Source organism: Antedon mediterranea, chromosome 11, assembly GCF_964355755.1.
Source record: "Antedon mediterranea chromosome 11, ecAntMedi1.1, whole genome shotgun sequence".
In the NCBI taxonomy this organism is placed as follows: domain Eukaryota; kingdom Metazoa; phylum Echinodermata; class Crinoidea; order Comatulida; family Antedonidae; genus Antedon; species Antedon mediterranea.
Window position 1 is genome coordinate 18,979,816 of NC_092680.1, and position 144,179 is coordinate 19,123,994.

At 34.2% G+C, this 144,179-nt stretch overlaps 5 protein-coding genes across 8 annotated transcripts; 3 read left to right on the forward strand and 2 right to left on the reverse strand.

The window, feature by feature from the left end:
- Positions 1–12,325: 12,325 nt before the first annotated feature.
- On the forward strand, positions 12,326–17,102 carry LOC140062106 (BSD domain-containing protein 1-like). Of its 2 annotated transcripts, none has more exons than XM_072108157.1 (8): positions 12,326–12,551; positions 13,099–13,156; positions 13,838–13,954; positions 14,372–14,536; positions 14,852–15,022; positions 15,303–15,462; positions 15,728–16,162; positions 16,540–17,102. In XM_072108157.1, the coding sequence occupies exons 3-8, from the start codon at positions 13,856–13,858 to the stop codon at positions 16,662–16,664; spliced, it is 1,155 nt and encodes a 384-aa protein (XP_071964258.1). In that variant the 5' UTR covers positions 12,326–12,551; positions 13,099–13,156; positions 13,838–13,855; the 3' UTR covers positions 16,665–17,102. The 2 variants fall into 2 exon arrangements, with proteins under 2 accessions (XP_071964258.1, XP_071964257.1); XM_072108156.1 differs by lacking the exon at positions 12,326–12,551 and adding an exon at positions 12,971–13,000.
- Positions 17,103–18,033: 931 nt separating this feature from the next.
- Positions 18,034–33,772, reverse strand: LOC140062105 (DNA primase large subunit-like). The gene is made up of 13 exons (XM_072108155.1): positions 33,527–33,772; positions 33,279–33,388; positions 32,751–32,839; positions 32,529–32,649; positions 31,811–31,906; positions 30,868–30,924; positions 30,447–30,671; positions 29,359–29,541; positions 28,624–28,750; positions 28,243–28,325; positions 27,571–27,639; positions 26,844–26,934; positions 18,034–18,536 (listed from the first exon to the last, which is right to left on the reverse strand). Exons 1-13 carry the CDS (start codon positions 33,687–33,689, stop codon positions 18,394–18,396), a joined length of 1,557 nt encoding a protein of 518 aa, XP_071964256.1. The 5' UTR covers positions 33,690–33,772; the 3' UTR covers positions 18,034–18,393.
- On the forward strand, positions 19,234–24,192 carry LOC140062368 (uncharacterized). The gene is made up of 2 exons (XM_072108560.1): positions 19,234–19,318; positions 21,424–24,192. Exon 2 carries the CDS (start codon positions 21,436–21,438, stop codon positions 23,692–23,694), a length of 2,259 nt encoding a protein of 752 aa, XP_071964661.1. The 5' UTR covers positions 19,234–19,318; positions 21,424–21,435; the 3' UTR covers positions 23,695–24,192.
- Positions 33,773–33,777: 5 nt separating the features above from the next.
- On the forward strand, positions 33,778–52,270 carry LOC140062107 (enoyl-[acyl-carrier-protein] reductase, mitochondrial-like). 2 transcript variants are annotated; one of them, XM_072108159.1, is made up of 10 exons: positions 33,778–33,996; positions 34,709–34,809; positions 34,958–35,089; positions 35,862–36,005; positions 36,365–36,467; positions 36,554–36,656; positions 37,109–37,182; positions 37,324–37,457; positions 38,039–38,248; positions 51,765–52,270. In XM_072108159.1, the coding sequence occupies exons 1-9, from the start codon at positions 33,845–33,847 to the stop codon at positions 38,203–38,205; spliced, it is 1,110 nt and encodes a 369-aa protein (XP_071964260.1). In that variant the 5' UTR covers positions 33,778–33,844; the 3' UTR covers positions 38,206–38,248; positions 51,765–52,270. The 2 variants fall into 2 exon arrangements, with proteins under 2 accessions (XP_071964260.1, XP_071964259.1); XM_072108158.1 differs by lacking the exon at positions 51,765–52,270 and adding an exon at positions 43,690–43,828.
- LOC140062104 (nucleolar protein 4-like) lies at positions 41,293–101,190 on the reverse strand. 2 transcript variants are annotated; one of them, XM_072108153.1, is made up of 10 exons: positions 100,706–101,190; positions 92,658–92,798; positions 92,047–92,274; positions 54,165–54,324; positions 53,057–53,271; positions 52,304–52,489; positions 50,641–50,844; positions 44,271–44,396; positions 43,700–43,904; positions 41,293–42,713 (listed from the first exon to the last, which is right to left on the reverse strand). In XM_072108153.1, the coding sequence occupies exons 1-10, from the start codon at positions 100,979–100,981 to the stop codon at positions 42,559–42,561; spliced, it is 1,896 nt and encodes a 631-aa protein (XP_071964254.1). In that variant the 5' UTR covers positions 100,982–101,190; the 3' UTR covers positions 41,293–42,558. The 2 variants fall into 2 exon arrangements, with proteins under 2 accessions (XP_071964254.1, XP_071964255.1); XM_072108154.1 differs by lacking the exon at positions 100,706–101,190 and adding an exon at positions 98,265–98,437.
- Between the last annotated feature and the right edge of the window lie 42,989 nt (positions 101,191–144,179).

Consider the following 144,179-nt stretch of genomic DNA (forward strand, 5'->3'; position numbering starts at 1 on the left):
CAACATTTACATCCCATAACAAGACAATTGATGTATTCAACATTCAACTCATCCAGTAAAGATGTACACCCCATAACAAGCCAAGTGATGCATTCAACATTCAACTCATCCAGTCAAGATGTACACTCAATAACAAGCCAAGTGATGTATTCAACATTCAACTCATCAAGTCAACATTTACATCCCATAACAAGACAATTGATGTATTCAACATTCAACTCATCCAGTCAAGATGTACACCCCATAACAAGACAATTGATGTATTCACCATTCAACTCATACCGTCAAGATGTACACCCTATGACAAGACAATTGATGCATTCAACATGCAACTCATCCAGTTAAGATGTACATCCCATAACAAGACAATTGATGCATTCAACATTCAACTCATCCAGTCAAGATGTACACCCCATAACAAGACAACTGATGCATTCAACATTCAAATCATCAAGTCAAGATGTACACCCAATAACAAGACAAGTGATGTATTCAACATTCAACTCATTCAGTCACGATGTACACCCCATAACAAGACAATTGATGTATTCAACATTCAACTCATCAAGTCAACATTTATATCCCATAACAAGACAATTGATGTATTCAACATTCAACTCATCCAGTAAAGATGTACACCCCATAACAAGCCAAGTGATGCATTCAACATTCAACTCATCCAGTCAAGATGTACATCCCATAACAAGACAATTGATGCATTCAACTCATACCGTCAAGATGTACACCATATGACAAGACAATTGATGCATTCAATATGCAACTCATCCAGTTAAGATGTACATCCCATAACAAGACAATTGATGCATTCAACATTCAACTCATCCAGTTGAAATGTACATTCCATAACAAGACAACTGTTGTATTCAACATTCAACTAAACCAGTTAAAAGAGGTACATCCCATAACAAGACAATGTATTCAACATTCAACTCGTCCAGTCAAAATGTACATTCCATAACAAGACAACTGATGTATTCAACATTCAACTCATCCAGTCAAGATGTACACCCTATGACCACACAATTGATGCATTCAACATGCAACTCATCCACTCACGATGTACATCCCATAACAAGACAAGTGATGCATTCAACATTCAACTCATCCAGTCAAGATTTACACCCCATAACAAGACAACTGGTGTTTAACATTCAAATCATCCAGTCAAGATATACACCCCATAACAAGACAAGTGATGCATTCAACATTCAACTCATCCAGTCAAGATGTACACCCCATAACAAGACAATTGATGTATTCAACATTCAACTCTACCAGTAACATGTACATCCCATAACAAGACAATTGATGCATTCAATGCAACTAATACTGTCAAGATGTACACCCTATGACAAGACAATTGATGCATTCAACATTCAACTCATCCAGTTAAGATGTACATCCCATAACAAGACAATTGATGCATTCAACATTCAACTCATACTGTCAAGATGTACACCCCATAACAAGACAATTGATGCATTCAACATTCAACTCATCCAGTTAAGATGTACATCCCATAACAAGACAATTGATGCATTCAACATTCAACTCATACTGTCAAGATGTACACCCCATAACAAGACAATTGATGCATTCAACATTCAACTCATCCAGTGAAGATGTACATCCCATAACAAGACAACTGATGTATTCAACATTCAACTCATCCAGTCAAGATGTACACCCCATAACAAGACAACTGATGTATTCAACATTCAACTCATCCAGTCAAGATGTACACCCCATAACAAGACAACTGATGTATTCAACATTCAACTCATCCAGTCAAGATGTACACCCCATAACAAGACAAGTGATGCATTCAACATTCAACTCACCCAGTCAAGATGTACACCCAATAACAAGACAATTGATGCATTCAACATTCAACTCATCCAGTCAAGATGTACACCCAATAACAAGACAATTGATGCATTCAACATTCAACTCATCCAGTCAAGATGTACACCCCATAACAAGACAATTGATGTATTCAACATTCAACTCATCCAGTGAAGATGTACATCTTATAACAAGACAATTGATGTATTCAACATTCAACTCATCCAGTCAAGATGTACACCCAATAACAAGACAATTGATGCATTCAACATTCAACTCATCCAGTCAAGATGTACATCTTATAACAAGACAACTGATGTATTCAACATTCAACTCATCCAGTGAAGATGTACATCCCATAACAAGACAACTGATGCATTCAACATTCAACTCATCCAGTTAAGATGTACATCCCATAACAAGACAATTGATGCATTCAACATTCAACTCATACTGTCAAGATGTACACCCCATAACAAGACAATTGATGCATTCAACATTCAACTCATCCAGTCAAGATGTACATCTTATAACAAGACAACTGATATATTCAACATTCAACTCATCCAGTCAAGATGTACACCCCATCACAAGACAACTGATGTATTCAACATTCAACTCATCCAGTCAAGATGTACACACCATAACAAGACAACTGATGCATTCAACATTCAACTCATCCAGTCAAGATGTACACACCAAGAGGTACATCCCATAACAAGACAATTAATGTATTCAACATTCAACTCGTCCAGTCAAAATGTACATTCCATAACAAGACAACTGATGTATTCAACATTCAACTCATCCAGTCAAGATGTACACCCTATGACCACACAATTGATGCATTCAACATGCAACTCATCCATTCACGATGTACATCCCATAACAAGACAAGTGATGCATTCAACATTCAACTCATCCAGTCAAGATTTACACCCCATAACAAGACAACTGGTGTTTAACATTCAAATCATCCAGTCAAGATATACACCCCATAACAAGACAAGTGATGCATTCAACATTCAACTCATCCAGTCAAGATGTACACCCCATAACAAGACAATTGATGTATTCAACATTCAACTCATCCAGTCAAGATGTACACCCCATAACAAGACAATTGATGTATTCAACATTCAACTCTACCAGTAACATGTACATCCCATAACAAGACAATTGATGCATTCAACATGCAACTCATACTGTCAAGATGTACACCCTATGACAAGACAATTGATGCATTCAACATTCAACTCATCCAGTTAAGATGTACATCCCATAACAAGACAATTGATGCATTCAACATTCAACTCATCCAGTCAAGATGTACACCCCATAACAAGACAATTGATGTATTCAACATTCAACTCTACCAGTAACATGTACATCCCATAACAAGACAATTGATGCATTCAACATGCAACTCATACTGTCAAGATGTACACCCTATGACAAGACAATTGATGTATTCAACATTCAACTCATCCAGTGAAGATGTACATCCCATAACAAGACAACTGATGCATTCAACATTCAACTCATCCAGTTAAGATGTACATCCCATAACAAGACAATTGATACATTCAACTCATACTGTCAAGATGTACACCCCATAACAAGACAATTGATGCATTCAACATTCAACTCATCCAGTCAAGATGTACATCTTATAACAAGACAACTGATGTATTCAACATTCAACTCATCCAGTCAAGATGTACACCTCATCACAAGACAACTGATGTATTCAACATTCAACTCATCCAGTCAAGATGTACACACCATAACAAGACAACTGATGCATTCAACATTCAACTCATCCAGTCAAGATGTACACACCATAACAAGACAACTGATGCATTCAACATTCAACTCATCCAGTCAAGATGTAGACCCTATGACCAGACAATTGATGTATTCAACATTCAACTCATCCAGTCAAGATGTAGACCCCATAACAAGACAAGTGATGTATTCAACATGCAACTCATCCAGTCAAGATGTACACCCATTACCATACAACTGATGTATTCAACATTCAACTCAACCAGTAAAGATGTACATCCCATAACAAGACAACTGATGTATTCAACATTCAACTCGTCCAGTCAAAATGTCCATTCCATAACAAGACAACTGATGTCTTCAAAATTCAACTCATCCAGTCAAGATGTACACCCTATGACAAGACAATTGATGCATTCAACATGCAACTCATCCAGTTAAGATGTACATCCCATAACAAGACAATTGATGCATTCAACATTCAACTCATCCAGTCAAGATGTACACCCCATAACAAGACAATTGATGTATTCAACATTCAACTAAACCAGTAAAGAGGTACATCCCATAACAAGACAACTAATGTATTCAACATTCAACTCGTCCAGTCAAAATGTACATTCCATAACAAGACAACTGATGTATTCAACATTCAACTCATCCAGTCAAGATGTACACCCTATGACCAGACAATTGATGCATTCAACATACAACTCATCCATTCACGATGTACATCCCATAACAAGACAAGTGATGCATTCAACATTCAACTCATCCAGTCAAGATTTACACCCCATAACAAGACAACTGGTGTTTAACATTCAAATCATCCAGTCAAGATATACACCCCATAACAAGACAAGTGATGCATTCAACATTCAACTCATCCAGTCAAGATGTACACTCAATAACAAGACAATTGATGTATTCAACATTCAACTAATCCAGTCAAGATGTACACCCCATAACAAGACAATTGATGTATTCAACATTCAACTCTACCAGTCAACATGTACATCCCATAACAAGACAATTGATGCATTCAACATGCAACTCATACTGTCAAGATGTACACCCTATGACAAGACAATTGATGCATTCAACATTCAACTCATCCAGTTAAGATGTACATCCCATAACAAGACAACTGATGCATTCAACATTCAACTCATCCAGTCAACATGTACATCCCATAACAAGACAATTGATGCATTCAACATGCAACTCATACTGTCAAGATGTACACCCTATGACAAGACAACTGATGTATTCAACATTCAACTCATCCAGTCAAGATGTACATCCCATAACAAGAAAACTGATGTATTCAACATTCAACTCGTCCAGTCAAAATGTCCATTCCACAACAAGACAACTGATGTCTTCAAAATTCAACTCATCCAGTCAAGATGTACACCCTATGACCAGACAATTGATGCATTCAACATTCAACTCATCCAGTCAAGATGTACATCCCATAACAAGACAAGTGATGCATTCAACATTCAACTCATCCAGTCAAGATGTACACCCCATAACAAGACAACTGATGCATTTAACATTCAAATCATCCAGTCAAGATATATACCCCATAACAAGACAAGTGATGTATTCAACATTCAACTCATCCAGTCAAGATGTACACCCCATAACAAGACAATTGATGTATTCAACATTCAACTCATCCAGTCAACATGTACATCCCATAACAAGCCAAGTGATGCATTCAACATTCAACTCATCCAGTCAAGATGTACACCCAATAACAAGACAATTGATGTATTCAACATTCAACTCATCCAGTCAACATTTAATAACAAGACAACTGATGTATTCAACATTCAACTCGTCCAGTCAAAATGTCCATTCCATAACAAGACAACTGATGTCTTCAAAATTCAACTCATCCAGTCAAGATGTACACCCTATGACAAGACAATTGATGCATTCAACATGCAACTCATCCAGTTAAGATGTACATCCCATAACAAGACAATTGATGCATTCAACATTCAACTCATCCAGTCAAGATGTACACCCCATAACAAGACAATTGATGTATTCAACATTCAACTAAACCAGTAAAGAGGTACATCCCATAACAAGACAACTAATATATTCAACATTCAACTCGTCCAGTCAAAATGTACATTCCATAACAAGACAACTGATGTATTCAACATTCAACTCATCCAGTCAAGATGTACACCCTATGACCAGACAATTGATGCATTCAACATACAACTCATCCATTCACGATGTACATCCCATAACAAGACAAGTGATGCATTCAACATTCAACTCATCCAGTCAAGATTTACACCCCATAACAAGACAACTGGTGTTTAACATTCAAATCATCCAGTCAAGATATACACCCCATAACAAGACAAGTGATGCATTCAACATTCAACTCATCCAGTCAAGATGTACACTCAATAACAAGACAATTGATGTATTCAACATTCAACTCATCCAGTCAAGATGTACACCCCATAACAACACAATTGATGTATTCAACATTCAACTCTACCAGTCAACATGTACATCCCATAACAAGACAATTGATGCATTCAACATGCAACTCATACTGTCAAGATGTACACCCTATGACAAGACAATTGATGCATTCAACATTCAACTCATCCAGTTAAGATGTACATCCCATAACAAGACAACTGATGCATTCAACATTCAACTCATCCAGTCAACATGTACATCTCATAACAAGACAATTGATGCATTCAACATGCAACTCATACTGTCAAGATGTACACCCTATGACAAGACAATTGATGCATTCAACATTCAACTCATCCAGTCAAGATGTACACCCAATAACAAGACAATTGATGTATTCAACATTCAACTCATCCAGTCAAGATGTACACCCCATAACAAGACAACTGATGTATTCAACATGCAACTCATCCAGTCAAGATGTACACCCATAACAAGACAACTGATGTATTCAACATTCAACTCATCCAGTCAAGATGTACATCCCATAACAAGACAACTGATGTATTCAACATTCAACTCGTCCAGTCAAAATGTCCATTCCACAACAAGACAACTGATGTCTTCAAAATTCAACTCATCCAGTCAAGATGTACACCCTATGACCAGACAATTGATGCATTCAACATTCAACTCATCCAGTCAAGATGTACATCCCATAACAAGACAAGTGATGCATTCAACATTCAACTCATCCAGTCAAGATGTACACCCCATAACAAGACAACTGATGCATTTAACATTCAAATCATCCAGTCAAGATATATACCCCATAACAAGACAAGTGATGTATTCAACATTCAACTCATCCAGTCAAGATGTACACCCCATAACAAGACAATTGATGTATTCAACATTCAACTCATCCAGTCAACATGTACATCCCATAACAAGCCAAGTGATGCATTCAACATTCAACTCATCCAGTCAAGATGTACACCCAATAACAAGACAATTGATGTATTCAACATTCAACTCATCCAGTCAACATTTAATAACAAGACAACTGATGTATTCAACATTCAACTCGTCCAGTCATGATGTACACCCCACAAAAAGACAATGGGTGTATTCAACATTAAACTCATCCAGTCAACATGTACATCCCATAACAAGACAATTGATGCATTCAACATTCAACTCATCCAGTCAAGATGTACAACCTATAACAAAACAACTGATGTATTCAACATTCAACTCATCCAGTCAAGATGTACAACCTATAACAAGACAACTGATGTATTCAACATTCAACTCATCCAGTCAACATGTACATCCCATAACAAGACAATTGATGTATTCAACATTCAACTCATCCAGTCAAGATGTACACCCCATAACAAGACAATTGATGTATTCAACATTCAACTCATCCAGTCACGATGTACACCCCATAACAAGACAATTGATGCATTCAACATTCAACTCATTCAGTCAAGATGTACATCCCATAACAAGACAATTGATGTATTCAACATTCAACTCATTCAGTCAAGATGTACATCCCATAACAAGACAATTGATGCATTCAACATTCAACTCATTCAGTCAAGATGTACATCCCATAAGAAGACAATTGATGCATTGAACATTCAACTCATTCAGTCAAGATGTACATCCCATAAGAAGACAATTGATGCATTGAACATTCAACTCATCCAGTCAAGATGTAGACCCCACAACAAGACAACTGATGTATTCAACATTCAACTCATCCAGTCAAGATGTACACCCCATAACAAGACAATTGATGTATTCAACATGCAACTCATCCAGTCAACATGTACACCCCATAACAAGACAATTGATGCATTGAACATTCAACTCATCCAGTCAAGATGTAGACCCCACAACAAGACAACTGATGTATTCAACATTCAACTCATCCAGTCAAGATGTACACCCCATAACAAGACAATTGATGCATTGAACATTCAACTCATCCAGTCAAGATGTAGACCCCACAACAAGACAACTGATGTATTCAACATTCAACTCATCCAGTCAAGATGTACACCCCAGAAAAAGACAATGGGTGTATTCAACATTAAACTCATCCAGTCAAGATGTATATCCCATAACAAGACAAGTGATGTATTCAACTCATCTAGTAAAGATGTACACCCCACAACAAGACAACTGATGTATTCAACATTCAACTCATCCAGTCAAGATGTACACCCCACAAAAAGACAATGGGTGTATTCAACATTAAACTCTTCCAGTAAAGATGTACATCCCATAACAAGACAAGTGATGTATTCAACTCATCTAGTAAAGATGTACACCCCACAACAAGACAACTGATGTATTCAACATTCAACTCATCCAGTCAAGATGTACACCCCACAAAAAGACAATTGATGCATTCAACATTAAACTCTTCCAGTAAAGATGTTCACCCCATAACAAGACCAGTGATGTATTCAACATTCAAATCATCCAGTAGACATATGGTTTCTTTCTGTTTTTGCTGGATAGTTATGGTTTGTTTTGTAAGTATTTATGTTGGGTAAGTATGTTCCATCATTGGTAATAAAGAATATTATTTATATTTATTTATTATTTATATTTTTATTTTTTTTTATTGAATACCCTAAAAATAATCTCCCATTAAATAATTCAACACAATAAATGTGTTCCAACAATTTTCTAAAAATACTAAACTATAATGAAATCCTTGGCTCCCTATTGACATGTTTTTATGATATATTCTCTCTCAGTGAGTGAGCACATGGTTTCTATTCTTGAGAGATGTCAAAGTTGTCTTAGGTACTCATTCATAGGCTGTCCATATAATAGGATGTCCATGATGTATGCGTTAACATTGCCGTTAAGGTAAGTTTGATTAAGGTAAGCACGATGTAATATTTTTCTTCTCCAGTGTTCTTTTTAGATCTTGATGGTTCCTTGTTGGTCCACTTGGATAAATCAAGAGAATGTGACTCGGCATAGATATCATAGACTTATCTACCACATTTAGAGCAGATTTTAGGATTGTAACAGCTGGCTGTAAGTAAATGGTGAACTGTAAATGGTAAACATGTTGATTTTGTTTAGATATGTATTTGCATTAAAAAGTATAAACTAATGATTCATTTTTTCTATGTATTTTAAAAATAAAATATACTAATAATGTTAATGATTTACATGTTTCTTTCCCTTATTAGCATAATATTGATTGTTTTTTATGTATTTTATTAATTAATATGCTAATGATTTACAGGTTTCTTTCCTCTATTAGCATAATATTGATTGTTTTTCTATGTATTTTATTAATTATTATGCTAATGATTTAAATGTTTCTTTCCCTTATTAGCATAATATTGATTGTTTGTCTATGTATTTTATTAATTAAAATGCTAATGATTTACAGGTATCTTTCTCCTAGCATTAATGTTGATTGTTTTATTAATTATTAATATTTTCTTTCATTAGCATAATATTTGATTGTTTTTCATTATATCTTGGTATTAAATCAGGTTATTTTTTGGTAAATGCATTTCATATAATGTGTAAGGTAACATTATATCTTGGTATTAAATCAGGTTATTTTTTGGCAAATGCATTTCATATAATGTGTAAGGTAACATTATATCTTGGTATTAAATCAGGTTATTTTTTGGTAAATGCATTTTATATAATGTGTAAGGTAACATTATATCTTGGTATTAAATCAGGTTATTTTTTGGTAAATGCATTTTATATAATGTGTAAGGTAACATTATATCTTGGTATTAAATCAGGTTATTTTTTGGTAAATGCATTTTATATAATGTGTAAGGTAACATTATATCTTGGTACTAAATCAGGTTATTTTTGGTAAATGCATTTCATATAATGTGTAAGGTAACATTATATCTTGGTATTAAATCCGGTTATTTTTTGGTAAATACATTTCATATAATGTGTAAGGTAACATTATATCTTGGCATAAAAGGTTATTTTTTGGTAAATGCATTTTATATAATGTGTAAGGTAACATTATATATTGGTATTAAATCCGGTTATTTTTTGATAAATGCATTTTATATAATGTGTAAGGTAACATTATATCTTGGTATTAAATCAGGTTATTTTTTGGTAAATGCATTTCATATAATGTGTAAGGTAACATTATATCTTGGTATTAAATCAGGTTATTTTTTGGTAAATGTATTTAATATAATGTGTAAGGTAACATTATATCTTGGTATTAAATCCGGTTATTTTTTGGTAAATGCATTTTATATAATGTGTAAGGTAACATTATATATTGGTATTAAATCAGGTTATTTTTTGATAAATGAATTTTATATAATGTGTAAGTTAACATTATATCTTGGTATTAAATCAGGTTATTTTTTGGTAAATGCATTTCATATAATGTGTAAGGTAACATTATATCTTGGTATTAAATCAGGTTATTTTTTGGTAAATGCATTTCATATAATGTGTAAGGTAACATTATATCTTGGTACTAAATCAGGTTATTTTTTGGTAAATGCATTTCATATAATGTGTAAGGTAACATTATATCTTGGTACTAAATCAGGTTATTTTTTGAAAAATGCATTTTATATAATGTGTAAGGTAACATTATATATTGGTATTAAATCAGGGTATTTTTTGGTAAATGTATTTCATATAATGTGTAAGGTAACATTATATATATCTTGGTACTAAATCAGGTTATTTTTGGTAAATGCATTTCATATAATGTGTAAGGTAACATTATATCTTGGTATTAAATTAGGTTATTTTTTGATAAATGCATTTCATATAATGTGTAAGGTAACATTATATCTTGGTATTAAATCAGGTTATTTTTGGTAAATGCATTTCATATAATGTGTAAGGTAACATTATATCTTGGTACTAAATCAGGTTATTTTTGGTAAATGCATTTCATATAATGTGTAAGGTAACATTATATATTGGTATTAAATCAGGTTATTTTTTGGTAAATGCATTTGATATACTGTGTAAGCTAACATTATATCTTGGTACTAAATCAGGTTATTTTTTGGTAAATGCATTTCATATAATGTGTAAGGTAACATTATATCTTGGTATTAAATCAGGTTATTTTTTGGTAAATGCATTTCATATAATGTGTAAGGTAACATTATATCTTAATACTAAATCAGGTTATTTTTGGTAAATGCATTTCATATAATGTGTAAGGTAACATTATATATTGGTATTAAATCAGGTTATTTTTTGGTAAATTCATTTAATATAATGTGTAAGGTAACATTATATCTTGGTATTAAATCAGGTTATTTTTGGTAAATGCATTTCATATGTGTAAGGTAACATTATATATTGGTATTAAATTAGGTTATTTTTGGTAAATGCATTTTATATAATGTGTAAGGTAACATTATATTGGTACTAAATCAGGTTATTTTTGGTAAATGCATTTTATATAATGTGTAAGGTAACATTATATCTTGGTACTAAATCAGGTTATTTTTGGTAAATGCATTTTATATAATGTGTAAGGTAACATTATATATTGGTATTAAATCAGGTTATTTTTTTTGGTAAATGCATTTAATATAATGTGTAAGGTAACATTATATCTTGGTATTAAATCAGGTTATTTTTGGTAAATGCATTTTATATAATGTGTAAGGTAACATTATATCTTGGTACTAAATCAGGTTATTTTTGGTAAATGCATTTGATATAATGTGTAAGGTAACATTATATCTTGGTATTAAATCAGGTTATTTTTGGTAAATGCATTTTATATAATGTGTAAGGTAACATTATATCTTGGTATTGAATCAGGTTATTTTTGGTAAATGCATTTCATATAATGTGTAAGGTAACATTATATCTTGGTATTAAATCAGGTTATTTTTGGTAAATGCATTTCATATAATGTGTAAGGTAACATTATATCTTGGTATTAAATCCGGTTATTTTTTGGTAAATACATTTCATATAATGTGTAAGGTAACATTATATCTTGGCATAAAAGGTTATTTTTTGGTAAATGCATTTTATATAATGTGTAAGGTAACATTATTATCTTGGTATCAAAGGTTAATTTTTTGGTAAATGCATTGTAAGGTAAGAATATAGAGGTTCAAGTTTCCATGCATTTTGAATCATGTATCCTAAGCATTTACAGGAGGCTGTCAGCACTTGGACACTGGGTATAGCAGATTATATCTGGACCAGCCTGTCTGGATGAAGACCATCTCAGATACATGTGCAGCACTTGAACATGGGTATAGCAGATTATATCTGGATCAGCCTGCCTGTCTGGATCAGCACTATCCGGATACATGACATATGCAGCACTTGGATACTGGACATTCAGAGTAGAATATTGGGAAAAACAGGATACATTGGAAGATTCAGTTTTTGGAAGGACAATCAAAGTAAGTTTTCTATTAACTTAAAAGCACTAAAATTGTGGTCACTACATCCTAAAAGCATTCATTTAAAAAAATTGATGTTTTTTAATTTTTAATCAATAATTTAGCACCCTTCATTTTCATTACAGTACAGTACTTTCTTTTTGTTATCTTTCCTGATATGAACTAATTGCATTATATTACCTTTTCTATTAAAAATAAAATTCATGTTGGACATACATCAAAATTATTATTTTAGTGCATTCAATATTAAATTATTATTATTATCACATTATTAAAAGTGACTTATATCTCGTGCTACTTAGTAAGATAAGAAATACAGGTACAGCCTACCTAGCCAAGTACCTGCTGCCTAAGTTACTAAAAAACACTATCATAAAAATTCAATTAACATAGCGCCCTCATTTGTCCTTAAGCACAACGTCATAGATCAAAACAATGTCTGACGAAAGGTGAGTAATTTGTTTTTATTGTCATTTTTTTAACAAAATCGTACTTTTAAAAATATTTATTGGAATATTCTGGGTAACAATGTGTGTTTATTTTTCAGTGAAGGTAAAGATGGTGGTAGCTGGTGGGGTGGTTGGCTACAAACTGCTAAAGAACAGGTACGTATTTTGTTGATCCTTTTCTAGGCCTAGGCTAGGCTAGGCCTATATTTTTATAGGCTAGCCTATACTTGGCTAATTAATAGCCTGCTGGCAGGATCTAGGCTAGGCCTAACTAGAAGACCTCTAGGCTAGTAGGGCTAGGCTAGTAGGGCTAGCCTAGTACTTGGCTAGGCCTAGGCCCATACACACACGATGAAAGTAGAGTCAGTTAGGACAATTGACTACATTATTATGCAGTTGTCAATTGTATGGAGAGGAAGTCATTTACAAATAATTACGGTCTGATGCAGGGGTGCGTAAAAAAACCTAGATGGTACATCACATCAATAAACAATGGTGTGTCAATGTCCATCAATTTACCACCCACCATAAACAACATAGTCATAATGCGTCAAAATGGGTGCATCATTGTCACCTATTTAAGGCAAGTCACATTTATAATGTGTGATGCACATCAGACAAATGACGCACCTCTCCCGGGGGTCATGTAGTGTGTCATACAATTGACAAGTGCATTATTAAATAAATTGAATTTAATATATTTTTTTAAAAGGCAATTAAGCTAGGTCTATATAATGTAAAATAAAATAATCCAATAATATTATACAATAAATAATTTATATATATAAATTATAATAGAGACCTAAACTGTTTTTTTTTCTTTATATATTAATTTAGTCATCATCAGCATGGGACATGATGAAAAAAGATCTTGTTGAATTTGGCGTAACTGTTAAACGAGATACTCAAGCAACCGTAGCTAGCGGAGCTGCTAACATCAAAGACCAGATTAAGGTAAAACAATACATGTTTCTTGTTTAAGCGGTTAAGACAGTGGAACCGTAATTACGTAGCCATAACATCGGCAAGGGTTCGAGGCTCACTCGCTCCATGGTTCTGGTGGTAGAACGAGTCTTCTCGGATAAGGACTATAAACCGTAGGTCCAGTGTACACATAGCTCATGCGCACTTTAAAGAACCTAGTACATCTTTCGAGACGAGTAGGGGGTTACCCCGGTGTACTAATCCACACAGACACTGTCACACACAGCCACTGTGCAAATTACTCACTCGCACCATATCCCACCAAAAGTGCTATAGTCTTCAAGTCTGAAGTTTGCACTAAATTGGAAGAAGAAGTTAATAATATGTTTTACCATCCAAGTCATTTGATGATAATCTTAATAATCTCATCTATTTTTCTAAAATTAGACGGATGACGCATCTTCAAGCGGAAGTAGAGTGACAGAGGGATTTTCCCGGTTGTTATCAGGAATATCAGAAACTCTATCCCCAAGGGATTATGGGCTTGAAGAGGATGACAAACAAAGTGTTCTAATAACAAAAGATGGCGCTCACATATTTGATAGAAAAAAGGTAAATTTGATAGGGCAAGTGTTGGTAGGGCACATGTTTATACACCACATTATTATTCTTTTTAGACACATTGCCAAGGACTGTTAATTTGGTTTCACTGTCCTGATATTAGTGACAATCCAATAATACACACAAGATGCTCTACATAAACAAAGTTGGAATGGAGTTGTGTTGTCATGAGAAAAACAACTGGGAGGAGTTGAACGCAGGGTCGCCTAGCATCCTAACCAACAAACTACAGCTCACATCATGGCGAATGTGTGGAAAACATTACCCAGTTATATTTCATTGTAAAATATTTGTTTTGCTTTTCAGGCTAAGTTACATGCAATTCAGACAGAGCCTGGAACTTACTGCAATGAGCCTGATGGTCCACTGGATCATTATGAGAAGTGGTGCCAAGCCTTTAGCCTAGAAGATAACAAAGGAGAAATATCAGAATTACTTGTAGTCAACACCAACGTACGATCCTTATACACCAAAATGGTAAGTTTTAATATGAGCCTATTTTTCAAATTTACAAACATTACTAATTAACTTAGTTTTTGTAAGGTATTACTGTTTCTGGTTTATTATTCTTGTATTATTTGTCTTATTATTGAAACATAATTTAAGATAAATTTAAAATGTGAAAATAGAATTTAATCTTTCACCTCATAAAATTATGTGTACCATCGCACTTATAATAAACATTCATAATTTGTATAATATATTTCATTTCTTCCATAGAAATTTTAGTAAATTTATGAAATATAATATTTTTAAGGTACCTGCAGTTGTGTCTCATGATGATTTCTGGAACCGTTACTTCTATAAAATTTATCAACTCGACCAAGATGAGGCAAGGAAGGCGGCGCTAATGGAAAGGGCTGACATGACATCATCAACGAAAGAAGATGATGATCTTGGATGGGGTGACGAAGAAGGCGAGTTTTGTTGCAAAATTCAGTGGCGTAACGGTTATGAATGCTCACTGTCTAAACCCAGGGACCCTGGAGCTTATGAGGCCCCTGAGCAGTGCCTAAAGGGAAAAAGAGGACTTAAAATATGCCAGAGGCATCCAGCGTTGGAGAGCCACTTAGGGTTCCTAAACCAGAGGCCTGATATCTCTACATTACGCCATTGGGTAAATTTTGGCAATAAAAAATACATAATTCCTTTTTAATTCATTGTGTTTCATATGATTTTTAGATGATTCATGGGATACAGTGCCCGATGCAAAAACTTGCAAGGAACAAACGGACAAACAGAGAGATGATGATAATGCTGAAACATCGGTAACATCTTCAGGAGCAACAAAACCTGAAGAACCAGTTGTGATCGCATTTATGGAAAGATTAACAGTTGAAGATGATGAACAAAAGGGAGATGAAAATGAGCCAGAACAGCCATCTGGACGATTGACACCAGAGGAATATATATTAAGTACTGAATGCGATGGTAAATTGTGTATATCAAATGAAGAGAGTATTGTAGGCAATGAAAAAACATTGGATTGTACCGCAAACAATGAACCACATAGAGAAATAAAACAAACAATAGACAATAAACTGGACAATGAACTGGAAAGTAACGATGTAGAAATTGACAATGGAAAAACCTCACCTGTATCTTCAGATCCAAAAGGTTTGTAATATGGCATTATGGTTATTAAATATTCACGTTATTAAATCTGAAGGCTCCGTGCAAATAATTCAACAATCATGAATCGCCACTCAACTATACAGATATCGAGTACTTTTTTACACAGGCAAACAAAATTAACCAAGGTTTTAAGGCGTTAAAACTAAACCACGTTTAATGAACTGTTGGATGTATCTATACTGTATATCCTTTACACATAGAAACACCTGTTTAAAGGGACAACACTTTATTGGCCCTTAATAGGTGTATCCATGTACTAACATATAATATATCCGTTTTTAAAACATGTACGCTAGAAAGTTTAGAACTATTAAAGTGGAAAGTCATTTTATTTAAAGTCTAATGATCTCTTTCCTCAGATTCAAGTAGCCTGGGTGACGATTGGGATGATTTTGATGACATAGAAGTTACGGAGGAGGATGTAAAAGCTGCCGCAAGCATGACAGCAGATGATGATTTAGATGACTGGGAAAACTGGGAATAAAACTTTAAAAAACATTTCTTATTCATTGTTAAAGCATGTATCTACCCACCTTTTCTTAGACCTCAAATATTCTAGTTCTAGCTAAACTACTGGATTAATAATATACTAATATCAGAGGTTTAATATATAGCGGAAGTAAAGCATTATTTATTATTTTCAATTGTAAAAAGTTAAAAGAATATTTTAGTTGTATCTTTGATGATATATACATAAAAGACTTGTCATTGGTAGTTTTCTTGACCAAGGTTTTGAACCCTATGATGTCCACTTCGAGTTGCTATTTCCCAAAAAAAAAAAAAATCTCTCTTAAATATTTCTTTAAAAATCGGGTCTGTGTACGGAGATTACTTATTACATGTATAATTAAATTAATACATTTTGGATATATTGATTGAGCACTTTAATTATGGCACTAACAATTTCATATTGCATTCAAATAAAGTTTATTTGCTTCTTTTCTCAAAGTTGCATTAAGTCACCAACTGCCACGGCGGTAGTCTGTCTCATCTGTCCATGTTATGGCTGAGCTACCTTACATAGGATACTCCTATTAAGGGGACACTTTACGAATAACAATATATTGTGTAACACTACGGGCAACTTTTATTCAGAGGATACTACTACTTTGTTGAGTCCTAAAGGATCCTGCTGTAATCCTTGTAATGTAAATGGCTTAAAACCAGCAAAAGAGCAAACAAATTTGATTGTGTTGTCATTACTACTTGAATCAATGCACAGTATTATAGGTTTATAGGTAATGGCCACACTACTAGTAAATTATTATACTTATTTATAAATAAAACAAAATATCAACATTATTTTAGTATTATAAAAGCCATAGTATTTTTACAGTTCCAAAAAGTAACAATTTTGTTATATTATAATATTATATACATTTTTATGAGGTTTTTAATGAAAATTCTTCATTGCATGAACCAATTATGTTAATGTGATATTTTTTGTAATGAAAACATTTATATTTCACTATAACATTAGTTTGTCTTGTTTGTATGGGCCATTACACAATTAAAACGTTGCAAAATAGATTATTTAACTCCACAATATTTTTCAATTGTTCTTCCTATGTTTACTTTGATGCATGTATGGTTAAATGTTAAAAATAAATGCATTGTAAATAGTATATCAAATTACAATATAATACAAATATCATTAATAAAGATTGCAAACTGTTTATTTCTTTTTCATTTTACCAACATATCACCACTGTGATATGTTATTTCAGTAAGTATGTCGACTCCAATGACAATTGAGAGCTTTTGATTTGCAACAACCCGACTACTTTGTAATGTAAATGGATTAAAACCAGCAAAAGAGCAAACAAATTTGATTGTGTAGTCATTATGTAATAATGATTGCGTACGTATTTGAGTCATGTTATTAGACATGTGTATTGTGTCCTCAATCAAACAAAGATTTCATGGTCCAGACAACGTCGCAAATCGAAAGCTCCCTCATAACTTATCCTACAGTATTTTTCATCTTTATTTGTCTATTTGTAAACAATTTCAACCTACATTACTGCCAAATAATAATAATCTGAGAGGAAATGACCTACATTGTTTGTTGTTTTTTCCTTTATGAGCGCCACCAATAGGCGTATGGCACTCCAAATTGTATTGCCATGTATTCATAGGCAGTGAAGGGGTGTGCAGAACTATTTTTTTTCTCTTAAATTTTAGTGGAAAAATATATGAATACTGTAGTTTAATTACACAGCTCCTGCTTCCATCTTATCTAAATCGTCCATTGAGATACCAGTCTCATCATTAAAGTCATCACCATCTCCGATAGGCTGGTTGTCTTTTGAGGCTTGAACTGGATTACTGATCTGTGACGATGGTGAACGATATGCTAAAGAAAATAGAATAAATTATGTGTAAATAATGAAGGAACATGGGTTAAAATTAGCAAGCACTAGGATTCATTTCATGAATGGTTAGGTGTGGCAGGTTCAAGATCACACCTTACCACACAATGATTTCTGAGGTCTGAAGATTTTTAATTGTTCAGAAATTAAGAATGGGGAGAAGCCACATTAATTCATCATTAATATTCTTAAGTCTACATTTTGAGTTATTAACTGTATTTCATCAACACTTTTTGTTTGTGTACCATTTTTTTTCTTATAATGTAGTGATGCATATTTTATGTTTTTGTATTCATAAGCCAAGTTCTATGATAAAACAAATAAAAATCCTTAATACGAATTATTGATAAGGATGAATGTCATGGGCCAACTGAAGGACTCTTGACACAAATACAGTACACTCAATAATTTACAAATTAACTAAATAAAATAAATTAATTGAAATCATAATTAAACAAATAATAGTAATAATAAATAAAATAAATAAATATAACACCATAAATGAGTAGTGTAGCTACAATGAAAAGAAACATAATAATGAATATTCATTCATGGCCTCCAAAAACAATTTCAATCTATTCAAAATCACTGAAGCATGGAATGTTCAAAAAGCATACAGATTATATTGTGTTATGAATCACCACCAACCGTTAAATACCAAGTGGCTAGTAAGTGGGCCTACGCACTGTACCAGGCTAAACAACTTGAACTGAAAAGAGCATGTACACAAGGATCTAACACAATATTTGGATTTATAGGTTTTTAGGTAAGTTAAAGTATTAATATTAGGCAGTAACAAAGTACTATGAAATCTAATCATGAGAATTTTACAGTTATTATTATGTCATTCTGAGTGACATGTATGTAGGAAGGGAGTACAGTAACTGAGTAAGTACCACATTTGTTAGCCTGACCAGACCCATACTAAGTATTCTATATGCTGTCAGTCTACGAATGATCTGCAGTATTGGCATAATTTAAGGTAAAATTAAGCACATTATGTATCAACATGTTAAAGTAAAGGACTGTCATGTCATAAATAAAGGAAATCAATTCAACATATTTGTCCATTGTAAAGGAAGTATTTATACAAAACAAGTAACAATATAACTGATGACCAACCGAGTGGGTTCCCCTCCATTTCCATACAAAATATGGCAGAAAGTATAGGGTGGGATAACACCATAGAGTACTACTGTATACTTAAGTCATATAGTATATACAGTGCACATAAAATGATAAGCTTTACTAATGTACAAACAGACCTTGTTGTAGTATGATAAAGAAATGCAGTGGGACACCCCTAATCAGGGGACAACACCCCTATTAAGGGAGTTTCCCATGAAATGAACAAGGGGAAATATAATATGTTTGAACACTACACATTCAACAACCCCTATTTAAATAGATCATCCTTATTAAGGTACACCCCCCGGGTCCTGAAGGTGTTCCCTTAATAGGGGTGGTTCTACTATTAGTATTAGGTAAATAAAAAACTAATTTTTTTATGGTAAACACATCAAAGTACCAGTATGTATTTGAGAACAACAATAGACCCTTTAAGAAAGATGCTTGCTGATTACACCCAACTCTTAAAGCCTAAATTATGGTGATTATTATTCAATCAGTTATTGTATTAATCAATAAATGATTTTGAGTTTAGGAAAGTTTGTAGAAAATAATAATAATAATATTAATGGTTTCCTTATAATACATAATTAATAAGGAAAAATAAATTTTTCATAATAAATTAATTTAAGAAATATCATTCTTGATGTGGTATTGGCAGGTAAAATAAAAATGTCGGTTAATTTTACAATGGTATTTATACCAAATACAGTAATTTAGTAGTTAGTAGAATTAAGAACCTATAGATCATAGGAAATCGAAAGACAATTTATGATGAAATAAAGTCACTGTTCCCCTTGGTTACCTTATCATTGACCTAGGTCACAGAAGGAAGTGCATGACTTCCTGTTTCCTTGAGAGGGGAAAATCTAAAAATCAGTTGTGAATGTGATTTATAAATCAATAACATGATTGTTAGATATTATTTCACAAGACAGTTGTAGAATATAAGAACTATAATGTCACATTCTCAACCTTACTGATTTCCTTCTTAGAAACACATGGTGTATCGCTAACCTTACTACCGGTAATTATTTTAGCCTACTACTTACTTTGTCAGTAGAAACTACAGTAGCAGCCTACCTGTATGAAGTAAATGTCAGAGTTTACAGTATTCATCTGTTTCACTTTCAGCTCTCTATAATTAGCATAAATATAAAGTACATCCTACATACTAATAACATGAAGGCATTACTTTAATAAATTATTTTTAAACATCTTACTGTATTTCCTTTGACAAGACACAATGAAGAATTACATTAAAAAACAAAAATAAAGACTTGGTTTTTACGAAATAAGCTTGTAGAGAGGTATCAACCGTTTGAAAACTCCATGCCTTTTTAAAGCGTTTATGCTTTTTATCGTATTTTAACTTTTTACTTCCAAAAATCTACTGTACTTATTAAATTTAAGTTTTTGTGTAATATTGTGTGTGTATTCTATTTTGTTATGTTTGTTTATATTTTATATACGTATATATCTGTTTTTAATTGTACTAATACTTGCCAATCTTTAAAAAGAATTTCTATTATTATTTAATATGATAATGAACAAATAAAGCTATTCGGTATTCAGGCCGGCTATAGATAAAAGTAAATAAAATAAATTCAAAAACAATATTATTTGGATAATGAATTACCAAGTGTACAATCACTAAACTCATCAACTGCACATGGGAGTCATCCACATACAGTATTATGTGAATTTTACAGTAGATTATAATTTACTTTTTTATATTTTTAGATATCTGGAAAGATGGCAGATGACATACTTCATATCCTGGAATGTCCGATGTGTCTTGAAATATTTGACTCAACCCGACATCGACCAAAACTTCTACCATGCCAACACACATTCTGTGTGCCATGCTTGGACATGATAATGAAGAACAACGCCATTGAATGTCCAAACTGTCGTGTACAGGTCCCTCTTCCTGTAGCTGGAAAAGGTGTTGAGGGGTTTCCTAACAACTTGACTATGTTTGCTCTGATTGATTTGCAAGGAAAGAGTGAACAGAGCAGTAATGTGCAACAAGTGCCCGAATCACCATTAACGGCACAACAGTCTGTGAATCTTCAGACAAGACAGACTATTTCTGCGTTGATCAGTCAGTTGAAAGGAAAAGTAAACACATTAAGCCAAACAAATGTTCAAGAGAACAAACTAGAACAAAGTTATCAGTACGCAAAAGGGCAGATTGATTCTTCACTTGAAAAAGTTGTAAATGAGGTACGAGCGCGGAAGAACATTCTTGTATCACAGTTAGAAGCGCAAAGACAGGATGGTAAGCGCCACCTTCAGGTACAAAGACAACAAGCACAGGAATTACTGAAGAGTTTCCAGAATGAGATTCAAGCGGTCATGTCTGCCAATCAGCAGCCTTCAAAGGAAGACTTGGACAATATTGTTGCAAAATGCAAGAATTATCTACAGCAGTTACACAATCTGGAGATGAGGGGTCAAGGGTCATGGTCATGGAGTTACATCGAGGATTCAAAAGAGCAACTTGATCAGGAAATTGCAAACTTTGGACAAATTTACAGCAACAGGAGTGCAACAGTAACATCAAATCAGTCACAGACTAACACAGATGGCAGATTGTCTGGTCAAACAATGCACATACAAACAGAACAGTTGGCTAATCACCTTCAGACTAGTTTAAACACTGAGCAATCAATATCACCTCTGTCTGCAGGAAATCCTTTTAACAGCCCTACAATTGTTGGAATACCTCGCAGGGATTCTGGCAATTCTTTAAGCAGTATTGGTGCTAGTCAATCCTTTGACTCTGGTATTGATTCTAGAAGGCGATCGGAATCTTTCTCAAGTGAACACTTGCAGAGTTCTCCATCATTTAATCAAAGTAATCTTCAGGTTTCAAGACAGATGCCACAGATAAAACCTAATCCTCAAACACAAGCAACTAATCCATTTTCACGACGCACATCAGCTGGTCCAGTTTTGAATCCACCACCTCCAGTTACAAACAGAAGAAGTTCTAGTCCATTACAAAGGCATCAGTCAACTGGAGCAGTTAGTGTTGTTGCAAAAAGTTTGCCAGCTCAGCAAACTTTTGTCAGAAACAATCCTCAAAATGTACAACTTTCACAGGTTAGCTCTACAACAAATGCATCTGCAATTTCGCCATCAGCTGCTCCTAATTACCGACTGAGAGGCAATCCTTGCAAAGTGTTAGGTGAGGGTCCTTCAAGAGGTATCAAATTTTCAAAACCGGTTGCTTTACTTTCCCTTCCAAACACAAATCTTGCTGTTCTTGACGAGAATTATAATTCCATTGCCATTTTGACTGCAGAAGGACAAATATTAAAATCTTATGGCACAATGGGAAATAAACCTGGCCAGTTTTCGGCACCAAAGTCATTCTTCTTAAATAAACGGAATCAATTTGTAGTTTCAGACTCTGGGAATAATCGGGTGCAAATATGGGATACAGGACGTGATTTTGTTAATGAATTTGGTTGTGCTGGACATCCATCAATACAACTTAGCAGCCCCATTGGTATTGTAAGTGACCGTCTTGAGAATATTTACATTTGCGATGCTAATAATCAATGTGTAAAGGTATATAAATCAGATGGAACTTTCTTACGCCAGATTGGTCAAGGTGGAGACAGTGATGGTCAGTTTAAAAAACCATCTCACATTGCATTCACTCCTGGTAACCAGTTAATGGTAACAGACTCTCTCAAACATTTAGTGCAGGTATTTACGCCGGATGGTAAATTTCTCTATAAATTTGGCGGTTGGGGTACTGAACCTGGAAAGTTGAACAGTCCTACAGGCATTGCGGTGGATCCGCAAGGATATGTGATTGTTGCAGACACCGGTAACCATCGTATACAAATATTCTATGCATCAGGAACAATGGAGACTTGCTTTGGTACTCATGGTAGCGAGGAGGGTCAATTTGATGAACCCACTGGTATCGGGTTTGTACACAATGGAAGATTTGCAGTATGTGATACAGGAAATAAAAGAATTCAGATTATTTAGAATTATATGCATAAAAATCAGAAATAAGTCAACACTTAAAATATTGAAAGTGACTGCTACTGTACAAAAACTGATAACCATTATGCACCAAAAACCCTGAAGGCATTTTATGAACCAACAACTGGTATCGGTAACGGGTCCCAATATTTCCGCATGTACAATGAACTGACAGTTTAAAATCGAGAGGTCCCCATTTACCAACCTTGGCCACTAAATATATCTTTCCCATTGAATGGAATGACAATACCATGTGTTACAAAATCGACCAATGGAATTGCAAAGATATACTTTTAAGTATGTATTTAAAGTGTGTTATAATATTATTTTATGACAAATGTGTTTATAATTTGTTTTGACACATGAGGAGAATATCAATTTCTTGCCATGTTTACTTTCATTTTCTTTGAATTTCATGTTAATGTGTTTATATCAGTTCAGGATGGTTTTAGCAACTAGATGTACCAAAGTCATAATAGTTTAAAAAAAACACTACTATTGAATATACAGTAAACTGTTATTATTATAATATAAAATGTTTGGTATGTCAAACAATTTATTTTTGTTGTAAATGAGTGCTTATTTTTTTAGAAATAAAAAACATCAGTTAATAGCAACTATATAATACAGTAATAAGCAATAACAAGAGGTTGAGCTATTTTTATTCATTTATATATTTCTGTTGTGTTATTACTTGATTTTATTTCTTATAGAATAGTATGGACATATGTGTGAATGAAAGTTACTCTTGCGCAATTTTTATTTGTTTGGACTCAATGTCAACAATTTTAATTTTCATTTGTTTGGACTTCATCTCAACAATTTTCATTATAGTAGTGAGACACAAAACTGTGAACTCATATTATTGTCACAAATAAAAATCCGCTCCAGTTTTATTAGATATGCTTGACCTTTTGGCAAAATCAATTCACGCTATTATACTGTAAATAACAATGGATTGGATGGGCTAGAGAAATGGCTAAGTAGCTACCAGAGTATAATGAACATTATTTGTGGTATATTTTGTGATAGCATGTTTCTATTTCAATTTAAATGTCATTGTGTGGCTGGTAGTAGGGTAGTACTAGTATTAGTACCAGAATGTTTTACAAATTGAATGCAAGAATAATTAATTTTTGGTACATGGACACATCAAACTGGTCACAATGGTCTCATGGCAAATGTAATTTGAATTGTGTGTGTCAACTGGTAACATGTCTATTAAATAGGAAAACATAAAAACAAATAACAAATTCCTAAGTTAAATATGTGCTGTACCTTTCAATCAACAATCAGTATCTATGTAATGTATTATATTTATGATGGAAAAAGATTAGCTGGTATAAAGTTTATTCTGAAGACCATTTCAGCAATTGTAATCGCTCAACAATGGTAGCATTGCCCTCCCCCACTCCCCTCCCCTCCCCAAGAAGCATCTTGTAGCATACTCTGGATTGGGTGTCCTTAAACATCTTAAGCTCTGCCTACACTATCAAACATTATGTGACAAAAAAATGTGATATGGACTTGATGATGTCATATCACTACCATATTTAAGCATATCACTACCATATTTAGGCATTTTTTGTCATCAAACTAGTTTGATAGAGTATACATACCTTAATAATAAGTAAATAACATGTTTTTATCCTAAAAGGGCACCAGCCAGCTTTATTCAATATTGGATGACGGGACATACATTACATTGTAAACACTTTTCATCTATTCTGTTGCTATAGATATAAAGCATAACAAAATTCTACTCATATTAAAATGATAATTATTTATTTATTTATTTAATTTATTTTCGGTATATAAAATATATTACAAATGCCTAAAAATTTGTTCAAATTGCTATAAAAATAGAAACATCTTATTAAAATTAGATATCGTACCATAAAATTAAAAACATAGATGAATAAAAAACCTTAAAACATTCACTTAATACATATCTAAAAAAGAGCTAGTGGTGCCTATTTTAATGAGAACTACACTGCTGATGAATATCGAGTATTACGTAAATATGTCACAAAAATAAAACCATGTCATTGTCTACCAATGTGTAAAGAGTTTAACTACTAACATAACACAATTTAAGGAAGAAGAACTGTTAGTTTTTTTTCATACGCATGCAACAGCAAGCACACGCCAATTACAGGATGGTTAAACTATTTTATAATTTATCGTGCTTATAAACTAAGTCTCATTTGAGCCTGTAGGGAGTGGAGTTGAAGGCAAGCATGTTAACCACCAATTACAGCTCCACTATACTACTATTGATTGAAAAATGAGTACCGTATATGGAATAAAAAGTGAATGAAAATTAGAGTGAGTTTATTAGACACTATAGTGTTAGTACACACTGTAAACTCTATAAACATATACTAAGTTAAAGAGAAAAATAAATAGGTCTTCATTTTCTTTCTATTAAGTATTATATTTAAATCTATTTTTGTAAAATGGGTTGCTATCATATTTCTAAGTTTTGTTTTGCTTTCATTTCAATTGACAATCTATGTTTCGCCTGTTGTCGTTATCACATGCAATATATCAAATAATATTACTTATTTATTAGTGAAGATCTTTTTCACTTTATATTGAATAAAATAGGATATGCTTAGATTTGCCTAGAGTTGTCAGTAATTGTTTGATAGAATACAGTAAACCTTCAGTCCTATACCCCCTTAGTGTATAAAAAAATGTGAAATATTTATAAAGTGGAAGAATTAACAATGTGCTTGCAGTTTGTACACAGAGAAATTAGATATTAATTCTTATATCAGACTGTATGAAACAAGCAAAGAAAACAGGATTTGGTTTTAAACTTTAATTTGTTTTTTTTTTCATTTTGTAAAAACAAATATCAGTAGGAAACACACAGGGTAAAAATCTCTATGTAAAACGAGATCTTAAATTGTTCCTCTCGTAGATCATTTAGCTAAAGGCTGCAGTAATGATTTGTTAGGCCTAGATATGTACTAAAATGAATGGAAAATGCACAGAAACCAACATACTATTATTTATTAGATTAGAAAAGATGAAATCATTTTATGTGTATGTAAAATTCAGGGAACGTAAAATCAGGGTACATCCAATGTAGGTCCTACTTATGGCAAATCCAACTATTATGTCAGATTGTTTTTTTTTCTTACCTCCGTTTGTTGGTTTTACTCCTGTTAAAACTTTTCTACTTTCTTCAAAATAATGATTTGGATGCTGGATAGATGTTGTTCCTTCAGGTAGCTATGTATAAAAACAATACAACAAAGACTACATTATTGCATACATTATATTCCAATATCCTAATGCACTTGTCAATTGTATGACCCACTATACAACCCCCGGGAGAGGTGCGTCATTTGTCCGATGTGCGTCATACATTATTAATACCATGACACACTCGTGCATCAAAAATGTGACTTACCTTTAGGTGAACATGATGCACCCATTTTGACGGACTGTGACCATGTTGTTTATGATATGTTTAGTGGTAAAGTGACAGACATTGACACACAATCGTTCATTGATGTGACGTACCTTCTAGGTTTTTTGACGCACCCCTGCGTCAGTAATTATTTGTAGATGACACACCTCTCCCGGGGGTCATATAATTGACAAGTACCTAACTATATAGTTTTTCTATTTCTAATATACTATTGGTACAAAAGCATTAAGTTATAATCTACTATAAGGGCGAGAGTATGTATGGTTGTTCATTTAGCACATTTTTGCTATTGCAGTGCATCCATACACATGGGGTATCAATCATATATTATGTACCTTTATGAAATTATCAAGTGCTGAGTATAGGAAATTCCTGTATGGGAAATTCCAGTGTTATTATAGACAAGAAACAGATATACAATCAATAACTCTAACCTGATGGGTGACGTCAAAATATCTGGAGCATGCCAGCTGGCAATGGCCACCATTCATATACGTCATGATCTGGAATAAACATAGAAATCAATGCACTTATTCATATATAAGGGAGGAGCGGTCAGTGCGAGTGTAGGAATGAGGTGTTGAAACAGAAATTAAGCATTGAATAAGGAAAAATATTGTTTCATTCCCAATCATTACATTGTATGTATTCTTTAATTCATAATATTTTTGATTTGAAAAGCTACCATGATCATAGCGCCTCTATGTTATGACTATTTAAGAGAAAAAATAGAGTTGCTTCAACACCAATGCCACATTGATTTACAATCATTCAGGAAATCATCTTAAAGCAGCTACTGTATAAGAAATTGATGACTAAAAAAACTAAAATGGTTAAAGGTTTCCTCCATTAAGAAATGGTTCCAGAACTTCAAATGCTTTATTAGTAGGAAACGATGCCAATGTAGGCTAAATAATCTTTTTCTCAAAGATGGCAAATATAAACACTTCTCTGGGTCCAATTGTTGCACTCTACTGTACATCCATAATAAATAATGTTATATTGTGTAATGCTAGGTACAGTAGCCACACTCTGTGGTTAACCTGGTCATGAAATACGTAAATGAACATAAAGAATAAAGAAAGATTGTTATTCTAAATACTTACAGAATCAATACTGGTTTGTGAGACACCATAAGATGACATTTGCTGTTTCAGGATTGTGGCATCAGAATGTCGAAAAGGACAGCCTAAACAAATTTAAATATCTAATGGGTTACGATGGAGTTAGTTTTATAAATTTCAGTTGTTTGTTGGATATACAGTGTTTACCATGGGCTGTGAAAAGCATAATTCATAAATATATAAGTGTAAAGTATCGACCAATCGGTTAAGAAATTTGAATAGCAAAAGATTACAAACATTCACCTATGGTAGATTATATCCACTTTAATTAAAAAAATACATACATTACAGAAAGTATAAGCAATCTGGTATAGTGTACAAAAAAAAACTACTAAGTAATGTGAAGTAAGTTGCCTTTCTTACCATGATGGTCACCAGCTCCAGGAGCATTTGACGTAATAATCTTCATACAACTGTACGGTGTGTAGTCAACACGCTTACCCTCTTTGCCATAGTTGTGCCGAATGTTGTATGCATATTGTTTGTCAAACTAAATAAAAAGAAAAACTTAGTTTATAAGTATCGCTGTGAAACATTTAGAAATGATAAAGAACATGAACAGGAATGTAGAATGCACTTATCTACATCCAACAACATAAGTTAGCAGGCAATTATGGTAAATTTATTGTTTCAGTGTTGTAATGAATGTATTTTTAACAACAATCTCTGATCATTCAGGGATTTTGTGTTTCCACCAAGCATTGTAAGAAGGGTGGTAGGAAAGTAAACTAATGGCTATAATAGTATAATAGTGGTGAATTTTAACTATTGTTATATATTTTTTATTTGTAATGTTTTTATGTCGCTTGTATTGTTTGCCCCTCAAAATCAGCTTCCGCTGGCTGGGTCACCCTCTTGAAATATTGTTGAATAAATAAAAAACAACCTATTACAACCTTGGTGACAGCTAGGGTGGAACTGGTAGGTTCTCCCAAAACAAATTGTCAATTTAGATAATTTTTTATTATTAAAATTACTGATTGCTGGGTCTGTAAATAATTTTTTTTTTACTGCGGACCTGTATCTAATCTAATGGGGTTAAGTATATTCTGATAAGAGCCTCATCAAAGAAAAAGCTGTTTTTTTTAAATCACATACCTTATCTACATCCATCGTCTTACTAAATTCTGATCTCCAAAATATGAGTGCTTGTTCCAGAGTGATTCCAATAGCTTTGAGAAAGAGACCATACTGCATACGTCCCCAGTATTTAAGATGATGGTCATGTTTGAGGGCAGAATGTAGGTGCCTCATGCAAAGAGGGAACGACTTGCGTGACAGCTGGAAATCAGAAAAGAAATTTAAGCAAAATTAGTTTGGGAAATAAGTACTTTATCAATCATGGTATAACAAAGGTTAAGTTAAAAATTCATTTTTAACACGTTCACTGCCACGGCGTATTTATACGTCAAAAATTGCGTGTCGCTACTTGCCAAGACGTAATACTACGTCAAAATCGTAGCACTTTTGTATTGTATGTAGAATCGCTGGCAGTGGTGATTGGAACAGGAATTATCGCATGGCAGTTTATGAATGATGTACGTAAACGATAATCTAAAAATAAATGTCATATGTTTGTTTGTGTTTATTCCCTCATGCATTGAATATGGTTGATACGATGGCGCCCTCACACTCAATATAATCATCTCAAACATGTCATAAATTGCGCTAATAGTAAATAAAAATAATAAAGGATGAAATGATTCAGTGTGGTTTACTGTTTTTATCTCTCGATGATAGGGTGGGTCAGAGGATGGGGGTCAGATATTGACCCCATCATGATAGTCTGTGACCAGATGTTACACTTTCAAACTGTAATTTAATATGTAAACGGGACTTGGCACTGGGACAGAAATTACGGAAAATGCCTTGGCAGTCAATGTGTTAAAACAACAAACTACTAAAAAACGTCTATTGTGAAATTATCTCAGGGATGTAGTAGATAGTCTAGTCTACGGGGCATCAAGAATTGACGGGTGATTTTAAATCCAAACAATAGACTTTTAGACAAATAATTATTGAGTTTTTCATTGATATGCATCGAGATTTTGAAATAGAAAAACATTTTAACAAAATAATACCGTTTCAAACTTGTTTACAATTTGGAACTTTGTTCCTCTCGTAGCCACAAAGCTGGAACGTGGGGAACTTAGAACACCTACATTACATTAGCCTAAACAACTTACACCATCTAGCTCTCCTATTGAAACCTTGCCAGCATTTGTCTGCTTTCCTCCATAATCCTGTCCAAGATACTGCTTGCTCAGGTTGTTAAGCAGAGGAAGGAGTCGGTTGTCTTCCTCAAGCTGCGGTACTGCACGTGCCGTCAGAGCTAGTGCGTGGGACAGGTGAGCACGGTATGCACTAATTACGATTGATACAAGGTCATTACTGGGTACATATGCATATCCCTGTAGAAAAAAAAACAAAACTCGTAAATTGATTGCTAATGTTATCAGACAGCGTATAATTCATTTTGCAACATTTATTCCAGTTGAAGTTTTTCTTAATTGTCATAATAAAAAGTTTTAAAAAACTTTATAAATCAACTAGAATATACTTCATTTCAACCAAGTATGATGCATTTAAATTCTATATAATAATTACCTTGTGAACATATATTTTTCTACTTCTCACCAGATCAAGGGCTTCAGTAAAAGGAACCTTTAAAGACAGAACAAGCAATATAATTAAATAATAATAAAACAAAATGAAACTGAACTAAAAATGATTAACAAAAGCTTTAAAGTTATATATACAATAATGGCAGTGATAAATTTAAAATTATCTATAATTCATTTTATTATTAGTCAACTCTTTTGTATTGGGTGAGCCTATTTCACCCTGGCAACCTTTTGTACGGGACAATCCAAATTGTACTTGTGGCTTTAATGTTGAGAATCCGCTTCATTTCTTATGTTACTGCCCTAATTATAATACACAAAGAGATATTCTACTTGTAAGCGCTAACTCAATTATTGAGGATATCTTAGCCAAGGATTTTTCTTTAACATTTAATTTTACATTTTTAAGTGAAATTTTTATTTTTGGTTCCGATCTTCTTTCGAATTGTGAAAAAAATGCTTTATTATTTTATTATGTACAACAATTTCCTGTTAATTCTGGAAGATTTAATTGATGTTTCTGTTAGTTGTTTTAAAATGTTGTATTTGTTAATCTGAGGCGCCTTGAAGCTAAGGTGGTTCCATCTTGTAAGGCGCCTCTGTGTAATATACTGAATAAAAAAAAAAACAAAAAAAAAAAAAACCTTGTACGATACAGTAATGCAAACTATTGGACAAAAATTAGTAAATCAATTCATTAACAAACATGTATATGAGTGACATATAACTATGATTGATCCATATTCAATAATCTTTGATGACCTTACAATAATATTGTCTGGCCTATGAGTAAACATTCATCATCTCAACATAAAATAAAAGAAACCTAATAATAATAACTCACTAATAACACCTGTTGTTAATTAGGACAATGGCTAGAAACTGACCAATTAATATTTAATGTAATAAAAACAAATTATAAAGACCTTATAGAATTCAATTCCTTCAATGCTCATCTCTGTCAAGTTGTAACTTGAGTCAACCAACTGTTTCTTAAGTGCTTCCTTCTCTTTCGCGTCAATCTTAAAAAAAAATAAAATATTATTCAAGGACAGAATCTTAAGTGTAATAATACTGTTTAATAATAGAATAATGAATAATATAATATTTTGTGGCGAGTGGCTTTTTCAATATTTTTATGGATTGTTTGAATCTGGGAGTTTGTTTTATTTTACACTGATGAAAATGTGAAAATGGCAAACACTCTGAAAAGCTTGGTGTTAAAAACGTTTCACCTGAGCAATGTACTTTAGTCCACTCTACCAATACTGTACACTAGGTCTGGTGTTCCTTAAATCCTATTTTCCAAATGTACTTTAGTGATATAAAATAATTTGGGACCTCAAGGACAGTCTGATATTCGGAGTGGTTCCAGTTTTCAGAGAGTCCAGTTGGGAGAGTCCAATGAACAGTAAATAATAGTAAGTTTACATCCACAATTTTCATGCATTTAAAGAATTATATTAAAAAAAAAGAATAATTTAGTGAACTACTTGTTTGCTAACCAAACAAAATAAACTAGTATAATATAAATTTAGCATTTTCTATTAGAAATATAAGACAACATTTCGGAGGGCACAATAGAATTTATTGAGAAAGAAATTGACTCCTTAGAGGCAAAACTAAAATAGGCTTTCTACTTACAGGTTCATAGTGAAGATCATTGTCAATTAAAAACTGTGTTCTAAAAGATGTCCTTTCATCAAGAAATCGAAAACGAAACAACTCAAGTTCCTGAGTTATGAACCATCGACGCAACTCTTCTCTACAAAAAAAACCCATTTTAAATAAGTTTTGCCATTCTGCATATTTGGAATCTTTATAAACCATAATAAAACAATAGGTTATAGATTCATATAGCCTTACGATTTGCAATATGCTAATCGGAGAATAAAATGAGAAATGTGGTCTGATCTTCTTTTCTGAATCTCAGCAGTTGCAGCTCCTCCCATGGACTAAAAAATAGAAAAAACATCAATAATAATAACAATTTAGAAGATAAAATACATAGATTTTTACTTTCTCCTTTGGCTTTATTCTGGCAAATCAATTAGCAACAAGGACACTATTCGATATATTATTACAGTACAATAAGGTGGATTGCAAATAGCTTGATTTAGCAAGGAACGTCATTGCACAATGCATGATGGAAGGGTTTGAGAGCAAATGTCGCAGCGCATACGTACAAACAACAGATCACGTACGTACACGTTGTGACGTTTTCTCCCAAACCCTTCCCACTATGCGTTGCGCACGCTATTTGCGATAAACCTTATGAATGCATCTGAATCTAAAAACACCAAACTTAACTGATATATCTGTCGACCATCTACTAGTACTAGGCTACTATAGTTTTCTAGAGCTAGGCCTAGTGCGTTAATTTTAAAACTTTACCTCAGATTTTGGCAAAAATTTATCTTTATTAAATTCGGTTTCTAAAGCTTTCTGAAACTGTTTGGAACCTTTCTTTTCTTTAAATGACATCGACTCAATCACCTTTAGAACTGAAACAAGAAATGAACCTAGTATGAGTATTAATTATAGTGCTGTTTGCATATTCATTGGCTAGGTGAGTACTGACAGTAGGCCTAGACCTTAGTTAGGCCCAGGGTAATGAAGTATAGACAGGCAGCTTTACTCACCTTTCAGCCGCTGGATAGCAAGGTCTTCAAATTCCTGGAGAGAGATATTATCTGTCGGAGGTTCTTTATAAAATTGGATGGTATGTGCGTATTTTTTTTCTGAAGGATCACCATCTTCAACCTTTATCTTCTTCTGTCGTTTAGTTCTTTTTGCAAAATTCATATTATAAAGTTAAATGATATGGTATTAGACTCTCTCTCTAGTAGGCTAGGCCTCTCTATTATGTAGGACTTGTTTCGCGCGGAATTTTGTGTGCTTGCTCATGCGCAAAAGGCAATTTTACTGGCGAAAATAACAAAAACAAACACATTTTTAAAATGTCAGCAGCCGTAGCGCACATGATGTTTAGAAAGTTAACACTCGTTCACAAAGCGTTTTGTAATGGAACCATAGCTATTGAAAAGAGATTTGCTTCAGGAATTAATTCCCTTATATATAGTGAATATGGAGACCCGAACAATGTTATTCAGTGCGTACTTAATTCTATCTAGTCCTAGTAGGCTTTTAGGCTAGTTAGGCCTAGAAGTCAGTTCGAACGATCGTCGATGGTAAACCTGCCCACCAACCTGCCTGGCTGGCTGACACAGCGCTGGCTGACACAGCGAGCGAGATACTTTATGTAGGCTAGGTAGGCCTGTGATAGGGGTCTGGTGTAGGAGGAGGACGACGAAAACTTTAGGCGGCCAGCAGGTCCTCGTGCCCTGCCTACCAGCAAGGCTCTCGTACAGACTAGGCATATTTATTAAAGCTAGGTAGGCTATATAGACTAAGTAATTATATGCAACCAGTCATAGTTTAGTTAGCAAAAATAAGATAATTAATATCTAGCTATTTTTATTAACAATAACTGTAATAACATTATTTTTGCAATTTGTTGTTGTGGCCCGTGGGTATATGCACACAAGGCCTATCGAAATGACTACAACAATGTACAACCTTATATTATTTATATTTTACTTTTTAGGCCTATTTACAGTTTATGATCATTGATGAATAGTAGTACAGTAGTTGCCTCTCACTGACACTGTTAGTGTCATTCAATTTATCTAATTCTTTTTGCAAGCATATACAGTAGCTTACTGTATATTAAGTAATTGATAGATGTTTCTTATTTCCTTCAACATTTAACAAGATTAAAAAAGAGATTAAAACTATCATTTTTCATATACATGATGTTTTAGGTTGCAAACAGACAATAAGATCCCAACATTGGATGAAAATTGCCTGCGGATTGAAATGCTTGCTTCTCCAGTCAACCCCGCTGATATCAACACAATTCAAGGTTTGTTCTTGCATCATTATTAACATGGACAGCAATAAAGAAAGCATACATTACAAGGTTTAATATGTTTATTGTGTTTTAATAAAAGGAAGATATTATGTTCATCTGCTTCAAGATTTTTTTCTTTACTTTTTCAATTCAATTACAGGAATTTATCCAGTTAAACCGCCTCTACCTGCTGTGGGTGGTTTTGAAGGTGTTGGAAAGGTCATAGAAATGGGGAAAAGAACATCAAATATAAAGATAGGAGATCTTGTAATACCAGCTATAAATTCATTAGGTAAGGTTTATATGTCTCCTATTTTGCAATCTGCAGTATATGCTGCCAACGTTCATACCAATTGACCAAGATGCATAATAATTGTACTATTATTTAATAATATGGCAATAGGTTGGTTAAAAACTCTTCTCTTAGAAAGTTATTATCTTCTGTCAGAGGTCACAAAATTGAAAAATAAAAGGATAATTGAACTTTTAGCAAGAGACAGACTTGAAATGTCCTTCGATTCAAGAGACTTGGTTTTCTCTGCTTACAGTCTTCGTTCTAGAGCTCCTTGGAACTAATTAATCTATGATTTTAGTGTTTTTCAATATACAAGTTTATTAGTCAGTCACTGCAATAAGGAGTGCAGTGTACGATCATTCCAAAAACAATCTTGCTAGATTATTTTATAAGCAGGTTTTTAAATAGTAAAACAAATGGGTATTTATTGCAGTAACTACAGCAGAATAATTTTAACATTGTCCCTTAAGCTCTGTCTTCACTATGAAATTTATTTGACAATGTGATATGCCCATATATCGACATGATGATGTCATATCACTATTATATTTGGGCATATCACCACCATATTTGGGCATATCACCACCATATTTGGGCATATCACCACCATATTTGGGCATATCACCACCATATTTGGGCATATCACCACCATATTTGGGCATATCACCACCATATTTGGGCATATCACCACCATATTTGGGCATATCACCACCATATTTGGGCACATCATACTAGTTTGATAGTGTATACAAAGCTTTACAATTTCTAGGAACATGGAGAAGCCAGGTTGTCTGCCCAGCTGAACACGTTTCAGTCATTCCAGAAGGAACGCCCTTGTTGTTTGCTGCCACTTTACGTGTTAACACATGCACGTCATACAGGATGTTGGCAGATTTCCAAGATCTTGAAGCAGGTAAATTTTTGTTTCCTAGTCCAGTAAATTCTGGTCTTTTTAGTAATAATCTTTAGCTGAAAAACAATTGTATAAACAATAGGTCTTGTGTGTAACAGTACATGCAAAAACAATAAATACAAAAAAAAAACAAAATTAAGAAATCAAACTTATTAAATAAACAAACTAAAATGATAAATTGAACAAATCGTCAGTCGTGTTTTAATAGCTCAATTTCCTTGCTTTACAGCTTTCTACCCTTTTTATAACTAATTACTGGAAACACTGTTTTTAAAATGGTTTACATGATGGAATATTATGGCTTAAATCCTAGGGCAAAAATATATCAATATCATATCAATGTCTTTTATCTATTGTAGGTGATACTGTGATCCAAAATGCTGCAAATAGTGGTGCTGGTCAGATGGCTATCCAAATTGCAGCAGCTAGGGGGTTAAAAACTATTAATGTTGTACGAGACAGGTAAGACTTTAAATAGCCATTAGTCAAGTCGGTTGGCCAAGCCAGGCAGGGACAGATTTGCTTAATAATTTTGTTTTCTTATGCAGACCTAACATTGATGAATTGAAAGATCATATGTACAGTCTTGGTGCTAATATTGTTGTCACAGATTCTGAATTGAGAATGTCATCACCAGAAAAACTTCTACCGGTAAGAAACAAACCTATATATATGTAAATGTATTTAATGGTCTTCAACTTAAACTGTGTGAACCTCTATGGACAGCACAGTGCAGTACCTACCATAAGAGATGATTCCCTACTCATCATTATTATGCACATGTGCATTTTATGTATTCAAGACCAACTATTTCATGTCCCATCCAAAGGATGAGTGCAATGAGATTAAAGCATCTAGCTTATGGATACAATCAGTATGGCACAGATAGGTCTTGAACCCATGTTTCTCAAATGCTAGGTGGAGTTCTTACCATTATGCCATACCACTCACTCTGTTCCCAGCACTACACTCATTACATGGTCTACATATGACAGCGAGTCTGGATGTCTAGTTCAAGAAAATGACACCTAAAGTGTCTTGCCTAATCAAGACATAGGCCTACTCCTATAAATAGTTATTGATTTTAAATCATTTTGTTTCAGGGGCTACCAAGGCCTAAGCTAGGTTTAAATGCTGTTGGAGGAAAGAGTGCAATAAGTCTCATGAAATATCTCCAGTAAGTACAATGTATGCATTTAAAAATATCATTGAATGTTTAGTCTAAAAGGGCTTTAACTTAGACAATACAAGTAAACACTTATGTGTTCAACATTCAAATTGTATAGTAATTACAAAAAGATAAATTATTTTGCTGTAGACATGGTGGAACCATGGTTACGTATGGTGGAATGTCAAAGCAGCCGGTTACCGTACCAACAGGAATGCTGATATTTAACAACATCAAAGTAGTAGGATACTGGATGACAAGATGGCATGACCGCAACCCAAATAGTAGGGGAATATTTACTTTATATTCTAACATATAAAATATTGTAGTGGATTTCCCCTACTAAAAATAATGGTTTAGGCCACACCCTCATATTGGCTGTGAATGGCTGATTTATTGGGCCTATGTGTGGCTAATAGATTTTGTTGATGAATGAAAAGAAAACAAACAGTTCTGTTTAGGTTGTCAGAGGGAAAGACCGGCATGGTTTGCTAGCCAGTTGATCATAGTAACGCACAGTAACATCTTTTTTGATTTAAAATTAATGGTTGGTTGGTGTCTAGAGTGCTCTCTGTGTATTCTCACAGTTTACCTCATAAGAGTGAATTTTTAACTTAGTTGTTTAGATTCTTGCCTACTGATTCAAAGATCTTGGTTTCAAATGCTTTTTTCTTCTCAGAAATACTGTATTCGAAATAAAATACCACACTGACTCTGCAATTATTTCTGCTTAAATGTTTATAATACAAAACTCTGAATAGAAATATTGAAACATTTTCTTTAGAAAAGTATCATCAGTTACCATCTCGTCTTGCGACGATGGTTGGTTTAAACAAAAAATAATTAAACTAAATTTGTTTTTAAGGTGTAGAAGCTGAACGAATGTTTGATGAATTATGTCAGTGGGCAAAAGAAGGACGACTACAAATTCCTCGACATCGTCTTGTCAACATATTAGATTACAAGACTGCTATTGAGGGCGCTATGGCAGATTTTACAACTGAAAAACAAATCCTTGTTTTTGATCAATGAATAAAAACTATTTATATTTATACAAAATATAGAGTTTATCCAGGTAAGCAGAACTTATAGACTGGTGTAAAAAAAATTGATCATAACTTACAAAGAGGTGTTCTGTCATAAACAAATATTTATAAAAGTGTATTTTAACTTGCTAACCCTTGGGCTCTAACCAAGGTTGCTAGCTTGACCCCGCTTCCAAAAATCCTGGCGACGCCCGTTGTATAATTGAATTCTGGCTGTAGAAACCATCATAAACAGGTGTTAGCCACACAAGTCATCATATCATCATTTCAGTAATTCATTATTAATGTGCTTAATATGAAATACAACCATCGTATGAATGTATTAGTCACTGTCGTGTCTGATGTATATTTATCCACAATAGACATACAAAACCGTGCGCAAATATTATAAACTATCATGTAAAAAGGTGCCTCTTACATTTGGATTATTCCATTCTTTTATTTGAGTATATTGTGTTTATTTTACCTTGGATTGTTATACTGGAGAACAAAAATCAACAGTGAGTCTCCATTCCTCCATTAAAAAAATATTACACCTAATCCAAAAAAACAAACAAACCTGGCACTAAAAAAACGTCTATTTTAATGATTATTCTGAAAAATTTGATGGAAAGCAAATAATGAAGGTTGATATTAATTCATATTTCTGAAGAAAATCATAATCATAATGATTATACTGTTTACATACAATATATAATAAATGGTATTTATAACAATAGTAATAATTATTATTATTATATTGTGTATACATATTGTATATATCCAATCTGCAGAGTACTGTTTCGATCTTATTAGATCTCGTCAGTGCAACTCAGATTTTGAAATAAGTACCGCAGCACAATATATAGGCTGAGCCAGTTATGTAGAACATGGCACACTGATTATGAACATAAAGAGTGCACGAGCGTGCTTTGCAAAATGCTAATAGTATTCACAACAAAAATGTACTGTTTCGAAAAAAGAATTTTGTATAAAACATCATAATATAGTAGAATGTAGAGGAGGGTAATATCCAATCTTTAGACACATAAGAAAATTATTAGTGTGCTTGTCATGGTCAGGTAAAGGCGTTGCGTTTTCAGCTCATCTATTCTTACCTCACAAGATCTATAAATAAACTTTTAAATTTTACATTTAATGCATCTATAAATAATAACTGTAGAACTGTAGAATTTTCCCATAAAAACGAATTATTTAATTTTAAAAGTGTATACTGTATTATAATTAATATAAAAAATAAAATTGTTTAGTGTAAATAACTGTAATTTGATAATACCAAAAGTATGATTGTCCTGACCATAGAACAAGCTATCCATTTATTTTAACGTATGAAAAAGGCAAATTCATTTTTGAAAATAAAATTCGAGTTTATCCTTTTGGGAAATCTGGAATTTATATTCATAGGCAATTCTGTCATAACAGTAAAATCTAAAGGTTACAACATAAAACAAAATGAATTTTCAATACAGTATATATATTTTTGTTTAGAAATAGAAATTTGGACACTATTCAGTGGACACCGTTATTAGGGATACCTTAGGAGTTAGGAGGATGCACCCTCTGGATCCCTCTCTGATGATATTTGGTTATCAAATTTATTGCTCTGACCTTCACAAAAAAAGACATATTTATTCAGACTCATGGTGTTAAGGTAGTGTTATGTGCAAGAGTACATATTTTTGTGTCTGAACTGAAAAACCGATACAAATGCTTGTGTCAACTCTGTTTCAAAGGTCCTCTAAACATTCTGTATGACAAGCGATAGAAAATTCCAGGGTTCAATCCTGATGTAGTGCCAGGGTTTTAACTCAGGATTCTAAGCCTCAAATGAGACTTAGTTTATAAAGCATAATCAATTATAAAATAGTTAAAATCCTGCTGTAATTGGCGAGGTACTCTCTATTTGATATAAAATAATAAAAAAATATCACATTATAAACTCAAAACAAGTAAAATTGCAATTTAACTCATAACTCAGAAATTTAACTCCAATAAAGTAGATCATGTAAAAACATATCTATAAACAATTAAAAAAACACACCATAAAAAAAATCCATTCTTTATATTTTCTGTCTAAAGACAAGACAAATTTATTCCAGTGTGAAAACCATCAAAGGACAGTTTAAATAAATAATCAAACAGTGTCTTAACATGTATTCCACTGAAACAAAATCTGTTAACAATTTTTGTATAATTTTTTAATCAATAATATTACTCTCAAGTATTTATCCACACATTACAATTTGTTTATAGAAATTATCTTAGCATATTACATTATCCAGTTATGATTTTTATAATTAAATATTGATTGAACATTATATTTATAAGTAGATAGGTTCAAACACATGATGAAAATTTAAATAAATATGAAGTTTTATGTATGCTTATCAACATTATGACAGTCACATTAGTTTTCACATGCCTCTGTGAATTAAATATATTTTTTATGATTTATTACCATGAAATTTATTGTGAACATGTGGATAAATTCTTGAGCTAAAACGTATCGCTTTACAATTATATTTACAAAACGTGTTTTATTAAAATAATGCATCAAAAAAATTCCCTAGATTTTTAAAATCTATTTTCAACATTAATATTGCTAAATGTGTGTGATCATTAATATTCTCTAATGAATATGCATTACCCATCAATGTTTATTCATATTTTCATCTTCATTAATGCACTTTATTATTTCATTCATAGCCAAACAATTGATATAAATGAATATTTATGTATTCATCATTTTAATGAATTATCATTTTAATGGTTATTCATCATTTTAATGAATACTCATTAAATATTTTAATTCATACTATTAAGTATTATATTCATAACCATTCATGAATATTCATTATGAGTAATAAATATATCTTTAATTGTGAAAGTGGCAAGTAGCGTTGGAAATTCAACGTCTCATTTATCAATGTTATTTTTAAATGTTTTCTTAAAATTAGACAATATATTCAACAAAATGAAGCATAAATATTTGATTAATTAAAAGATATAAATATTTTTTCATGTGCAAGAGATTGTCCTGAAAAAAGACTACAAAACTAACAATAAATACTACAGTCTTAGACAGCTTATGGCCAACTATTTAAAAACACCAAAATATACTCATTTTACATATATCACAATGAGTAATAAATATTCGGTAAATAAAATGATTTTCTTTTTGGTACGAAACTAAAATTATTTCTAAATAGCACAACGCATACAAATAAATAAGCAGACAATAAGTGACATTAAATACATATTTTTGCACTTAAAATATTGGGTCATAGGTCACTGTATCTATGTACATTTTAATCAGTTACTGTTGGATAAGATTATCACTGAGAAACAAAACAAAAATTATAAATTACTAATAAAAAAATGACTGAGTTGATAAATAAGATATGTATGAAATATAATTCTTGTGAAATCAACATGTATTTATTTAATTTAACTAAAATGCTTAATTTATTGAAATATGAATTGCCAATTAGCAGCACACATAATCGTAACAATGCCCAGCAACAAAACACTGTGTGAAGTGAACGCGGTTAAACAGTACATTTATTGCACAAAGTTAAATCAAAGACCAAGACCTAAAACCTAAAGCCACATAGATCTACACAATCATGTATCTCTGAGTTTAAATCAAAATTTAATCTTTTCAATCACAATTTTGAAAAAAAAAGTACAAAAATACCTCCTTAAAACTGCTTTAAAAACTGCGGTTAAAAAGGTTAAAATAAAATATTCATTGATTTTTAAATTTTCTCATTTAAATTTCATAAAGTATTTGAAAGTAAATTTTATTTCTAATGAGGTTTTTACCAATGCTCTACAATTTTAGTAGAATTACTAAATAAACCTCATCTATATAAAAACTGAAAGAGTGTGACTGTACAGGTAAATGTGTTCAGTGATGATAGCTTTGTGCTAGCTTGTGTACACACTACAATTAGCACATCTAATTAGTTCTGTTTTAATTGCACAAGCTTAGAGAGTTGAAATGAAGTTATTTAATATCCTAAATAAAAATATTTATAAGTTTAAATAATAATGAAAGATTTTTGCACAAGACAAAATATGTACCGATATTGATACACTTGAGTTGTCACTGATGACTTCCAGTCACATGGTCGCAAGTGTCATGATGTAACCAAGGCTGCCATCAATGATGAAATGAACAAAAAAAATATCTGAAAGGTGGTATGAAAAAGTTAATCACAAAGCATTCACAATTTTGAATGGTTCAACCCAAGCAACACCAAAAACACTTAATATGAAATGTTATTTTGTGAAAATTGCTATCCTTAAAAAATCACAATGAAAGGTTGTTGATTGGTTAGTTTTGCTGCAGAAGTAAATTCTCGAGTTCTTCGGCAGATCGGTAAAGGAATGCAGCTGATTCACGGTAGCTTGTAATCAAGTTGCGTATTTTGGTGATTTCTGACGGACTTAATTGTGTCTTCGCTTTCTTAATGCTAAGATCTGTTGGCCCTGAAAGTAAAAAATTAACAATTTTTATTAAACTTTTTGCAATGCTAAATTGTAGTTTGTTTCCTCCCAAAATTAATTAGTTTTACTAGCTGTATATAAAGTAGTCAAATTTAGATGCGGCAGATGAAGTAGTTTTAGTTTTATCTTTTTTTCTATGGTCAAGTGGGTGGTTAAGACAGGAGCACTGTAAATCATATCTATAAAGTTAGCATAGGTTCAAAGTTCTCCTTGACAATTGTTCTGGTGGTAGACTAGTGGTTACCCCAGGTCACTGATTCAGCCCCTATCATTCATGGTAGGCGCTGCACAAATCATGTCCAATTCTTTTCTTCACAGTAGTAATTTTAGAGAGCAGATTTCAGTTGTAAGAAATAACTACTGCATTCGTTTTATTTATTGTTTTATTTTTATTGTTGCTGTATAACAACAGATATTGCTAACAATCTCGTAACTAGAATTTTCTTGCATCAGCGTGCCAATGCCACTTTAATATATCATTTATAATCTCCTTATTAAACTTCAAAGGTAATAATGTTTAAATCCCCTAGTGTGTATATATAAATATACATTGTATTGCAAATAAATGATAATATATTGACACTAGTTCATGAATGAAGGATTGAATACAATTTATTTTGTGCTACAGTATGCATGCCAAATTATCATTTTAATATTTTTTATATCTTAGCTCCCCTTTCAGTGTGTTCACTGCAGTATGCGTGCCAAATTATTTTATTTTAATAATTTTAATTTAGCTCTCCTTCTGTCGCATTTCAATATGTTTTAATGGTGTTTAAGGATTGTATGGAGGTGTTTTTCAACATTACTCAAATTTAATTCAATTCAACATACAAATAATACAGAGCTGCATAAAAATCTATGAAAGGCCAAATGAAAAAAAAATGAACACATACTGTAATATTTTATACAATTTAAATTGCATTTTTGAAACACCATATTCAAATTATTATTAAAGATTGTCTTACCATTGGCAAGAGATGGATGCTGAGTGTGCTGACTGATAATGGGTGATTGACGAGAGACTGGTACCATCGTGGGATAATATGCTTCGTGGGATACGCCATTTGAGTACCTGTAATCCATCGGTGGGGGTCTAGGTGACGGTTTCATTGGCTCCTCGTATATACGCGTTGTCGGTGCAGGTGGCTGAGGTTCAACTTGTACTTCCGGCTGTTATTTAACAAAGTCAAACAATTATGAATTGTCTATGAACTTACAGAACATATAAGAAAAGGAAATAAGCTAAGCCTAGCTAACAGTTGTTTTGGGCCAGATGTAGGGTTTATTTAAATCATGAGGCAGCAAGCAGTCTGGGTTTAAATAAGTTGTATGAAAGCTAGATATACCTAGGATAATGATACATTAATAATTATTTTTTAATAATGGGAAAAGATTACAAATTACATTATACAGTGTCAAAAATATAAGATTCATAAAAGTGGAAATGAATGAATAAAATGACTAAAAAAGTCAGGATAATTTGCAAGACCTGGGAAAGTAAATAAATTTAAATATAATTTGAACTTTGTGACTTACATGTCCTTGTTGTTGCAGTAATTCCATCCTAATTCTTTTGGCGTTATCGCTCTCGCTCTCGCAAGCTGCGGCCAGAATGTGCTCGGCTCTGGCTGATGTAAGATGAGGTGGGGTCGGTCTCAAAGTCTGCAAGAAAATAAATAAATATAAACATTAGGATTATTTTAATATTAACCAATATAGAGATTACTTATTTATTATCATTTTTAAATTGGGAATAACAAACGGATATCAAATAGAATATTTCAATATTTATTTTATTTTAAGTGTGGTCTTCAATAGAATAACAATTTGAGTTTAACCACAATTTCAGGATCTACAGATATTGACCACTCATTATATTTAAAAAAACACTTCATACAACAACAAATCCAGATCTAATTACAAGGAAAATAAAAACGAGCTACAAAGCTAGTTAATGCTATTGACTTGAAATCGCTACCTCTCAGTTGCATACCGATACCAAACAGAAAATTATATAATTTTGTTCAATCTTTTTACTATTATTCAAATAAAAATTACAAAAATAGACTCCCTTTGAACTATATGAGTTTTCGGACTACAAAATAAAGACACCAATCTGGCTTAACAATCCATAAAATACAAGCACACAAACTTAAAGTTCATTAATCAATTTGTTCACGTGGGAAAATGTTACAATAGACAATATGGTTATATTTTAAATTTTAAAAACAACTAAACAACAACAGATATTAATACAACATTTTATAAAGAAATCGCTAACCTTTGAATGTATGAAATGAATACAGAAACATAATGAAATAAAACATTATCCAATACAACCCTAAAATATTTTATTACACAATGAAATCTAGTCAGCTTCTTTTTCAAAGTTTCAAATAACATGATGTTTTATAAATTTAATACAGAATCAAATAGTATTGATATTACTGTACACACCGAATAATATATATACGTTTTTGAATAATCAAAAAAATAAATAAATGACTATAATCAAATTATAAAACCACACAAATTAATTGACAAAAATTGTTTTAAAAATATAAATATAGTAGGCTTATGAAGTAATTCAGATTATGTCTAATATTTAGAAAGTGTTAGGTATGCCTCTGTATACTAAGAATAAGAATACTAATAACAGATAAGAATTGTTTTAGATTAACGCTGGAATTATCAAATTATCCTGAAAAAATTATTTGTTTTAAACTGTAAACATATTCTTTGATGATTATAATACTCACTGTTTATTATTCATGAGTAATCCTAGTAATTGTTCAGTAAACAGGGAGGCAACAAAATCACTTTAAAGCATGCAGTTCTTAAAGAACATAAACCGCTGCAATAATTTCCAATTTTCTCTTGCTTGCTAGCATAATGAACTAACATTGTCAAGAATGAGACTATGCAATAGGGAGGTCAAGCCACGCACTGCTTTGTTACAGCTCAGCCAAATGCAAGACAAAGGACCTCGACATAATCACCCAACAAGCGAAAAAACAATAAAAACAAGCGAGTTATAAATAATAAAATATTTAAAAACTACCTGATTTCTTGTGGCAATTTATCTGATTCTCCGTCCAACACGTGGAACAATAGGATTTTTTGTTAGCTAAGCTTCAACGACCGGCCGTTGAATTGGATTTATGAATATGAAATATAATTTGAGGTGAAAAACATGATGCTAGTAAATAATCATCTGACCTTGAGGAATCAATTAGAAGCCCTCTAGATAGTTGTAGCCATCTAGACAGGAAGTGATCATAAGGCTTATAGTACGGAAAAAAAATCCTGCTGTGATCGTCACAAGATGACTGACAGTTTGACACTTTTTGACTTTTTTATGAATTGGCAATTTTTTAAGGATTTCTTTTAATTTTTATTATGATTGACATTACATTAATGTTGACATTTGTATTTTAAACATAATTCGTATTATAGATTTAACATTAATATTCTTGTTATTTTTTTAATAATTAATATTTTTACTTAGGATTTTATGGTAGTACATTTTGTTTTATTTTAACCTTCTATTAAAAAAAATCATGAATTGAATTTTAGGATCATCTTAAACTGTATATTATTGAAATTTTTCTATAAAAAAAATCATGAATTGAATTTTAGGATCATCTTAAACTGTATACTATTCAAATGTTTCTATAAAAAAAATCATGAATTTAATTTTAGGATCATCTTAAACTGTATACTATTCAAATTTTTCTATAAAAAAAATCATAAATTCAATTTTAGGATCATCTTAAACTGTATACTATTCAAATGTTTCTATAAAAAAAAACATGAATTCAATTTTAGGATCATCTTAAACTGTATATTATTGAAATATTTCTATAAACAAATTTTTATTAAAATTCTTCAATCGCAATATTTTAACCGTATATCAGGATTTAAAATAAACATTTTGTTTAAGATAAAAATATGGATTTTTTGTCACTGAAGAGACTAGATTGATTTAAATTGATTGAATCTATTTATAAAATATAATTTATTCAGCAGAATAGCATGTTCAATCAATTATACATATTGTAGTTGAATTTTACGTTGAAACAAACATGATTTTGTAGTTCATCATAAGGGTAAATGCTGCCCTCGTTGTTCAATTTTTCACGAGATACAATTATCAATCGAGCCTAAGAATTTTAGCCGTTCGTCTTATCTTAATAGCACAGAAGGGTTGAATGTTATTTTTCATAATATTAAATACGTTTTTTTTGTAATGTGGTGAAACAGCAAGCCTTGTCTGGGATATTAAATAACCAAGGGAGTTGACTGCACCCGATCCCTATGGAAAAGCTAACCAGTGACGACATCCACGGCCTAGTAATATAATATGATTAAAAAACATTATTGTCTCTTGTCAAAGTTTTTACTGTACAATCCATACAAATTTAAAATTTTTGATTAAATTGAATTTAATTATGTATACTGTGAACCCTAAAAAAATACTACAGTATACTTAATTCTAATTTGACCACCTTAAATAATATGTATATTCGACCGGGCTGTTACTTAGATAATCAGATTATCTATCTGCTCAAACTCCTCACTGATTTTATGGTAGCAGCAGGAGATCACTGCGAGGTACTGTATTGTGAGTGACCAGTTGAGTATGCCTTATGTGCATAAGCAACTTCAGAATATACAGTACTGTGCTTAGATTTGTAAAGTTAAAGGTATCTTTACGCCACTGAATGACATGCAATACTATTAATGAATTATTTCACATGGTACCATGTATAACATTTTGTAAGGGAATAATTTACAAAATGGTGGGTTGTCTGTTTGGTACCAAAGAACACTTTCAACATAAAAAAAAATATGCCCGTCATTCATCCTCAAATGCGTACTGCACCAGGCCTCATGCAGGGTATGAACCTGGCCAGGTCAGATGACACAGACCCTGTATGCTTAGCCCAGCTTAAGTGTTTTGAGTACCTACCAAGATTTCAAAAAAATATTGGGGAGAAACACACAAATGAGTCAGCAGCGAAGGAAATGATTTAAGAGATGTTAAGCCTGTAGGTCCCAAAGAAAGATAAAAGGCTGTCTAATTTGAGTGATGTAAACTACATGTCAAAAGAAAACATCTCTTATAAATGGCAGTCAATGGTGGGTCTATCATAACCTAAATCATACTTGTTTGTTAATGATAAAAGGGAGGTTTCGCAATCTTACGAATACGATAACGAAAACGGATACGTCACGCACACGTATTCGGTTTTCGTAAGCCAGTAAAAATCTGTTTCGCATGGCAACGAAATATTGAGAGCGCCGTCCAAAATATGACTGCGGTAAATTTAAGCGAAGCGCAGGTACGTGTTGCTTGGTGCTTGGCTGCCTAGGCCTAGCGTAACATCAAAGCGAGTGAGGACTTTAAAAACTGCTATTTATCAAAATTGACCAGGCATTTTAGTAAATTACTTTAGTAAATTACTTTCAATAAATCTATAATTATATTATAATCATGAATAATTCCTGATTCAAATGCAAAATGTGTAAAATAGATTAAAAACTATACTCGTTTTGTAGTTACGAATATGACTGATGATATTCGTAAACACGAAAACGCTTTACAAATATGAAATGGAGATCAGCTCAAAAGTTTCACAAATGTGTGACGTATCCGTTTTCGTAAGGTTGCGAAACCTCCCTAATAAGAGTACAAACACAGCCTATAATTGTCAGAACGGCGCTACGCAATGGAGCGCCCTTTGATATACAGTATGGGAGGCATTGTGACAGCCAGTCTATTATTCACCCTCTCCATTTCAGAAATCATGGATCAGCCCTGAAGTCAGTACCATAAAATATTTTCAGCCTATAATCTTCACACTCTTTTAAAACATTGCTGGAAAATCATCTTTAATGTATCTTAAAACACACTCGACTACTACTACTTCATAGAAAGAAGAACTCTCTGTAGGCCTAAAGTGTAAATTCTGTACTATCAAAATCAAATCAACGTTTTAAATTTTAGAAATTAAAACTGACAATGAATTGTCAAATATGGTTGAAAAGCTTTTCTAGAAAATACTTGGAATCTAAAGGAAGTTATTTAAAAGACAAACTAAAGTATGAACATGTTAAAAAGAGTATCCGTGTTTAAAATAATTACATTTCCGAAGTCCCACCCTATTAAAAAGAGGTGTCTTACAGTTTACCATCAATAAATTGAACACGGCTAATTCGCCTAATGCATTTTTAGCTTGTCCATAATTAAATTTTCTCGTTAAAAGCATAGAATGATGGATGGAGATCAGTATACCGTTACCAGGCAAGTGGCTTCATTTTACTTAGCATAAATTGCTTAAAACGGCGAGTTTAAAATTTTGACCATTTTGAATAATATAAGATTGGAAAGTCTGAGAGTGCTACCAATGTGTCAGTTCACATAAAATTATTCCAAATTTTTCCTGGTTTTAAATAAAAGGTTGGGTAATTCTAGTTTTTAAATTGCTATTGAGAATTATCTTAACTACAACCATTTTGGTAGCAAATTTCAAAATTTTAAATCGAGATTTCCTGTTTTTTTTATAGCTTATTTCACGTTTAACGTATGCATTCAGAGTTAAAATTAACAATTGCCACTATGGAACTGTATCTTTGTGAATTTACAATACACACCAAGATAAATATTGATTTTCCGTCTAGTTTCGTAATCTTGTACCGCTTAAACTAGCAAATCCAGGTGGGGGAATGAAATATATTCTTATTAAGAAATAGTCAATTCCAAAATCGGAAGATATATAAACTGACTTTCAGGTAGACACAATTAAGGAGAGTTGACTGTACAATTTTCAGAAAAAATATAATTATAAATAAATATGGTACACTTGAGTACCACTACCATAATTTATAGTACATTTAAAGTTCAGACACTGTACTGTATTTTTGTTTGCATTGTAAATATGGTATCATATATCTCCAGTTGTGGTATGCATTTTTTTGCATGGTAAATATAGTATCATAACTCCGGTTGTGGTATGCATTTTTTTGCATGGTAAATATGGTATCATAACTCCGGTTGTGTTATGTATTTTTGTTTGCATTGTAAATATGGTATCATAACTCTGGTTGTGGTATTTATTTTTTTTTCATGGTAAATATGGTATCATAACTCTGTTGTGGTATGCATTTTTTTTGCATGGTAAATATGGTATAAATCCGGTTGTGGTATGCATTTTTTTTGCATGGTAAATATGGTATCATAACTCCGGTTGTGGTATTCTTTTTTTTTGCATGGTAAATATGGTATCATAACTCCCGTTGTGGTATGCATTTTTTTTGCATGGTAAATATGGTATGGTATCATAACTCCTGTTGTGGTATGCATTTTTTTAGCATGGTAAATATGGTATCATAACTCCTGTTATGGTATGCATTTTTTTTGCATGGTAAATATGGTATATCTCCGGTTGTGGTATGCATTTTTTTTGCATGGTAAATATGGTATCATAACTCCCGTTGTGGTATTCATTTTTTTTTGCATGGTAAATATGGTATCATAACTCCTGTTGTGGTATGCATTTTTTTTGCATGGTAAATATGGTATGGTATCATAACTCCGGTTGTGGTAAATATGGTATGGTATCATAACTCCGGTTGTGGTATTCTTTTTTTTTTGCATGGTAAATATGGTATCATAACTCCTGTTGTGGTATGCATTTTTTTTGCATGGTAAATATGGTATCATAACTCCTGTTGTGGTATGCATTTTCTTTGGATGGTAAATATGGTATCATAACTCCAGTTGTGGTATTCATTTTTTTTGCATGGTAAATATGGTACTGTATCATAACACCCGTTGTGGTATGCATTTTTGTAATGATAACTATGGAACTCTCATTGTGCAGCCCTCCTATAATTTACTTACTGAATCTAATCCATTAGCGTCTCTCTGTCTTTTCATCCTTCTACAAGACTTGAGGTATGTTCTTATTCTTTTTCTAGCTCTTTCGTGGAACTCTGGAAACTGTCTGTAGCATGCCTCCAGTATTGCCTGTACTTTGTCTTTAGGTTGTTTTGAGATCGGTACCATTCTGTCCAGATTTTCATCAACAAAAAGCCGTACAAACATCTATAAGATATGAAACATAATAATGTTATTAATAATAAGAATAAAAAGAAACAAAAGAAATCATTTGTTATTGTTTTAATCACTAATTCAGGAAGTCAAATAATTTATTTACAAAAGGGAAAGAACCTTTCAAACAGGTAACAGAGTGTATGTCTGAATACTGTGGTTAAGTTTTGTCCTCTCAGGTGTACCTCTTATTATAATAATTCATAAACAAATCCAAAACCACAATTTTTCATTTCCTTCTAAAAAATTATTTACAAAGTTTTTAATATATTACATTTTTAGCCTGAAATATATAACTACAGTAACCCAAAATAACTGGGAAACAAACTCTCCTCTTCTCTAAATATATTCGGTTAAATAAAAACAAATAATGTTGCTGAATTACACACTGCCAATTATTGAGCTTCAACACTGTCTAGCCTCATTAAAAATGATTCACTTAATGCAATAAACATGAACTGTTATTAGTGCATTTAAAATTTGATGGTGTAATAGGTTAAATTTCAGACTTGCTTCAACTTGTGCTGTATTCTTATCAGTGAGATTAATGTATGGAAGGCAATCACTGCCAAAAATACAATTACAAACATACAATGAACACAACACAAAAGCACACAACATAGTCGGGAAAATTAATGTGTACAATATGACCATTGATATTTTTCGTAAATGCATTTGTAATTGTATTTTCGGTGGTGATTGCCTTCCATAGCTATGAATGTAAGGGTATATTAATGTAAATGATAGTATTTTGAACATTTAAATACAGTATTATTATTCTAATAAAGTAGTGATAACTGAGTAATACCTAAATTAAACTCTTTCATAGGTAGAATCTATGGGTGTTTATAAAGGATGGGAGGGAGGAACATAGCTAGTGGATATCAACATCATATTTTATGTATTTGTTGTAGGCTTACTGGTAGAACGGTCAAGCTTATTTACGGACTACGAATGATCCACCATTCTATATTGACTGACTAGCAGGCAGACTGACCAACTGATTGACCAAACCAATTAACATATGGTGGACAAAATTACCATCAACTGAATCAACAACCAACCAATTGACCAACTGATGGAACAACCTTTTGATTGGCTGACCAAGTACAGTAGACAAGCATTTTGTTACTGAAAAGCTGACTGAAAGATGTTGACTTAAAGAAGAGCTTTACTGTTTATCACTACTGATTGGTAGGTAAAAACATTAATATGTCTTTGTTGGACTGAAGTCATCATTAATGAATGGGATGCCCTTTCAAGTTTCAACAATTTGTTTTTGACCTATCACATAGATATATTGTGGTGCTCGTCGTCCAGACAGAATCCAATGAAGCAATGTTGAGTACTCAAGTCATGAAGCACATCCCTACATGCGCAAAATTAATTAACATTGCATAACTAGGTCATAGGTCATCACAAATTGTTCCCTAATGCTGAATGATTAACGTACATTAAAGGCTTTAAGTCTCTCAGGATCTACTCCTGGTGTTGATTCATTCAGCTTGTCGCTATCATCATCCCCGTCATCATCTTCGTCCTCTTCTTTTGTTACGGTCAGATCTTCCGGTGCCTCGTGCGCTCTTTCTTGCTGTGGTTGAGTTAATCCGTAAGGAAAGTGACCATTTGACGGTGCTTGCTGAAAGAATGAATAAAAAACATTGATAAATTCAATATTGATGAAAGTATTATCACTAACCAGGTTACACCATATTTTAACACCCTAATTTACCCTCCTATGAAAATTCTGACCGTACCCTCAGGGTGGATCCAGTTTAGCACTTATAATTTTACATTCTGTCAAAAATAGGTATTAAAGAGTAGTTCATAATTTAATTTTGCCTGTCAAAAGAGGAAGCGGGCTTCCCACCTGGATCCGCCCTCTGACCCTACAAGAATGAAGTTTATCTATTTACAGTAAATGTTCATAAATATAAAGTCTTGAATGTGATGTGTACTAAGTATATAACCTGCGACTTGCAGCCTACTGGACTACAGGTGCGGACGACACATACCACAACTTTCTTCTTCCCTAAGGGTCGAGTGCAGCTACCAAACGGCATCCATTCGTCTGTCCATAACGACAGGGGCTGCATAGATAACCCCCTACTTTTTGGAAAGATATATGTACTGGGTTCTTTAAAGTGTACACTGGACATCCAGTTTTAAGTCCTTATCAGAGTTACCATCAGCTACAAATACTTACCCCAAATCGTATTGATGGTGCATAGCTGTCCACATATCCTTTGTATTCCATGTTCTGAGCTGTGAATCTCTCAACACCTTGTGGTGATGAAGCCCTCTTCATATCTCTACGGGCTTCAATCAAGGCAACTTGGGGATCGGTAGGCATTGGAGAACGGCTTTCTTCAAGTGTGGGTGTAGCTTGACCACTGCTTGGTTTTGATGACTTTAAATCTTCTGTAATGAAAAAAATTTTTTTTATAGCTAGACACACTAAAACACACAGAAATAAATAAAAGTTTTAATTTAAATAATTGGCAGATGTTATTCAATGATAAGTTGGAATTGTTTTATTATTGTTTTTAGTTTATCCATGTTGGATGAATGAAAAAAAAAATGTTATCCATTCATAGTATACACACTATCCATAGTGGAAGTGGGGTATAGTTATTATATGACCCTCAATTTTCTCCCAAATCATTTCTTGTTATGTAGGAGGGGAAAGGTACCCATTGAAACGCTATCCAAATTCTAGTTTGTACTTTTTTTTAAATGCGACCATAAGTTGTCTGTCTCTTTTTTGGCTTTAGCCTACTGAATTTATTATTACTCTAGGCCCTATGGGGCAACAGTGGACCTAAATAGCCACCAACCACCACACGCACCGCCAAGACGTCACAACACCACGTGTATCAGTAAACACGTTAACAAAGTTTTCCCAGAGTACAACACAATAAATTAAGTTTTAGAATGAAATATCGGATAAGCTATATACCCCACTCAGTACTTGGCCTACTTAAGTATTAAGTAGTACTAGTAGTATTTAAGATATCCTTGCAACCGGACCTAGGCCCAAGATGTTCCTAGTGACTGATGGAACTGGTTCTCCTAGTCTTTTTTCTTCCAAAGGGTGGTAGGGGGGAGAGAGAAAGGAGGACCCCACCATACCGGGCGCGGGCGCGCGCCCTCAAAGTAAAAACAAATGCCTAGAAAGTAAAGTTCCATAGAAACATGTCACACCTCATTGCACAACAGGGACGGGTTTCTTTAACTTGAAAACAGGTATTGAAACACTTTTTAGAGACCCACAAGCTAGTAATACAAACATTTCCCGACAAACAACAACATACCTTTTTTGATATGGTGATCCAGTGCGAGGGGCTGATGAGGACTCAGACTTCGTACCTCTGCTGGCGTCAAGCTAGCCTCGCCTGCTGGGGTAAGTGTTGGGTCAGAGGTTAAGCTAGGATCGCTAATTTCTGTATCAACACTTGACAATGAGGTATCGTCCTATAAATGAAGATAAAAATATTTCAAACTTAAAACATTTAGAAAATAATTTGGAAAAACACGAATTATTTAAACACTAAAACCAGCTTCATAAAGTGTCTTTACTGTATAAAGAAAAATGTCAGAAATGTTGAAGTAATGCTCGAATATTCAGAGAAGTATCGCGTTGTGAGTGAAAGGTCGTGACGCGAAACAGCGTACAACACACGACACAAAAATCTGATGAATCTTGAACAAAATAATGCATAATGAGCTACGGTAGCGTGCAGAACCATCCTATTACCTACCAGCATCAACACACATAAGGCTGCTTTGTCACACTACTCAGATGAATAATTGATAGCGTAAGTGAAGTTGCCTAGCAAGCTGACCCTTCACAGCACACGTATGCCTCTGTTTAGTTCGCGTGAGTGTGTCTCTGTTCTCAAAAGATCATTAGCCTATGAATCCCTCGAGAGAGATTTTTAACCGGAGGCTGTAAAACTCACCCAAGTGACGTTTACGTAAAGCACAAGTAATTTATAGAATCAGTACCAATATTTATGCAAAGTCTTCAGCGTTTATTACAAAACCCCATTGGCGCACTTTTTGGCCATTTACAATTCACAGTATTTTGATAGAATCTAATTTCCCACGGCCGCAATACAATTTACGGATGCATCCGATAGTGCTAAAATCTGCTCCTTTGCGCCTGTAGGCGTTGATTTAAAAACTGATGACTTATAGTTCCCTTTCTTCGGGCTGGTCATTGCGCCCATTCTTGCTAAATCATTAATCGTCGACCGTGCCTATAAACAAGATTGTCTAATCCGTTTGTTAGCTTGGCCATCCATCACGCTACCTAATCCCCTTATCTTCACTGAACCCAAGAGAAGTAACATTTCGATTTATATTTACAATGATCAGTGCCAGTATGGTTTTAGATTTAGGCTTTGCACACTTTCTCATATTCCCTTTTAACTACTTACGTTTTATACGTGTTGGTCTTTTATCTAATGTCAACAGATAACACAATTTACAAAAATTAATGAAGCAATGTTGAACTTCAGTACTATACTAAGTCACAAGTGTTTACGTTAGTTTACCGATTTTGTAAGCCGTGTATCACATGCTATATCGAATGTTGTGTTCATCACACCACGTTACATTAGCATAACTAATTTTACAGTCAACATAGATAAATGATGCACTACTGTAGGCCTATTTGTTAGGAACATCAAGTATTGAATGTTAAATTATTTATCACAACAACAGGAGTTCGGATGTCAATGCTGTCATTTCTGACGTGGGAATAACTTAAACGAATCCGCGTTTTTCCAATTAATATTCACAAGATTGATGAACGCAAGAGATAAGTGGACCATGAACCAGACGGGACTGCAGGATACACCTAAATTGACTACAGAGTAGAATAGTAATTTAATAGTGCACGTAGGATTATGTTAAACACGTAAAGCAGTTTAACTTTTTCCGCTACAACGGTACAAAGTACGATAGTAAACAGCATTTCGACAACCGCACAATCGCGCTTTGAAAGTCTAACGCCAACTTTGATTAATAATAGAGGGCGCACGCTTGATTATAACAGAGGGGAGGGCGTGTCAACTTAAATTTACAGTGTATGTCTACCCATTTTTTAAAGGGTTACCTCTTTTTTGAGAGAAGGGTGTTGCCAAGTAAGTGTTATGAATCATATATCCGACGAGTAGTTACTCAAACGTGTCAAGTGAGTGAATTAAGAACAGGAAATTATTGTTTTATTGAATGTAAACTGCTGAAGAACAAAGTACGAACCGCGAACACCAAGACGAGACACTATGTACACAGGGGGCCTATCATGTCCCTCGGTAAATGAATGACATCGTTAAGTAGGCCTGTTAACAATGTGGCCATCCACGAAGCATGTGCGTGCACGCGCTCCTGCATCCCATCATGATATGATAGTAGTTTACTGAAGAAGCAGAGATCCGATGATGAGAAATGATGATGGGTCACATCAACATACGGTACCTCCATTAATATGATGAGAAATGATGATGGGTATGAAGATATCAACATACGGTACCTCCATTAATAAAACCGTATTTGGCAACGCCCATTAAATTGTGATACCGAAGATTAGTGAAGATCATAGTTACAATATGTATGGCTTGCAATCATAGAGAATGATTATACAAATAATTTTGATTAATTAAACACAATTAAACAAAGAAAACCACGAATTGCAGACGCATTCTAGATCAGTAGGCTATATAATACGTACGTTATACACGGATGTCCATTTCTAGGTCAATCAGATTATTCCAACAGTTATAGACCTAAAAAGATTAACACTTAAGGATACCAACTCTGACAATAATTAGAAACAGTTCCTTCTTGGTTAAGGTTCTAATTACTTGCACGTCTTGGATTAGTTTTAGTAGCAAGGCCTACAATTTTAAAATAAAGAAACAGTTTTTCGTAGATCATTTTAAGACGTACCGGTACATATTCATAACAATACCATGACATGTGATTTAGTCATGTGTTGTATCGCGAAATACAGCAGCATACAATGACGTGTATCATCATAGTACATTGCATACCATTTTTTCCGGGTATAGAACCGACTCAAATTATAGTTACTATATTTATTATTCATCACATTAATATGCAACTTCGAATGTTTAATGTAAACTCAGTTACCAGCATATTAACTCTTATGTACCCTCCGAGTCTATTAAATATTATTATCAAGGTAAGAGGCATATTGCAATATTATACATAAGTAGTCCAAAATCACATAACACATTTAAGATTGTTTTATCGTAATTGCGCCCCATCGTACTTATATTCAATATAGGTAAACCAATAATTTAATAAATCGAACACAGTATTTCTATATTATTATTTGTAAAAATAACAAAGCACGACTTACGCATTTCCAGGCTAGAAGGCTATATGGTCCACTAAGATATTATGGTCTATAGGTTTGCCAGTAATAAATCCAGGATATTTCCACGACTGAGCTAAGCAAATTACTGTGGGTTACTATGGTGTTCTCAAGTGCGCTGTATACCGTTAAGTGATGTGGGATACAATCACATTTTAAGCACTCCTTTTGTACGCGAACCGGAAAACACGGCGCTATTTGAGCAATTATGATGTCAGGCCTAATTTAAGCGGGTGTACTCGAACTAAAAGAGGACAGACAATAGTGGTTTTACTTTCTAGTTTTTTTTGTTGTTGCACATAACATCTTACTTCATGCGTTAAATAAGTTGAAATCGTAATAATTTAGCACACTTTATTGCATTGGATTTCACAATGTGTTTCCCCTAGTTTTTCCCCAGTGCTGAATGTTTAGGTTGCTAACAAAGAAATGTTAACTCGCTTTTAAATAGGCCCAATAAAACAGAGGAATATCATTAAATGACAAAACACAATTACCGGTATGCCTACACATGAATTTCTTCCCAATATCACTTTCTTTTTATATGTTTCTTTTTGTTATCTTAATTACTGAATACAATAATGGCATACATTATTACAGTAATCATGAACTGTTTATCATGACCCCTAACCTCTACACTCCTCCCCTGTTTCTTTGTCTTGCACGCCCCTTTCGACAAACGAGCAATCGAAATAGTTTTTACACCAAGTATGATAAAGAAGCGGCAAATGCAATAATAGCGTAAATAATAGCCGGCCTTTCGTACGAACGAATGCATGATAATTAGTTCATGACCACATCCGAATTTAATGTTGTTGATTTGACTATACTACTATTAGAGAAGCCATTTGGCACGGGTCAACAGTGATAATTCCAATCATAGATGCTGGAATTCCATCGGTGTCTAGTACCGTTGGTTTTAGCTTAGACCTCTATCTCATCTTTAAGGCGGTACGAGAACGCAAAGAACGCACCCTGGACATCCCTGGCATTCCAACTCTCCAACCATATATGGTCAGACGGTAGCTGAGTGGGGTATGATCGTGGACTCTCTGTTTACACCAAGGCGCAACCCGTCGCGCGCACGATTTCATTGATAATGTTCAACATGCGTCAGTTGTCTACGATATCCGATTGGTCTTTTGGTTAATTATTTGATTAAATCATAACCCTACAATCCATGATATATCAACTTTTTTTTATATCGTTGTGAAGAATAATGACGTAACAGAACACATGCTGTATACACAGACACATTTACACAGGGCATGACTTACGTACGTTCTATCACGTCAACACAAAACAACTATTTACGAAAGTGAATAATGCGTAATATATTTAAATAACACCACAACTTAATGAGTATTGTTTTATAGGTCGTCAATACAATACAAAGTTCATACAACTAGGTTACAGTGGTATACTTGTAACGAAACGATATTGAACGCTTGTTGTTTTGTCTCATATATTAATAAAAAAAGAAAAATAATGACAAAAATATTGTTGATAAGAAAGTATTATAAATGTACACGATTATTCGTACTGTATCTTAATTTTTCGGAGATACAGTGTCACGTGTTTGTTGCAATATTGACATATAGGAATTATTATTTTAAAGTTAGGTAAAGCAGTCACATGTGATGCAGTATTTAGCAATTTGCATAGATAATGGTACTACATTTAGAAAGAAACCTCATACACTTCAAATCTAAATTTATTCTGCATTCCACAAAAAAGTCGAAATACGAATACTACCGGTATTTCATACATACAATCGAAACATTTATAACACCAATATTCGAGACCTTCACTGCCCTTTTCGATCACGATCTGTGTCAACAAAACTTTTCCTCTGAGATTAAATATGAACGAAATAAATGGCGCAATTGTTATTAAACTTAGTAGCATCATCGTCTGACCATTCTAGTTACGAAAGGTATTAAAAACTGCGGTTGAATGTATTGTGTTATTTCTCCAAAGGCCCGTAACTAAACGTGAGTAGGAACATACGGGAAAGACAACACACCACTCAAGTACCATCGAATATCCAGCAATACTAAGCATTTATTGTATTGTATTTCCCGGGAGATTACAAACGGGTGCTCATCGAATATTGCAGGACAATAAGTTACAGTGTAACAGCCTAATACAACTTATATTTTGATGATGCCTTGTCTTTTGTATTATTGGATCTTGGGGGATTTATTCACTGCGTTCTTCTAGCGAGTATATCGTTTCCTAGGCATAATAGGGAGGCATATGATCCTCGATGTGTTTGATGTGGTGGGCCTAAACCATAGTAGGATTACTACCGAATATGGACAACATGGTACAGTGGAAGGTCGACAGTAGCGATGGGAAACAGATAAAAGGTGTCTTTGCCTAATTAGAAAGACTTGACCCGAATTAATGAGAAATACAGTCATTAAATACTAATAAACATCTATGACCGAGTTAAACAGCACGTGAGAAAAACTAACACTTGGGGTATTAATTTCTAAACGACGAACCGACAAAATAATTAAATTTAAACCCAGCGAGGACTAAGCTATTATATTTGATACCGGTGTTGCTCGGCGAAAGGAGTCAGTCCAGTCCAGTCCAAAATAATATTCCTCGAAACTCGTTCACCCTTCCTGAAATTCTTTAATTTAAACCTACATTATCCTGCTGGGGATATCCTAAAACTAAGAATACAATTCAGGCCGGAATAAAGATGTGTGGATAAAGTATAGCCCTCCGATTCATTGGATACGCCTAAACTTTTCCGTGAAACGAAGACGGGGGGAGTGATTTAGATTATGAAAATGTATGCTTTAGAACACCCTATTAAAGAGACACATTCCTGGGTCCAAGGGTTTTCGTAGTGTTACCACATACATAGTTGCATGCCTTGTTTTAACAAAAAGAAAGAATCATAAACAAAATAAAAAGCAAACAATATTCTTTGAGGATGCACAGGTGTAAAAATATACTTATTAATAGGGTATACACATCTAAAGAAAATAAATATATTCAATATTTACTGCATTTAGGGAACTGGTAAATAAGGGGAAATATGTTAATACCGTTATTTAATAGTATTTTATAAAGTAGGTTTAGATATTTAGACTCATCGTACCCTAGTGATTCATTGTCGAACATTGAACCCCGGATAATATTATAAGCAACATTAAGATAGGCCTATTATATTAATAAAGTAGTCACAACAACTACTTAGGCCTATATGCTCGGTAACTAAAAAGCTTGCTTATTGGCCATACCATGGACAGTAGTACACAAGTAATTGCAAAAATTCGTCTTTAAACTCCACACCCGCTGTCTACAAAATCTCATTATTATTAGAATTATTCAGTTTTGAGAAAACAATAACATGACTGTCAAACACAGTTTGAGTTACCGCGGTAATAATTAATGTTTTACGCTGCGCGTCAACAAGATGATAACAGAATATTTATAACATGTGAAAAACACATCCTTCTATGAAAAAACTACAAAGCAGAGCCTATGATGTCATTTTGTGTGCGTGTCTTCAAGAAAATGTCAATTTGAAAATAAGGATTCATGAGGAGTGATGAACTTAGGCCTACCTTAATTGCGGGAGGATAATTATCAATGGGGGTTGTGACTATTGGTAATGCCGCTTGTAATTGTGGTATTTCCCGAAGGAAGTTGTGAAGTGCAAGTATCAACACCATAAACAGATGAGCCTAAGCTGGCTTGTAATTGACGCACTTTATATGAAGTCATAAGTAAAGGATTAAAAGCACAGCATTTATCCGAACTCCGATAGAGTAGGCTGTATATTAACGTTGCTGCTTAATTATTTCATCTTCTCTGTCAGGCTTATTTACTCGGGAGTTGGTGACCTCCCACCAAAGTTAGCCGGACCTATGCCAACTTACTTACTATAGGCTCGATTTTATCAATGTATATCCATCTTTTTCATTGTTTTTAACGTAATCACAGTGACGTCATGATAACGTCATCTAAACCAAAGTCCACATAACCACCACCTCCCACGGATTGTTTAGATTGACACAAATTTGAAACTAATCAAAGAAAAATCATTTCTATTTCAACTTCTAGGCCTAAAGGAAATTATGCATTATATTTTAGTTATATGAATATATCAGTCAGACCTATTATCTTTAGGCCTATATTATCAGTTAGATATATTTATTATTGATTAAAGTGCACGGTATTAGGCGTAGATGTTCTCGGTTGATTTTGATTTGTGTGGGGTCGAGACGCAGTGATGACGTGTGATACGAGGCGTATGTTTTGTAATGTCGCGTTAGCCCGCGGTGCGACGAAAGGACAATTTGAAAAATTTTGCATCGTCTCCTTGTACCTCCATGATCGGATCACTTCGGTTTCGGATCACTTCGGGTTCGGATCATGGTCCACGAAACATTTATAACGAGTTTCATGCATAAAGTTTAACCAATCAGATAATACTTGCAGTGTACACACACAGTGTCTCCCAATTGGTTTCGATGTCGCTTGATTTATCGCACGAGTAGCGCGTTTAGTGTTCTTAAAATAAGAATCTTTTGTCATAATATGTAAATGAATCGGTATCAGTATCGATGTATGAGGCTGGCTAACATGCAGTGGGAATAACATACATTGCCACACCTGTATTGAAGAATGTGTATGAGTGGAGTACCGTAGCGACGTGCTGACGATGTAAAACTAAATTTAACAAATTTAGATAAGAAATTAAACAAAATGTGTTTCCGTGTTTTGTGTTGCAATATGGTATCGGTACAGAATTGTATGATCCATAAGTACTATATTCGTTTATTTCTTGTTTGGGGGTTCGGGACAAGATTAGTTTACTGTTAACTGACAGATCTTGTCTGAAAGCCCCCCCCCCCGCTCCCCCGCAACCAAAAAAGTAAAAATGGAAACTCCGTGCCATCATGGAGTTTCCATTCCCTAAGTCAATTAGTCCTACTAATAACACATTTAAAATTTCCATCGTGTCTAATTTGATTTTTTTTTCACAAGAAAGTATAATAATTATAAAGAAATTGTGCACATTAGGCCTATATAATTGTTCACGATGCCTAATGGTACAAAATATGTATTGCTCGGTGGCCTTTATTCACAGAAGGCACGAGAATATCTGAGGGTAATGACTAAAACCGAACCGAATCCCATTAAGCAGTCTGACTTCCCAACGATACAAATTATTGCACAAGTTAACAGTTAATATTAATAGTTATTAACTACTTATTATTTTGAAGGTACATTCGAGTGTTTCCAAGATGGCCCAGCCTGCTGCCTCGTGGCAGCGCATTCGAACCATACCATGCATTTAACCACGGGCATAAATCAAATATTACACATGCTGTCCGATGAAGCAGTGTATTCGCCAATATAGCTGCATATTATACAGACGATTTATAATTTTGAAGCTTATTTGGATGATAATTAACCTCCATGAACTCGAAACTAACCTGGCTAGATCCTATGCTAAGTATCTGCCACGCGTGTACTCGTGGAGAGTTGAGCCCACAAAACACCTTATGCGCACACGCCTTGGGTTGATGGCCTCGTTCGACAGAAATATGATGAAAACAATATATCACTAGCTATTTAAAATGATATTATGAATATAGATATTCAAATTTACACCATACATATGTCAATGTAGGATTTCATATAGAATTTCCGATTTCTTCGGTGCATCGTAAACTTAAGCAAATACAGCTATACAAAGTAAAGCCTCTAGTGAATTAAAACCTTTAAAATTATACATGTGTAACAATATTGCATGAAAAAGACGATTACATACTGTAGTATGATTTAAAGATGCTACTTTAACTACATAGATCGTATATGCATAATGCATGTGGTGTAGATAGGCCTACTACATGTCATCATTAAATAATAAAGGTTTAATCAACCTATATTGCTACGAATCTTTGATGACGAGAATCCAATTATACCGGCTCATTCTTTCCTTTTTTCTAAAATGGTTTCTAGTCAGAATTGGCCTTTGTTGTGATAATTGGTTATGCTGCACTGTGTGGTTACTAATTAGGCTTATAAAAAAAACGAAAACCGAACACGTCACCCGTGCGAACAGGAACGATATTCTTATTATAATAATATGGAGGCACTAACTCAAATGTCCGGCTTTTACGGCTTAACTTGGTTTTTAAATCACAAGATAAAATACGATAACCTCTAAATTCCCGTGTTTGAATGAATCATCGTCATCAATACGACGACACCATTACATCCTCTGATGAACCTTACCTTAAATGTAAACAGCTTATCGATTTATTAGGCCTACAAAGTGAAAACAGCCTGGGAAGGAAACTCCTTGTATCAGTCGATGTAGCAGTGCGAGATAAGGGTGTAACAAGCTCCGCACCCAAGGCCTAGCTTTACTTCTTAATGCGACAAATTCACGAATGCGACAAGAATTAAAATTCACACAGTATTCTTTTACTTTCCCGAAGACGCGTGCCTGACAGCGGGTGTCCTTATACTACCAAGTACATTTAAATTAACTATGCTCGCGTGCCTTCAAGATAGAGTGGGTAATTTGTTTCGATTGGTGCTTTATGCGCCAGTAGCAAACAAAGAGGAGACCATTTAGCACCTGTCTTTATCGCATCAGGGGTACGGAGTAGTAACACTGGTCTTTGTTATCGTGAATCCTTTGTTACCAAAAAAGGGGTACGGATTTCCACCCAATCAAAATTGTTTTTACGACATAAACCAAATGAAAATAAGCACTTTCTAAAACAGTTGTATCCCCTTGTAGGCACGGGCAAGCTGTTCTTTCCGATGGACATCTTTTGTTCGATATCGTATAGGTGAACATTCTTATAATACAATGCAAATTTAGAAATCATTGCAGACAAGAAGTAGAAACAAAAACAATGAACAATGGGCAATAGAGGTACGTGTAAACAATTCAACGTGGAACATTTGATTTAATGTATAGCTTTTGCCATAATATCAACGATTGTGTAAATTAGAATACATTTTCTAAAAAAAATATAACTTTGTTATTTTACCTAAATACACAAATGAATTTACTTTTAATATCCTTATAACAATGACAAATAAATATAGATTTGATATAAAAATAATACTAATAAGTATATTAAACTTATTATGGTGACATTTTAACGAAGAGTATCTTTCTAAATGCACCAATGAGTTTTTAATCTAAGCAATAAAAACAGAAATTAAGACAGAATTCGGCAAAAAGTTTATCTTAAATCGATTAACTGTAGTCCAAATGGTGATTTCAATTTAAGAACAGTGATATGTTCATTGTGAGCATAGGTTATAAATCTATTCATATTGTTTGGTGTATTTATTTTAAAATAGTATGGGGTAGCTAGCCTATATGTTATATCAGTGTATACATAAGTGTATGCACCCATTAGGCCTACCCACATAAACACAAGCTGATTTCTACCTATGAATGTAATCGATCTGGTTCGCTCGTAACATGGATATCAAGATGACACTGGATTTTATTTGAATGATTATGCATGCGTTGTTGGGTTGTAAAATTCAAATTCATAAACAGCGGTTTGCAAGGCCATCGGTCCATTAGCGAAAGGAACGATGAGTGTTCGCTATTCTCCTATTTCCCCCAATAGACGAGTTGAGTGACTATAGGTACTGATTACATTAAACTCTGTATTGTGTATGGAAACAATGCAAAGCTAATTGCATACAATGCACATTTACTATTAGTTGGTTTCTATAGACACAGGACAACTGGTTCATCAGATACATTTCCATCGAATACAACAAATGTTATATATTATAAATATATTTTTATTACATTATTAGCTACCATACATATACGAAAACACTATAATTAGGCTGAGTGTCATCCTCATGCTGTATGTTACCGTGTTTTTATGTAAACTCTTATACAGTATTTTACGAAAAAGTGTATATTAATCTTAAAGTTTTGCGTTTGATATATCGTAACCGTTGAAAGGTCATGACATATCACCTTATTGCGTATAATGAAAATTTAAATAACTTTAAAAAGATAGGTTGCCATAAGTCAAACATACTGAATTGAGGTTTTTTTCTATTGATTACAGACAAAGCTAAACATATAGGTATCTCCCAGCGTATTCCATTTGCGATAATTCTGTCATCGTTTTTAGGACCAATTGTGTTTACGAGACAAAGCTGAATCAAAACTGTAATGAAATGATTTACCTTCTATCGCAAACAATAACATTTGTTGGTTTCACATATGAAAAGAAACATATAGGCCTACTCAACGTAAACCGATAAGAACAACAAACGTGATTAAAAATGAATACCGTGTCTTTCCCATATGTTTTTAATATTATTGCCTAAATATCATGTTATAGGAGTATACGGTACCTTTGTTTTGGCCTACAAAGTATAATGAGTGACAAACAAAACGTTTTCTCTCCGCTGCCATTTAATATCACCATGTCAAGGGGAGGAATCAAACAAGGGGGAAGTTCACAAAGAAATGAACAATGGAACTTATTCTTTCTCATTGTATTAGGAGGTCTTATCAATTTAGAACAATGTCACACAGGAATAAGTTTTGTCCGTAACACAAGCATGGATAAGCGCAACAGATGGGCCTAGAGTAAATGTATGCAGCCTGCGTACTCTAATCGTACTAATTTGAGAAGTTATGTTTCCACATTCGACATTTATTGTATGTAATAGGCCTACACTACCGGTGTAGCGTTGCCTTACTGTGTCTATACCGGTAACCTTTCTGTGATATCTAAATCATTGATATACATTCGTTGCAACATATTTTAATTAGGGTATGATATTCAAGGTTTTCGTGAAAACAATAATTAAAACGGTTAAAACTTCTATGGTGTTAGAAATGCGAGCATGACGATATCAGTGTAAGCCTACACGCCGCGTGAATATTCATTAAATACATTAACGAAGGGCCAAATGCACTAAACTTTTAAATTATGATCAATAATTTAATTAATCAATCAGGTAGCGGATCAAAAGTCGGTAACCATGGTAATAAACGCTCGCGCATGCTCTTACTCCATTTGTCATGGCAACACATGACCTAATTACAATGAACGTCCCGGATGTCAGCAATGTTTACTAATCTCACGAGAACCTGTATTCAGAAATGTAATGATGATTTAAGTGTCTATCACGAATTTAAAATCGACATGGTTGGCATAAACATAAAACATTATTATCGCGGGGACACGATGCGTGTGCGTTTTAATTAGGCCTATATAACACGATGTAAACCCCTGTCAATACAATCAGTTAAAAAGAAATATCGATTTAAAATCCAAGTGTATATACCAAGACCAAGTTTAGCTCGAGCTAATACCGTATATAGGTTTACATACACACTAACATAGGCCTATATTTTCCATGGATCATGGGTTGTAGTTTAAACTACAATAGGGGTTGTATGACCCAATGGGATTAAAAGGAACTAAACTAATTTAAAAAACTATGCAAAGAAAATACAAAATAATGATTATTAATATTTACTTCCCTGTCTATATAATGGTGCTATAGATGCGATATCAGGGAAGTAACATTTTAAACCTTCAAAAAATGGTCGTTATAGGTTGCTCAAAGGGCGTCTATATACTCCGATATTATCAAAACTTGTTCCGCTTTTGTTTCTATAACACCATTGTTACGTTACGATTAGCATTTTTTAAACAAATAGGCCTACAAATCAAAATTTTGAATTTAGGCCTATTTATTAGGTGAATCAAATATACGGTTGTTATTTTCAGTCAGTGACACAAGGTTAAGAAAAATAAACATTGAAAAGCAAATACAAAACTGGATTTTTATAAACACGCTGACATACAAAATGAATTATACTCCCCACTCCCATTTGGCTCTACTACCGTACAATCTATAAACTGCCTGTCTCTTTGCACTCAGCTCAGTTATAATTACGAATTTCCACACACACTATACATAGTTTAGGTCATATATATCTGCACATATTTTAACGTATACGTGCACGATGCGTAATTGCGCGAATCACCTTACTCGCCCTCGTATAACGAGTTCAAATGTAGTTCAATTACGAATGTTCACATGCTAAATGTAGTTTTGTTTTCACTTAAATCGTCGAATATCCTTAAACTATCCCTCTCTACAACGGTTCTTGTTCTAACCCGCACGCCATCTTGTTTGTCTGTTAATCATCTTGCATGGTCCCGTACTATCAATATTTATTTTGTTTAATATGCATAATGGTAATGAGGAATCAAATAGTACCGTTACAAATGGAGACATGGTTCGCAAACAATCATGGTAGCGCAACATTTTTTCTGTATAAAATTCTGTTAAATCGATGTTCGTAACAAGGTTCACTTTTAGACCCATGGGTCATAATTACTAGGCCTACTATACTAATTTGATTATGAATGATATATCATAATTGTATCATAATAAAAACAGAAATGAAACTAACTTATATCGCTGTGTTATAATGGACACGTATTCGTAGATAGGCTTAAAAAATGTACGGAATTTTATGAGTACGTATACAAATTATAAATCTATAAAAGCGTATACATTTGTGCCAATTGTAGTTTCTAACAGATCATGGTATTTTCAATACACTTCAATACAATCCATTTGTGGATATTCATTAGGCCTAATGGAATAATTATTTTTAGGCCTACGTGTGTAATGTTCAGGCAGTTACTACCCGGGTAAGTTTGGTTTATACCAACCAAAGTTAAACGATCTGTGCTCATGAACAACTTATCCGGGTAGATAACGAAGGCCTGAACGGGTCTATATACAGTACTTCTTTTACTTAGGCTACACCGTAAGCGGACGTCGTATCGTACCGGACCTGTACAAATTCGGGTTTTTATATACCACACACCATTATTGGATGAGTCTGTAGTAAATGAGGTCAGGTCATAATATTTGTTATGACGCTTTCAATTTAAATTTCCCAAATCCATTTATCTTCTGCTAATCATACTCCCATTGTTTACCAAATGGTTTTTCTGCCGTTTTATTGACATAAAAATGGGGATTAGTTGAGAACCACGACAGTCAACAAGGATGAGTTTTTGTTGACCAAAAAGCTTAAATAAATATAGTTGTAGGTCTAATAACGAATACAATGATACCAAAATATAATGTCAATAGGCAATGGTTCTATATAGGCCCGGTAATTCTTTCCAAAATTATTACCCGATGTTTTAGTCAGATCAGAATTAAAAAGAATTTATGACGATGTAGGCCTAGACATGACTTCCGAAATTAACATGGTAACAAGTTATGATATAACTCGAAGGAAATCCAAATCTTAAAATCACAGAACAAAATTACCTATAAATAATTAAATGACTCATTTAACAAAATACCAAATAAAATTAGTCATTCCATACAAAAAAAATGTAATTTATCGAAAATTGTTAAGAGTTAATTTGACCAATAACCAAAGTTGTACTGCAGTACCTGACATGCGCAGAAGTATAAATAACGTTATGTTTTCATTTTATATTTAAGAATGTGCTCGCTGGAGAAAAATACAACAATTAACACGATAAAAATAATACCATATCTTTTTGTAACATGGTTATATATAGGCCTAATATATAAATGCATGAAATATATTTTAGCTTTTTCATACGTTGCAAATTTAAAGCGTAATGCGGTAGTAATATTGTACTAACATTTAAAAAAAAAAATGGTGTATGTTAAGTGCTGAAACGAAACATTGAGATCAGGGGATTACAAACGGTGAGAGTTGTAATATTAACACAGTGGATGGCCTCAATCGTTGTGTTTTGCATTTCAACGGTAATCGGGAGAAAGTAACACCAGCCGAGCGTTTATTATAAGTAGACAGGCAGAACCGGGCCTAAGCGCTGGTTGTTCGATGCGATTATTAACATATGAAAAGCGTTGGAGCGTAATGGGGACTTATTCCATATTCGTATTGTAATGAATGAAGAGTACATGCATAAAAACCCGACGACCAGCCGTTGTACAACCTTGGAATAACAACTCCAAACGACCATTTTCGAGTGGTGTTTATGCTTTGATCAATCTTTGGAGTGGGTAGAATTTGAGAACAAGAGTACGTAAACAAAAGCGCGGAACACCCCTCGCCGAAACCAGCCTGTGTAAACAATGCCACGCGACCATTGTGTGTCGCTTTTGGTGAAATAAATTTATCACGATTATAATTTGCGGTTTAGAAAACCTACAGATAACACAGCGATCGGAGTATGATATTAAAAACATAAATAACCATATGTCTAAACCTACTAAAATTCTCACTGAAATTAAATTCAGTGTGTTTAAACGAAAATGTACTAATAATAATGATCTGTTCGTAAAACGAACAGTGTACATTTTTCTATAATAATTTAAAATACAGAATTCAATATTTCACTCGACCCATATTCACTGTTTAGCGAACGAACGTCATCGAGCATAATTAAGGCATGAGATGATAACAGATTTACCGTACCTCTAGTTTGCTTAATTTTCGTCTTACTCCTCTCTTCCACATAACTGGTACCGATATGCTCTCCTCTTTTAGTAGTAGCTTCCCACTGAACTTCCAGTGGTATCGAGCGATAGGCTAGAAAAAATCTAGAACGAGTAGTATATTTTCGGCGATACAGCGGCGTTTGTTTTCCGGGAAGAAATCGAAGGGTTTGCACTAGATTGGTTATTCGTGTAGCGGTGGGAGGACGCCTGAGCGGTGTATGGCAACGACCAATCCACGAACCAGAGGTGCGCACAAAGGCTTTGTTTTTTGTGAAGGGTACTCCAAAGCGCCTCTATGAGCATGCGTCGGGTTGGAGATGTGCCGTTTGTGACGTCAAAAGAGGTACCTTATGGGGACTGGAGTGACTGGCTGAAAACATAAGCGGGTAGGAATATTATTCAGCGTTGTCTCGATATCTCTATGCCTCTTCCTTGTTCAGTTTTCTGGTAGTTGAAAAGTCGATTTGTTTTAGACGACCTTTCGATCTCGACGGAACGAGTCCTAATAATAACATCGATACTTCTATTAGAAAAAGCATTACCCGAACAAATTGACCAATGGTGTCGAATTGTCTTCATTATGATTATTGTATGGCAGCTAGGCTCCAACTGTTTAAGTCTATCGATATTTATGCATTATTGGCATATACACAACCGAGATTGCGCATATACATTCGTAGAAACAGGAGGCGTTTATTTTTTATTATAGCCTACTACTACGAACCCTGTCGTATTTTGTGACTGGCAATATACATCGCATTATAGTACATGGATAATTAATTATTCATCGTCAACTGTAATGTAAATAGCTATCCGAATAATTTCCCTTCAACGATGATCTGTTTCCTTTAAGAAGTGATTAATTAACTCAAAGAGCCATAGCACTTTTTAAACACGTTATGTAATGACTAACCTTAGCATACCTTTCGGCACAAACTAATGCATCGTTTTACAATTCCCCATTCATAGAGGCCTATAGTCCTGCTGACAAAACTGATGTTTTCCCCTTTGGTAGAGTGACAAAACTAATCTTGATAATTTACATGGCCTATAATAGGCCATGTAAATATATATTAACCTTTTTTATTAGGCCTACTAGTACTAAAATCATAAGTAACAGTCGTATACAAAAAAGGAGATGAAATCTTCTGGTGTAAGGGATATTTTATTTATAAAACATTTTATATAAACAATATTTAGTATATAGACCTAGTCAAATACATGTACCCCACCCATGTAAACGCATACATCACCTGGGTGTATATCACGTGGTTATTATTATATCTGTATCATAGGCAACTTCTGTAATACAGTGTAATATGTGACACTGTGTTACATAATTTGCCTGGACACTGGACAAGTTAACGACAATTAAACATCAGATAAAACTTAACGTACCAAAAAAAAATACATTTGGTGTGGAAAAGCACAGGTTAAAAAAATACAAATAAAAAGGTTTTTTTGGTAAGATAAGTACTAAGTTGTTTTCATGTCAATGTAGGTGTGTGTATTATCGATTCTTTTTTTGTATAATATCTGCCGATTTAAAGAAGGATGGTTTCCCAACCCTTCCTCTTGACCACATACTTGGGAAATTATTATAAAATTTAATATTTTTTTCCTGTTATTTCGTTAGATTCAATGAAGATGACGTTGGTTATAATGACCTCGTGGTTTTGTAACACGATGTATTTTAATCCTCTTTTGAATAGACTACATAAATGATAATGTGCAGGTGAGGCCTATTTGAATTTTAGCATATGGTTAGGCCTTTGTGGTGTGTTATAATAATCCCAAGTCAACAAATAAATAAGTATAAATATATATAATATAATATGGAGGCTATTATGGTCAGTTTTAACGATTGTAGGCCTATATTAATTGGATTCGACATAGGCATAGTTTAAATGCATAATTATATTAACCTATCACTGATAAATCATAAATTTTATTTAATTTTAGATATTACAGCTAATGTATAGATGTAAATATCATATACTATATAGATCATGGAAAATGTTACATATTACAGTATTTATGATATGATTCCTATTGATATTATTTTATTAGAAATCATTTTATTTGTGGTAAAATCACAAATTTGAATTATAAAATAATAACTCCAACACGTTTTGCGATAACCCGCATTGGTAAACAGGCCTTAAAATGAAAATAATAGCCATGGCAGGCGTACTACAACAGTGTATGATTAAATAGTAAAATGCTGTACGACGACGCGGCCATATTATACCCCAGTACCATTAAAGCTTATTAATTTATTCTTCTTTGTGCATAAATTCTGATCCGCGATGCGAGTTGAGGAGACAAAGCGTTTGACCCTCATCTCATGATGTATGCCTTGATCGCTGAGCAATGGGCAATCGCAACACAGTCAACACTCTGCGCCATATTGATTACTACTCATAATACCACACAGTCGCATGCTATCCCACTAAAAAGAAATATTCCTCTTTTGTAGAGAAAACGACGCTGCTTGTCGTTATGACCTGTATAACACATACAGTAATTTCTTCGTTGACACGAATTCGTTAGCATGTTATACATTTTGCAATTACTCTATGTTAAAGTTTAATTCGAACATTTATTCCTTTAAATGTTACGATATACAGTCTGTGTCGACCTAAATCATGACATGTAGTACACCAATGCACTCACACAGTTACAAATTTGCATACGTATAATTCTATGTATGCACTCTATATCATTTGAGAAGAAAGGAGTTTTTACTATCAATATTAAATATAAAATTCCATGATTTGGATTAATTAAAAACATGAATATTTAATACATAATGAAGTTTGCAGTCTGTAAATATACACAATAATAAGTGTTTAAACTGTTGTTAATAATAACAATATATTTGTCCAATTATATAACGCGATATACTCACAAAAAAATTAAATATAATCGAGTCCGTATCTAATTGGATGAACTAGACCTAGCAGGTCATTCGAGTGCCGGATGCCTATCTCTGATCTATGTATATTTATTTTATTCATAAGCTATTATGGAATATTTTGCTAAATATAAAGGTGAAACAATAGAAAGAATGCCTTTGAGGCCTACAGTCAATACGCAAGTATTACTTACCTAAAATTAAATTGAATGCAATCACATAAATTTAAAAACCATTTTCAATATTTTTTTCAATTTGTTATAGTGGCTAATGTTTTTTTCATCAATAGGAGTATTCTTTTTTAATTTTTTTTTTCAATTAATTTTAAATTATTTTAAATACATTTTTTGCTACATGGCGGTCTGTCGGATACAATTTTAAGCCACGAACTGATACATTAGGTAACATATCATATAAACACACTGGTCAATAATGTAAGAAAGTATTTTTATAAATCATATACTTATTGGATCCAATGTGCATCGCGTTCTCAAATACACATTACGTTCCCAAGAGCCGGTCATAAGTGGCCCGAAACACGGTAAACGAGACAAGTATTGCGTTCATTCATAATTTAGGCATTTTGATATTCGAAATGATGGGGATGATTGCGATTATGACGATGACGCAGATGATGACGACGATGATTATGATGAAAATGACAAATAACAACAAATGATGATGGTAAAGTAATAATGTTAAAGATAATGTTGAAAGACACGATGGTAAAAATTTAGGCCTATTGTTAAAATAATATGGTCACAAAATATTATGTTTAAACAAACATGGCACAGAGTACCCATTACTTATATTGGTAAACATAATTTATTAAAATGTTTCACAATAAAAACAAATAGTAATACAAGTGTGTGGGTAATGATAACCCGTATGTAGGCCTAATCATGATAATGATACGATGAATCAGATGAAGATATTAATTAAGGAGGGAAAAACATAAAGTGATTTATTGTGACCTTTATGCCTTATTCAAACTTAAAACGATCTTTTTGACTGACCTAGAACCACATCCATGAACTACACATCAGTCTTAAGCCTTGTCTACCCCATCATAATTTATGTGACAAAAAAAATTGATGTGCCCATATATGGACATGATTATGTCATATCACCACCATATTTGGGCATATTACCACCTTATTTGGGCATATCACACTTTTTCACAAAAAAAGTGTGATATGCTTTTATAGTGTAGACAGAGCTTTATTAATGGAAACATTAAATTGTTTGTTGATTTGGATAAGAATCTCTATTTTGCGAAGTTTAATTCCTTGAAATATTTGTTACACAGTGTCGACCTAAATAACATGCACTCGTAAACAGTACCGGTACTACTGTAAAGTATAATACGTGACGGTTATACTAACTTAATCGTATATATTTGAATGGAAGACGTTCAGATATGCTGACAATGCTTTAATAAAAAGTTTGGAGAATGGCATCGCTAACAAAAGAACACAAGGCCTTCGTGTAAATGCAAATAAAAGGTTGCATTTCCTATTCAACAAACAATGCAAATTAACGAAATTAGATGGAATGAACTAATCATCGACATATGCTTTTGGTATATAATTCATTTACAAGTGTCATGCTATATACATATATAATTCAGAGGAGAAACAAGATAATACAAAAACTGTGTTTACAGTCAATCAATAATATCACCAAAAACCATGTAATTTGTAGAGTAATTATTTAGGCCTATCATGTAATGCAGTGTCACATATTTATCACATGTCATGCCTGTATCATAGACTAACTATAACCTTAACCATCACATGTGACACTCATACATAATGTGCCTGGCACAAATGATACTTTTACGTACGATTACTGATTCGTGAGCTCGATTTGTTGTGCGTTTTGCATTGTAGCCTTTAAGCTACACTATCGAACTTTATGGGACAAAAAAATGTGATGTGTCCATATAATGGACCCATATTTGGGCATATCACTACAATATTTGGGCATATCACTACCATATTTGGGCACATCACACTTGTTTGATAGTGTAGACAGAGCTTTTGACGGGGATATGAATAAACATGAGCATCAACCTCTAGATTCATTTTTGTGAATAAATCACTGTAAACGTGTTTATACACAAAAATTATTTTTAATAATGATTAAAAATAATATACTTAATATAAAAAGAATTGTTTTTAACATCAGAATAATCAATAGTATAGTGCACGATGGATGTTCACCCTGTAACTCGAAATCCAACAGGGATTAAAGCTGCTCGTATGAGGATTGTTAGTAACAACATATGCTTAGGGCTAGCGCATCAAGCAAATAAATAAAACGTATAATGTAGGTATGCCTGGTTTATTCACCTTTACTAGCTGAAACCTATATTGATTGCATGTATAAATTGATACAGTCTTATTTTGTGAATGATATTTTATGTTTGAGCAACGGTTGGAAACCGATGGTGTGCAGACATTTATCATACTTATTTTATAACCAGAACTTCTAGACTTTAGGGTATTCCCTGTATTGCTTGTTTCCTGTACAATGGAAGTGTCGATTATTTTCTTTGCAAGATTCGGCAAACTGGTATTCGGGAAACCGGGATTCGGCAAGCTGGGATTCCGCCAGCAGGGATTCGGCAAGCTGGGATGCGGCAAGGCAAGCTGGGATTCGACAAACTGGGATTCGACAAGCTGCGATTCGGTACTAAATATGTACAGGGCTACTGTGTGCCTGCATCACCAAATATATAATCTGTTATTTTTTATTTCCCATGTTTAGGCATGTACAATTATAAATGGGATAATTAAAAAATGACTTAAGTTAAACAATTTCAACATTTTATTGCACACTATCAGACTGTTTCATGAGGGAGATATAAATCTCTCTTCAATCATCAGGTGCTAGGCTCATGCAATAAATGTAAAAAATAAATTTTAACTTGAGTCATTTGTATATTTATCTATTTAACTTTGCTTTTGCATGGAACACTTTTGTTCACGCCTTGCAACAACGTCAACACGCAGAATATTAATTATAAATTTCAACGCATTCTGAATTTATTTTTTCTGCGTATAACCATGGACCTACAGAACAGAAATGGACAACAGTGTTCGCCATGTTCACCTTCCAAATATAAGCAGATCAGCTATTCATCTCTAAATTCGCGTGATGAAACAATTGATATCCAAAATGTATTGGCATATAAAGATTGGCGAGATAAGTAAAGCAAATCTGTGAAATTAACATATAGTTTCCGACATTTTTATTTGTGATCTCAAAGTTCCAAATGATGCAGGTCTAAATCTCTGTCTACACTATCAAACTGTTTGATATAAAAGTGTGATGTGCCCAAATATGGTAGTGATATGACATCATCATGTTCATATATGGGCACAAAAAGTTTGATAGTGTAAACAGAGCTTAATATTTTATCAAAATCCAATCGGAAACAACGAATGTTTTTCCTTTGTTAATAAAGTAGTTGTAAATTCAACGAAAGATTTACTGCCCTAGTACGTCGGTTAGTCATGCGTTATCCTCGAAAATATGGGCACAATCTTAAGGCGTGGCTCTTCAGTGATACAGGGCCTGGGGCCGGCGCAGGATTGTTGTAACAATTATGTTAAGACAAAGAGTTTCTCAGGACAATATCTTCCTGATGTATTTTGGAAGACTTCCTTAGTGGTTTAATTCGATCATCATGAATCTATCTTTTATTCAAAAAACGCAACTAAATAAAAAAAAAAAAAAATAAGGTATATGCATCAAATACATATAGTTTGACCCATGGAGAGATATTTATAATAGTAATAATAATAAGTCAACAACTCAACTTATGTGTCCGTGTTTGACCGAGGTCGACTTGAATTTAATTAACGAAATACGGTTAAAACATTGGACCAGCGCAATCTAAAACAGGATGCTGAGCTCCTGAGATCAAAGGGTTTATCTGTGGCTGCGACACGATCAGTCCCAGAAAACAATCGTCGCGGAGAATAGTACAGTAGCCTACAGTACTGCTGGTATTTGCCGCTGCCAGACATAAGTTCAAAGGACTGTTACGCATTTCTATCTTGGCAAGGCGCTCTCAGTGTCCTGTTTTTAGATTACCGTTATACAGCACCACCGTCACTACGTGACACTACAATGCAACAAGCGAAAACAAATTATCAGTTTAATCACCAAGTCTATTTTATATTTATCGGAAGGTTGTCGCAATTGTGTTGTTACTTCAGGGATCCTTTGTTGAGACCATTTCCATCGATACATAACTCATACTCCGAACAATAGAATAAGTTGAATAAATGAAAGGATTACACATTTTTTATTAAGTTACAGAAATAAAATAAAGATGGAATTATCTATCGGAACAATTAAACCTATCATAGTAATCGTAAAAGTGTTCATAATACAAAATACGGTGCGCATGTACTTTATTGATTCGACTTAAAGGGTAGCTCAGTGCTGTTGAAAATTATGATACTTTAAAAATAGGCCTTATATTATATAAATTTGTGATCCCAATGGAATTAGTGCCATGTCATGCGGGACGGGCGTCATTGGGGTCATTTTTCAGAAGAAAGGCAATATACTACTAGCAGTGTACAACAAAAATGATTGGTTGGTTCGTTTTTTTTTAAACAATATTTAAGAATACAACTTGCGATCTAGACAACTCTACGGAAAATGAAGATCTTCAATTATTCAATATATTCCAACACAAAATATGGTAACCTTATTGAGTGGGACGACACACATCTTGTTCAACATATGTTTAATAAGAATAATCTACTTCGTGAATGAATATTAATATTACAATCGCATGTTTAATACGAGGTTTGTAATAAGTCGGACCTCACTCATCATCCCTTCACCCTTCAAAATCTGCGTGTAAAACCCATGTATTTGATAATTCCTTTTTAAAAATTATCCTATAAGTATAACTTTAATATACAATTTATCACAAGTTCAAATATTGATAACAGTCGTTTGGGAAAAAAAACCCCAAAGGTTAATCAATAGTAAGGTAGAGAGGTCAAATAATTATGAGTACGAATGCTAGTTGTTATTGTGTTCTTTTTAGTCGCGTGGACGCGACTCTATAGTTCACTATGTCGGTCTGTCTGTCGGTCCGGTATCACTATGCGTTTTAGCACGCGACTTGGCTGTTGGCCTTGTTTTTATTTGGTTTACTACCTACATTCTCTCAAGTGAAAACCGCTGGCATTTTTCAGATGAAATTTTACACATGATGCGCGTTCAAACGCTGATGATGATAAGCCAGTTATTGTACGCGCGTGAAAAACATTGTGCCACTATAGGTTAAAGCTCTGTCAACACTATCAAACTAGTTTGAAAATAAAGTGTGATGTGCCCAAATATGGTAGTGATATACCCAAATATGGTAGTGATATGACATCATCATGTCCATATATGGGCACATCACATTTGTTACATAAAGTTTGATAGTGTGAACAGAGCTTTAGAACAAACACAAAATAGACCTTAGGATTATATTATATTATGCTGTCAGAATAAAATTGTCACAAGCGAACTTGTATATATAGAAGCAACACTAAGTCAATGCGATTGCCGTCGGCCTCATAACAAATCAATTCAGAAACCCTACAACAAATCAAGTACCAAATTAAATCAAATTTGAAACACAATGTTGATGAGTGGCCTAAAACAAGAGAGTGGCTAAAGAACAGCATCTTTTACTTTCATCAAATATATATATAGGCCTACGTATGAAATCTAATGTAGAACTACTGTATAAATAACTACATTGAAATGCGGGCGCTCTCTAAATCAAAACTATATTACTGGAAAACAAAACATTCTTAAAATGTAAAGCATTTTAGAAAATTAAAACATTAATTTTTTCAACAAACGGTTAAATATCTGATTTGAAAGGAGGAATGGTTATCCACATATTATATGGTTTATAAAAAGTGATATGGAAACGTTTATACTTTCATTGGAGCCCGGTTAAGGGATGGCGAAGTCATTGGGGATTGACCGCAACACTACCTCCGCGATCCGTCCCTATTTACATACTATTATAACACCATGTTCATGAATAAATAGTAGATTTTGTTATTTTCATTGGGGATTGAGTACAACACTACCTCCAAGATCCGTCCCTATACCATTTAATTATCATAACACCATGTTCATTTCAATAACTTGTTTAGAAAAATGTTAAAGTTTCATTTTCGAACTCGTCACAACTTAATATTGAAAACAAAGGGGATCTTAAAAGAGAAAGAGAATTCATTGTACAAATAGTTTCGTTCAAATGTTTCAGTGACAATTACAATATTTAGGCCTTTATTTATATATTCGTTTAAAACCGCGGCTTAATAAATGGAAATAAAAATCGATGTTATTATTATTTTCATTCTAGAAATAAATTATAAACTTATATAAATTATATGATTCGATAAAAAAAACATTAGGGCTGGCAGAATTTTAGTAATTTGATGAGAGTGATAATATGTATATGAACCCGAGACATGAATTGTTTGATAGAAGATTGAAATGTTTTGTTATAGATGTATAGTATGTAATGTGGTAGTGTATTGTTTGTAATGACATTAATATTTTCGATTTGACAACTTAAAATATTAACGATTATCAATATCAATACCAAACAAAAATCAGCCAACATTTTATAATACAATTGTCATATCCACTAAGAAAATGAAACGAACGAATTAGGCTCTTAATGAAAATCACAGGGTATTAAATTATCTCCAAAGTAAAATAATAAGAACGTAAAGAAACCTAACTAATGAACTAAAATGATACACGATGATTTGAAAACTGTATTAGATGTCACAGGCTCACTTTAAACACACCCGGCCGCCACGACAGGAATAAATGGATTTTTATCTAGCTTACGGCTCCATTTTTCAGGTGTAAGGACCATTTACACTATGACGTTAACGATCGACGATAAATACATTAACATACATTTTTCTTACATAAAATAAATTGGAAACGTTTTCGTTTTAGAACTATAAAAAAATAATTTATGCTTTCATTGATAAAAATAATATTTAAAAAAAATCTTGACGTCGTGATCAATAAAAACAATAACATCGTTGTATTGTCACAATGTTATTGCTGTTCCTAATCATGACGTCATTTGATTGGACATGTGAAAAGGTAATTTTCATCAAAGGCAGCATATATGGCTCTCCTATAGTTCTAGGATGAAAGTTGTTTAGATTTATTTTGTTTTATGTATGGAAAATGCATATTTATCTATTATCGTCGATCGTTATCGTCCTAGTGTAAATGGGCCTTTACCATTATAAATGTCTTCATTCGTTATTTTTTGGAAGCAAAACCCACGGCTGGTGAATGATAGAAGTCATATACAGATACGGCATAATGGTCATTGAAACCATTTGCATTTGTCATTTTTCATTCACTTATCCAAAGTCATATTAATATATTATTGCATTATTTGATCATGATGTTTGGTGACCAGTGACATACATTTCAGTTTGGTATACTGTTTTCTATTAAAATCACTCTAATAGATTTCTGTAAACACGTTTTGTTAAGGGAAGTAAGGCGAGCCGTTAGCCAAAACATGTTGATGTATTTATAAAATAATAACAAATTAATTTGATAAATTAAAAAAACAATGTATAATAAACTTAATTGTTTTATTTTAATTTCGCCAAATGTGTTTAAGACAGTTAGGCCTAAGTAAAACATTTAGTCTAAATCCGCCCTTTTTTGTACGTACCAGATTTGTTTAAAAACGTTTATGGTTTTAAAATACGTAGTATAGTATATATGTTCAATAACAATTTATTTTAATGTTGTTTAGTTTATTTCGTTTTAACAAAGTTAGAGTTGAACGAAAACGAGGCTCCTTAATTTGTGAGGGACGACACGATTACTGTAACTAAACAACATTATCAAAGTTGTTGTTTTCCTTTTATCAATGCGCAACAGTTAGTGTCTTCCTTTGTGGTCTGTTCAATTCGCTTTCCATCTTCGTTTATCTATCAAATGCAAATATCAAAAGTAAAATTAAAAGTAGGCCTAAACAAGAAGATAACGAACTCCCGGAGAGTTAAGTATTTTTTCGGTGCAAACAATTTATCTTCGTTAAGAAGCCGGACTCCATTATTGTCTGTCCTCATTAATCTTTACATTATGAGGTTCAGTTCAATGGTAAATTTCATAAAAGTGAATTACGCAACCAAAGGCATAATTCCCAATAAAGGTCATCCCTAGAATGTTGCAATGAACCTAACATAACATATATACACATTGTTTAGGTCATTTGAGATGCTGTGCTCGGTACAGTTTTGTTAACAATACCATAAATTTATAAAAAAAAAAATATATATTCATAATGCGAAGAAACCTAGACCTACATTTTGTATGATTATGCTATGCTTATCTCATCAAACTTGACATCATAGGTTCTACATAATAATATATATTTCTAACAATGAACCAAATAGAAAGCATTGATAATCAGTAAGGACAACTTCCTGCGGTTGCTTACATGTGAATAACGTAATATGCTTCTGTCTGAATAGCCAATGTAAACGATCTCAGTGAGTGGCTTTCATGACAGCTATTTTATATTATTGCTACATAATTTCATTAATATAGACAAGACAAGCTTGATCCGGGAAAAGCTGCGGGTTGAGAATACCATTGTGGAACAAATTAGTAAGATGCAAGTCAAAGCAGAACCGGTAACGCGTTTTGACTGTGCATCGTTGTTGTAATTGCAGATTGAACGCGATTTTAAAAGCCTGACGCGTGTGCAACACACGCAATCCGTTGAAAGATCTCGACAAATGTAGGTCACGTGGAACCCAGCGCGTAATTCTCCCCTGGTGATTGAGTTCGTTTTGTTACCAGCGCGATCATTACAAGAGGGACTCGGTTGTTGCGCTCTGTCATAGCAAATGTCATATCATCAACGACAAGCGTAATTCATGCAATTCGAAGCAGCACTGCTTTCGTAGTGAGTCAGACAGCGATGTGGACACACCCAAATTAAACCTTTAATTGAGTAGGCAAATTCGGCAGCGAGAACAAACCGTAAGCCCTCGAGAGAGTCGTGCAGATTGCATATCGGCGCCAAAACATTCTCGCACGAGTGCAAGCCCACACTAATAACGTTGTTCCCTCAGATTCAGTACTATCGCCAGTTAAAGATGCTAGCAAATGCAGTCTCAAATAAAACCCCAGTTTGTCTCAGGAGGGTTGGGTTGTACAATAAGTGAATCATCAAATCTATGGTCCGTCGTCGCTTTATGATACCGCTCTCGTACCCGAAGCCTCCTATCACAGCTCTTCATAAGAAAATGTTATCTATGGTTTACAGATACTGCCTTGAAATTAATAAATAATCTATCTAAATATAGTAACTTACTAATAATAAAATTCATTAACACTATTTTATTTGCATATAATACAACATTTGGCGTTTCAATCAATTTTTAGAAATAACAAGTATTTGATTCAAGTACGAAGAAAACGATTTCCGTCGCAAATTGCGTGATATATTCATTATATTACGGATAGAAAGAAAAAATGAAATTGCGCGAACGTGATTGGCTGAAAGTTTTAGCAACGTAAATGTGTATACCGCGATTGGTGCTCATGAGGGGGCTATACAGGGTCAGAAACTCTCGACAGGAACAAACTTATTGTCTGCGTACGCCAACATTTCACGAGGCAGAAACTTGCATTGTGCGACACCTTATGTGTTTGGGAAGTAGTATATGCTGTACTTTGTGTAAACAAATGTCTTCCCGTCAACAATATAAAATAATTTCGTGAATATTGACAGCTAAACTAGTTTAGGCCTGTATATGTATTGTATAACATTTTCGCAAAACCTTCTAATAACAATATACTCTCCCTTAAATCTCACCAAAATAATAAACACACAAACACGCACAGAATTTTTGTTGATGAGATTGTCGATAAGATTATTTATGTTATAGTGTGAGTTTTTTAATAATTCTCATCACAACAGCGTGCTACGGGAGCAAACCTAAATTAAACATTGGTGGTATAGGCTAAGCTACCAAAGCATTGAAAACACGGGCAAAAACAACGTTTCGTCACCTGAAAACGATTAGATAGTGATGCTACACATCCATCTCGACCTGCTTATTTTATCTTTCATTTATAACTATCGCTGTACTATGAAATGAAAAAAACTGAGCAGCTGCGAATTGGTTCGACTCCAGGATAAAACGCTGAGTAGTCAAAGGCGGAGGCTGAAGCTTTATGTGCCCTTTTTTAGGGTTCTTATGGAATATCGAAACGTATAGTTAGGCCGATGTTAGGCCGCAGTGCCCCATTCCTTATACCGAGAATAGAACATCTAGAATGTATATTGATTTCATTGTATAAGATATTGGAAAAATGGGTCTCGGAAATTTAATACTAATATACACACATTCATTTTTTTAACCCAAATTATGACGTCACTTGGCTTGCAATTTGCAGGAAGTGCTCGGGAAGGAATTAATGGAGATTTAATTTCCCATCGCTAAAACCTATGTGAAAAGTGTTGGTCAGCGCAAAGCACAGCTCGCGATTCATGACAAAGTTTTCCATATCCCATTTTGCTTAAACCAACGAGATCCAAACAGGCCTTACTCAGACGGGTTAACGCCTTTCCTGACTGGTGAATAAGCGAACGTTGGCGAGAGAGCGTCACCACTAGGCTGACAGCTGGCTAGGCCCCCGAGGTTTCCTCGCGTAAACCCTTATTCTTGTTTTATGCTCGGGCAAGATATCTAAATCCATTAGTATTAATTAGATGACGAATTCTATCGTGCACGAAGCAACACAATGATCCGGTAGCAAGGTGCGAAAAAGGTGGCTAGTTAATGAGCAGTTCCGAGTATGATCTCAATTTGGTTTACAGATACAGACGAGTTTTTGAGAGATAACAACAACGGGGTCAAAGCAAAAAATATTTGGCAAACGCAGAAATAAAGCATCCCATTAATACAAATCCCGTTTATTATCTAATGAGTTTCACTTTAAAGCCTGCCTTTTCCAGGTAAAGACACACTATAGACCGTTAGGATAGGAATCCTTATAATGAGTCATGCCTAAATGTAATATTTTGTTTACATTTTTATTGGTCTATAGTAGAGTGTTAGAAAATCGCAACAACCGTTTAATTTGACCTTTCAACTATTTAGTTAGATAATTTGTTATCATTATCTCATTACAGACAATAAATGATGGCAATGGTAAAATTAGGCCCCTTTATGTTTTTCTCTTTTTTTGGAAATCGCCGCTTTTTTCAATTTAGCATCGATTGTTAGGCTGAGACGACACTCTCGGGGCTAGGCATAACATATTATTTTATATTTGAAAATGACGTCACACAGAGTTTACATTCGCGTATAGTATACGCGTTCGTATCAACTACCGTTGCTACCGGTAATGAAGCGGATGAGACACTGCGCAAGCGCTGATGATTTGTTACCGAGGTAGAACTGGATTAAAAGTAATTCGTTTACATATTACATTCCTTTAACTTATTTTCCCATGTTAATTCTATTATGAAGAAGACATATTCGCGACGTAAATGTATAATCCATAGGAAACTAAATCATATGAGAAAGGGCATTTAAGGATGAAGTATACGATGACCATGCACGATATATACAACACGCTTAATTGTATACAAACTGAATGAAAATAAAGATCCCAAAAACAACGATGACTAAACAACGTATATTGAATATTTACGAAAATAGTATGGTACTCAAAATAGCCTGTTAGTTTTGTATATACTTCAGACGATGACCAAAAAAGGAGTGAACCTATTGAATTATGTTGACCTACTAAATATCAAAGTCAACGGCGATAATTTGCGCGTGCACGTTGAAGATCATGAGGCCTATTTACGATTTATAATAATACATTTCAATGTATACATTCATGTTATATGATACAAAATAATGGATCACGTAAGCAACAAGTTTAGACTGATTATTTGTTTACGTTTAGTAGTCAAATGTCATGTATTATTAATATTTTAGTCGATAGGAATTATAAACAAGAGACACCTTTAAAATAATTAGCATGCACTAAACTGGAAAAATTTCAACAACAATTTCAATTATTATAATTTACAATTTTACAACAACAACACCCAACAGAGTGCTTGCCAGTTTGGTGACTATTATTTAAATGCATTCATATTTGGGTATATCACAACCATATTTGGGTATATCACAACCATATTTGGGCATATCACAACCATTTTTGGGTATATCACAACCATATTTGGGCACACCACACTTATTTTGTTATTTTATTTTTTTAGTTTGATAGTGTAGATAGAGCTTACCGCTAAAACCATGGTTATTGTATAGGGATGTCCCATTAATCTTAGTGTTTATTCTTGTAAGCAATGCTTTACACACAAAACAAATTAATAATACTGATTATTATTGTGTTTTTTTTGGCCTCAGATGAAGTTAAATCCTACTGATGAAGTAAACGAGCATAGAAGTGACGTAAAGGTAAGGAAAATCCCTGTTTGATGTCAGATATATTCACTCAACCATATAAGAATTGACGTAAGAAGAGGTTTCCTAAAGCGTGACTTATCACCAATGTCTTTGTAAAAACGTAAGACCGATAGATACATAAAATCTACACTATCGAATTTCGTGTTATAATACACAATCCAATATGTAAAAGTCTCTGGTTATAAATTTATTTTGGTAATATAATAAACTACAAAATGCATAGGCTCTGAAAAAACCCGATGAAAGTTGACAGAAAAAAACCCCAATATAGTAACGGTACATTGCAAACTACGTCTATTCGCTTCTGATATACCTTCATGAATGAATTTGTTTGTGACCTTAAACAAACGCTTATTAATACATTATGTGGAGACAAATAATAATATGCAATAGGACCATTTGTGGCGGATAGGGAAAGATATCTCACATAGCCAAACCACTCCCGTAGCCCTGTTAATATACAACATCAGCAGATGTGCTAGACAGCATAAAACAGGATATGAGCTTACTTTTTAATGTTTAGACGTTGACTTAGTGCCTTGTACTATTCTATCTTTCATCATCTGATGAACAGCCTAGATAAGTTGTTACGAAGACTGTACGCGGATAGTGAACGATGAATATGACTTCATTCCCTGTGGGCTTGTGCCTCGCACACGACTATCCCCTGGCCTACTCGTATCTGTCAACTAAGGCCCCATCATCGGTAGTTTTACGGGCTACGCCCTAATAAATGAACCCCTACGACAGGTGACGGGAACGCAAGACCGAGGTCTTTGAAGACATTTTAATACAGCTGTATTAGACAAACAGGTTAGTTAGGGTTTTAGTTTCGATTTTAGGGATAAGAGAACATGGAATATAGCCTAACCTTTCACTATTATTTTATGCATTCTAATCGAGGGATATGAAAATGATTACAGGAATATGTGTACATTATTCATTCAGAGACAGATAATAATAAGTTGAATGAAAACTACTTTTGTTATTTTTAAGCACCCCGCCCCTCTCCATCCCAACATAATTTTCAAAATTATTGATCCTTCCCTGATCCTGTTAGAAGAATGAACAGGTTCAAACTATTGACTTGTATTAGTTAGAAATGGAAGCATTATTGGACAGTTTTTTATAAAATTATTTCAGTTTATTCAACTATAAAACAACGTGTTTAGGACGGGGAGGTTTCATCAGGGTAGCGTACGTGCATGCAGTCTTCCCTCTCCTCCTTTTATCAGCCAAAACAAAATTAACTTATTCATCATTTGATTAAGACAGGACTAACAGATGATACGAAGAACGAGTGTTTACCCAATCTAATTTATCTTTTACTAATGAACATCCTAGACAAGACAAATATTAATGCAAAGTCACGAAATATTATTATTATTATTATTGACACGTGTGGGCCTACATTTTTTAAATTATTATTCCAAAGCAGATATATCTTGCTTGCTTCGCGTGATTTCACAAAAAAGTTTGAGAGTTAAGCGTATGTTTTGTTTGCGTAAGCCAGTGGACGAGTTGACAATGACTATTATGCTATTAGCGTACAATGTATTGTCACAATTAGGCATATAGATAATATTATTATTATATAAACACAGACTTTATGAGAAGACGGTCCTTCTAAACAAGTACTTGGTGTATTAAAATAATGCTTCTATGATTCACATTATATTGGTTGATTAGACACTCGAAACCAAACGGGTTCTGAGAATTTTAACAACGAACAAAACCATTTAATATTTCCATTTGGTTGATGATATTTCTAAGAACAACATAAGCACATATAGTTCAATACATTTCATCGTTAAAAAACAATGCAACATTTTTAACATTGTAAATGTTTATATTACGTTCACATTTGTACAGTCACGTACACATTGTTATTTTAATAATTGTATATATGAATCATTCAATAATAACACTATTACAACGAAGTACATAAAGACATTGCAAGGAAAACAAAAATATAAATAATGCGAGAATGCGCTCTTACAACTAAAATATTGCTTTTAACATCGAATATTAAAATCGTTATCAAAATCAACAACTCGCAAATAAATGAAAAACCTGATTAAAGGGAAGATTCTCACTAAATCATAAGCAATAGGCCTACAAATTTAATTTCAAAAATTGTTTTCTATATATTTTGTTTGCATTTTAATAAGATGCGTTACTTTATAGACCTAAATGTGGAGAGCCAACTAGACCTACGCAGAGGTACACACTAGCACTATATTTCGGCAGTAACCCCACGAAAGACACAAAAATGACGCGCGCGTATTACAAATACATACTATTTACTATTATCAACATTTGTACGCACGCGTAAGTTTAGTGCCTTTAGTGACGAATTATTAACACCAAATATAATATTCCCTACCTTACGACCATATCCGTACCCGCGGGATAACCGCCTCCGTTTATGCTGCAAAATCATGTTGATATCTGGCCTAGAAATGAGCTAAAATATGCCACGCCAAACTACTAAGTAACACCTGATAAACTGGAACTTGTACAGTGAAAGATCTTGTATATAGATACTACTGCGTCAAACCAACTGAGTTCATTTTAGGGGAAGGGATACAGCAAGACCTCTCCTCCCAGGGAACGAGAGCGTCTTTCGTCAGCTGTTTGATGTTGTCAACGATAATTAAGACAGTGCTAACGATCTAGAGAACCGCGAAGTAAACACACCTAGGACCCTTAATAATCGCATACGATATTTCGATGATTCAACTATGGATACTCAAAAAGCTTGACAGCTTTGGGCTGCAAAAACATTATGTACGAGATGCCTTTTGTCATTTCCGCGTGATTATTAAAAGAGAATTCATATTTCCATATTAAATTTATATACCAACATACGTTTGATGTTAGTGATTATTTTTTTGTTTATTATATTGTTTTGATAGGGCCTACATTAGGAATTAAACGAAAGCAATTTATGTGAAAAGGGTGACAAACGCGGTATATTAGATATAAAAAAGATTTTTAAGAAATTTAATAATTCTTATATTATTTCGTTTTGTTTGGTGCTACTGTATAAATCTATTAGGCTTTTAATTATATAGAAACCTTTCGAGTATTATCTAAAAATCAGGCTGCTTTAAATTATGTAATATATAATATAGTCAACAATGTTCCTTCGAAGGGAAAGATGTAACTACAAACATGTACATATGTTTTGTATATTGATTTGTTGAATTACGTAACACGTTAACTTTAAACATTGGCAGACAAATGTTAGGATCTTTCCTAGAATGTTAGCACTGAGGATACTAAACTTTGGATTAATATACGGCTCAATCTAGATCAACACTTTGGTAGTTGAGCCATTTTGATTTGAAGTGATGAAACAAACAAGCAAACTCGTTTTAATCTTTATAGGCCTACTACTGTTTGTTTTTAACACATGGTACACTGCACTGATATCGCATATTTATTCATTATATTGCAATCAATGTATTGAGTTATTATTGTTTTATTACTATTATGAAAATGAAATTAATACAGTAAAGAAATAGAAAACTTTAGGAACCCAGAAAAGTGTCAACTTAATACGGGTATCATTTGAATATAACATAAGAATTGGCCGTATTGGTAACATTGTTCCTCCTCGTCCTCATTTCCTAAGAAAGTGTCCCATTAGATGTGTTCCAGAAGAGCTAAAGGGACTGGTTCTTTAGTGTATGTTCACACGATCGTTTGTTGCTGTACAGATATCCACACCCCTTGCACTCTTCGCGCGTTTCTCCTTATCGTCTGCTGACGCAGGTCCCACGAGACCCGGATTGTATCCGCTTTATTGTATTACAAATGTCGATATTTAATGGAAAGTATGAACCCGCCCAAGGTTTAGAATGGAAAATGACAATTAATCATCAAGTAACATATATGTTACTATTAGATAAGGGAGCAAATAGAGAATTGTTACAGAATGTATCTGTAAAGGGTGGTATGGTTACTGCCAGGCCCTTGATATGTAACAGGCGAATGAAAGTGAACGGTACCAAACATATCGTGTCAGGATTTATTGCTTAAGTAACAGTATTCACACAACCATAACAATGTATTAATTGTGAAGGTAATGATTATGTCAAATACACTACATTGAAATATAAAGCTGGGTTTATCACAGAACCGAACCGAAACTCGACGGAGAAAAAGTCTATACTATTTCTTTAATTACACCGAGTCGGACGATAGCGCGAATAAAATAAAGAGCTCGAGGACTTACTTCCAGTCTATAAAGTAAACACCTTTGACCAATCACGAAATCCTGCTTTGTAGATATCTTTATTCTTTTTCATTGTACATTTTAAACGAATTCAGATTTGGTGTCAATCCCTCTTAAGCCCACTGACTGATCATGAGTAATTGAATACTAAATTTGTTAAATAAAAAGGACAAACTTTCAAACTAAGATAAATAATAGAAAATCTCTATACGGTATTATGACCCAGTTCACAAACCGATGACGTCACTACATTAATTGTAGTAAATATTAGTAATTGTCAATAAATATATTGAATCTTATATTCACAGAAATGGGAATCTAGTAATCTAACCTCTTGATACATGTTAAGTTACTCATCCTATACAAGAGATACAATGCTTCCTCAAAAAATGCCGGATAATAGGAACTAAAATACCTCTAACCGATAGATTTAATTTTGCATTAGTTTTATTTTTAGCCTAGCCTAAAGCGACGTGAGAATACAGTGTTGAAGATAACACAGGGTTATTTTTAACTTCGTAATTATATAATAAATGATTGCAAAAATTTCAATTTTAAAAATATTGACTAAAAGCCAAATATATAGGCTATAGTTTTAAAATGATGAAATATCTAAAGTCTTAAAAATTTAGCAGCTAAAATGTACTGGTATATCAGGAATTTGTATTGTCGCTGATGATCACGGATGATGAGAGTATGAATAATATAACATCGTTAAAACAACTTTTATGTACCGAAATAATAATAAACCAGGCACAGACAATTGTAAAGTAAAAATGTTACGGTACCCTATGTGTTTCTTTATTTTATTTTCCTAACAAATTTGTATTTTTCAAAACTTGAAATTAAAAAAATATTACGTTTTATCTTTAATGTAGATGCCGATCCATCAAATGATTTTACTTTGAATGTATATGCAATATAGTTTTTTTTTTACCTCTGGTACGGAATAGTCGATATTTTTTATATATTTATTATTTATATGTATATTTTGTGTTAGATGGAGTGCTAACATATAATATTAACATCAACAAGTATTCCATAATTCCACAAAGATTCGTAAGCGCAACCTTAGCGAGTTGACCAATGAAAATCACTTACGTTGCGCTTACGTCCTTCGTTGCCTCCTAGTGGACCAAGCTTCAAGGCGAGGTGAGGATGACGTCAGACAGACTCGGACTACGTTATATAAATCAACACCCTTTAACATCTTTACCTTTGCACTAATACTAACATTGCTTACATTAAACAAAAGTGAGATTGACGTCAAATATTTATTTTTAAAATTAGTAATAATGATGAATATTACTATTGTACATGGGTTAAATACATTTAATTCATAAAACCTTTTTATTAAACAATTATAACTGTTTTATGTGAAATGTTATGTGCCCAACTAGTTTGATAGTGTAGTCAGAGCTTTAATTGTGTTGGCATAAACGGTAACTGCAATATATTTTTGATAATCACAATTAATCTTCACTATAGTTAAAGATTGAAATATATTAACGCGAGCATTCAAACGCTGATAAAATAGTACGAGTTTTGTACGCGCGCGTCCTCTTCGTTATAACCACGGTGAGTTAACAACAATAGTTTAAGATTGTTTAAGCGTGGTTCTCAGAAACGCAACGCACGGACGTACGCAACAACACAACCAAGCTTTATGACCATGGATTCGTCTCTCGCAACTTAAAATCACCTCGAATGTACTTTGAATGTTGTCGGATAGTCACATCATCCGGACATCTTACGTGTATTGTTAGCCACTTAGTCTGAACAAATCTCTTTATTGGCGGGAAATACGGAGATCAAACGATTCGAACACACACACACACTTATGTCATCTATTGGCTAGGGTTGAACTTCCTCTTGCTAAGACTGTACGCCGGCGGAACATCTTATTTCCCGTGTCGGCTTCTTCATTGTACCTCGTACGTCTTCGTGCGTTTTTGGCCGAGGAGCATACAAGGGAGGGGCAAAAAAAGTGCTAGTTTCCTAACAGGTGTCTTTTCTTATTTATCACGCGACACATAATTGCATTTCTCATACACATCAGAAGATTAAATTCTTGTTTATAGCATAGCATCTTTTGAGAATTAGCACTTAAATTACGGAAATTCAAATTCAAGTTCAAGTTCGAACAATCAAAATAAAGGATGTGACCCAAGAAGACTTACAAGGAGTTCACATACAAAAACAGTAGGCCTAGTCAGACAATACGCCCTCTCCACGAATACTTATAATATAACGAACTTTAAACCAGTACGAACAATGCATAGGCATTTATTATTTAAATGTATATGAATGCATTAAGTGCATGTTGGGTAATTATGTTCATGGTTTGTCATAAAAAACAGTGGCGGACGGAAGGTAATAACCAGGTCATTCATGTAGTTTAGGTATTTACATTTTGATTAAAGCTTGGTTCCCACTAGCGACGCAACGCAAGTGATTTGTCATTGGTTAACTCGCTTGCGTTGCGCGTACTTCCTTGCGTAGCGTCTCTAGTGGGAACCACACTTAAGATACAGTATAATGAACTACCCACCTCACCAACGGTGTCATATCTCATCCTGTTGATCTTGTTGAGGTACGTTGTAGTAATTGGCATGTTATAATCGATGGGGGCGTCCTCTGTTGCGATGGGTCCACTGATGGTTGGGCTAGGTTCGTTGGCGTTATTTGGTGATAAGTGCATCCGTTTAAGACAGTCACTACAGTTCATTAAAAAACGCGTTACGGCCTCACGCGGAAGAAACGCATACGTTTCAGCAATCTGTTTTGTGGAAGAAGTTACTATTAATACTAAATAACACATGGTTAATATTACGAAGGGGTTGGAATCCTTGTTAAGCACCTCTCAAAAGCTTGGTTCCCACTAGGACTGAACGCAAGGACGTAAACGAATGACAAGCGACAGTTCGATTAATTCATCGCTTGGTAAACGCACTTACGTTGCGTTACGTCCTTGTGTTGCGTCTCTGGTGGAAACCAATCATTATGAAAAATCAGTTAAATACTGTTCTTCCTATCTAATCACTGTATTTGGTAACTATTAGGTCCATAATATTAACTTCCAATAAACATTATATCAGGATTAGTTATTAATTACCTTCTGCGTTAAACAATATATTTAAGTATGAGGTGTATGTAACTTACAGCTTTGTATGTGCGCTTCTGTCCAGCGTGTTTACCCCCTCTACAATCTGATTCTACGTGAACTGCATAGATGATGTCAAAAAAGTCTTCGACTACAGCTACACGCTTATAACCCCGATCAATTATCATTCCACTCGATTCCTGAAGAATAGAATATATGTTAATACAATAAAATATAGGTCTTTTATGAGGAAATGATGAGATGAGATATGATAGTGGCGTCAGGATTTTTGCGACAGGAGGAGGGGGGGGGGGTGGGAGGGGCGCATGTCCTCATACGTTCCCCGGAGGATAAAAAAGGGGGTGGTGGTGGGGGGGGGGGGGCATATGGGTGTCAAGATGTGGGGGAAACATTGAACTGGCGCCACCCTTGAATGATGGGGATTACTATGACAACAATAACGTGTAAACTGATGTTGATGATGACGATTATTTTATGATTTTCATTATTAAACAAAATACATCGCCATTGTGTGAATGCAGATTCAATGATGAGAATGAAGAAAATAAAGACAAAAATAAAATAATTTTTAAAATTAGAATATTTGAAAATTATTGTAAGTCTAATACACAATATATGAATACTTATTGTATAGTATTAATAACGTCAAATAACGAAACAAAAACGTGTATGTTCAGATTTTAATGGTGTAATTTAAAAAGTATAATTTATATTATATTCATTTGAATGATGATTTTTTTTTAGTAATGTCGTCAATCAAAAACCTTATCACTTCCAACGCTTATGATAAAACAATTTTCCTTTAATGTCCAATTCAATGACAATTACCAAGACTGATTCCATTTGCGTTAAAATGATTCAAATTGCCGTAGAGAAAACAAAACAATTACTGTCGCTTACAATTTTGATTTCTAGCTAAGAATTCTAAAATTACAGAACGCCCTCATCTATATAACAATTATTTTGAGCTAATAATTGTGGGTAATGTCACGAACTTTTGCCTTAATTCGTTGATGGCGCTGTAGCTATATTTTGGATCATCAGGCTGCAATAATGTGTTTATTTGTTTCGGTAAGCCAATTTATACAATCATGAATAAAATAGTTAACTATTTCTATCAGTGATACACTATCGACTTTTAAGGGCCAGAAATAATGATGTAATAGTAATTAGTCACCTGTGACGCGCAATGTGCGTAGATAAAAGAACAGTTACACCACCCCGACCAAATAAAAGCAACCAAAAACCAACAATATGTATAAATAACTCCATGAACCAACCAAACGCAACCGATAAACCAAGATTAGTAACAAACGACACATAATGAAGTGCATGCCCTATAACCAACCAGCCGATACCCTTCACACTATTATTATTCAGTTGGACAAGTTGGGAAATGCATCAACAAATAAATTTCAATTGTAAATTATAGGGCATGCACTTCATTTTACAATTGTTATTCCCCCTCCCCCAACCAATTTCAAAATCCTTTATCTGCAACTTATTTGACCACCAGTAAACGATGAACCACCATAACTTAAACACAAAACAACCAGCCGATACCCTTCACACTATTATTATGTATTACTTTTTCAGTATTGATTACCACGCAAAGAGAATGAACGATGTAATGTTCGTTCCCCTTATTGTGACGCCTCATTTCACCCTTTTGTCCGCTTTATTACGCGTCAATACACGCAAACAAAACACGGTCGCGTGCCAAACTATATCCTCTTGGGATGATCGTCTATTTGCTACGATTAAGTTACGTACGCGAATGACTGGCTTAGGTTAGGTTAGAAAACGTTATTGTACCACAAAATAAACTATACAGTACATTCATTTTGGTTTATAATATAATATGTATAAATAACAAAGCTTAGGACTTTGGCTGCGGAGACTCTGGCCTCATCAGTCAAGTATTATTAAACTCGTTAGATGGGACGCGCTAATCGAACGACGGCCGGTTTCAACAATAATATTTTCCGGTGTACGAACAATGACAGGATAGTTATTTTAAGAATAAATGCATTAGAGTATATTAATATTGATTTGGTAGTTATATTGGAATTTGACCTATGCAACGCTATACTGATACTTTTATTTATGGGATACTGGTGTATTTTTCGTTTGAAATTTACTGTACTGTAAAACATCGAACAGTTAATTTCATTTTATATCGCGCAGCGGACAATAAATATTAAAAATCCATATAAAAAACGACAAACTCCACAGGTGGATGATGGCTTAATCTCTAAATTGTCTACACTGTAAAAAAAAACTAAATTAAGGCGTGTCTGAAAACAGGTTAACGTTCATTATAATTTTCAATTCCTATACAATAGGTTTGCATAATAGCTATTTGTATCACTCTGGGACAATAAACCGGGAAAGGGAATATAGACAAAGTGTAATGCAATATTGTAGTCGGATATAACGACCCATCGCTAGCCCATTAGTTATGTCTTGAAGCAGTGAGGCAGTATTGGATCGATATCACCCTGCATAATGAAGGTACGGGTCGGGTCAGTCGGCCTCGTGCTGAGCACAACACACTTTATGTGCAAATGCATCAAATGCTTTCAACAAGACAAATCTCAATTGTCAAAGTACATTTTGTCACGTGCCGTGCGCCTATTGTTTTGCATGGTTAATAATTAGAATTCGGTAGGAAAGCGGAGATGATTTTTCTCTCCATCCATTCATTAGTACACGGCGTTCTATCGGACGCTGGAGCTGATTATGCATGCTGTAGGATGATATTCCGTATTAATGTATGTGGTACGATCGGTAGATAGAAAACCCCATTAGCGGTATCAAACGCTTTAGTTTCAATGAAAGCGTGTGTTACGAGTATATCATTATGTGGCTGATTACTACTGCGTTTTTCAGATCTAGCAATATCTTTATTTTTACATCATTAAACTGTAGCATTGATCATATTTTGTTTAATACACTGAATGTTAAATATCGTATAATCCAATAAGACATGAAAAGCCGATGTTATCTTTCAAATTACGTCTCTCATGTATCGCGAGAGAATGAATGTCGTATTTAAAATTCGCATTTGCAAACTCGTGTCGTGACGCCAAGTTGTAACGTCAGTGACACGTAGAATGAATGTCGTACTTAAGATTCGCGTTTGCAAACTCGTGTCGTGACGCCAAGGTGTTGTAACGTCAATGACACGTAGAATGAATGTCGTACTTAAGATTCGCGTTTGCAAACTCGTGTCGTGACGCCAAGGTGTTGTAACGTGTGATACACGTAGAGTGAATACCGTGCATATGTGCGTTTGCTAACTCGTGTCGTGACGCCAAGGTGTTGTAATGTGTACACGTGAGACATGTAGAATGGATACCGTGCATATGTGCGTTTGCTAACGCGTGTCGTAACGTCGAAGGACCTGCCGCAACGTCAGTGAGACGTAAATCAGACTGTTAGACAGACTATAGAAAATGGATATTTTGAGATGCGTTGTGTCCTGCTAGTGGCAACCAAGGTTTACTAACGGTATTCACGACGCGTCACAGTTCACACATTCGAATAATGTTCACACTAATTTATCTCCGTAAGTCTGATAAAAATGATAGTTGATGAATATCACAATTTGCGAAACACAAGAATCTAATATATACCATGTGACGTCATTACTAAACGAGAATCACCCTTGTGGCATGGAGTAGGATGATTTTTTTTGTAATTAAATATCATCGTCTTCCGTCACGTCACAAAAAAACCCACTAGTTATTTTTTTAACACCAAATTATCAATCAAAAATGAGGCCTAAAATTACTTTTATAATAATTGATGGCAGGGTGGCGTGTTTGCCGCCGATGCCCAGACTGCTTCGAAGAACAGAGAATATTATCTGGACAGGCAAAACACCTGGTGGATGAACGAAAACCATATTGAGAGACTCTGAATTAACATCATTTTCACCCATGTATTTGAATATGAATTGATTGAACAAATAATGTATAATAATAAAAGTCAATAATAGTAATAATAATTATATAGGCCTAATGGCAATTGTGAAAGGTACTTGACTGTCGCTAATTATAGCTCTCAGTTCCATATACCCCTATAATGGTATCGTGTCCATTTTTAAAGTATCAGCGTGTCCACGTGTGTAATGTATATAAATGTCCGGGATTATTGATTGAAATTGATTGAAATATATATTTATACTGGGTAACCAAAGACTGGTCTCCCAGAGGGCCCAGTTGGTGATCAGTGGCTGTGATGTACTAATACACCGGGGTAACCCCCTACTCGTCTCGAAAGATGTACTAGGTTCTTTAAAGTGCACACGAGCTAGATGTGTACACTGGACCTACGGTTTATAGTCCTTATCCGAGAAGACTCGTTCTACCACCAGAACCATGGAGTGAGTGAGCCTCGAACCCCTGCCGATGTTATGGCTACGTAATTACGGTTCCACTGTCTTAACCGCTCGGCAACTCACTCACCCGTATTGGTATTATTTACCATAGACGTTGGTTTCGCTAACTTTAGTTGCGGTATTTTACGGTATTAATGTTATGAACTAATTCACTCATACACACTTCTGTATGGCCACAGTACGTTATTTATAACAATGAATGCAAATTCATTGGCTTTCGCGAATTATGTTCAAATGGTCCAATAATTCAATTTTACGCATTTTAAACATTTTTTACGAATTTAGTTCTGTAGTATTGATTTTTCCCAGATATTTATTCGATATGGTGTACTCATGAAGCCTAGGTCAACCCTTGAGTAAGTTTTGCCCTTCTAAAGCCTGTAGGCTCAAGATTGTCAATAAAGCTTTTCACAAGATTTTCCTGATGAAAATGTATTGCAAAATTAATCCTTTCTTGTGACCAGTCGGTGAACACAGGGTCAGCGCAAGGGCACGTCAACGGAGACGAAATTCTGAGAGGATCGCACAAGTTCTCGTGTGACGTTAGCATCGATGTCGTCTAATGACGTAGGATAATCTTAAGAGAACTACATCACCAAGACAAAATAGAATCCAATTATAACGATGTAGTTTATGAATTCGTGTCACTTGCAAAAAATGAAGCCAGAAGGCTGGAATCAGCATAAGGCGAAAAAGTCGAGTTCTGTCAAAATATATTCGGGATTTGGCGCACGACCCATGGTTACAGATATCTCAATTCTCTGACGTAGAAATATTGATATAGACATTTCGGTTGATTAATATGACAGTAACAACAGGATAGCTAAGTAGTATAACTTACGCATAATGTAACACATTTTCCGGAGGCGTAATATTCTTTCTGCTTTGGGTTGAACGAGAGATACGAAATAAAGGGACTGGGACAAAAAACAATTACGATGGCTCTTCCCGGCCTGTCATCATCATACGCATTGAGATTGAGAACACAAAAAAAAAACCTTAAATAAAACCCTTAAATGAATAATATATATTCTATCCCTGAACCCTTAGATATTAAACTTCGAATAATTTTACAATATTAGTTTTATTATTAGACTAACTATAAATTAGGCCTATATCTCGTATTATTAATATAAAATTAGGCTTTATGATTTAAAAAAAAATCGTTTTAATGAACCACCACCATTTCGTAGTATAGATATGAATAACAACAATAATAACGCTGATTAATCATGTTTACCATGTTCATTGATTTATATACGGCAGCTAATCCACTATACCTCCAATAAGTCGCAAGATTCCAATTCTTGCCTCGGATTGGCATTTACACCGACTCCATACCTCTTCTACTTCAATAATTATAATTGATTTTCCCTCTTTGTTTTTATAGTTCTTATTCCGTATCCACGCTTCAATGCCGCAATGAAGACATTGTGGTTCTTCGTCGATCTTACTAGTGACGTCATCATTATTTCAACTACTGTGAAAATTGATCAAGGCTGATGATTGCGTCCCGTGTTGCTTGGTAACCGTTTCACAACAACACACGAGAATACAATCGGTAAAAAGTATTAAAATGAGGAATTAAAAGAAAATCCTATGACGATAATACTAATAATAATAGATATAATATGGGAGGTCCCTGCACCATCATGGAATATAGTTAGGCCTATAGTAATATCAATCGGAACCTACCCGGTAGCGTAGATATTCAATAAATATTGAACTTTCGACTTTATAATAATGGGCTCTCCCCCTGAACGAAAATAGATCGTCCGGTTGATGAATATATTGACAGTAAAAAAAACCGTATACGTGCGCCAACATGTGTATTTTTACGTGCGCCAACATGTGTATTTTTACGTACGCCAACATGTGTATATTTACGTACGCCAACATGTGTATTTTTACGTACCCCAATAAGTGTATTTTTACGTACGCCAACATGTGTACTTTTACGTACGCCAACATGTGTATTTTCACGTACGCCAACATGTGTATCTTTACGTACGCCAACATGTGTATTTATACGTACGTCAACATGTTTATTTTGACGTACGTCAACATGTTTATTTTTTACGTACGCCAAATGTGTATTTTTACGTACGCCAACATGTGTATTTTTACGTACGCCAACATGTGTATTTTTGGTGTTGTTTGCGATGGGACTTTGAGGGTGAATAAAGACGAAAAACGACAAATATTTTTATGATCTAAAATCTTTTTTAAGTACACAGGCTGCTCTTACTAAATTCAATGAACTTTACATTTTGAATGTTGCAATTAATATTAATTACACATTAACGTTCCACTCGTAAAATAGTAAAATGTCAACAAGGCAAACAATTGGAGTCAATAATTAATACAAGCATTCATGTGTAGGCCTACTATGGGTAAGAACGGTACAAACGCTACAGGCCTAATACTGTCAAACTATGTTAAATGCCAAATAGGCCTACTTGTATTGGTTCCCCAAGTAGTAGCGATTTATTTAAAATTGGCGCGCGTTAACATTTTGTCGATTTATGTATGTATATTGATTCGTTGTGTTGTGTCTTCAAAGATAATAAGCCCCATTCAGACTTAATTATTTGCCCGGGTATATTCGCTAATTAGCGATAATGTAGTCTGAACCGACCAAGTATCCCAAATGTACACAATCATAAACAATGTAATACTGTTTAATTTCATGACTTATTCTAAACAGCCACACGCTCGGTCCTCATGTTTTTTTTTTTTGGCCATAAACAACAATCTGATAAAAGAATAATTTTCCTGGTAGGAGGCTTTCATATACAAATAATACCGTCAACATGTCGTAATTAGCGAAGCGTGGCACGCGAAAAAAAAACACATTGCTTTCGAATAAAGGAATAGGTAGGAAAAAGAGGCATTATTCATTGATGTAAATGCAATAAAACTGTGATATACCGTGAAAGTGTAATACACAGTTTATACATTGCAAACAAACAAAAACTAACCATTTGAAGAAACACTGGAAGATGCATTAACACGACACAAACATCAACAAGTGACTCAATTGTCTTAGCGCGTACAACGCGTAAATGATAAAGCTATACCATCCCATAAGTGCGTCAATATGCGTCTTTGCGCGTACATTAAACGAGTCACCTTATGGGCTAAAATAATATTTCCATGATTCTTTTCTTGAAAATTGATTGCCTATTGTCGGAAGAGGAGTTTAACTTAGGAAACAGGTATTTGGAATATTAATATTATTAAATTATTTTTTATCAGTAAGAGTATTACATATTTCTATTTCCTAATTAAACTAATAATAATAAAGTCATGGTTTGATTTGAAAACAGTCAATGACTTAACCGCGTCTGTAAAAAAAAAAAATAGGCCTAAATCCAAAAGAGTAACCACTGATAGTAGGCCTATCTATTCATTTATTTATTTATTTATTGACTGTATACAAACCACATACAGTACATATATTAAATAATTTATATTGAACGTTATAATTTGTTGTATATAATGTTTATTAATTAATGAATCAAGTCTCAAATTAAAAAAAACTAATTACTCATTAATGTAAAGCCTTTCCCCAAAATTAATGAACTAACAAACATACAGGATAAAAGAGAAACTATTTATTAATTTATATAATTATTAATATTATTATTATTAATAATAAATAATTTTAGGTTTTCTTACTGTTGACTTGACAGGAACATAAATGACGTCATCGGTCACTTCGGAGGTATCACTCTTTTCCGGTCCCAACTTAAATCCTTTTGCTTTTAACCAAAAACGAAATTTCGCATTTTCTGTTGTCGGAGGCTCGTCTCCTCTTAGAAATCCGGCAATCCGGTTATATTTTTTCTGCGTTACCGTCTTTGTTTTAGCTCCTTCTCCATAATTTAATTCAGCCCAAGCTTGGTACGTTATTTTTATCTCCTCCTTCGTTAAAACTGGATCCATCGCCGACATCTTTAATGCTCTCTATAAAATCAGACACAATAAGATAATTCCACACGGGTCGGTCCAGTGATGAATATATATTTTTTATTAGACTTGCCGTCAATAAACGAACGTTGGGATGGGAGAAGATTGCTGTAAAGTCGTGTGTTGATTCGTTTCACCTGCTAATAGTTTTCGTTACACTGTGGCTAGCACGGTGAAAACACTATAGCAGACATCAAATATTCAGGTTTCGGACAAAATGACTTGAATACATAATGAGCACGTTACGAGGGGCCTTGTACATTCACTATCGGCCAGGATGGTAACGCGTGCGCTGATTGGCTAGCGTAGACAAAAGTATCTATGTGACGTCACGATGATGCCAGCTGTCCCATTTTGGAATATTTCATATTCATATCATTATAGTAATATACGCGGGGAATTTATCGCTTGGTGGATTTCAGGTGGAATTGTGTCGTGTGGCTTGTAAAGGCTTATCGATCGACGTAATTACAACGAACGTCCCGGGCTAAGCCATCGCAGGCAAACGACTTCACGCCGTTTCTCCATTTTAGAATACACAATATTGTAATAAGCATGATACGCAATTAAAGAAGCTTAGCTAGGCTATAGCATATTGGCGGTTATGATGATATAGCCTGCGCGACGGTTGATTGCGATCGCATATCGCCTTACATACCAGCGACTTTTTACAGGACTATATTTCCACGTTTGCGCCAAGAAAGGTTTCTTTTGTAGGACAATTATGTTCTCACTTGGCCAAGCAGATCAATAAACGAACTAATGTGACTTTCTAAGATGCGTCGGTAAGACGACGTGATATTGCTGCCTTCGTGAACATGCAACCGATTAATAATATTATTCTAGGCCTAGAGTCATAAATTCACTCTCTTCTTGACGACACAATAATGTCTGGCATAATAATTAAACCTAGAAGAAAATGTAACCAATATATTATTCTTTTCATACTGCAATATTAACGTATAATAACAAAGTGAGCTTATTAAAGATTGTGAGAGTCATCTATAAAATCTCCCATTTGAGCTACCACAGATTCATAATGTTTTGTGTTAAATCATGGAGTAATACTTAGTTATTACTCCATGGTTAAATTATTGTTATAAGATGGATTGTGTCAATCAAAATTGTGCTTAAAGATTAAATCGACCTAAACGATCTCTGACCAACCCTAATTTCTCTATAAGAATGGCATGTCTATCTTGTCAGAATAAAATGTGTTTGAGATTTAAACTACCGGTGATACTTAGAATTGTAAGAGAGAAAAAATTGTCTTACTGCTATTTTGGGCATATTTTTACACGTTTTGTACATATGAAATTTAAATCACCGCACAAAAAACGAAGGAAAAAAAGATCAATTGCAGTGGTGACTGGTTTACCATTTTCCCTTTTACACTCTTTAATAAGTAGGCCTAACTTGTCCATGTTAACTGAAATAGACTTTGACGAGTTAGTTATCCGCACGACAAACGCACGTGCACGTGCGCTAGAAAATTCGAACAGAAACATATGAGATAGTTATAATTTATTTTAACATAATAATTACAGTAACTGAACTCACCCTTTAAGCATCGTTCAGCGGTTATAATTATTGTAATGAAACCTATTGGAGAAAACAAATATATGACGTCATACAGTCCAGATAGCTATGGATTGACCAAAGATTGGCACTTTACTTTACAAAAGTGTATTAATATCGTATCCCGCACGGCCAGGGATTGTGCATCAACACCAGGGATAGTGTAATTACGTAACTATTCCCGTCATTCATTCTGTTTATTGTTATCATATGAAAAATTATGGAATGATTAATTTCATTGTTTTTAAATTAAATTTTGTGAATTTTAAAGTAAACGTGGGTTTACTGTTTGAATTTAGATATAAAGCATGATTTCACACGACTCTTATTCGATGTGTAAACAAAACTATTATTGTGATGATGGACGATGCTATACGATGCATACTGTTCCAATGCCTCTTCCACTCTCAAAGAGGGTAAAGGCAGGAAGAGTGAAATACCCTGGTAAAGGTTATTTTGCTTGCCAAAGGCCGATCTCTTCTCCCTTCGTGGACCCAGTGTGTCCACCTAGATCCCCCCATCCCCACATTGATAGGCTTGATATTGCTGAATTGGTTGCTTTGTAAAGTTGAAATTATGAGTAATAAAGAGGGCGCCATCACATATAAATTGCGTAATATTGCTGCATTACATTTTTTGTTATTTCACATTGATTTAGTCATCGTTTATAACTTTACAATTTCAGTATATAATTGATGGAAAAGAAGTTTACAATTCTGTTTTCGCAGGACCTTTTTACATAAAAACATAATGTGAGATTTTAACTGTAAAAACAATATGGATAGAAACCATTATTTTTTGTCGACACGTCCCTTCTGTGTGGGTGGGATTGAACCTATGGGCCCAGGTTATTTGTCTGCGAGGCTCGCCACAAGTTTCAGTCGCTAATGAAAGATGATAATGATGCTATAGCTAGATGCTATAGATGGTAAGAAAGTATAGACGGTAAAATAAGAGGGGGTCCCCTAAACTTTATCATCACTCTTACACCATTTACACATTATTTTCAGATTATCACTGACCGGCTTAGATGTTCTCGTTTTTTGTATAAATTCATTATTAACTGTATATAAAGAGTGCAGTATGGAGTATTAGTGCCTAAGCTGTTCTACGACTCGACAAGTACTTTCACCGATCTTTGTAGGCGAGTCTCTAGAGAGTAGGCTATTTAGGGGAAGTTCAGCAATATAATTAACCACTCGTCAGGGGGTATAGGCTCAGCACACCAACGGCTTTACATAATGTTGATTACTGCTATGTTTTAATTAGTCAGTTTCTGCCAGGGAGATATGATTTGATACCGTCTTTAGGGATAGGGTAAAACCTGACTGGCGACACGGCGGGTGACCTCTCCGGGAGCTTATTATACTATTTCTAGCGTAAAGGCCAATTTACACAGACGAGTGGTAGCTTGTCCCACGTAGAATTTAGGGCCTGCGGCGCACGGAAGCCACCCATCCGCTCCGCGTTTTGTGTAAATAGTCATAAGGAATAACAAATTCTATATTGTAGTCTAGCAAGTTTAGTCTCGTAATTACTGTTTCTAGGTATTTAATTGATGAAAATTTCCTTTTTTTAATTGACGTCATTACTAAAGAATTTAAAAAGTTTAAAATATTGATTTTAAAGTTTTGATTTTTGCCAGATATGTTTAATTTGCGTAGCGCCCTCAACAGTTGTAATATCTCCTGCGCGTTCTCATTCTGACATGTTAAATATTATGCCCAGCGCCCTCTTTTTCGAAACTTGTATTATGTAATTTTCAGTGAACCCCTGTGTCTTCGCGTTGTTCCATACAGTATTTAAAACAGATATATTATTTGAACACATCAAGTGCAATTATCCAGTGTTTCAATTTGCAAAAAAATGTTGTTAAACTTCTGTCAAACGTTCTGATGATTTACGACAACCATCTTGTGGTTTGCTTCTCTGGACCTTTTTCCAGATGGCAAAGTCGTCAGAGTGGCTGTGTCCACGGCTCGTCTGATTAATTTGTTTTTCCAAAGCGCTCTAATTTGTCACTCGAACAAGTTAACGCCGGTTTAAAGAGGAGATGTGGGATTTACTGTAGAGATCTATATACAAATGTATTTTGTATTTTATTTAAAATTGTATGTTTTCTTTCTTTCCCTGTATTGTACTATTTCACACTTCTGTCTCAGATAACATTATTTATTAAAATCTTTAGAATAAAAACTCTCCCTTTAAAGCTCAGATACAGGCATGAATTTTAAATATAATATTTGGTTAATTGTAGATAAATCAAATATTTGTAACAGAAATCAAGACGAAAAAAAATTAATTTCCCTTAATTTGGTCAAATACAAAATTTGGCAAAATTCTTCCATAAAAACCAGGAAGACTTTTTTTCAGTAGTTAGGTAGTTAACCAAATGTAATAACATGTCTGGTGACTCCCTAGACGGTGAAAAAAGATGGTGGATATACGGTGGATAATTTTTGCTATAGCATGAAAATAAAAATCTGAAGTTAAATAAAAATATCAGAAATGTAATATTCAAGTTATATTATCTATATTTAGTCATCTGATAACATTTTTTACCACACCGTTTATTTTTCATAGCTATTTACAAAATATGTGTACAAAAGAATAGAGATTTTACTGTGTAATTTGAACTATTACTACTACTAACTGATAAGAAAGTGCTTATTTTCAACAAGCTTGTGTAACATAAATAAAATCCCAAAAATTATGAAACATAGGGGAAACTATAGATCGATAATTATTGGATTGTATGATCAATAAAAATGTTTTGCCCGTACCTGGCCTTTAAATGGAAAATACTCTGTTGTAGTTCCATGTAGTTTATGGTGTTCATTTAAATTATTATATATATTATTATATTTGTATTATAACTTCAGCTGTATTTTCTTTGAGACTTTGAAATTAAATAAGTGGCTCATTCGAACTCCTTATATCTCTCCCATCTTATTGCTTTTTATTTATTTATTTATTCTTTATAGTAATTAATTTATGCTGAGTAGCCTCTTCAGAGGGCCCAACGATGAGTTTGTGACAGTGACTGTATGTGAACTAATACACCGGGGTAACCCCTTACTCGTCTCGAAAGATTTTCTTAACCGCTCGGCCACTCACTCACCAAAATACAAATTTAAAATTAAATAATCTTAAGCCCTAATTATCGACAAAATTTTACAGATATTTTACAAATATGATTTATTAAAATAATATTGCTGTTTCCTATGAGTTTGTATAAGGTCATGCTTGGTACCAGTATATGTCTTTACAAATGTTTCATTTATGTTAAGTCAATATTGGTGAAGAGAGAATTAAGATATTTGTATTTATATTTACGATTATCATGCTAATTATGTTATTATAAAAAGAGAACAAAAGTTTGACTGATAATGTCTTTTAGGCCACCTGTATTCGATCTCGTATATTTTTTTATGTTTACCACCCTAAATTTGAACACCCGCGTTATAACGTAAACAAATTATATACACTACCTAGATGTCTAGACCAACTTCGAAGTTGAAATAATTCGCCCCCAGGCTAGGCCCTAGGCATATGAAGCTGAGTTTTTTAGTAGAGAAAACCCCACCTAAAAACCATAATGTAATTCCGAGGACCTAGCAGCTCTATTTTTCAAAATTGTCTTATCTCAGTAGGCCTACCATGGTGGGCCGAAGTCCTATAATATATAGTTACGAATTTACAATTTTCACGCCCTCCCAGAAAACAACTAGCCTACGCCTCTGTCATTTTGCCCTGTGTGTCAATAAATTTGAATAAATACAGTTAAATAAACGTTATGATTATTCCAGATGTCTTGATATCGGTCTCATTACAATCGACATGTTTGTATTTTGAAACTTCCCTTATCATACCACAGTCGAGAAAAGTCGCCAATACACAACTCCATATTATCCACCACCAAAGTCGACAAAAGTCGACACTCTGACCCTATCCAAGCCAACCACTGACTGGAAAAGAAAAGACTTTAAGGTCAAAGGGTAAATTTGCTTTAAAATAAGGAACACCTGCCATATTTGTATTGCGTTACAACATCTGAAAGTATTTCATTAATTTCCTTTGAAAATAGATGATTTTGTTTTTAATTTGTCGTAATGATCTCACAAAAAGTACATAGAACTAATTTAATTAATTGATGCTCAAAGGATTTTAGAGAAAATCTGACCATTCGGTATGAAGCTAGGCCAAGGCATGTGAATGATGTAGCGATAGAAATAATTCGCCTGCAAGAAACGTTCTTAGCCTTGCTTGAATGAAGAATGGATTGACATTGCTATCAGGATAATTATATATAGGCATAGGAAAACCGGACGGCAGGGCAAGTAGTTTATAACATTTTTGTTTTAGAAATATTTTTCCCTAAAACATGAACAAAAGAAACAGTGGTCTCATGGTGATTACTATTAAAACATATTGGTATAAAAGGGAACTTAATTTGCATAGTATTACAAGTGAAAATGAGTTTGTGTATGCTCGCTGTAGCCAGACCCTGCACGCGATCTGTCTGCACGCTTATGGTGGTCATAAGCCACTAGCGCCTGGTTGTTTCAATTAATGTTCGATCGATTCAATTTGTATCGATAGCGTTAAGTAATACTACTATAATATATTAAGGCGCGGTCTTAATCCTGACTGACATATATTAAGAGTCAATAGCGAGACAGCAGTACAATAATTAGGCTAAATATTTAGTTATTAAATCGCACGTGAGTTTGCTTAATCAATGTAATGTATCGAATTGAATTCGTTGTCTCCGAGTGCAACAGCAGGGTGACAACAATTGTATAATTTTAAAGATTGCCAATTTCTCCTAGGGTAACTGATTCTATTCATTCTGTCCCAGTTTAAACTAAAATTATCCAGGGGTGTTTATTGCAGGTCACTATTTGTAAACACTTTTGTCTACCCAAGTTATACCTGGATTCTTTTGCATATTTATCCAGGGACGTTTAATAGGCTTTATTTATAAACACGTTGTTATGGGTTAAGTAGAATAATGTATAAATAGGCATGTCACTAATTTATAGGAACTAAAACGAAAGAACAACATGTGCACACATTCAACAAGATAGATTAGACAGCAGTACGGCCTTAAAGTATAAGACAAACCAATTGTCTATAGAAATAATCCTCCTTTGATTGGGACACCCCTATTCATTGACAACATCCAATGGGACACCCCCATGAAAAATCGATGATTATGTTTTCAGATGTAATTAAATCTATGCGGCTTGATTGGTTTGTTTAATCATATTTTTTAAATTATGTCACTGTGTATGTTAATTCCAGGGATTCACTCTTCCCAGTTGATACGGTAGAACACCTCATTTGGGACACCCTTACTGTTCACGCGAAGGCTTTCTTTTAAAACGAAACGAGAGGCAATGCGATAACATTTTCACGGACATCCCATATTTAGGGAACATCCATGGGGACACTTGATTGGGACCCAAATGTGTCCCCTTTGGGTGTTTCCACAAGTATGATGGTGAAGGTTCGTATGATTGTTTGCTTCATTTGTGCTGACGATGACGTCAACGTTATTTTTTTTAAATAAATAACCGCATGGGGTTGAAACCAGATATATACCTCTGGATGTAGAGTGTTTTTCGTTACGCCATATTTACTTATGCATACAATAAACAAGTACACATATTGCTTATTATTGTAATTGATATGTATTATTATTCACTTATTGTTATTAAACCATGAAGGAAATAATATTAGTTTAACTAAACCGTTAGTCATTATGACGTATAATAGTTATTTCCATTTGGTAGGTGTTGCGTTATATGTACACTTTGATTGGCATAAAGCGTTTGCAACATCTGTGGTGATTTGTTCGCGTGCCAACCGAGCGGCCAAAATCAATCACGCCGATAATCGAACACGGGATTTAATCGCATTAATACAAACAAATCGAAATTTATAAAACAAAAGTTATTTGTCTGCGATGGGCGAGGTTTGCATTCGACGGGTGTAAAATGTCGCCTAAAGCATGCGCAATTCATTGTTTTTATCCTCATTACCGATTTAGGCCTAATTCTATTTTCACAAAAAGGTTAAAAGTAGAAATCGACCGATCGATATCTGACCTGGATGGACTACCAATCAATATTATGAAACTCATCAATACAGTCTTTACACTTTCATTTACAACGAGTAATGAGTCCACAATTTTTTTACGACAAAATAATCTTCACTTGTAATAGTATTGTAAATGCAAATAGGCATGACATACCAGTCCGTAGTATGGTAAGGAACACGATACAAATCACCACCACAAACCGTACTTAAAATGGTTAAAGTCATAACATGGATGGATTGGTAGAAAGTCTAATTCGTCTATGTCGTAACACACATCCCAACAAGCACCATGCGATGATAGTATACCGCTAATTATGACGTTGTCCTTGTAATGGTTAATGATAAAATATGATAGATAGCCATAGGCCTAATTAATGTAAATAAGAAAAAGTTCATTGTTAGACGTACGGTATACAGTTTGGAACAGAGAGAGGTCACCTTGTGAATCTGATCTGCAATACTTTACACAGGGAGTTGTATTTTACTCCCTGCTTTACCAATACAATAGGCATAACGACCTCAGTCAATACCTTCCATTTTCTTTTGAGCTTTGTCAATTATTATAATTAATATTTGATTTATCAGCAACTTGTGTAAGTGCTAACACCAAATTGCCACATAATCAAGTGCCATAAGAAGTTTTTTATTAAAATGCCGTATGCCATATATTTAATTATATGCATTGTTATACTAAATAGCACTATTAGCATTATCAGCATTACTATATTATTTTTCCTAATTATGATTCATATTATTTACAATAATGGGTAGACGCGCGCGTGGGCATCGGTTTAATCTATTTAACCCGTTAAATGCGGCGTATAATCGATACCCCAAATAATTGATATCATAACAATATCATAAAACAATCTTGTTTGTTATATAATTTTGTATATTATTTTTAAAAACAATTAAGTAATTACAACAGCTGTGCGGAGAATGCATGTCGACAATCATTGCGGATGGCTTAAGAGTTGTACGACAAAGTACAATATATACGAATCGTTTATAATTAGTCATTATTTATAGGCTGTTTCTCTGGCACGAGCACTGCTCACACCTAAACGACGGCAATGTACTTTATCCGTGACGTGTTTAGGCGGCTTTAGCTTGAGTCGCGGTGTCGCCGGCGTGAGCACGCCACTGTTTGTTCTTGGTTATCGGAGAATTATTAATAAATATTAGACTGTTTGATGAGATGTCAAAATACAAATTGCTGCAAAGACTATATGTTTTAAAATTGCACGGTACGATTTTGCAAATTGCAGATGATGTTTGCATCTCACAATGTTTATGATATACTACAGTAAACCCCCCCCCCCACACCAGCCCCTTACCCGATTTGTTGTACTGTGTCAGTGTCACATTGTCACATGTGATACCTGTCTAATGGTATGGTTAGGGGATCCGTGTATGACACAAGCGTCACATGGTATACATGTGACACTGTGTCATATAATTCGCCTAGATACGGTATTAAGATAGACCTAGTACCGTGACTCGTCTGAATCCCCAGGTCCGGTCGTTTTGTCACCATGTCATTACATCATGCACTCTCTTCTCCCATATCAATCCACTTTATTAGTATCCAATTTCATTTTGTTATAAGGCAAGGCGTCAGCAAGATTTCTTTATATCCCACAAGGAGTTCACTTTCCCCAAATGCTTAACAATACGTTTTTGCCACAACATTATTTAGAGGGCGCTGAATACCTCAATAATGTTCAAGAGAAATAATGGTTTTCATAAACAATTGTATTACATGTTCTACTTGGTGATAGTCGTCGGGGTCACGATATGAAGAATATACTGCACAGAACAAATTTCCGTTTGTCCCCATCAGTTTTCAGAGCATACGCACATTTGAAGTGTCCAAATCCACCGTCTCGTGTCAGCTACGCCCCCGCCTCTTTTCCCTTGCTTCCCCACCCCCATTATGTCGTTTCCCGAAATATATTATATATCGAAGCAATGTATCTGACATACATTTTACATCACAGTCAAGGTTTTTTAATGATAAAATATGTATTACAAGGCCAATAACATTTTAGGTTTACGGTAATGACATGAAATGCGGTACTGTACTATTTTAATTTCGGCAAAGCTGAAAGGTTTTAATGGATAGTTCGTGGCTGAAGACAATTTTCAAGGAGCCAATCATCACATTAATAATTGAAATAATTATGATGGGCCTCTGTGACAAACCTGGCGACCCGCGAATTAAAACGAACATCATCATAAACAGAATAGAAAAGGTCTCAAAGAACATTAAAGTGTACTGTACTATTGCATTATGACAACATTGGAATTAAATTATTTACACTTATTATTATAGGTTGATATAGTTTAAATATTCTAACATTTTATGCTGGCTGTAGTTAAAATAAATACCGTGCAATTAGGTCGTTCGAACTTAATTACAATGTTCAGATCCAGAGTATCAATATTGTTTTGATCAAGTCGAACTGATTGTAACATTATTACCTTTCTTCTTGCCAATTTCAAATAGAAAATGCATGAAAATCGAAAAAAGTTCAATCAAATCAAACCCAGTTCCACAAAAAGGCCACTTTAAAGTTTTTATTTAAAATTCTTCCTTCGAAAACGATGTTATGAAAGTGCCTATATATACGAAGAGATTTTAAGGTTTAAAAAAGCATATGAATAAAAAAAAACACTATAGGCCTATTATGGATGTAGGCCTAACAAGAAATGGAGTATCATGAACTAAAATAAATATATTTTTATCTAGAAACTTTTATTAAAATAATCATCTAAACAACATAATGTACGAACTGATGATGTAATTACGTAATATATTTAAAGTTTAACTAAGAATGTAAAAAGGGCACTGTACTTTAATATCGACTATACAATTACCGTAGGTAAACTGTCGCTTATTACGTAAGCTTCAGTAGCCATGAAGTCACCCAGTACCAATCATGACGGGGAAATCCCTCTTCATTTCTGCCTCAATTTATCATTACTTATTGACGCATCAGTAATGGTTAGTACTTGACGCCACGCGGACAGAACATTTTCATTTAGGTGATATAGGTTATCGATTGGTTTGTGTTTGGGTTTTTTCCTAGTAATACTAATAGAAACGATTCGTTTCGTAAGAGACTCAAAGTACAAGCGACCTTACACACATGAGAGATACGCCTACAAGAAAAATACTGTTTCTATATTATCATTTATCAATATTAAAAAGATCAAAGTTAACGATAACAACGTTATGCAATGGCGGTCGTTACGCAGAACTGACATTGTATGAAACGCTATATAAGTGTGTCCGAATAATCTACCTGGTCATTTCAGAGGTTTGATTTCTAGGTAATGCTGCTAAATTGCATTAAGAATATTGCAAATATTATTAATTTTAATTAACTTAACAATGGACGACTTGACAACAAATAGAATAAGACATTTGATAAAAATTACATTTTATCTTAGAATACAGTAAGTTCATTGGAAAAAGCTGAACACATAATGTTGCGATAGGCTTCCCTCATCAGTGATAATCTGATTGACATGACAATCACGAATTTCCTTTCTTTACATTAAATTTTAATTAATTTATAGTATATCACTGGGTTGTTTATATAATTGTGCTTGTCAATTTAGTTTTTCCATATCTGTAAGTTTAAATATGTATATAGTAGGCCCCACACCAGATTACCTTATTGGCTTATTGGAATGTATTGTAAACATTGTAAGCTTGACAAAATCATTAATTAGGTAATTTTGAAAGACTTTTTCCAATCCAAATCTCTTTTAACCATGTTAGTGCCACTAGACCTATATTTAACATGGTTTTGGCGTCTTTGCACACATCTGGATAGCCACTGTATTCCATATAGGTTTAGTTTCTAGTAGGCCTAAGGCCTCAAGTTGACGTTTTAACAACAAATTCCACAAATTATGCTATCTTAAATATTTTCGGCCCAATTTCCCGAGCTGTTGCCTCAAACAGTTTCACATGTTGACCAGTAATCGCTAATTTGTTCTCTAATGATTATGTTTAGGAATGTTGTGGTTTTCTTCACAGAGTTTTATGGGATCACTTTAAAGTTCGACATGGCTATTGGCTGGTTCCGTTTTCGAAACCAGCGCAATAAATCATAATCCGCACAGTGCTATACAAAAACATATTCCTATAGAACAATAAAATACAGTTAACTTGAGAGGTGCCAAATCCCCTTACTCCAAACCACATTGGAATAGACCTATACATTTTTTTTTTAAATCAAAAGAAAATCTAGAGTGTTATTTTTAACTGTTGAATTAGTATATATATTTAATCGATGATCCCTATTATAATGAGCCCGTGGATTAAGGTTCTCTCAACATTGTTGTGAATTTAAAATTATCATAGATAAATTTTACTTGAAATTAAGTGACAATAGTACCGTATATTTTTAGTTAAATCAGTTTTTAACAATCAATAAATTCAATTCATCTTTTATTAAAACTAATTACATTTAAAAAAATCAAAACAAACAACGAGACACTTCGTTAAATTAAGTTATATCGTGAAAAGAACCAAATGAATATAAAAGCCAAATATTTAAAATTAATTAATAAAGCAATTGAAATTGTTAATTAAATTATGTTAATTAACACTTTTTCGAATTTATAGATCGAAGATAAAGCAAAAGCCGATTAGAATCTTGTAGCCTTAATGGGACACGAAGAGGATAGTTAGTAAGGTAAGGTATATTTCTATGTGTTTTTTTTTCTTTTCGTTAACGTCATGTTGCAATGATAACCGCTGTTGGATTTTAAATGAAGAAGATAGAAAATACTGTACTTTGACCACACACACGAAATAAATAATAATATACCGTTTATAGTAACCTCTTCAGCATCATTGTAGTTTATGGCGCGAACTCAACGGCAGACGATAGCTAACTGCACTCATCACCACCGCATTTGTGCCAATATTTCAGTTTGCTTTTGTGTACCACTTAGGATAATTGACAGGACATTTAACAAGTACTCAAAAGTGCTAAAGTGATCATTTACCTCTTTCAACGGTCAGGTAATCTTGCGAATTGAAGTTGCGGTCACTCGATCACTCATCTACAACCTTGTAATTATAAATCAGTGCCACAGTCCCGGGGACCCCCAGGGGAATGATTACTTATTTCTCGAGTTTCCGTTATCCCATGGTAATTCTAGATCTACTTTCTGTCGTTATTTCGACAAGTGACTCTACAATTTGGAATATCTGGAATTAATAAAAATAATTATAGTCGTGGAGACCATTGACCGCAAATAGAATCTCGAGTCTGACGGATATTGGGGGAATTAGTATCCATTTAGTGGATGTTTACAATAAGGGAATCGTAATCATAAACACGAATAGTTATTCCGAATTATAGTTGAAATCCACTGGATTAGCACGGCGTCTTTTTAATTATCTGAATCTGAATAACAAAAAATAAATTAATATGTTTGAACACCTTCGTCGAATTCTATACGCAACTATTATACGTGCTGATGTTACCGTACTTTTTTTCCAAAGTGAAATAAATAATAGGTGATTAATTTACCACTTATATTCTCAAAATCTACCATATCTTTTTTAGGATGACGTAACACCATTCAACATAAGCGCAATACAAGCATAAGAAATATTACGTTTTTAATGAAGAAAATGTGCGCGTTCAAACAATGATGAAAATTGAGCAGTTCTTAGGCGCGCGCGTCGAGTTTTTGTCATCAAAGCCATGTGATCAAATTATATTCATACATATCGCCCTCTGTTGGTTGCAGTTTAGTTGTTTTGTATCAGCTGAGAAAAGGTGAGTAACCGCTAGTCATCCATGATAACAGATTCAACATTTTTGCAATATGATGTCACACACAGCGAGTGAGTCACCATTGCCTGTCATTCTGTCACTTGTATAGCCACTTTGACCATCGATCTGCACATCTATTCTTGGTATTAGTAAATAAACACTGCCTCATAAATAACCTGAGCACAGCCGTTTAGCGGCCAAGTAACTGCCAAGAAAGAGAGTGGAGAAGGGAAGAAAACATAATTGATTTATCAATAACAATATTTCTTTCCTCTGTGATAAATCAAAACAAAATTTAATATGCCAAGTTACACAGCAATTATTTTTTGTTTTGAATTATATGGCATATCGTATTATATCTACAGTATAAATCAATACCTGTAACTTATCGCGGCACACGAAAACAATTTTTTTAAATACTTACAAGTACAATTTTATGTTTTGTTCAATAATAACACGGAGCTACTGCAGAAAACGTTGTTAAATTTGAATTGTATGAGCTAGCCAGTCTTTTAAACGTTGTAACGCCATGTGTGGTACAATTTCTGTAGGCTTTAGCTCGGTTACAAATAGAAAAAAAAATCATATGCCACAACGCAGTGTATCGACGCACTTCCTTGCGTTGCGTCCTAGTGGGAACCAAGGTTTAACTTTCTAAAATTACAAGTCTTCGTACATTTAAGCATAGCATATTTACATACGCTCCGGGCGTTGTAAACTTGTAGTAGTACCAGGGAAGGGTGACATTTCCCTGGTAGTATTATTCTTTATAGCAATCAAAGGTAGCATAGAAGAAGCATCGTCATCATAGGTCTATAATGTACTGTACGATCAAAACTAGCTAGAAACATCGTCAGTAGGCCTCTACTCAGTGGTATGGGGCGCCATATACGGTATAGAGTAGGCCTACTACTCAGTGGTATTGGGCGCCATATACGGTATAGAGTAGCACGAATCAGTTCCGTACCGTAACGGCTAACATGAGCACTTATTGATTAAACCCAGGGCCCCTCCCCAATGCAGAAACTACCCACCGTTATAGGGCCCCTTAAGTGCTAAACCAGGGGCACTGAGCTACTGCTTTGAAGAACTAAGTAGGCCTACCGTACCGTACTTTAGCATTAGAAACACTAACTACTTTATAATATTAATTTATGATGGAGGCCTGGCTTACTGATAACATTCATGGAGTTACCGTGTATATAGGCGCTGCAAGACCTACGTGCGCCACAGCACATTGACAAACGATGAAAGAGCAAAAGTTGAAGACGTATTAAATATATCAGGCGATCGACCACGAAGAGACTGTGGCACAGGTTAACATAACCATTAGCCCTTATTTTGATTTGATGTTTTAGTTAACAGGAAGTGACAAGTATAAACACATACGTCTAATTAATTATGTGAAGACATAATATTGTTGAAGAATTAAGTATATTTTTCAATGCAATACGCACGTGTCAAGCAGTAAACAACGCGTTGCCGACTGAGTTGAAATACGACTTGAGATCGTGTGAACGTGCAGTCACGATCTTTCGCAGAACGTTCTCATGATTTATTAGGTCATGCGCAGAAAGTGCATAATCAAAACACCAAAAGCAATGTCTCTGTCCATTGCTGTACGTAAAACGTGTACGTCGCGCGAGATGTTGTTGCTAAATTTGGTTCCCACATTGACCCAACGCAACGACGTAGACGCACAACACAAGAAAGTGAGTTGACCAATCACAAACGATTGTTCTTTTTATCCATCGGTTTTGGAACCAACTCTGTTTTTTTTTCTCTTCAGCGTATAGCATTAACTATCTTGGCCTTAATGTTACAGTATCATTTAGCTGCAGCTGTGTCCATGACAAGATACTGTCTCAAAGGTTATTCTCTCGGCTACCTCATTAACATAGTCAAGAGTGGTGTATGGTGCGCCAAGCTGCCATTTATTCGGAACATTAGTTTTTAAAAAATCATCATAAAAAATGAAGATTTGCCATTAAAATGGCATATTCAACAACAAAAAACAAAACAATATTTTCAGGGAGATAATCTTTACATAATGAGGACTAATGAATTCTAAATGATTGAAACAGTTGTAATAATTGTTTATACAGTGTTTGTTTACGTAAGCTCTTCAAAAACATGATACATGTCTGGCGGATATCTTGACAGGCCTTCTTGTATTTAAATTATGATTAATTGTGCCTTAACAGGATTATGTAAGTGCAGTATAATGTAGGATAAATTGGTTGTGGTTGTATCTATGTCAAACGGTATTTCCTCATTTTAACATTAACACATCTGTGTATACAGACTTATTTGTAAATGGCTTCACAAATCATAGGCCTACATGTCCTATCTATAGTATGATGATAATAAAATCAAAAAATTGATTTATTGTCTGTTTATCATATTTTAAATTGCAATAGCAATAATACAAATCAATTTGGTTAAGACTTTATTTTCCTGTCAATTATACACATTTTTTAGATAATTGGAAAGCATGAATTCCGTCAGTTAGACAGGAGCTAGGTAGAACATGTTTTAATCGAACAATCGGTGTGTCCACTGCAGTGTTATCTAAATGTACTGGTTGTATAATCAATTGCAATCGATGAGCTCTTTCTGCTGGTATAATCATTAGTGTGTAGAATTCGGGACACACCATTTAAAGATTTTACCATTCAATGAAAAAGGCTCTGGCCTACACGTTGTCTCACGTTATATACAAAATACGCGTTTATGACCACGCTTATATTAGGCCAGTAATATAAAGACTATCTAAATCGATAACACTAACCTCATACAGGGATCTGTATAGTCCCCCACTGTGTAACATTTCGATTATAAATAAAGAAAACAAAGTTTAAGATAATTTAAACAAATTGACATATGCTAGTAATTGCCGTTTATCGATCTTAAATTGGTATTGGAAGTTAATCTGCAAAAAAGTGCAAGAATATTACGTTTTTGGAACCTGGGCATTGATTAGTGTTAATTGCAGCGAGTCGCTTTATTTAATTACCTGTTGATTAATCATCTGCAGCAATTATTGACACGCTCGATTTAGCTTCTTGTTGGGTTAAAGCTACGTTCACACTGAGCCAGGATTCCGGTTCGTGGCAGGATATAAAATCGTACAAAAACGAGTGTAGTGTATTAGGCTTGATGCATTACCGGTATTTCATTTCGAATTCAGCACAAAATGTGTGTTAACGGAGGTTTGAATCCGGGCTAAGTGTGAATGTAGCTTGGAAGTGGTGCGTGTAAAATACAACGACGTCATCATGTAGTTTTCTTTTGACCAGCTTATCTCGAGCGCCCATTAATAATATTCGTATTTAGAGGAGATATAAATTATACTAATAATAATATAGACAGCGGTGCAATGGGCTATTAATAATTTATTTGTGATGAGACACCGTCTCTATAAACATTGATCAATGATGAAAAGTACAAGGATTTAAATACGACCCATGACCTTACAACAATTAAAACAGATAATGTCACTGTACTAATAAGCTTATTGACAACAGGCAATGTAATTTTGTCTGTGTCTCATATGTCTGTTAAGTGGTTGTGAGTAGTGGCATTTATGAATTTAATAATGTTTAATTATGTTTACATTAGGCCTATATGATTTGTTTTCGTGTTTTGTGGTGTATGGAATTTTATGTAAATGCATGAATCACAGAATTTTTTTCCGGTTTCACTGTTTATCCTCAGCATAATAATAATAATAATATTCAGTTTTGTATAGATTCACTTTTCCATGCCTGTGTGTTGAGCCGGAAAATGTGCAAAAGTCACATTTGTACAAACAACCACACATTTGTGCAAACATTCCGCCCTCAATGTGCAAACAACCACATTTATACAAACATGGCACCCTCGAATGTGACTTTTTAAACATTTCACGGCTCAGCACGGTGAAACAGTATACAATCCTTAGCGATCGTATTTTATCACCTGTAGAGCTCACTCCTCCAAACAATATGACGAAGCTGAAATTAAATAGCATTAATATACTGTAATGTTAAAAGATAGGTCTAATTATTTGTCATATAAGAAATGACATCATCTCTGTTCATACGCACGCCTATTATGACGACATATCAATCGGGTGTCTACAAACATAGAACTTAGGACTATTACAATTAGTCATGTAGTCTAAAAAAACTTATATACCGTGGATATACATTATTTTCACAAATTTTCATGAAATCTGTTTTATTATTTGTTGCCGGGTGTTAAGCGTCAATAAGAAAATTGTAGAAACATGCCCCATCCCCATCATTGAATTTATGTTGTATGTGTTTTAGATGGAGAGAGTCTCCAGCTACTCTCGAGTTTGGTATATGTAGTTCTTTTCACCCGATTGTGCAGCTGTCGCTAGGTAGATATTAACTGACTATTGACAGTCATTTAGATATGAGACTAGGTACAATAAGTTGCGTTATACTTGCTTGATGAAATTAGAAATTGAAAAAGGAAGATTTAATCGTATTAATAGAAATGAAAGATTATGCAAATTATGTTCTCTTCAATCAATTGAAGATGGATATCATTTAATTTGTCCCTTCTATTCAGATATTAGAACTAAATATATGTTTTCATTTTATACAAATAACCCCTCTAAATTAAAATATATTTATCTTATGTCTACTACAAAATACTGATCTCATTACTAAGCCTGAAAAATATTAATTTTTTTTATTAAACGTAGAACAGAATTCATAAACGAACTCTAATGTTATTTATTTAATTGTTACATATATTATTTGGGCCAAAGGCCATTATATAAGAAATTTTCTTGGATCATACCATGAAAGAAATAAAGATGATGTTGGGTTGTTTAAAATCTTATTAGGCCTAAAAAGGCGAAGAAATGGAAGAAGGGGTAACAGTCCGACCGGCCGATACCGGTACGGTTTAAATTGTCCGTCTTGAGAAACAAAAGCATTGTTTATAGATTTAAAGCGTACACAGCAACCACCGATGCTATATATCCGTTTAATGGATTAGTATGAAAAATGAAAATAAGTCAATGATGCCATACGTAATGATCGTTTCATTAATCATTAATTTCCAGATGAAAATACTCCTAAATTTCCACTTGGCCATTCCACTACGTTTTAATCAACATTAAAACTATAATCAAAACGATATTGGTTGCTCTTTTGATGGTTAGGAGGCCGATGCACTTATTAATTATTAAAATCACTCACTGATAGCGATTTGTGAATGACCAATTAATGAGAATTAATAAAACATTTTATTTTTCAATCGCCGTTATCACAGCCAGCCGGCTTCTGTTACTGATAACCATCTGTACTTTATTAATTTATGGCAATTTATGACTATCACTTGAAAAATGGACATCGACAAATATCAGGAAATGATATGATTTATTATTTAACGCGTTATATTTAATACATTTGCCGTTTTTAGTTTGTGCTTAATTCTCAGGGAATTTCTGATTTTTTTTGTGTATAAAGCCGCGTGTTTTAAGGTGTTGCTTAAATATTCGTAAGTTAATGATTTTATATTGTATTTTAGATAGGCCTATACTGTAGTATGTCTATTTGTACGTTATGGCATCGCTGAAGACCAGTCGTTCATGACTGATTTCGCCATCCTGTTAAATCAGTGAATACAATTAAATAAACCTTACCGTACCGTCTGCTAATTATTGTAAAAGACCTACATAATTTATTTATTTATTTAACATCTTTATCCAGGATTACACAATCAGAAAACCTGTTTTGCATTGTGGTCCTGTCTTAAATACAAAATAAATCAGGAACAAAAATGATTAGTTTTGTGAGGGAAAAAATGAGATCGAATGAAAGAAGCAATTGTGGGAGAATATTTAATTTTAGTTGGTAGGTTACGGTATTCCATATTTTATAATAGGCCTACAAGCATGAATACATTTCTCGAAATACTGCTGCCATATTCACGTGATGTTGCTACACTGAATAGCAACAAATGGAATCTTCATTTCAACATCTGGAGAATTGTCAATTTAATTGCTCTCATTTGGTCAACGTACTTTAGTTCGAAATTACCGTTATCATCATCTTGGCCGTATTAAGCTCTACAAATTAATATTTTATTTTAATAATTAACCTTTTAAATGACCTACGATTTAATAGGCATAAATTCGGCACTTGTTAGATCTACACTGTATTGAGCGTATCGGTGATACTACTCATTATATTTTAAAAATTAATTGTATGATGGCTACAATAAAACATTTGAGATAAAGGGGATTCCGTCATAAGTTGAAGAGAGATTGTTCAAGTGTACATATACCAAACATCATAAACCTGTTTTAACCAACATTAAAAGGGTGCTTTGTCACGATATTAGGCACGGAAATTACGCGTTTTGTTTTATTGAAAGAATTATTATTATTTTATTGTTCTTTGTTATTACACCTTATTTATAGAGGGTGACCCTTAACAGCGTATGCTGACAATCAAGGGGCCCTCTTGATGATGAGTGACAGTGGCTGTGTTTGTGATATACTAGTACACCGGGGTAACCCCCTACTTGTCTCTAAAGATGTACTAGGTTCTTTAAAGTGCACATGAGCCAGATGTACACTGGACCTACGGTTTATAGTCCTTATCCGAGAAGACTCGTTCTACCACCAGAAATGAGGCTCGAACCCCTGCCGATGTTAATATGGCAAGGTATTACGGTTCCACTGTCTTAATTGCTTGGCCACTCACGCTTGGCCACTTAAGTTGTAGATACATATAGAACGAATAGAAAGTGTTTTCTATCTAGGCCTATTAGAAAAGACTTCAATTTATGTTTATTCCCAGGGTTTCGTGATTCCCAGTGTTTCGTGATTCCCAGCGTTTCGTGATTCCTAGGGTTTCGTGATTCCCAGGGTTTCGTGATTCCCAGGGTTTCGTGATTCCCAGGGTTTCGTGATTCCCAGGGTTTCGTGATTCCCAGGGTTTCGTTATTCCCAGGGTTTCGTGATTCCCAGGGTTTTGTGATTCCCAGGGTTTCGTGATTCCCAGGGTTTCGTGATCTGGAAAACTAAAACCCAAGTCAAGCATTTTAACTGAATCTCACTTCCGTACTCAAAGATGCTGGTTCCAAATCGTACTTTGTTTTACTGTATTGTTTCTATGTTTGTTTTGCTTAAATAGGAACACTTGTTATTTTTAGCATCAGTTAGAATTATGGAAGTCATACAAGGCCAATGGCAGGTCAATTGTACATATAAAACAAGAAGTACAAAGGTAAACCGCCAACACATTGTATTTCGGAACTACAGAAGTATCGCATGTTGGAGGCTTCACAAATTTCTCCGGAAAACGACCTTTTCCAAATCGATAAACTATTGGTAGCCAGTGAGTAGTTTATACAGGAAGAGACGCGATGAGTAATGCTTGGGTTTTGGAAGGGCCTAGGCACTTCCTATCTCCATATTAAGCTTCGACGATGCAGTGGTCTTGGGAAGATGTGAGTCAGCAAACGCACGTGATAAATGATTATTCCAGGCAAAAATTGCAGTGAGCCAAACACACAATTTGCATATTATACCTATGACAGAGATCATTTTACATACCGTACGTTGTAAAATTGACAAAAATAATGCTGATATACGAGCGCGTGAACTTTGTGCTACTTTGTATCATCACTGACACGCGCGCCGTACTCATGGTTTTAATGGGAACTGAAAACTACCATGGTTGCGCTTACGCTAACTACCCTGCAGAAATGGGATCAGGTGACATGTCTGTGTGTCATACCTCTTCCCTAACTTGAAGCGGTGGTGTCCGGGAACGATTTGGTGCGCCCATTATACCCTCCCAATTTTGTATTAGTGTGAATTTTGTTGTTGTTACAGCTTTCTTCTCGTATGACTCTACTAAACGCGGAACGCATTTTCGTAAAGTTAAAGTTTGATTCCAGGACACAACAAGGCGCAACACAATTTTGACAAATCACAAGCGATGTTTATCCAAACTGTCGCTTGTGATTGGTCCACTCGCTTACATTACATTGCATCCTAGTTGGAACGATGCTTAAGATCCTTCTATCATGCTAACTGTACTTTTAGCGAGGGTTGTTGGAAGCTATGGTAAAGGTATCTGCAAACTCAATCAGCTATTTCAAAACCATGACTTTGGCATTGACCCTTGAACGAACTTATGATTTTACAAACTTCAAAACCTCCCCCTCAAAATCGAATCAATGCGTATACGACTCAGAATTGTAGTTCTTCTAGTCTAAACACAATGGAGCTAAAAAACCTCCATTCTACCTCAGCTTTGCCTAATGCTTGACTTTTTGATAATAATCACAAAATATTATGTACAATCATGGAATATATTATAGTTCCATGGTATTCCTCCAAGGAAACATAAACTAAAATGTTATAAACTATGATAGCGCCATCTATCTTTTTACAGAAGCTATATTTTTGTGTGATTAGTTTATTTATGTTTATTTTTACCATGGACGTATTAACTAGGTTAATTCCTTTATACCATAGCAGGTCCTACCTCATGGAGAACCAGCAGCACTTCTCTCCAAATAAACCATTTTAAGAATATACTTATGTTATAGGCCTAACTCGACCCTATGTTAGTTCACACTTGTTACGTTTCACGGACACCGCCGTTTTGATGGGGGTTGGGGTGGTGCAGGGACGACGTTAGAAATTTCTCCATGAAAACGTCAAAAACAAATATCGGGTTTTTTTTTTAAATTTCAATGGAACGTGAGAACATGCCATTTAAAAAAAATATGCGCAATTAAATAATATATATATATGGCCTCAAGATTGCGATCCATATTAATATAATCTAAAGTAACTTTAGGTTTATATTTCAATCTTCAACAAATGTATAAGTATATGTTCAGACTGTTCAGTCAGATCCATTAGAAGGAAAGTTAACAAAATATGTTAATTTCTTCGAATCCGTTAATAACCTTGTTAAATGTTGATATTTATACACGGTAGTGATCTGCAGCATAATGTAAATCAATATAGATAGAAAAAAAAATAGCCATGCTTTAGTTGTTTACTTAATCTGTCAGAAACGGATTACCTTTCAAGGTCAGAAGCTACGGTCTAAAGAAGTACAATGACATTATCTCGGCGGGTGAACACGTTAGTTTACTGTACTACAGCAGGCCTATAGCTAGAGTTTTATTTTTAAATGACGAATTAAATATGATTTATTACATAAACATTCAAATGTCTTCATAACTTCTTGTGTTGTTCGATTTTGAAGGAGAATTTCTAAGAATCATTACACCGATTCCAATGAAACGGCACAGGTACCACAACACAACACGCGCCTGGGGGACCTCAGAAATTGGAATCACAATAATAGCAATAAATATTGATTTACTGCGAGTGAAACTATACTTTTTGTGGAAATCAGGAGATTAAAAAACACAAAGAAAAGACAAAAATATCGGAAGAATTGCTAGGAAGAGAATTTGAACGTACTTCAGTAAAGTAGGCCTTATACGCTTTTAACATGGGTCAGATAAGATTGAGATGATTAGAGGGTCTCAGTATGTCTGTTGCAAATACACCGTATTTTCTATATCTCTCTTAAAAAACGCTAATCGTTGTTTGACATTGCGCGTCTCACTTGTGTTGGCCACTCAGTACGTTTTTGAGCTAGCATGTGTATAGGTCCGCGTGTGAAAAGTTCTGTTTCCTTTTTTATGTTTGCCATCCATGTTGTTTTTGGTCCTCCTTTTGGTCTTTTGGTCTTTCTCTGAGCCTCTCCGAGTGCGATCTTAGCTGGTGTGTTTTCATTTAAACGGAGCAGGTGACCATACCATGTCAGCCTTCTTTTCTTTACGTTCTTACTCCACTCAATTTCTCCTGTTCTTTTGTACAAATCTTCATTTATTATTTTCTCCGGCCACCTTATACCTATTATTCTCTTTATTTTCTATATAGCATTTTGTATATATATATAGCAGCAGTAAAGCGCATGTTAAGAAACCCAAAAGACTATACAGCTTGTTTATCTGGCAAACTCCGAATTTGTCATGAAAAGTTTGCAACCTTTGCTTGACTAGTTGACAAACTTTGGCAAGCTACAGGAAACCAGTAGGCCTAATACATTAGCAAACTTTAGTTTTTGAAACTCGAGCAAAATGGGTAAAGTTTGCTAGGCTTAACTTGACCTGTTAGTCCAACTTGACGTGCGTGTCAGGTGAATACCCACGCGTCGTGGGCGTGTCCATCTCTGGCTACCAGCGTGCTGGTTCCTAATGCGTTCATATGAGAAAGGTAATGAAACGAAGCTTTGATTTCACGACCTGCTTACTCCATATCATCAATGATTGCCGCTGAATTTGTTCAGAATAAATATAAACGTTGATCTAGGCCAATCCAGCGGGGGTCCGACGACGATGTGCGTTGCCGTTTGAATGCGCCTTTCATCCAGGCTCGAGTGGTCACCCACCACCTGTCTTCCGCTCATTAGCCCTCATTCAATACCGTTGTCGATTCTATTTTACTCATCATATCGCGTTTCTTTTGAGGCACAGTGTAACGATTTGTTTTTATAGCTCATGGTATCATTTGTCGAATTAGCGGAACTGGTTCAGATAAATACACATTCAATCGGCTTACTTCCTGGATTACTGCAAAATGTAGGCAGTTGAACCAAAATTAGATTAGATGGTTATTGTATTTTTTTTGTTCGTGTTCTTTATGAATATAATAAATCTGAAAAGTAAGTTTACTTTTATCGACTTTGATTAGAACGCGCTTGAATTACTATGGACGGAAGCTATGTACACAGTGGGATGCATCACGCCTAATTTGACGTTCCATATAATCAGTAAAGCCAAATGGAACCATTAATTGTCGCTTATATATCATATGAGCCATTATAGTATTAGGAAAATAGATTGTTTGGTTATTTTATTCTTTCTGAAAACCTTGATCCGGGGTCTACTCTCTGAGAGGGTACAAAGCGTCACACACAACTATATAAAGTGGGGTTACATGACGCCTTAACGACCCACACTTACACGTCTGCTGTACATCTACCTCCTTTGGGCAATGGTCATTATGAAGTCACACACGTTTGACTCGCTTTTAGTATAGAAGACCCGCTTAAATGTGTCCACGTGATAACTTACTGTATGGTATTTGACATCCGTTATTACAGAGTATGCATTTCATTACTGTATTTCTAGCATGTTATCTGTCCGATTGCTATATCTCCACTACAAGCTGGAGCTATCTTTAGTTATACGGTACGGCGGATAATCGGGTGGTAAATCTCCCTCAAATTATTATTATTATACATCCTTTGCATGGGGCCTATAGAATGGACGCCATTTAAATAGCGTAATTCGTTTAATAATCCTTCAGCAGCACACAAAGGGCACATTAGGATAATCTGTGATTAATTTACACAAAAAAAACCGCACGCAACGCATTAGGACGTAAGCGCAACGCAAGTAATTGAACAATCACAATTGATTATATTTTCGAACTGTCTCTTATCATTGGTCCAAGCTTAAGTAAATTTGGTGTCTGAAATCTGCTTTATCTATTGTAATTTTTGTCCTCATGCTTATGAATTACAGCTCTTTTTGGCAAAACTGTCTGTCCGTTATATTAATATAAATAGACCGAGATATATCGTTTTGCTCCACGTTGATAACGATTTTTATGTAACAATATCAATTCTATATACAACAGCGTAACAATAGGCCAACCATTTTGTTTATTTTTATCATAAGTATGACAACTAAAGCTAGTTCAGTTGAAGGTTATTAATGGTAATAAAATGTGTTGTTATTAGTTTGCAATTCATACTACAGTAATATGAATAAATAGACCTACGTTATACTGTACTAGGCTACATAGTCTACACTTGAGCTTGTTCCGTTTTCAATCAATCAATTCAATCAATTCAACTTTATTTCTTTCAGACAAACTGTCTATATGAAACATATAAATACAATAAAAAAAAAATACAAAGCATTATGTGACAACCGTCATGGAAAGAGGACTAATAATTATTTGTTGACATATAGTGCCTCTTAAAATACATGTGGATTATGTTTTGGGATTTATTGGATGTAGACTGTAGACATTATTATATTATTGATTAGTATAGTTTACAAAACAACACATTATTATGGCTGTACTGATACTAGTTAACTAGTTAGTTAACTAGTTATACTGATACTAGTTAACTAGTTAGTTAACTAGTTATACTGATACTAGTTAACTAGTTAGTTTTACTTTCTATGATGATAGGCCTATTCAAGAAAACGGAAGCATTAGGAAACAGTTACCATGCGGTAGCTTATAGTTTACTAAGGCTGAAAAAATGGGTATTTGGAAACTCGGACTGGGCATGCGCACACACCAAAGAACGTCTGGGAAAAGAGAGTCTGTGAACAAATTTGCTGATAAATATTGAGATGCATGTAGACGGTAGTTATATGAGCGGCGTTTTTTGTTAAAAAAATGTCTTGTCTATATAAAAAGGCCCCTTCTTCCGTTCAGAGTTATTGCAGGTAATCAACCAATAAATGGCAAGGATAACTGTTATAAAATAACATATTTCACGGATCCACTACTGATACGAATCTAAATTATACATCTATATAGGCCTACATACATTATAATAAATTATCTATAAGCATACGGTAGATTTAATTATTGAATATCATGATAGATTGTGGGCCCGATGGAGTAATACTTTTTATCAATTTCGATTATAGCTAGATTATACACGTATTTACTGGTTACACCTGAAACGTATAGGCCTAGTTTCTCCCGTAAAAGTGCATGTGGAACTATTATGTAACGGCGCTTACATTTGCGTGACACGGGGCACAGGCTATAACCACCGGGGCATCGAAGATGACGCTACGCACCTGCTGAACTCTGCTCACCTGAGATACCTATTAACGAGCAGTCACGCTACAACATTCACAGTTACTTCAGTAACAAACAAAACATCTCTCATTGGAGAGAACTCATATTCTGTTCGCTGACTACATAACTGATTGATTAGGTTTAAATGTTTATTTTAATAATTTATCGCCATTACAATATTGATTGAAGTTCATTTTCGTAATTATGACAATTTATTTTACTCTCAGGCCAATATATTAGTTAGGCCTAATATACCGTAATTGGCCTACCACCATTTGATATACCGTATGACCCACCTATTTTAAAATATGTACACGTGGTGATGTCTAGGCCTATACGTCACTTGTGAAAGAGAATTGTCTGAGAAATAACATATTTATTTATTTATTACAAATTTGATACCAACTTGACCAGGGCGTGGTTAGATAATAACGCAGAAGTATATTATTATTATTATAAATATAATTTGATATATAAATATATAAAGTATATAAAAAATATGAAAATGTTAAAATAAAAGAGAAATGCACATAACACGTTAGGCCTACAGATAAAAAAAGTTAGAAGAACATTGGAAACAGATAAGTGAGATGCGCTCTGACGAACTATGACGAAAGAGACTTTTCCCGATCGTCCTCATCATTCCTCGATTTAAGTAGGCCTATAAACTGCAGTGCATACGAACAAAACAAATGATATACTTAATAGATGGTCTTTGCTTATAATGCAATAAAGTTGCGACTAAAAAAAGTACATTGACCCTATGCTCTATGCTTATCATAAACTTCGTGGCGACAAAATTACGTTTCCGAGAAAGTTACGGAATGACATATCGTGTTTCAATTGCGTTCTTCCTAAAGCGTCTACTAATAGAGCACCCGAAGCGCGCGACGCTATACTTAGCCTTGTTGACATTTAATAACATTTCGCTGAAATATTACTAGGACAAGGACTACAAAAGTGACATCGACTAATGACCTAACGGTTATCGACAGTAAACGTGATATTTAATTACATCATTTATTAAAATCGATTCCATCAGGTCGAAAGCCTTAAAAGGAGCAATTAACGCCCATGGCTCCAAAGACAACAACAGTGCAGACACAAGTTTTTATGATATGTTTGTGATTTACATTATGACAACTTATAACAAAAACAATAATATTAATCATTCGATACTGTTGTTATGTGAACTAGATCCATCTGTTTGTGTTTGTTATTTGTAGTTTTTCGGATGTTTATTTCCTCCGTTATTGACAACACAACAAGACCTTATAAATAAACATATTTGGGTCACTATGGGGTATTGACCTATGAGACCACGCCCATAATGTTGCTAGGCGTGGAAATATAGCTCCTTTCAGCTCATATTCAGGCATGTTTTTAAGCCTAAAAATGGTGAATACATATGAATGATGAATACAAACTTCAATAAAAGGGGACCTTCGGGGTTCCCCTTAATAGGAGCCCATTGAATAAGAGGAGTTTACCCTGAACAGCGGGTTGCTGTTATTGTGTTAAAAACATTATTTCCATTTGTTCTATTTAGGTGGTGTTCACAGAATCTGTGTGTCCCGAGAGGGTTTTACTACTGAAACTATCAATCTTAATGAGTTTTGTATACGATGTTCTGATTTTTGTACAGGCTTTTACACATTTCAAGTGTGTAACTATGCTATTATGATATTCAAGCGATTAAGTTTTAAATATATCCGATACGAAAATTGTTGTTTTCCAAAATATAAATTCAACATTGAGAGTAGGCTTACTGTATCTACGTACCTTGTTATATGAAAAACAGTTTTGTCGAAAGTGGCTTCTTAGGCTTATACTAAAATCAGTAAAAGATAGACATATCTTTTTTTTATTTATTTTTTATTAAAACTTGTATCGCACACAGGGTATGATATCGGTGGCATTTTTCTAAAATGATGATAGACAGATTGTTCAATTATTAATTCTACAAAGATAATAATTTATTTTGTAAATTGTTTATTTTACTCTCCAATTCAGCTTACTGAAATGGACTGTTTCTGTAATATATGATCAATACAAGTATACAATACCCACATAGTTACCTTTCAATTTCATCATATTAGCAATTCCGCCAGGCACTCGCAAGCCTTATCTTAACACTAAACTAAAAATTCGATGTGTTTTTTTTCTCGTAATTTTGATAGATTGATAGCATATTATTTGCCATAAAAATCGTCTGCGTATATGAACGTATTTATTATAAAAGTTAATGATACTGTCTACAGCATTTAAATATAGTAAAATAAGTAGGTTGGATAGACACAAAAGAAGAAAAATAAAATATAAAAGGAATTACCGCTACATTAGTGATATTTGAAAAGTTATCATTTTTCATTTCTATTTTGACAACATGCAGTCAGGCTGGGAGTTCGTTGGCCTGGTAATCGGTTTATCCAGTTCGCACGTTATTCCTATAATGGCAACGATTCGCTTCAATTGCTTTTATAGAGCACAGTTTCGTCATTCCGTCGTAAAAAATTATCGGAAAATATTCCCTCGCACATATTTACTTTTCTGTATGAAATTTTTTTCTGTCGTTTATTGTGAAATGACGAATGCATGCCGTTCAGAGCAGTAATAATAAAGTAATTACCGTACTTCTGAGCTCTGCGAAATGTAATCTGTTAGGCCTACACATGCAATGGCTGTTTAATTATTAGTTTGCGTTTTAAAAGGGTACCGTTGTGTTAGGGTGTAACACCAATCCCTGTTTCGGTTCAATACAACTATATTAACGTCAAAAACATACTCATTTATTAATAAGTGAATAAGTTACCAATTTTATAAATAAAGCGTTAGCCTAATCGATATAATACATTATTTTATACAGTTTATACCGACGTGTGACGTATCGATATGTATCTATGTGATCTAACAAGTGACACACAGTCATTGATTGAAATTGGCATGACGTCACGTCTTTATGTAATGGAACGTTCCACGTTTATTTAAGATTCAAATTAAGTTTATAATCTGCTAACGCAACTACCCAATATTCCACAGGCTCACACGATACTCGTCAATTCATTTCATAAGTAAAAATGATGTTGTAATATACCGGCTCACGTGACTAAATTGAGGTTAACGACTTCCTATAGCCAACGGCGACCAAGAGTTCAATTAATGCGTTCGAAAGTGTCATTGGCTTAGTTGACGCGTCAGAATATGCGCAGGAGGATCAGAGACTGGATTGAGCGAACAGCAGTCGCTTGGTGATACATCCGGGAAACCTGTCGTGGCACTATCTACTACCAGCGTCGGGGCCCAGCTGTTAACATCTTCAAACTGATTTACAATATCTCATTTTTTGATTTATCGCTATATATAAATTAGTTACGAATACGATTTATTATCAATTTGAGCATACATGTCAATTAGTAATGTTGAACAGTCTTTTTAATCTATTTTAGACCACTAAACATTGAAAATCAATTACGTAACATCTATGTAACTAGTAACGCTGTATTCATATCACCTACCGTATTCTCACTTGTTTTATGAGATTAATTGATACAGTAGGCCTACCAATGATTTTATGGTGAACACAAAGGTAGAATCCACCACTGCCAATGCCTAATGTAGTGGTGGTCTAGACCTAATCTGTTGTTAATCGTTTTATCGAAGGATAGACTATACTTTAGCATTCATATCCGTTATATAACTTTTTCCCATGGTTACATCGTGGTTACATCATGTAATTTCGCCAGAATAATTGTCGGTACGTGGTGTTGCAAGGCCCCGAATGCCAGGAAATTTGAGACATGTTGGACGTTAATGCACTCTTGTAAAATTAATAGTTATATTTATTAAAATTCAATAAGAAACGTCGATTTTCTTGTTTTTTTGTCATTAAATGTTATTGTAAAGTTATATAGTAAGCGTCTATTAATTCGTAATAAGAAATATATATTACAAAATGTAAAAATAGTTTAAAGATTATGCTCGTCATTTTATGAATTGGAAATTACTATAATGTGTCAATGTTGATTCAGAAATGCGGTGGAGGTACGGTACCGTACTTATAGTGTAGTAAGTTTCTTGTTTAGATTGAATTTCAATCAGTAGGCCTACTTAATTAATTAGCGGTATATACTGTAGTTAAAAAGATAGTGAGTGAGTCTCAACGGTTTAATTATCATTATTGCAAGAAAAAAAACCCATATAAACAAATGTCGACTGGTAAGTTGGCTGAAGGGAAACTGAATCCCTCTAGAGCCCATGTTCTCCTCTTAGTAGTACATGAAGATACAAAATATAAGTAATACATTTATCATAAAATATCAACAATTAACAAAAACTGGCAGCAGTTACCAGATTTATCTCAAAAGTGCAACGTTTCGTTTTTCAAATTGGCACATAAATTACGGACACTCAGCAATTGCTTGTTTTGAAGGAATTGGATTTCAAAACTTAATTTTTGTGAAGTTTATCGAAATGACATCGTATACTTGTTTCGGAAATTTTCAATTACGTCATGAAATTGTTCAGATGGTGAAGACATCTGGAATCGTTTTTCGTGCTTGAAAAAAAAAAGCATGTTTTGTTTCAGATTTACACAATTTTTCTGGGCAGTGTCCGCTAATAGGTCAACGGCATTAAAGTTCAAACAGTGATCAGTCTACAGTAGGCTTACCGTACATGAAAATAGTAGGCCTACCAGTGTACATAGAAGCATGATTAAGGCAGATATAAAGACTATTAAGGCCCATTGAAATAAATAATTTGGGAAGATTTGTATTGAATATCGACACGACGACGTGGGGCTATCGTTAATCCTATTAATTAATTTCACGAACATGTCCACGAATTACGAAAACAAATTTGATTGCGTCTGCAAATCGATTGGAACAAGCTTCGAGAGAATCGGTCTAAAACACTATGAATGATTCATTTGTTAATTTAGGTGTAATGTAGGCCTAAATTTTGTTTCAATATGTTCACTTTATATATCGTTAACTCCAGTCTTAGTTAGTTTAGACTTTATTTACCATACGTTCATGCTGATATCACTTCAGGAACAAAGTGGGTTTGTTCGAACCCTCGAATTACCCCCTACCCTCTGGCTGGCTACGGGCTTGAAATGTTTCATATTTTTAGTTTTCAAAACAGATTTAAGAATAGATTACTATAATTCTCCCATGTGGGATTAAATCGTTTGAGAATCCGTTTGCATGAATCGTGGGAGGCGAACACACAGCATTAGGCTACTAGTCAGGCTTAACATAAGTCATGCAGTTAAGTTTTTCCAGGTTCATTTATTTGATAATTTGTCGGAGAAACACGCACTGTTGCACGCTATGTTTATTGGTTATTTTAATCGTCCAAAGGTTGTTTGACCAGGGTACAGAAGTTTCTATAGATATTTCATTGCCATATGTTGGTGTTGGTTCGCTATCTCGGTTTTAAGCTCTGTCTACACTTTCAAACTTTATGTGAAAAAAAGTGTGATGTGCCAATATATGGTAGTGATATACCTAAATATGGTAGAGTGATATATGACATCATCATGTCCATATGGGCACATCACACTTTTTGTCTCACATACAGTTTGATCGTATAGACAGAGCTTAAGGTTGAAAACAAATTATTCTTTGATTTTTCTTCTGCTCTGATAAACTTCAAGGTCGCCAATGCAGCATGGTTCATCAAAGCATATTTGTTATAAATATAATGATGACGAACTTCTGCAGCTGCGGTGGAGTGCTAAGATTGTTTCCACACGTGCGTTATCACGGCGCGTTGAATGTACTATCTCATGATAATGCGCCCGAGAGGTCGCCTACACACGTGCGTTATCACGGCGCGTTGAATGTACTATCTCATGATAATGCGCCTGAGAGGTCGCCTACATCAGTCACTTTAACTTATATATAACAAATCCAGGTTAATATACATTACATTTGTTAAAATAGCCGATTTACCTATCGAGCATTTACCGTTTTGACGCTACAATTATGTGATTAACGTTCGATGATTCTGCTCGCACAATCCAAGTATTTGCTGGGGCGTTGCCCCAGTCCATTTATTTTTAAATCGTAGTCGTTAGTATTACTGCACTTCATTCTCAATATCAGCTTCAAGGCCACTTGCTCATAACTAATACCGACACACTTTTGAAATCATGACCTTATAAAGCTGCATAAGACTTATTAATACAAATATGAATAGCATATGATTGATAAAGTAACGTGTAAAATGTGTAAGTGTTGCAGACCAAATCGAAAACGCAATAAAGAGTGCAGTTATTGCAGTGGGTTTGGTTTTCGAGGTCCATCTTTTCGATAGTTTTTTTTATACGATATGAAACGTCTATAGACACATAAATGAAGATATATGCGATGCAAGTAAAGCATTTAACATTACATAGGCCTATATTATATTTTGACGACTTTGCCGTATGCTATATAGGCCTATGTTAAAAAAAAATGATGTTCCTATTGAATACAATTTTTGATTCAACATAATGTTAACATGTTATATTCTTATCACTAGCAATTTCTCATATAGTTTTAAATGATCTACTTCTTCAGTATGTTTTATAGTACATATTTTGAACATTTTATTTTAACATATATAATATTATATAAATATTAATGGAAATGAGAATATTAAAGGTGGATTGGATACCCACAAAGAAAAAAAAGGAAATCATATAATTTAAATACTCGTACTGTGAAAAGAAGAGGCAGGCAGGATGGAGAATCAAAATTAGTTACAGAAGACACGATTAAAGAACGATATAAAAACCGAATGCTTTATAAATCAGGAGACGCGTGGACCTGCCATGAGTTACATCAAACAATCATTGTCAGCATTCAAATAATAGTGCACGGCAAAAAATAACCTAAATAGAACAAGTATTTCCATTAGGGACCAGTAATTCTTAGGCTGAAATCTGAGTCGGGCATCTACCTTCACATTAAGTCACATTTAGTGTTCAATGCGGGCAATGACTTGTTTTTCATTAACAGAACGTAATCTACAAACGGCCTAGCCAGTAGCTATAGCGGAACATAATATCGATATTTCTAGGAATATTGAATGTCATGAGATTCATATAAGAAAACCTGTCCCTAATGATGGTTGAATTGATGACTCGATCTTTTTCATCTCTTTTCAAGGTCATGCGCGATACTGTAATGTTTGACGTCATCAATCCAGGGTCGTGATTTTCAATGTGTTCGTTTTCGCACACCACGTCTCTCCAGAGAAAACACAATATTATCTTTACAGCAACTGTTTAGGGTGTTATTTACGGCCAGGTTATTTTCCCTGTTGTTTAAAGTATTAAAAATTATGAGAATATTAAACATATTTAGGTTGCTCAATGTTTTATTACCACGAATAGGACTATAATCACGAATATAAAGAGCTTGTGATGTGATAATAGGAACACGATGGATGATGAAAAATGTTTCGGGTTCTGAACGTTGTACAAGTGCCTATTTATCCCCTCAAAAGGAGGTCAGGTCAAATCCGTAATATTATATAATGTGATATTTGACAATCGAGTTACAATCAAATGTAGGTTAAACGGATAGAGAGTGTGATGGGAAAGTCGGCAGTGACATACAAGTTTGGAACATACATACGTTTGTACCGATTATTGTATTTGGTGATACTTATGCAACAGATTACCTCACGTGATCAATAATGTTTCCTTAAGAAATGGAAGTTTAGAACATGCTTACGACAGGGCTAACCACAATTATTTCAACATCGAATGCATTATACCTTACAAATTCACATTTTATAGACATTCATAAATAGGCCTATACATTCATTGTTGATAAATTGTCCATGTAAATTCATTATGCATATTCATAATGTGCTCCTCAAGATGATGACACCCCCTCTCGGGTAATTAGAGATAATTTTGGGGTGAAAAAACCACATGAGACAATGAGAGGGTTGGGAAACTTGTATGTAAATCTTGGCAAACCAAAACATGGCGAGTATTTTTTTAAATAATATTTGTATTCTGAACTATAGAAATATTTTGTTTGTTTGCTGCAATTGTAAGCGACCGGCTGGCCACATTTTGTGCAAAACATGATGGTAGGCCGCGCCTAATAATACCATAGTTCAATGTTCGCTTTTTAAATGAGGGTTGCGAAATCTCGATTTTTTTTAGTTATTGATGAGAGCGCGCATAACTTTGCTGTTATTTTATTTTTATAACTATTAGCACATGTGTTGTTTATTTTTCTAGGATACTCGGCAGTAAAAAGAAAATCACCGGTAATCGGCGTGATGCTATTTACATGCCGGTTAACATCTCTCGAGTTTATGTTTCCTGAAGTTAGTATGACGCGCTGCGGAATAGTATGGAGCGCCGAATAGATTAAGATAAAGAGGCGTTACGTAAAACAAGTAGGCTTATTCGTAAATATTATGACACTAATTTACATAGTATTATGTAAAATAATATGCTTACAATAAATTAAAATTACATTATATTGTTATTCAGCGCACCATACGTTCTAACGTGTAGTATATCGAGAGGTTAGGAAGAGGTTATCTTTTGTCCAGGGTTGTCGCTCAAGTAGATATAGATTTCAATATTGATGTAATTTGTTGACAACTATTATGTTGCGTGTGTTATAATGTTATGTGATGTGCCCATATGATGATATCATACCAATACCATATTTGGGTATATCACTACCATATTTGGACACATTACACTTTTTTTATCAAACTAGTTTGATAATGTATATACAAAGCTTTAGGCCTATTGTTTTCCGTGAGTGGATTTGATGGGGGTGATTGTCTTGTAGAGGGTTGTCCGGATACGGTATACTTCTTCCGTCGATTTCTAAAATGATATCTTTTGCTTCTGTTTATACACGGGGTGTTTATAACATCGGAACTATTCAGAAATAACGAACATTGCCACTTGCACGATAATGGTCAAAAAGCATACTGGAACTAACTCAATTTGTAGTCTGTTCCGACGGGTAAAATAACAATGTGCTTTTATATGTTGTGTTTGTATGTTCTGATAATAAACAAGAAATATTTCTTACAAAATACGCTGCTCGCTTATTGACGTAACAGTTTTAAATATATATTGTCCCTCTGAAAAATATTTTTTATTTCAAATTTGTGTTTGAATGTGTCATTTTATTGTCACATCATAGTTATTTTACCTGAAAAAATGTAATTTAATGCAAAAAATACTTAAATTGTCTGTCAGACAATGGTTTTTGAGTTATAATTAAACGTTTCTTTTCTTTTTTTATATGTGAACAAATATTATTTTTTTTGTTACAGAGTCTGTGTTTCATATCAGTCACTTTAGTTTATTTTATTGCTAAGGTCAAGTCTGGGGGTCACTTCATCATGCCTAGATACTTCATTCAATTGTGAAGTATCATCTGACAGCGAATTATATAATATGGGACTCATAAATACCACAAACTAATGCTTTGGGATTTGTCATTCAACCGTTAGACTCTTTCCCAGACGTTTTTTGGTGGTACCTATAAATTACAGTCGAGTATGCATTTTAGCAAAACTGTCAACCTTAGATATATAACTGCTGCTTTACTTCATCCTCCTGTGACGTAGCGGGCTAAAGCAGCAGCGTGAAAACTAACTTTTCTACACTTGAACCATGATTGAACTTAGTTATGATCTATGAGTGTGGTTTCTGTACTTCGCCATTATCTTATCCAGGGTTGTGACATCATGATATCAGTGTATTATGCGGAAGATAGGGCAATTGGATGACGTCATGAAATGTCCTTATGTTCGTTTGATTAGAAATTCATTTTAGCCTTTTGACAATTTTTTAATGGTTCTGCTTTCATTTTCTAGAGTAGCCTACAGTTAGGTCCTACCAGTTTAGGTTGATTCACCTCTTTATGTAATGGTGATGGATGATGGAGATGTAAATATGTGTGAGTTGTAATAAAGTATTATTTTGAACATAGATTGATCAACGTTGAAGAAATACTATTGCGCCCTCTTTTTCTGTACTCATCATCCCAGAGACGCGTGTGGGTTCTGGAGATTGTGGGCGGCGGAAAGAACGTCTTGACCACCGGATTTGTAAGTTTCTCACGCCCAAAAGGCAAATTCTTAATAACAAATCTTTTCCTTGATTACATAATTAAGATATCATAATTTTACACCACCTTTTACATGAATTTAAGTAGGCGTAAGTATCTACCGTGTGTCTTAAAGAGGTGGGACCTTACCAATATGTTATACAATTAACACATGGAAGTTCAAAGTAGCCTACAGTACAAAGTTTCCAGAATTGTATAAGTAAAGGAATAAAGGGATCGTGTAATTATTTATTTAATATTTTACCTGGCACTGTTTTGCATTACTAAAGTACAGTGAATTGAGTACTGTAATACAGGTACAAAAGAGAGACTTTTTTTATTTAAGCCTGGACAACGCGGATACAATGATAAATAATGACGTTTTATAAAACATCGTGCGAATACGATTTGTATAAGATTATGTATTATCATCATTTGAGTATACTGTTGTACTGTAATATTGATACATTGATGCGTATCTCAGCCCTCTCCCCAAGACATACATTGCGTCCGTAAAAATAATCGATTAAATCCGCTTAAATTACTAATGTAAACATACAGTGTATCTTCATGTTTGATCGGTGCAAACATGCCTGTTTATGATATTGACACTGCGCATAATGTAGAGAGAGAATGGCATTCGAATGCTTCAATACTGTAAAGTATGTTTGTTGTAGCACTTAAATACAACGTGGATTTGTCACGCTATCATAGTAGTACAGTACCTGTATATCGAAGCTGCATGATTGATGGATAAAGTGCTGTGACTTATAGTGATGACATTGCAGGCCAGAGAAAGCGAGAATGCCTATGCCCAACTAAAATTGCTCGCTTTGAGGGTACGACGCCAGCGCCGTGCCGCACTCGGGCGAGGCTCAACAACAGGCCCACCAATATTTTAGTGATTTGCCGTACCATCGTGTGCGGAGTTAAAACATTTTGTTTTATTTGCTTGGTCCACCACCCCACCGCCCTTCCCCCACACGCAAAAAGCTGAGCAACGCGTTGCAAGTAAACCAATGACGCGATGGATCATCCAAACTGTCACTTGATTGGTCAACTTTTTGTTTGTTTACGTCGTCCTTGCGTTGCGTCCAAGTGTGAATCAGGCCTAATGGTTTAGTCCAGCAGACGGTAGTTACCCGGGTCCGGGCGTAGTTTTAATTGAACCCGTGATGATTGTAGGTGATGATTGTCTGATCATCTGAGGCCTTTTCTGCTGATACATTATTGAATTTAGGTAATCGAATAACACATGGACTCATCGATTATTCGATTGTTTTATTTGCTATCGTAGGAGGGGATTTATTCAGAGGTCGGGTCCGATCGGGAATAGTTTTAGTGGTGATGATTCGCTGCTGATAGGCCTACATACGATTTGATTCTCTCTAGGCGAATTAAATAACATCCATGCTCGAATAATAACTACTCATGATTGTACTTTATATTAAGAAAATCTGGTGCCATTAACTTACATGTTGTTATTCAGGAATAATGCCCTCATTACATCACGCAACTGATTCCCCGGCCGATTTTAGTTAATTTACCAATTTAGAATGTTGTTTATGACCTGTGCTATCGGCATTACCAATACCATTATTATGTTATGATTCGAAAACTGTTGCAACTCTTACAATAAAAAGTACACGTATTGAACTTTGTCTTTCACTTCATTTATACTACAATAAACGCGTGTATGCTATGCTTACTCATCGGAGAAAAAGCGGAGATGGTGCAAATGGGGCGTGATGAAGTCCAATGTCCGATGACCATTTTACTAATCATCCGTAATATTTCAACGAATTAAATTGCTATTTATTATTATTATTATTATTGACTAACAGAATATGGCAAGTGACCCTTCCGTGCAGAGATTAGTCGTATACAGGTCACTAGGTTTTTTCTCGTCTCTATGTAATTTCACGGATGGATAGCACAGTGGTAAGCATCACGCATATCGCTATATATTATCGCTATCAAGTTTTTGCGTTCACAGCCAGAATTTGTGGACGTGCCAATATGAAAAACTTATATAGTTGAAATGTGTGCAGTTGATAGCCAAGTGTCACGCAGATCTGGCTAACGAGGGTGATTAGGCGTGGAGTGATGACACCGCGTGATAACCCAGCGCTTTGGTTCGCAACGGGTAGGAACGGTGTTATTATTATTATGTATTACGAATACCCTGATATGAAATGTAATATTACCATTTAATGTGCTGGACACGAACCAGTGAAAGTGCGTGTGCCCTTTAATTATATAACGTTGGATAATGGTCATTTGACTGTATTGACGGGCATATCTTATTCTATAACACTATACAACACCCCTCCATGCGTATATATAACACTACGCAAGCGTGAACACTCCTCCGTACGTAACTCCATGAAAGCGTCCGACACTCCTCCCGTGTATATATAACACTATGCAAGCGTCCAACACATATCCATGTATATAACACTATGCAAGTGTCCAACACACCTCCATGTGTATATTTAACACTTTATGCAAGCGTCCAACACTCCTCCGTGATTGCGTATATATAACACTATGCAAGCGTCCAACACATCTCCATGTGTATAACACTATGCAAGTGTCCTACACTCCTCCATGCGTATATATAACACTATGTAAGCGTCCAACACTCCTCCATGCGTATATAACACTGTGCAAGCGTCTAACACACCTCCATGTGTATAGATAACACTTTATGCAAGCGTCCAACATTCCTCTATGCGTATATATACTATGCAAGCGTCCAACACATCTCCATGTGTATAACACTATGCAAACGTCATTAAACACTCCTCAATGCGTACGGCATAATGCAAGCGCTCAACGCTTAGTTTATTATCACTAAAACAGATAAAGTTAATTTATGATGAAAGTAAAGCCAGTCATATCATAAGTCAGTCAGTCACTATTATTATTACTCATGGCCAAGACCTATATTTATTTAATTGCTCTTCAAAATAGACGAAGCTATCGGTAAATGACCTTAATGATCTTCACGGCTAAATACTGTAGTACACTTGACCTTGACATTCAAGCCAAACAATATACCGTACCTTACCTAGCTTACGGCACCGGTATAACATAAGGAGGTATACGTCTTCAGAACTCTGTCTCCAGGTGGCGACCGGGAACGTATTAGCTTGGTTCCCACTTTCTATAAGAGTAAAACGGTTAGGACGCTACATCGCGCCGTGATTGGTCAAATTGTTTGCGTACTATTATCCATGCGTTGCGACCAAGTGGGAACCAACATTTAGTGTAAAATACCATATGAAATATTTTTGTTAATCTGTCGTCGTGATTGGTCAAATTGTTTGCGTACGTTTATCCTTGCGTTGCGACCAAGTGGGAACCAACCCTTAGTGTGTAATGCCATATGAAATATTTTTGTTATTCTGTTATGCTAAAATGAAGATGAGCAGAATGGTTGTCAAAATGCACTGTTATAAATTCAAACAGTCAAACTATACTATACGTTTGACGTCAGATCATGAGAATTTGGACTTAATCCATTTTGAGCATACTATTTCTGTTTAATCTTAGCGAGCACTTTCTAGAGTGAACGTGATCTGCCAAGGTCTAAATCAGATGCTTCCCGGAAAAAAGTCGGAAACAAAGTGGCGATTTTCGTCTTGTGTTCTTTACGCTATTATGATATAATAATTAGGTCGCTTACGGCGTGTCGATTTATCGTATTTTATTTCGCATTTAGCAATCAAACACTGTTGATGATTATTTGTGAGTATCCGGACATCTTTATGATTTATGTATATATATAACAACTTCAAATAGAATCAATATCAAATAACGATCCTTAACATATACTCAATAAAACTTAATGGAGATTATCAGACTAAATAACTGAAGTACTATAATATATCAATATTTTTATACAGCTCAGAGTTTTGATAAAGCTCAGCATTATAATATTGTGAGCAACCTTTTCATAATTATAACCCCATGGTTATGCAAATAACATACATTTACTAACTCTGGCGACCGATGTAACATAAACCATTCAAACGGTGACAAGAAAAATCTATCCTTGCTAGCTACATTGGTATAGGCCCTACTTTTCTTCAGGTCGGAGATCCACTAATCCTTTCCAACCAGACATATACATAAATACACATAAATTAAATCTAGCGTTTATTTTTTACTCCTGTAACATTTTTCTCCATGTTTAACTGTGTGTTGTGATGTTTTAAGGAGTGTACTGAATTGGGGTTCGGTCAACTGGCTCAGCTACAGTGATTTAGTTCACTCTGTATGTCCCTCAAGCTCTCCACAAATATCAGGGTTTATTTAATCTTTTAAATGCTGAAAAAGACCAAATAATATCACAAACTCGGAATTTTTATATTACATTTTTTTTAAACGGCAATCCATTCGTGTATTTCAGTTGAAATCCCACGAACCGTTTGTACTTTTTATCGCTCTATTAGAAGATATTGAGATTACACTCTTGGGTCTGTAGAAAATGATGGAAACCTTATTTTTATGAGAGTTGTTTCTGTCTTAATAATTCCCCCGAGATTAAAGATTCGTTATAACATACATTTGTCAAAAAATCTGTCATTTTAACTGACATAAGACAGCTGCTACGAATTGTGAACTACATATCGCCATTCAAGGTTTTCATATCAGGTTGTTCTCATAGCTTTGACACCCCGTTTAAACAACTCAAACCCCTAATCTGTTCTGCACTGGCTGCCTGTTATGTGTTAACAATTTACAATCTTTATTAGCGTACATATTGTCTGTCGCATTTTAATGTTTTAAAACTGGCAAACTTAAAAATGAATTCCTTTTTAAAATTTATTCTTATAAATTCCTATATATATTTTGATTCAGTCTTTAAAATCTGAGGCGTTTGATTGGTTGAAAGTATAACATTACGAACAGGTTGAAAGTTATAAATTGAGTTCTATACGGCGATCTGAAGCTTCTGATTGGTTGAAAGTATAGCATCACAAACTGTTTGAATTACAGAAATAATTATATCAATAGCGTTATATGCGGAAGTCAATCAGTATTTAGATCTGAAGCTTCTGATTGGTTGAAAGTATAGCATCACAAACTGTTTGAATTACAGAAATATATCAACAGCGTTATATGCGGAAGTAGGCCCTAAATCAGTATTTAGATCTGAAGCTTCTGATTGGTTGAAAGTATAGCATCACAAACTTGTTGAAGTACATACATAAATCAACAGCGTTACTATGCGGAAGTAAACCAGTCTTTAAATATGAAGCTTCTGATTGGTTGAAAGTATGGCCTTACGAACAAGTTGAATTACATAAATAATTCAATAGCGTTCTAAGTGGGCTGAGAATAAGTATTTAGGATATGAAGCTTTGATTGGTTAAAAGTTAAATTGAGTGCTAACTCATTTCATATGAACAAAATGTTTGGTTACGGCAAATAGTGCCAGGCAGCTATTATTGTATTGGTTTACAGAGAATTTAAATGATTTCGATGATGATGAAAGATGATGAGATTATCAATGATCATAATAATAAACGTTTGATTACGTAAATTGTATGTTATATGGCCTATTTATTGCGATGATCCGTTACATGAATCGATTTGAGTTTATAACGTACAAGGCCAATGCAAATTGATATTCAAACATTACCTTCCTATTTAATCAAGAATGTCATCACGTTTTTAGCCGTGAACGTGACTTGGCCTAGTAAAGCTAATATCTCAGGCGGTATCAGCATTATCGATCGTGTTTACAATGATAGATTCTAATGAATATGTTTTATAATATATGTGCGTATTTTAAATTGTCACCAAGGTTAGTGCTTCTCTCTGTATAGTAATCACAATTTAATTATTATCACGTGATATATTCAAATTCACATAACACGCATCTGAAGGAACAGTATTTTATACAATGGCGTTAATGGTGATCGGCTCAGCGTGTTCTTCATCTAAATCAAGCAAGTAGAAGAAAACATGCATAAATCATTTGCGCATAATCTTACGCACGTACAGGTTCACGAGGGAAATGCGGACAATTAAGGCTCTGTGAACTGACACTTTGCGTAAAGCAACCAATCAATTCATAGTATTATAACTGTCATTGTTCATAATCGACGTTATACTGTAAATCTTCTATCTCTCTCTTTCTGATAACACACTAATTAAATTCCAGTCGTCGTACGCGCGCGTCTCCAATATTTTTGACGCCAAATAGATACTGTGATTTATTATCAAATCGACCGATGCCTATGCTCCTGTGTTTAAACTATTTAGGCCTAATGGAACTCCACAATGAAAACTTTACTTCTGAGTCGCTTAAGATTCAAGGAATTAAATGACATCTGACATGCTGATTGCTTTTGCTTTTCTAAATAGTATCCCTGTATCCTTGAGGCAATACTATATCGGTCGTAATATTACTGAAAATAATTTGTTGTTTTTATCTGGAAAGCTTTTAGTAGCGCATGGTATTTGTCAAATTTGCTAAAATATGAGATGTATCTTTTTCAAACTCACGTTTTACTTTAGTTAGCATTCTATTAGTTACGTGTACGCGCACGATAGCAGATTATTGCGCACACGTTAAAACGAATTCATTCAAATGGGTGTGTTTTAGCGCATAATACAGTTGAAAGCTTGGTTCCCGCAAGTGACTTGACCAATCACAAGCGATAGTTCGGGTGATCACTCGCGTC

Excerpts from the sequence above, each read along its gene's own strand:
- LOC140062106 (XM_072108156.1), top strand. Across the intron at positions 14,537-14,851 it reads ACATATTTGATAGAAAAAAG|GCTAAGTTACATGCAATTCA; the intron begins GTAAATTTGATA and ends TTTGCTTTTCAG. Across the intron at positions 16,163-16,539 it reads TGTATCTTCAGATCCAAAAG|ATTCAAGTAGCCTGGGTGAC; the intron begins GTTTGTAATATG and ends CTCTTTCCTCAG.
- LOC140062368 (XM_072108560.1), top strand. The coding sequence starts at position 21,436 with ATGGCAGATGACATACTTCATATCCTGGAATGTCCGATGTGTCTTGAA.
- LOC140062105 (XM_072108155.1), bottom strand. The coding sequence starts at position 33,689 with ATGAATTTTGCAAAAAGAACTAAACGACAGAAGAAGATAAAGGTTGAA. Across the intron at positions 32,650-32,750 it reads CGATTAGCATATTGCAAATC|AGAAGAGTTGCGTCGATGGT; the intron begins GTAAGGCTATAT and ends TTTTTTTTGTAG. Across the intron at positions 29,542-30,446 it reads CAATAGGAGAGCTAGATGGT|CTGTCACGCAAGTCGTTCCC; the intron begins GTAAGTTGTTTA and ends TCTGATTTCCAG.
- LOC140062107 (XM_072108159.1), top strand. The coding sequence starts at position 33,845 with ATGTCAGCAGCCGTAGCGCACATGATGTTTAGAAAGTTAACACTCGTT. Across the intron at positions 36,006-36,364 it reads TTTCCAAGATCTTGAAGCAG|GTGATACTGTGATCCAAAAT; the intron begins GTAAATTTTTGT and ends TATCTATTGTAG. Across the intron at positions 36,468-36,553 it reads ATTAATGTTGTACGAGACAG|ACCTAACATTGATGAATTGA; the intron begins GTAAGACTTTAA and ends TTTCTTATGCAG.
- LOC140062104 (XM_072108153.1), bottom strand. The coding sequence starts at position 100,981 with ATGTCGGCGATGGATCCAGTTTTAACGAAGGAGGAGATAAAAATAACG. Across the intron at positions 92,275-92,657 it reads AGAAGCGCACATACAAAGCT|ATTGCTGAAACGTATGCGTT; the intron begins GTAAGTTACATA and ends TCCACAAAACAG. Across the intron at positions 42,714-43,699 it reads GCATCCATCTCTTGCCAATG|GGCCAACAGATCTTAGCATT; the intron begins GTAAGACAATCT and ends TTTTACTTTCAG.